This window comes from Theropithecus gelada, chromosome 12 (genome assembly GCF_003255815.1).
Source record: "Theropithecus gelada isolate Dixy chromosome 12, Tgel_1.0, whole genome shotgun sequence".
NCBI lineage: Eukaryota > Metazoa > Chordata > Mammalia > Primates > Cercopithecidae > Theropithecus > Theropithecus gelada.
In genome coordinates this window covers 76170121-76314299 of record NC_037680.1, presented here as the reverse complement: position 1 = coordinate 76314299, position 144179 = coordinate 76170121, and the positions used below count along the sequence as shown (strand labels likewise).

The 144179-nt window shown below is 39.9% G+C and overlaps 1 protein-coding gene across 2 annotated transcripts; it reads left to right on the top strand.

Annotated features, from left to right (window-relative positions):
* The first annotated feature begins 30281 nt into the window (after window positions 1-30281).
* Window positions 30282-119724, top strand: FTCDNL1 (formiminotransferase cyclodeaminase N-terminal like). Of its 2 annotated transcripts, XM_025404991.1 has the most exons (5): window positions 30309-30713; window positions 32464-32585; window positions 35266-35361; window positions 62057-62242; window positions 69056-69662. In XM_025404991.1, the coding sequence occupies exons 2-4, from the start codon at window positions 32471-32473 to the stop codon at window positions 62197-62199; spliced, it is 354 nt and encodes a 117-aa protein (XP_025260776.1). In that variant the 5' UTR covers window positions 30309-30713; window positions 32464-32470; the 3' UTR covers window positions 62200-62242; window positions 69056-69662. The 2 variants fall into 2 exon arrangements, with proteins under 2 accessions (XP_025260777.1, XP_025260776.1); XM_025404992.1 differs by lacking the exons at window positions 62057-62242; window positions 69056-69662 and adding an exon at window positions 119429-119724 and having other exon boundaries at window positions 30282-30713.
* Window positions 119725-144179: the final 24455 nt, after the last annotated feature.

Here is a 144179-nt window from a genome sequence, read left to right as displayed (position 1 = left end):
CAGATTCTTGCTTTGTTGCCCAGGCTGGAGTGCAGTAGTATAATCATGGCTCATTGCAGCCTTGACCTCCCAGGCTCAAAAGACCCTCCTGCCTCAGCCTCCCAAGTAGCTGGGATTACAGGCATATACCAATACACCCAGCTAATCTTTGTATTTTTTATAGAGACAGAGTCTCACTATGTCGCCCAGGACCATCTTAAACTTCTAACCTCAAGTGGTCCTCCCACCTTGGCCTCCCAAAGTGCTGAGATTACAGTCATGAGCAAACGCCCCTGGCCTATTATTTTAAGTATTTAAAAAGTTAAAGAGGATGCGATATATTAGCTTGTTGTTTAAATTAGGAAACTTTAAGACAATTTGATGCTAGACATCAGATTTTAATTTGAAGCTAGACTTCAGATTTTATTTTGAAATATGTAAGATAATTAAATGTTTAAATAGTGCTTGAATGTTTAAGATAGCCCTGATTTAACAAATAAATGATTTTCATTCGTTAGACTAATAATAGTTATAAATCTTAGATTTTGCTTATTGAATTATAAGTCTGCCCTGTTAGTTGTTTGAAGTGGCTCAGATAAGCATGAATCTTAAATTTGTCAATATAGTTTACAATGGTTAAGATAATTTTTTTGTAAGTGGAAGATTAACTGTTTAAGAAATTTTAATATTGAACTTATGAATTAATTGAACATTAATCCAGAATAAATGAAAGGATTTTTATCCTCCAGCAGATTGCTAATGATGAAAAAGTTGGGGAAGATGAAGACCATGTTGCTTGAGGGAATGTAAAGCAGTAGAATTGTTTGAAACACTATTTGGCATTCCTTACAACCCAGTGATTCTGCTCCTAGATATTTACCCTAAAAAGATTCCTACATGTATACACTAAGAGATATGTGCAAGAATGTTTACAGTAGCCTTGTTTGCAATAGCAAGACAAAACAAAACAAAAACTGAAAATAACCCAAATGTCTACTCACAGGAGCGTAGTCATATAAATTATCATTTATTCAAATTATGGAATATTATAAGGCAGTGAAAAACAAGTTAACTATAACCAGATGGAATAACTTTTTTAAGTCTTGGAAATACAATGTTGAGTAAAAAAAGCAAATTACAAACAAATGTAAAGCATGACACCAAGTAAGTTTGAAAGCAGACAACTGAACAATATGGTTTAGGAATACACACATACATTTGTGGACAAAGCTATTATAGATAGATCTAAGCACACTCTACCAAAAAAAGAAAACCTATTATGGAAAGCAAAGGAACTGCAAATATGAAAATAAAATAGGTAGTTATTTTTGGAAGGAGTGGCAGAGGAAGAGAAGGGGATCAGGAGGGGCTCAAAGGATCTGAAAGACAATGTTCCTTTTTAAGCTGGATTGTGGCTACGTGGATATTTACTATTATTATTTTTTGTTTTGTTTTGTTTTGAGACAGGGTCTCGCTCTGTCACCCAGGCTGGAGTGCAGTGGTGCGATCACAGCTCACTGCAGCCTTGACCTCCCAGGCTCATGTGATCTTCCCACCTCCGCCTCACAGGTAGCTGGGACTACAAGCCCTTGCCACCACACCCAGCTCATTTGTTTATTTTTTGTAAGGACAGGCTCTTTCTGTTTTCTCAAGTTGGTGTTGAACTCCTGGACTCAAGCAATCCTCCTGCCTTGGGCTCTCAAGGTGTTGGAATTACAAGCATGAGCCACCACATCCAGCAACCGTATTATTGTTTAAATCATATATGTATACAGTTTTATAGGGCTGGGCCCGTGGCTAACGCCTGTAATCCCAGCACTTTGGGAGGCCAAGGCGGGTGGATCACCTGAGGTCCGGAGTTTGAGACCAGCCTGGCCAACATGGTGAAACCCCATCTCTACTAAAAATACAAAACATTAGCCAGGTGTGGTGGCAGGCGCCTATAATCCCAGCTACTCGGGAGGCTGAGGCAGGAGAATCACTTGAACCCAGGAGGCGGAGGTTGCAGTGAGCCATGATCATACCACTGCACCCCAGCCTGGGCAACATGAGTGAAACTCCGTCTCAAAAAAAAAAAATGTATATAATTTTATATGTGTCATTTTATATATATGTGTATACACACATACATACACATATATTTTTCTGTAGTATTGTAACCAAGTGGCTTAGCTTCAAACCACGTTTTAAAACTTTTTTTCTTTCTTCCTTTCTCCTCAGTCTCATGATGTAGCTTTAAGACAAACTACAATTGTTTATTTCTTCCTCTTGAAATATAGCCTCAGAATGTGCCGTGAACCTCCACTGCCTTCCCTTTCCCACTTTATGCTCCCATGCCTTATGATATTTATTTCAAATGCTTGTTAACACACACCATGCTCACTTATCTGGTCATATCTTTCTTTAGTAGCTTCAGGGGCCGGATCCTGACATGAACCAGACACCTCCAGAATTCTATCCCAAGCAAAAGATTACTTCAAGGCCAGAACTCACTCCCTGCTGAAGACTGAGTGCAAGATCCACTGAGATTAATTTGTAATCTGATTGGGCCCACAGTGATGCCAGCCCCTTCACCAGATGGAACAATAATTCCAGACAAGCCATCAGAGCAGGTCACACCACTTGACACCTCCTCTCCTGCATTCCAAACCCCTCTCTTTAAAATCCCCGTGTTCCCTCCATAAACTGGACAGTGCCAGTTGTTAGAAAGAATTCTGGCACTCTTTTCCTTGTTAGCATGGATAAAAAAATTCACCCTCTTTTTATCACGCCTCACTCTTGTTATTTTGGCTTCTTTCTACAAGCAGTGAGCAACTGGACTCCCTTTGCTGGTTACAGTATGAACTATTTTATTTTTTTTAATCCACAATAAAATAAAATAAAATAAAATAATTAGATTTCAAGGTAGTGTTTAATGGTTTAAGAAAAACTAGTTTTACATTTGCAACTTGAATATATTGGATATTATTAAAAGCACCACAGTTGTTAAGTACTGTAGTACCTTTTCATCTTTGAAAGCCCTTTAGAACATTTAAAAACTCCACTGGCATAGCTGATACCTTTCTTTCTGGCTGTCTTTTCCCCCTCCCCATTGGGGGCACCTACCATATTGACAGGGACAGGAGGCAGGGAAATTCTTAGCAGAAGAGGGTGGGTACCTGGTGAGGGCCCCACTCTCAAGCCTAGAACCTGGCCCAAAGTGTGAACATGCATTCCTGTTTTCCTGCTCAAATGTTGCCTTTTCCAAAACCACCCATGGCCTGCCCCACCCCAATCCTGTGCCCATAAAAACCCCAGTCTCCACCAGCAGAGAGCAGAGAAGAGGAGAAGCAGCTGGAAATCAGAGACTGCAGTTTGACATTGGAGAAAAGCAGCTTGACTTCAGAGGGACAGCTTGACAGCATGGCTTCAGAGAAGAGAAGATCACCTTCCTGCTCCTTCCCCTTTCCAGGTCCCCTTCCCACTGAGAGCCACTTACACAGGCAATAAAATCCTCTGCATTCACCACCCTTCAATTCATTCATGCAACCTGATTTTTTCCAGATGGCTGAACATGAGCTCAGGTACCATGGGTGCAGATGCAAAAGGCTGTCACACTGACCCTGTGCCCTCACTGGCAGAAAGCAGCTGCCTCATGCAAAAAGGCAGAAGGCCACTGAGCTGTTAACACTTAAGCCATCTGCAGATGGCGGAGGTAACAGAGAGCTGACTGTAACCCCTCCTGGGGCTTCAGGGGTCGCCAGTACTCCCTGCCTGGATGCTGCTTCGGGAACCACATGGAGTTTTGCTCCTGCTGGTGCTCAAAAACACTCACCCCGGCTCCTGCACCCACTCACCTGTGTGCTCCCTCCTTCGAAGGGTTGAGCACAACCCCTCGCAGTTCAAGTAAGTGGAGTTTGCCCCTGCGAACACCAAAGTGGCTGGCTAGCTCCAGAGCCCATACTGCAGTTCCTGCCTGTGAGGGGATCAGGGAAAATTTCCTTCTTCAATATCTTAGATGAATTTTGGCTTTTACAAAAGATAGAAAGAGCTTGTTGAATATAACTGACTTTTGCTTTTAAACTAAACTAAACAGCTACACAACTCTCCTGACAAAGGGAATACACAGCATGGCTTCCTGCTTGAAATGCCAGGGGCGGGGGGGGGGGGGGGGGGGGGACGGGTAGAAAACGGGGAAATATGGAGAGGACAGGCACAAACTGATAAATTAACTTTCTATAGATGTTTCATACTTCTATAATTTTTCCACATTCAATTGTTTTTCAGGATTTTTAGCATTTATGTAATCTCTATCAGCATATAGTAAATAACACATTCATTTAAAAACCCCATATCCTGTCTTAATAGCATTCATAGCCAGAAGATATTCTTCTCTCACAAATATTTTTTTTTAAATTTGCTTAAAATTGGTCTATTCCTGAAAGTCAGTCTTTCATCCTGGCGTCTGAGTCCATGAAAAAGCCTTAAGTCATCCCTAGTGACTTTATAATCAAATTCCCTTCAACCAAATCCTTGTGTGGGCATTTGCTGACTTAAAAGAAAAATTTCCCAACTGTGAATTGCCCTTTAGGTTCTGGGTTCTGTGCTCTTCCCTTCAGAAATTGTTTAGTGTTTTTCCTTTAGCAGAATTTTCTTTTGTCATCGATCTTAAGGGAATAATTAGGCATGATGTAAATTCCAGAACCCCTTTACCGTTCTTTGCCTGCATTTGACATTCAGTTTTCCTCTCCTATTTATTCATTCATTGTGTCCCTGTACCTTTTGCTGCTTTTCATTTTGATTCCTTTTCTCTGTGTGTAAATGTTCATTCCCTGATTCCCAAAGTAAACACAAGACACTTAGTATAATATTTGGTTGCTTTTCTGCCCCATATTTCTGCTGCATCTTTGTTTTGCTTGTCTCCAGTCCTTTTCAATTTGTTTGCTCATACCTTTCTCATCTCAAACATAATTTATCCCTTTTACCAAACATTTTCTCCTGGTGTTACTCCTTTTTGAGCTCTGACTCTCTTTTTCTTGGTCACAACTTACAAAAGTTTCACCTGGGACAAAAGCAATAGATTTGTTCTCTGAATTCTCATTTGGTATTTTATGATAAGGAAGAATTAGTTATTATCCACATTTTACAGGTGCCTTAAGAAGATATAGAAAGGAAAATATTAATATCATGCCTTAAACCATATGTTAATTTTTTTTTTTTTTTGAGATGGAGTCTCACTCTGTCGCCCAGGCTGGAGTGCAGTGGCGTGAACTCGGCTCACTGCAACCTCCACCTCCTGGGTTCACGCCATTCTCCTGCCTCAGCCTCCCGAGTAGCTGGGACTACAGGCGCCTGCCCTCACGCCCGGCTAATTTTTTTTGTATTATTTAGTAGAGATGGGGTTTCACCATGTTAGCCAGGATGGTCTCCATCTCCTGACATCATGATCCGCCTGCCTCGGCCTCCCAAAATGCTGGGATTACAGGCATGAGCCACCGCGCCTGGCCTGTTAAATCTTTTAGAAAGGCAAACTAGAGCAGAGAACTCCTACCTCCACATCCATTACAACCTGGTGCCCCATCACCTGGGTCCAGGGACCATCTTCATTAAAAGTTGTCCTTGGTGACTTTCTACTCCAAACTCACGGATTTGCAGATTTAAGAGATGGGGCCCTGGAATCTCCATTTTAAAAATAACTTCCAGGGTTGTTCTTAGGCACAGTGAAGTTAAAAAAAAAAATTTAAGCCACTGATCTAACTCTGCCTCCTAAGATAGCTAAGGAACTGAATCTTTCTGTGCATATACAATGTGTCTAATATCGTGCTCCATTTTATTCTTACATATGCATATTATAGCTAGTCAGGAACAAAATGACTTTAAACACTTGCCCCCAGGCATAGGTGTAGGAGCATGACTGACGTTCTATACCCATAGTTGTTTATTTTTTAAGACAGAGTTTCACTCTTGTTGCCCAGACTGGAGTGCGGTGGCACAATCTCAGCTCACTGCAGTCTCCGTCTCCCGGGTTCCAGTGATTCTTCTGCTTCAGCCTCCCAAGCAGCTGAGATTACAGGCGCCCACCGCCATGCCCGGCTAATTTTTTTTTGTTTTTGTATTTTTAGTAGAAACAGGATTTCACCATGTTGGCCAGGTTGGCCTCAAACACCTGACCTCAGGTGATCTGCCTGCCTCAGTCTCCCAATGTGCTGGCATTACAGGTGTGAGCCACTATTCCCAACCCTACAAGGGGTTTTTAAGAAATAAAACCTCCTAAATTATTTAACAAGAATTTACTTTAAAATAACATAAGCTATTGATTGGCTTTACATTGTCCTGGTATTACAAATTCCAGGAGCAGAAAGGTAAAGATAATGGGTAAGGCAGCTAGTCAGGAACAAAATGACTTGAAACAAATGCCCTCAGGCATGGGTTTGGGAGTGGGGATTGGAATGACTGAACTTCCATTCTTCTCTCTGGACCTGATAAATTGTGCATTCCTGACATAGCTTAGACTGCTCTGAACTATTTTTCTTTTTCTCAATACATTAATTACAATAAAAAATATAAATATTGCAGAAGCACAGGGAACTTTATCCCAAAATATGGCACCCTGGTATGATGAGTATTTTGGATTAAAGGGCCTTCGAAATCAACAGACTCTGGAAGAGACTTTTCTCCTATCTACGTGAAGATCAGAGGGACTCACTAAGGAGAACAATGTTTCTTTCTTTCTCTCCCCATTATTTCTTTATTGCCAAAAGAAGACCAAGAATGTAACCACACCTGAACACATTTTTTCATAAGATAATGCCTGTCTCTCAAGTTAATCTCTCCTCCTAGATCACTCATTCTCCCTAGTAATCAGTTATCATCCCTCAACAGAATTTCCTATATTCCCCATCTTCCCTCTCTCCTCTAAAATAAGGCTATATAAGTATTTGGGTTCCACTGGAAATATGGGGTAATTACTCTGTGGTTCTCCTCCATGTGAACATTAATAAATTTGTAGGCCTTTTCTCCCATCAATCTGCCTTTTGTCAGTTCATTTTTAAGCAGATCTTTTAAGGGCAAAGAAGCATTCCCTTTGCCCCTACAGTATTATAGAAAACATTTTGTGTTTCAGTGGAAAACTATGCCTTGTCTCTAGCATGCCCTTCTGGGTTACTATTGGATTCTAGCCTTGTTCATTGTCATTGAGTTGTTTTGCCGCTCTTTGTAGACTGTTATTCATAGGTTTGCAGATCTGTCCTGTCTGCTAGTGACCATGGCTGAAATTTTAAAATTGAAAACTGGCTTAAAACTTACCAGTTCATGTCAAAGTGCTGTTTTCTTCCCAGTGGGTATAAATTATTGATTTGAAATAAGAGTAGACAAACAGAAAAGACTAACAAACCAGATGTTCTGTCACCTCTCACCCAACAGAGACAAGATCTCCATAAACTTTTAATTTGTTTACAGAGATCACCAAATAATCTGACAATAAAACCAAATTCCCAATGGGAAATAATTTATTGGCCATATAGAAGCCAAAACTAAAGTCACCCCAGAGCAAAAATTAAATGAGAAAAACTGAGTCTGTTAAAGCCTAATGGGTTCTTCTTGCCCACTGCACAGGTAAAGCCAACATACGGAGACAGTGGTGTTGCAGCAGAGAAAGAGTTTAATTATCACAAGGCAACCAAACAAAAGAATGGCAGATAATTTTCAAGTTTGCTCTAAGAATTTGTGGGCTAGGGTTTTTCAAGGATGGTTTGGCAGGAGGGGGGCTAGGGAATGGGGAATGCTGAATTGTTGGGTTGTGGATGAAATTATAGGAGTGTAAAACCTATCTTCTTGTGCTGAGTCAGTTCCTGGGTGGGAGTCACAAAACCAGTTGAGTCAGTTTATTGGTATGGGTTATCGATCTGGGTGGCACCAGTTGGTCCATCACAGTGTAAGGTCTGAAAAATGCCTCAAACACCAATCTTAGGTTTTACCTTAGTGATGTTATCTATAGGAATAATTGGGGAAGTTACAAATCTTGTGACCTCCAGCTACATGACTCCTGAGCAGTAAGCAGTTATGAATAGACAAATTATGAAACAATGCCTTGTTAAAGTAAAACTGTACATACATCTTAGCAGAGGAAACAATGCCTGGTTGGAATTTAACTATGCCTACATCCTAACAGAATTCAGGCCTCTACCATAATTCTAACCTTGTGGCTAATTTTAGTTTTACAAAGGCAATTTTGGTCTCCAAGCAAGGAGGGGGTTACTTTCTTTTTTATTATTGTTGTTATTATTATTATTATTATTATTATTTTCAGGTAGAGACAGGGTCTTGCCATGTTGCCCAGGCTGGTCTCAAATTCCTGGGCTCAAGGGAACCTCCCACCTCAGCCTCCCAAAGTGCTGGGATTACAGGTGTGAGACACTACACCGAGCCAAAAGGGTTAGTCTTGGTAAAAGACTGTTATCACCTTTGTTTTAAACTTAAACTGTAAACTGAATTATTCCCATAGTTAGCTTGGCCTATGCCCCGAAATGAGCAAGGACAGTTAGCTTGTGAGCTTAGAAGCAAGATAGAGTCAGCTATGTTAGATTTCTCTGTCATGATTTTTGTAAGACCTCATCTCTTTAAAACAATAAAATAAAAATAAAATCTCTGTAAGGAGCTCTATTCTGACTGGCTTATAGAAATAACTAAGTTCTTATAGAAATCGAATATTCCTAAAATTCCAGAAAATAAAGAAATTGAACTTCTAATACTTTTAGTATGCTAGATTTAAGAAGTATTTTTTAATGCAACTAACTAGGAAATGTTTTAGGAAGTCACATTTGGCTGGGCGCAGTGGCTCACACCTGTAATCCCGCACTTTAGGAGGCCAAGGCAGGCGGATCATGAGGTCAAGAGATGGAGACCATCCTGGCCAACATGGTGAAACCCCGTCTTTACTAAAAATATAAAAATTAGCCAGGCATGATCGTATGTGCCTGTAATCTCAGCTACTCAGGAGGCTGAGGCAGGAGAATCGCTTGAACCCAGGAGGCGGAGGTTGCAGTGAGCCGAGATTGTGCTACTGCACTCCAGCCTGGGTAATAAGAGCAAAACTCTGTCTCAAAAAAAAAAAAACAAAAAAAAACACCAAGTCAAATTCACATAATTTAGGTAAGTCTTTGCTAAACAAGGCAAGTTTAATATTTTTGGTTTAATAAAAAACAGCTATCTTCTATGATTTATCAGTGTTAAGTACAATATAAGCATCAATTTTTATTCTACTTGGGTGTATTCTTTCTAAACTTGTACAGGTTTACTGATCAAATAAGGTAGCACTACTTCTACTTAATATTTAAAGTTATAAAAAATATATATGTATTTAACCAAATTGATTCATTGCTCTAACAAAATTTTATTTTAGCAGTGATTATGTTTCATAGTATGCCAACTTGGAGCTAATTTCCAAGATCAATTGATAACTTAAAACCTTAGGCTGATGTTAAATTGAATTAATTAATGGCTATTCATTGACTGCCTAGATAATTTGTAAGTAAGATTGAATACTATAACATTGATTATTAAATATCTATTTTTTTTACTTGTTAATTGTTTATTTATCAAGAAAGAAATTATTTCTTAGCCCACATAGTCATGTTTCATAGTTCAGGAGCACAAGTCAGTGACAAACTTCTAGGTAATTTAATTCAAAGAAATTTTTCGTATTCCAGAATCATTTTGTATTATGAAAGATACCAGCCCTCTTCATCTTCTTAAAATCTTTCATGGAATCATAATTTTTGTAGAAATCTGCACATGTTTCCTTTCTTGGTTCAACCACAGCAAACTTATAGAGAGCCACAACCCCAGGAATACAATGCTCCAACAATATGAAACTGCAGCTGTTTGGCCAGAAGGTCATACATCTGAGGTTTCATCAAAGCACTGGAAGCCATGGCAGTTACTGTCCTTGATAAGTACATCAACCTCAAAACCAATATCCTTCCTGGCTGATAGAGAAATGAATAGCACCTACTAAGCATGCTTGTAAGATTGTGCTTTTGCTTCTTATTTTTATATGCTACAGAGAGACAAACTTGGGGTTTCTTACTGTGTTCATTTTTGCCACCTTGGAAATTTGTATAAAGTATGGCTATAGAAAGTTGTGTTAAATGTTTTCATGAACTCTGCAGGACTGCAAGGATGCTGGTGTGTAACATGGTTGTCCACCTCCTTTCCCTCCCACTCCCCAATTTTCTATGAAAACAGGAATTAGGTCAGTTGCGGTGGCTCACACCTGTAATCCCAGCACTTTGGGAGGCCGAGGCAGGCGGTTCACAAGGTCAGGAGATTGAGGCCATCCTGGCTAACACGGTGAAACTCCGTCTCTACTAAAAATACAAAAAATTAGCCAGACGTGGTGGCGGACACCTGTAGTCCCAGCTATTCGGGAGGCTGAGGCAGGAGAATGGCCTAAACCCAGGAGGCGGAGCTTGCAGTGAGTCGAGATCGTGCCACTGCACTCCAGCCTGGGGGACAGAGTGAGACTCTGTCTCAAAAAAAAAAAAAAAAAGGAAAGAAAAAGAAAATAGAAATCACTTTGGTTAAAAATTGTAATTAATGTATATAAATGAGATAGTACCTTGGAGCAACAGTTTCAGAGAAATACATTTGACCCTTGAATGGTGTGGGGGTTAAGGATACTGACCCACCTCTCAGTAGAAAATGCACGTATAAATAAACAAAATATAAATATATTTTAGAGACAGAGTCTCACTTTGTCACCAAGGCTGGGGTGCAGTAGCATGATCATAGTTCACTGAAACCTTCACCTCCCGGGCTCAAAATATCTTCCTGCCTTAGCCTTCTGAGTAGCTGAGGCGCCACCACGCCCAGCTACTTTTTGTATTTTTTGTACAGAGGAGGCTTTACCATGTTGCCCAGGCTGGTCTCGAACTGCTAGGCTCAAGTGATCTGTCTGCCTCGGCCTCCCAAAGTGCCGGGATTGCAGGCATGAGCCACTGTGACTCGCCTGTTTTTATTTAAAATTTTAAAAAAGCAAAAATTTTTTAAAGTTAAAATAAACTAAAGAAGATTAAAAGGACATAGGTCCATTACTAAAATAATTATTTCTGGTTCCATGGTAACATTTTAGAGACAGTTTTGCTATGTCAAAAATAAAATTAAAGCGTTACAGGATGAGTAATACATTAAGACAACGGAGGGACTCTTTTTTTTCAACATTTCCAACCAGGTCTCTGACTCTATTGCAGCAAGTTAAATGTCCCATGTCTGTATAAAGTACTCCAGCAGATTTAGGATTGGAATGCAAAAATTACATTGTAATACTGAATAAAACTGGGGCTAATGTGAGGAAATATGAACTCTTGGAGGAAGTTCAAGCATCAACAAAAGTAATCATGGAACTGCAGTTTGTTATTATAATAGATACTTAGAAAAAAATGTCTTCTGAAGAATGAAGGTGAAAAATTCTACATTCCCTGTTCTAGAAGTTGAACTACTGTACCTTGTTCTGTTGTGACAGAATGTATTCCCAGGTTTTAAATATTTTCTCCTTCTTTTCCTTCTCAGAGGGACAGCATCACAGGTGTAGGGGCTGCTGTTGTCTCTAATCTATTTCCATTATATGTTTAGGGGTTGGGGGAAGTAAAGAAGGGTTAGATTTGGGAACCCAAAGAGACAATGAAGAATCAAACAGGGTTTTGTTAAAAAAAAAAAAAAAAAGGAAAATTTAGTGTTTCATAACTAGATAACCAGTTTTAAAGTGTTCCTGTCTTTCTTGTCACTATTTTTGAATGTAAGATGCATTGAACAGACCTAAACAGGAAATTGAGTGGTGTAATTTAGTGAAATAAATGCAGGATTAAACTGCTGCATACAGAAAAAAATACTACCTATATTTTTCTAAATGTTCAGGTTTCTAAAAATATATAGTTATAACTTTAATTTCATGAACTTAATAAGTTGGATTTCCTGCCTTTTTTATTTCACATAAATTCACCAAGGAATCTAGAGGCAGTCTCTGAAGCTATTAGGGCTACTGCAAACCACCTCACAAAGATTCCATTTTAAAATCTTCCCTAGAGGACAAATTGAGTGAAAGTTCGGTTTATAATTTGCCTCTAAATAATGCCAGAACACCAAACTGACCCTTTCTGAATTCAATCCTTTAACTCAGTGATTTCTCACCTGAGCTTTGGACCATGTAATAGTGCTTTAAGTACTTTAGCAAGGCATTCATACACTGCGTTTCTAATTAGGGAAACATACAACAAGATCTGTCCTTAAGCTGTTTTACTTTGCCTTATAATGGTCTCCATTTCCTTTCATGCAGCATTATCTTGATGAATTACTGTTTTTAAAGATCACCTTTTGCCTGGAAAGTGTGCAATAGATCAGGCATGATGAGGGTTTGTGTGGAGACTGAGATTTTGGTCAAATTTTGTATAACCCCATTGTCTGCTGTATTAATATTACTATGCGATTCCTGAATTTACTCTTTGTTTCTAGTTTGTATACTGTATATTTTAGCAAATTTGGGTGGATTCTTTCAACAATAAAGCATATTCAGTAGCTAAACTAGGACTAAAAATCATACAAGATTATCACACTCCAAAAAAATCTGTAGAGTACGGAAACTCTGTTGAAAGAAAGAAAGACAGAGAGAGAAAGAGAGAAAGAGAAAGGAAGGAAGGAAGGAAGAGAGGGAGGGAGGGAGGAAAGAGTTCTATAAATCAGGTCACATTCCTTGAATTCAAATATTAATTATTCCCAATGACAATTACTGTGGTAATTGATTTATAGAGGTATGTTAGAATTTGCATCACCTACATTTATCCCTAGAAATCTAGCAATAGTTTAAAGAAAACTTACATGGTAATTTGTCTGTACTTACTGCACTTGGAGGAACACTTAAAAAACACTACACATAAACAAAAACAAAGCAGGCACATCACTGTGGAGTTCAAGTTCCTTAGAGTGACAATAACAATTAGTATGAAAAGAGCAGTGTTGGCTCCACTGAGGACTACCATTTCTATAAAAGCAAAGGAGCAATTTAGAGGAAAGCTATCAAAATTAGTCACCATATCGGTGAGTTGATTGTTAAATAATGTCCTGAACTGACTTTGAAATAACACATGGGTATAGCAATGTTACTGTGTAGGGCAAATGGTAAAGCAACATCTTCTGAATTCATTTTAACTTACCTTACCTTTTCTTTTTGTCAAGTAAGTCTTTTATTTTTTTTTCATCAAGAAGTCAAGAAAGCACCTGTCCCTCTGTTAATTTTTTTACAGTATTAGATTTATACCTCTATTAAAGGATTTCAAAACTGCTTTGTAATTATCGAGAACAGATCTCAAGTTCTCATTTAAAAATAAAGTTAATGTCATGTCCAAAGTCATGGAGAAATTTAGAAGTGGTGTTTAAAATAGAAATTTAGACTACTGACTTGAAATCCCATGCTCTGACCACGAGACCACACGCCTGCCCAAAGATACTTAAAATTTTTACTGAGCTATTCTTCTTTGTAATTAGATGCAGTGATTAGAGTGTCTTTTGCATTACTCTGCATTTTTCTTTTAAGTCAGGGTTGTAAGCCACATAGGGCACTGTCCTTTACAAAACTAAACAAGGGATTTTCAGTTTTGCAATACAATCTCCTGATATTTGTTTATAGGTTTCACACATCAAAAACAATGAAATCTGTAATTTTTCAAATTACAATTCTCTCATTCTCTAAGTTATGTGCCTATGAGAATTTGCAAATCTTTTGAAGAGAATGTAATCTTTATGCTTACAAAATGTAGGTTTTCATATTTGGGTGCAATTACAAATCAAGGCCTTTTTTCCCCATAATAATCAGTTTCTTAAAGTTGTGGGTTTTCCTCATTTGAAAATAAATTAATGGGAATTTTAAGTTATAATTCATCCAGCTATTCAATCTTTTGAATCTTCAAAATTAGAAACCATTTATATTCTCAGTTCCCAAAGGAGAAATGACAGAAAGTGCTTTATATCAGAGCATGTAAATTACAATTTATTTTTTTGATTGGGGAAATAAAAATAAATAGTTAAAACTAGTTAAGTTTACATTTAAAAAGAAAGCTTTTATGTGACTGCTCATTGTTTTATGTTTTTTCATTACAGGTACATACTGTGTGATTAAATGTGAGTTTATTTTTATCAAGTACCTCTCAAGAAAGAAAGTCAGTTCTGAAACAGCAAAAGCTCAAAGTTCTACATATGGCTTTCAAAGGAATTTGAATTAGGTATCATTTGATGTTGCAAGAAACAATGATATCTTTTATAGCTCTAAACAGCAGTTTTTAAATTAGAGATTGATCTATAAAGGAGCTAAGTTTGCATAATCATTATTCATTTTAAGATAATATATGATAGCTACTAAATTATACAGTAGTTTTGTGCAGAGATTTATACATATTTTCTGATTGCCATCATCACATCATCTAATTATTCAGAAATCTCATTTTCAGAACCTTGGATTTTGGACATAGAGCTTTAAAAACAATTTGTACTTTATTTTGAGATGAAAATGTGGTCATTCACATTTTCCCAGACCTGCCTGGAGCAATCTGCAGGGTGGGGGTGAGATTTGGGAGTAGAGGGGAGGTGGAAATAGACACACACAAAACTTGTTAATTCCCATACAAGTGTGTGCTCTAAAAATGACAATAACAATCACAAAACCAGTTTATCATTGTTTTACATATTTATTTAATTCACTACTATGGGCTTATTTTGAGGTTTCCCAGAGGGAAACTAAGGTAGAATCAGGAACAACACTGCCCACATACAAAGGGGGGTCTTCCAAGTAGTAAGCCCTTGTCTCTTGATCTCAACTCTAGCAAACACACTGGAAGGCAGGCTCTTTGTCTAATTTGCTCAACACTGTACCTCTAGCATCTAGAGCAAGAAATGAAGGAATGGATGAATTATAAAGAATAATGACTCCTTTGGATACCTTTTAAATCAAGTTGCCAAGTCAACATTAATATTCATAGATAGACTGAAAGTGATGCCACAGATCAGTGAGTGATGTAGGAAGTCTACACATGGAAGGTATAATACTTGAGAGAACAAAGTCATGGTTGAGGAAATGGCTCTCTGACAGTGAGCATTTGGGCAATCTGAACTTTTCCAAAATGGACGTAAGTCATGGAAAGAACAGTGCTCTATTCACTTCAAAAACCTGCCCTTGAATATATGTGTGAAATATGATAGCTGGGCTTTCTTTAAAATTATACTTTGAAGGACAGGGTGGAGAGGACAGGAAAATAAGATGAATTAGAGATGAAATAAAATTGGCTTTGTGTTAATTGTTGAGGTTAGGCATGTGGGATTCACTTTGGTGTTTGAAATTTTCTATAATAAAAAGTCAACAAACATACACATCTCCACTTAAGAGCCTGACATAATAAACATTTACACGGCTTAATGTGTAAATATAGCCTAATCTTAGAAAGCACTTCTTACACAGATTAAGAAAATTTTAAAAACGTTTTTCTTTATGACAGAAAAAATTGCTTTCAGCTCTAGATGCAACAAATCATGATAGAAATTGGTAGTAGGCTGGGTGCCATACCTCACGCCTGAAATCCTAGCACTTTGGGAGGCCAAGGTGGGTGCACTGCTTGGAGCCTAGGAGTTCGAGACCAGCCTGGGCAACATGGCAAAAACCTGTTTCTACAAAAAATACACACACACACACACACACACACACACAAAATTAGCCAGGCATGGTGGCAGGCGCCTGTAGTCCCAGCTACTCAGGAGGCTGAGGTGGGAGGACCTGAGCCAGGAGGTTGAGGCTGCAGTGAGCTGTGATCACCACTGTACTCCAGCCTGGGAGACAGAGTGAGATCCTGTCTCAAAGAAAACCTCCAAAAACCAAACAAAAAAACAAAAACAAACAAACAAAAAACCCACAAACAACGACGACAACGACAAAAGAAACTGATGTCATTACACATCATTAATATCAGGTTTTTAATGATCTTGGGGGAAACTAAGGAGCTATGCATATTACTTATCTTTATGCAAAGTCTGCATGATTCTCAGCACATTTTTGTGTTCACTTGGACAAGGGCTGAGTAAGTCAAGGAAAGTTATTGAAAAAGAGACCAAATAACCATGTATCCTCAATCATTCACCTGCTACCAACCATCTGCCAAAAAGACTTAAGTGTGGCCCTCTTGTCAGGTGGTAGAATTTATCATTTCATAATGTTTTTATGTGATTCTCATTGCTTGATCATGAGTCAGATTTATTTATCATGTAAAATTAATCTTGGATCCTGGCTTAACAACCTTTTAATGATTTTCTAGTTGTCTTAAAGTCTTGTTCCTCAATGTGGGATTGTGTATTTTCCTGCTTCTTCAGAAAACTCTTTTAGGACTCCTTTAGCGTGGTGATTTGTGACCTCATAAATACTATTTAAATGAATATTAGATAATTAGTGTAAAATGAGTTTAACTTTGAATTGTCAATTATCTTTAGGCACAATCATTAGTGAGGTGATGCATTCAAATAAGAGTTGATGAAACAGAGTAAAGGAGGTGATTTTTCTAGTCCAATCCCCACACTTTCCCACTCAAATGATAACTGCAAGGTTGATTTGTGAATGTTTGGCATGAAAGCCTAAAAAAGATAGCTACATATTACAGGGTCCTAAAGGCCAGGAATTATTTCTCTGTAAGTACCTTTTTCATTTCCTCACGACACCTAATAGTTCTGTAGCATAGCAGGCCTCAATGCCTTTCTCTGTAAAAATTACCATCACTACCCCCAGACTTTCTGATATGAAAATACACAGTTCTACCTTTAATAGTGTAAATCTGAAATTTTAAAAGCTAAGTTGTTATTGAATTAAGAAAATGTAAAATGATATCAGTACTAAGGCCAAAAAAAAAAAAAAAAAAAACCCTTTAATAGAAAAGGTCAAAATTAAGGGAGCTGTTTACTTAAAATTCTACTTTCACTCGTATTCATACAGTATATTTTGTAGTCTCCAACTGACCCTCCACCCCCAATCTATCTACTTATAAAAAGAGGGGTTTATGATTCAAATGCTATAGAGGAGGAAATCTAATTTTGACCTTGAGTCAAACTGATGCCAAAGGGAGTTTATGGTTTTCTCTACTTTATAAGCTATAATTGCAAATACAGTTTCCTTCATCTAAAAAACCATTCCACCCTGAAATTTTCAAACAAAAATAGTTTTCAGAAACATTGGCAAAAGACATCTTCAAAGGAAACTAACTAGTTTGAATTAAAAGGAAAGGGAGGAGAGAGATGATGGATTTTTTTTTTTTTTTTGATGGTGGATATTTTTAAAGGGATTATGTTTTCAATATTTTGGGCACAAGATGTCTAATTCCTATTTTTTAAAGCATTTCTCATTTAAAATTTAAAGTAGATTAGTAACTTAAATGTGCTTAATTTGTAAATAAGATAAAAATAGCAAAAATGTGTATAACTTTAAGAGAAAAACAGTAATATAAAAATCCTTTCTCTAAATATTAAAGAGAAACAAAGGTATCAGTAAAAGCCATGAACTACTGAAATATAAGGGTCCATATCATATAATTAATACAAATGTAGTAATGGTATGAAATTTAGTGACCAAAAGTATTTTTGACTATTTTTATCAGAATATTTGATATGATAACTTCGTAATAACTTTAATTTCAACAAATAAATCATGTTAGTTGCCCCAATCCTGTTTATTATGGTGTATCTATAGGTTAAATTTAAAATCCTAACTAACTTTGAGATTAACTGACTAATCACCTTTGCTACAACTATTGGCTAACATTCAACATAAGACAAGTTAGGTTTCCAGTTTTACAAAGTTAGTACAATTTATCAGTAGTTGAGAAGGTAGGGTAGCACATTCAGTGGAAATGTCATCGCTTCTTACTCCTCATCACGGCAGGTTCCAAACTTTAATTTTCTCACTCCTTGTAAATACATAACTCTCTTTTCTTTGCATTGAATATATATACTTTTTTTTTTTTTTTTTTTAGTTCTCACACTAAACTACTTTTGATTCCAGGGATTATTGAACATGAACTTTCATCACCAAAACCATGTTTGACTGAGGTAGCACAAGGGAACACACTGAATTAGTCTCAATATATTGTGAATTTACCTTTGAATTAAGTATATCAAATACAGAAACGGAAACTGGAGACATCTGAATCTTTGAGATGTCTCAGATATTGGACTGAAAGTTCATTTATCTTTTAAATGTCCATCCTAATGCGAAGTTCAGAGGTTCTTATTAATTTCTAGAAGGAAATAATTAAATACATTTTTTAAAAATGGAGCTGGAAAAAATATTCAGAGAAGTATAAAATCTTCCCAGAAATGACTCTGTGTCAGGACAGGCTAAAACAATAGGCTTAGAATGGTAAAGCCAGTTTCTGAAGTGATAGCCCCAAAAAATCCTGCCAAAAGTAAATTGACTAACCAAGCCAGAATAAACCAAACTCAAAACAGAAACAATCAGAAAACAAAGGTAAATGTTTCGGAATTGTTGAAGCTTTAACAGCCATTGGGAATATCCAATAAGACGACGAAGTGAGTCCGATACGATGAAGTGAGACCGAAAGTTATTTCGATTGTGGAACCCTTACCAGGGTAAACGTTCTGCAGCCTCTCTTCGGGAAAAGATAAAAGATGTATGATTACAGTCTGTAAAATATGTAAGATATAAAAGGTTCGGAGAATTAGAAGCTGACTTTAGAAAAGTAAGATTAGGTGGATATTCTCTGAAATTTGAAGAAAATATTCACAAGTAAAATGGAAGTCTTTCTGATGTGGCGTATGTTGAAAATAAATGGCATTAAGAAAAGTTCAAAAACTTAAAGGGTACTTCTACCTTTGATCACTAGGAGGGAAAGTTAGAGATGGTTTTGTTAAGTCCTTAAATGTGCAGGGTGACGCTACTCAAATCATTCCCTAGGGCCACTCGCAGAAAGAGAATATTACAGTTGGGCTAGACTCATACCCAGCAGAACAATTCACAGAATCTTAATCTGTTAAGCTGGAAAGGACATTAAAGAACACCTAGTCCAGCCCCCTCATTTGACAGATATGGGAACTGAGATGCAGAGGGACTGAGTCATTTGTCTAATGTTATGCACTTGGTGACAGGCTGGAATAGAAATATGGTTTCTCGATCCCTGGTCTGAAGTTTTTTCCGCTATGGAATATTGACTAATCCGGGGCATCTCTATGCTCACTCAAAGCCAAAAACTATGTTATTCATAACGTGGATTGCCTTCTTACAGAGGTATGTGGGTTAAATAGAGCTAAATGCCATTACAACTATTGTGGTTATTTGAGCTTGCTGACTTGATCTACCTACTGGGGATCTACCTTCAACCACGAAGACCTGCAAAGGAGTCCACTGTCCTGTAATGCAATATTGTTACTTTGAGATCGAAACAATTATGTGAAAGTTCTTGCAAGAAAAGTTCTCTTTTAGACCTCCTTGTATTCTTACCATTTCCCTAAGTAATGGTACCTCATCTTGGAGAAGAATGGAGCTTAGATATCCAAATACGCTGGGCTGAACTCAGCCGGCCATTGTTGATGTTTCCATGTGGAGATAATCAGGGAATAGAATCTTCTAGTCTATGGCTATGTTTAGTTTATGTCATGGAGAAGAGAAGGAGACTGTCTATCAGGGTGGAAAATAACAAATGATAATTTTAATCAATTAAACATTTTGCCTATAAAATTGGACTATTATTGATATATCCATTAATAGAAATGCTTTTTTCCATACAGTAATCCCATGTAGGCTACTCGTACGGTCATTAGCATTTAATGCTCCTGATATTTCATGATAAATATTTACTTTCAAGTTAGAAAGAAAAAACTCACATATTTAAAAAAAGAGGAAGGTACCTCAAATCTGTTATGTTTTACATCATTTTCTTTCTATTTGATTCTTCTTTTAGGTTTAGAATAGATTTATATTGAATACATTTTTAGGCCAAATTCCCAAAGGCTAAGTATTGGATCAACATTTTTTGGAGGCTGATGCTAGATACCATCATAGAATGAACTCCTTAGATATAATACAAAATGTGAACTGTAATTGCAATTATGCTTATATAATAAATAACTTAGGAATCAGATTTTAAAAGTTTGACATCATGGTACAGGAATGAATATTCATATTATTGTCAATCTATATCTCTATTTCTCAATTTAACAGCTTAAAGATTCTTATTTGTTTTCTGTGTAAGCTTACCAGCTTTCACAATCTTCTCTAATTTTGCAACACTGCTCTTCCAATACTTATAGCACATAAGGAAATTTTAATTCTAAGTTATATCCGTACATTCAAAATGAATATTCAAATATTAAACAGTACATTAGGATGACCTTTCTTGTTGGCACATCCCTTCTTTGCTGATTGCACATGATAGTAACCTACAAAAGAAACACATGATGATGACAATGACATAGGTTTGCGGCTATTTGACTTTCCAAAGGCCAAAGAGGAAGCTATCGTTGAAACCAAACAGTAAATCCTGGCCAAATATAAAAATTGAAGTCAAACTTCACTATGTCTCTAATTCAGAGTTTGGTAGAACATTTCAATAAGCACAACTTATTTTTTCTTTATAGTTTATTCTTTTCATCCTTTTCTGAAGAAATAACTAGACATTTTAAACTGAAATCCATGAATTCCTCTGAGAGCCACAAGATGGTGCTATAAAGTGGCATTTAGAAAATTTTGACAAACCATATGACTTCTAGGAGCAAATACTTATTAGGCACGGTCACATAATTATCATTTAACAATATCAGCTACAGATAAATGGTATTTTAAAAAGGCAATAGTAAACCAAATTTGTTAAAATAAAGGAAGTATACCTTTACTCTTAATGTTGTTTTAAAATATTCTGTCTCATAAATCATATTTTTGTTGACTCTGTTTTCAACAGAGTGTTTTAAGAATATTTTGTGAGAAGATTAAGAATGGAATTTGGATCTCAACAAGGCTAAATCATATTAGAGAAAGTACTGGACTGATTGGAGACCAATCCCTGCTCTCCACCTGAATTGCTGTAACCAGTCTTCTTTCCATCTCTTCCAGTGGTTCTCAATCAAGGGCAATTTTGCCCTTGGCAGGTCTTTGGCAACGTCTGGAGACATTTTTGGTTTTCCCAGCTGCAAGGGTGGGGATGGAGGGAGCTGCTACTGGCATCTAGTGTGTAGAGGCCAGGGATGCTGCTAAGGGTCCTACAGTGCACAGGACAGCCCCTCACAACAAATAATTATATTGCTCAAAATATAACAGTGCCAAGGTTGAAAAACTGACCTATTCATCCACTTCCTTGTTGTTGGTTTGTTTGTTTATTCATTAATTTGTCCTCACATTCATTCACTGATGCATATACTTATCCACCATCAGTCCATGAATTCATTTCGTCAATACATTTTTACAATGTGCCTACCATGATTCAAGACTGGACTAAGGGCTGTAATGGCTCATGCCTGTAACCGCAGAACTTGGGAGGCAAGGCAAGAGGATTTCTTGAGGCCAGGAGTTTGAAATCAGTCTGGGCAACACAGTGAGACTGCATCTCTAACAAAATTTTAAAAATTAGCTTGGTGTGGTGGCATAAGACTGTAGTCCCAGCTACTTAGGTGGCTGAGGAGGGAGGATTGGCTTAGCCAAGAAGGGCAAGGCTGCAGTGAGCCATAATCATACCACTGTACTTCATCCTGAGCAGCAGCAACCCTGTATCTAAAAACAAAAAAAAAGATACAAAGATAAGGACTATCCTGTTTCTACTTAATCTGACAGGAGAGAGAGGTGCTTATGAAATAATCTAAACAATAATATGATGTGATCAGTGTTTCATTTCTAAGTGTAAGATGTTCTGGGAACAAAGAAATTATTTAATGAATCCTAGGAAAGAGGATAGAATTCAGGAAGTCTTCACAGAGATGGGGGTTGTTTATTGGATGGGTGGGTGAGGCCATGGAATGAAATTTTGAGCAAAGCACAAGCAAAGTCAGAGCCATGTAATAGTTTAAATTGTTGGTGAGCAGGTACTGTTAGGGTATGAAATTAGAATGAGGAGGGTTGGGAAAAGGAATGGAGAAAATACTTAAAAAATTGGGCAGGGCCACTCTGGGAAGGGCCCTGGACTTTATCCTCCAGGCATGTAAAGTTTAAAATAGGATCGGCGCAGTGGCTCATGCCTGTAATCCTAGCACTTTGGGAGGCTGAGGACGGTGGATCACTTGAGGCCAGGAATTTGAGACCAGCCTGACCAACATGGCGAAACCCATCTCTACTAAAAATACAAAAATTAGCTGGGCGTGGTGGTGCAAGTCCATAATCCCAGCTACTCAGGAGGCTGAGGCATGAGAATCCCTTGAGCTTGGGAGGCGGCATTTACAGGGAGGCAAGGCTGCAGTGAGCAGAGAGTCTTCCACCACACTCCATCCTGGGCAACAGAGCAAGACTCTGTCTCAAAAATAAATAAATAAATAAATAAAATTAAAAAATAAATAAATAAAATAGAAGAGTGATATTAGACATGTAATAATTACCCTCTTTAGGCCTGGGTTTCATACCCTTAATGTGAGAAACATGTCAGGTTTCCTCTAGCTTTAAACCATGTTTTATGATTAGACAGTCAATCCATTAGATATATTACATACTGTATACTATTAGATTTATATTACAACTTTCAACAAAATCACATCTATAAAGAACATTTTTTAATATATAAAAACTGTGTTGTCACAGACATTTACTTTCATTATGATGAGCAAAATATTATATATTCCTATTAACATATTTGGTGTTTGTTTTAAGACTGGACATACTTGAGGAGATCAAGTTATTCTACAGAATACAGTCTTCCAGGCCAGGCACTGTGGCTCACGCCTGTAATCCCAGCACTTTGGGAGACTGAGGCGGGCGGATCACAAGGTCAAGAGATCGAGACCATCCCGACCAACATGGTGAAACTCCATCTCTAATAAAAATACAAAAATTTGCTGGGCATGGTAGTGAGCACCTGTAGTCCCAGCAACTCTGGAGGCTGAGGCAGAAGAAGCACTTGAACAAGGGAGGTGGAAGTTGCAGTGAGCCAAGATCGCGCCACTACACTCCAGCCTGGCGACAGAGTAAGACTGTCTCAAAAAAAAAAAAAAAAAAAAAAGAATACAGTCTTCCAGTTGGTTTATTACTACGTCAATTGAGGTTGCACCCAGGATAAATTTTTAAAACATTTTTCCCTCCAACTTCTCTACTCTTGTACTTTTATCAATAAATTTTAGACAGTCTAATTAGATACAACTAGTTTAACAAGTTTTATAGTTTGAAAAATTTCTTCAAAAGTATTAGTGTTTTATAGAAATAAAACTGTGGAGAGTCCTTTGTGTCTTAAATTAACAAATAAAGAAAACCTGATATGAAAAGTTGTGTGGATTTTATTTGAGTAAAATCAGTAGTCATAAAATGAATATTTGATATAATTTGATTCTGATTTACAAAACGTATTTTCATTACATATTTTTGATTATATGTTTTTATATTTATAATTTAAATTTGGCTTTAAAATATGAGTGGCTGAAGCCACTGCTGCAGACAGTTCTGTAGTCATTCAGAACTTAAGGTCATAGAATAGATCAAAGGGAGTAACATGAGATATAAGTAAAAAAAAAGAAGGATGAGGGTGCAGAGAACAAAAATGGGCCCCATATCTAATTAAAATACAGAAAACCCAGAAATCTCCTATAAGGAACACATCTATCCTTTTGCTTAAAATAGAAAAATGAAAATACCGATGTTTAAACTCACAGAGGTATTGGGAAGAGCAGGGTTGTATTACTGTCTTCAGAACTGGTTAATGATACAGTAACTGAGCCACTTTCATTCTTGCATGTTGTTTGAACTGTAATTACCTGCCCTATTTGATTGCATCTTTTGGAATCCTCCTTTCTCCTTCCCCCAAATCTTGATCGTTATGGTTTCTTTACCACATTTCCTCCAGTATTAATTCAAGTCTTTGATGGAACATTTCAGATTTGAATATTCATATTTATTTCCTCTGCAGAAATTAAGACCCATCCAATAATTTACAAAGTAATGTGGATTTTCCACAGCACTTGCTTTTTTTTTTTTTTTTTCCAGATAGGGTCTCGCTCCTGGGCTCAAACTACCCTCCCACCTCACCTCCTGAGTAGCTGGGGACTACAGGTGAGCACAACCATGCTTGGCTAATTTTTGGACTTTTTTTTTTTTTTTTTTTTTAAGAGACAGGGGTCTCCAAATGTTGCCCAGGCTGGTCTTGAACTCCTGAGCTCAAGCAATTCGCCCGCCTTGGCCTTCCAAAGTGCTGGGGTTACAGGCGTGAGTCACCGTGCCCAGCAGTGCTTGCATTTTGAGACCACATAATAGATCTCTTTTCAAGAGAAAGGGTTAATTTTCAAAAGATAAGAACATTGTATGATGTTATAAAAAAGGGGTTCAAGCCCAAGAAAAGTGTTTGAACTAGTTTGTGGTTTTGAAGGGACCTTAGGTTTCAGGCACAGGCTGTGGAAGAAGCAGATAAGGACAGATGGGGGTTGAAAAGTGCAGGACTGTGGGACACCCAGCTCTCCACCCCAACCCCCTGCTTCCATCAGCCACTCTGCTTTCATCTCTACTGTCTTATTTCAGGTGACGTGTAATTTTTTTTGAGGCAGGGTCTTGCTCTCCTGGGCTGGGGTGCAGTGGTGTGATCACAGCTTACTGCAACCTCGACGTCCTGGCCTCAAGCCATCCTCCTGCCTCAGCCTCTCCAAAGCACTGGGGTTACAGATGTAAGCCACTGCACCAGGCAGAGGCAGAATTTGAACAAAGGGTTATGAGGAGACGCCAGGTGATCTCTAAGGTCCCTTCTGCCCTGTAGGGGCAGGGAATTTTTGCTTTCAAATCTTTGACATGAGCATTGACCTTTAAGCTAAAAGTGTTGAATAATAACTGAGAGACACAGGATAGGATAAAGAAAACATGCAGGCTGGGCACGGTGGCTCATTCCTGTAATCACAGCACTTCGGGAAGCTGAGGCAGGCCAACTCCTTGAGTTCTGGAGTTCAAGACTAGCCTGGGCATCATAGCAAAACCCCGTGTCTACAAAAAAGACAAAAATTAGCAAGGTGTGGGAGCACGTGCCTGTAGCCCCAGCTATTAGCCAGGTGTGGTGGCACCTGCCTGTAGCCCCAGCTACTCAGGAGGCCTAGGTGGGAGAATCACCTGAGCCTGGGAAGTAGAGGCTGCAGGGACCCATGGTCAGCCACTGCATTCTGTCCTGGGCAAGAGCGAGAGTCTGTCTCAAAACAAAAATAAAAACAAAAAACCATGGTTTAAAAAAAAAGGCATCAAAATAAAAGTTTTAAAAAAAGCAAAAGCACCAACAAATTAATCTTTACCCCTTCTTCCTAAGAAATTAAATATTTTTTATTTAAATGTAATGAAACGGTACATTCAAAAAAGTTAAATTCCTTCCAACACTGAGCTATATAGTAAAAACCAAACAAACTAGCAGGAAAACCTGAGTTTGAGTGTCCTGCAGAGACGGGGCTTGGAGATCTACACAAGAGCAGGAGAACTGGTTCTCTCCACAAGGGGCTCCTTTTCAAAACAAGGGGTGCCTCTGAACACCCACCTGAATTAGGACGTGGCAAACATGACACGCAGGCTTTCGTTCTGGGTCTCTGATTTCTGTGCATATAGGACCTTCCCCTCTTGGTGTCAGTAAGAGTTGCCATTCATTTGCATATACGTAGGGACATTAAACAACAACAGCCCTACAAAAGTGTGGAGAGCGTGACTGGCCACTGCTGGACTGACACAAGATGTTGGCAGTTACCATTCACGGGTTGGCATTTTTAAGTAAATATTTATAGATAAAACTTCATAAAACAACAAAAATTCACGTTACTTAGGGGAAAACGTGTCTAAGCATTCCCAGCATTGTTTGAATATAATGATACATTTTGTGAATTTTAGTAGCTGTGGAAATAATCTTAAGGTCATCCCAAAAGTTAAAACAACTTTTCAGCAGAAATTCAAAGTCTATTTTAGGAATTGTTTTTCATCTGCAATATAACTAATAGTTATGAAAAAACAGCGTTGGAGAGAGGCTCTTGGAAACACTTTATTTCATCTGCATTATGCCCAGGTCCCTTAATAAAGGAAAGCACAACTGAATGACCACATGGAAGGTATAAAAAAGCAAATAATGAATTAAGGGGCGGGTGGATCATAGGCTTTTAACTTTTGGCTAGTTACATGAGATATTCCAGCTGTGAATGCATAGCAAGCGATTCCATTTTAAGCTAATAACTATGCTTACATTTTAGCCTATTGGTCTTTTTTGAAAGAGACATTGGCAGACTAAGGAGAAAGACCCCAATCCATTCTGTGTAAAGGGAAAGTGATTTCAAAAATATTAAGGTGAAAAATAAATTGTTAATTTTCAAAATTCTATGGTTTCCCACACCCCTCCTTCCTCCAGACAAAAATGGCTAGTGATCATTTCATGTAATTAATACACAGGTGTGTGGGGAGTGGAGGTGTTTCTGTTAGTTGCTGTCACTTTTTTCTGGACATCAAGCTCCTTTTCTTCACTTAAATTAATAGCACAGCTTCTGTCGCTCCAAACTAATAATGGTAGCAGTGAAATCTATTTGCTATTTTAAAAAAATGACTAGTAGAACACATATTTCATAATATCACATGATAAAACAATTTAAAATATACAGGTAATTAAAAACACTTTACTGTCCTACAATGACAACTAAGGTCACTTTTAAAAATCTCTTATTTATCAGACTCCATTTATATGAAAGAAGAAATAAATTTTTTTTTGTGTTCCATGAGGGAAGAAAATAGAATGAAGTCTGACATAGTGCAAAAATGTGATTAAAGTGAAATTTTCAAAGAAAAAAACTGCAATAAGAATTAGACTTCTGTCTTTCTAAGGATAATTCTATACTCATGGTTTCCTGAACACAAACAAATGCTACACCAAAAAAAGAAAAAAACAACAACAACAGAATATAGATAGTATTAATTAGGAGGTTCTTTAAAAACATTTCAAAATTCCACAGCACAACAGGAAACCTAATTTTCATACTCTGAAATGTATCAGGTAAGTAGAGTGGATTCTTTTCCTTGTTCCAATAAGGTTTTGCCACCTTCTTTTTTTCTTTCTTTCTTTTTTTTTTTTTTTGAGACAGAGTCTTGCTCTGTCCCCCAGGCTGGAGTACAGTGGCACGATCTTGGCTCACTGCAACCTTCGCCTCCCAGGTTCAAGTAATTCTCGTGCCTCAGCTTCCTGAGTAGCTGGAATCACACGCATGCACCACCACACCTGGCCAAGTTTTGTATTTTTAGTAGAGACAGGGTTTCACCATGGTGGCCAGGCTTGTCTCAAACTCCTGACCTCAAGTGATCTGCCTGCCTTGGCCTCCTTAAAGTGCTGGGATTACAGATGTGAGCCACTGCGCCTGGTTTGCCTTCTTTTGAAATAAATTGGCTGTCTTCTATCTATGGAAGTCTAGAAACTCTTGAACAGAGTATGAATTATATGTCTCCACTGGCCTGGAAATTTCTACCCTTGACATTGTTGGTTTTGTTGCCCATGTCGGGGGCCAGAAGAGAGGATGCAGGCAGGGCAGAGTGGCACGGTTTCCTCTCAGGCCTACAATCAGAAACAGGTTGGCGCAAGGGAACAATCCCAGGGCCAGCATCAGGGTGAGGTCAGTGAGGCTGAGTTGAGAGGCAAGTGCAGGGTCGGATCCTATCTTTACTTAAGATTTTGATATTTTGTTCACCACATTTCTTTTCTGCATTAATTTTTATTTTTAAAAATGTTGCATCCCTGAGTTTTTTGGCACCTACTTACATTTGTGCCCAGGGTGAATGCCTCATTGACCTCACCCTTGTCCTAGCCCTGCTCAACCAGTACCTGGGCTGTGGGCTCAGGTAGATCCGTGAGGCCACAGCAAGCACAGCCTCTCCCTTTTACCCTCTTCAGCTCAGATGGGCCAGGAAAGTCTTCTACAAGAGCTAAGTTCTCCCTGCTTGCAAAAATGAAAACAAAGGGTAAAGAAAAGTGTCCTCTTTGTCTAACAGGAAGCCAATGGGAGTGTTACAGAACAGCAGTTGTAGATAGAACTGACCGGTGGGAGTTTCAGTTTGTCTCTATTCTAGGGTTTATATCTTTCTGGACAGGAACAAAAGAACTAATGCCCACAAGGTGAATTTAGCAGAAGAATCAAGGAGTCAGAATAATACATTTATTCAAAAAGTAGGAAGACTCCCTCCAAAGAATGCTAAGTTAAATAAAAATGAGAGACTTGAGATGCACACACAAATATTACATAAAGCTCTTTTATGTAGCGAAATGGGCAGGATTACATGCGGTACACCTAAAGTAAGTGATGGTAACTTTCCATTCTTGAAGAGAACAAAATAATACTTTCAATCGTATCGCTAAACTTCTCATGAGACAGGTTGGTATGTGTCTCCTTGTATTTTCCAAAAATACATACTTACCGTCCTCAGGCAGGCGCCAGATGCTGCCCCCCACAAAGAACACTGGGGCCCTGCTTCTCTCCATTTGTGTTTGAAGCGAGTAGAGTGGAGAAAGGGATGCTTTCAGAAATGTTATCTTACTTAATGTCCCCATAGCCTGTAGCTCTGTAAGGAACAGTCTCACGGGCAGAGAGAGAGGATTAGGAGCCATGGGGGAAAAAGCTTTCCTTCTGGCAGTTTCTACAGCTAGAACCATGAAGCCCCTAGGTGTCACACAGTTTTCTCTGGAGGAATATAAGACTAGATGTAATATTATTACACCGTCTCATTTAGCAAGTAGTATCATCATCCGATTGTTTGGAAAGGTGAAATACAGGGGATTCTGGTTCTTTGCCCTACCATGGAAGGAGCATTTGACACCACAGTACTTTTTTTGGAAAACGGAAGCTAAAGTTAGAGGCCAAAAAAGCTCTCAAAAGGGAAGATGAAGAAAGTTAGGAATATTGGTCTGGTTAAAAAGCTCTCAAAATTATGTAGTGAATGCTGACATTAGATAGGTATTGCTCTTTAGGTAATAACATGGATATGTATCTACTTTATGCATTTTTATGCAGATTTAGTAGGAAAAAAACCCTAAATATATATTTAATTCCATAGGATCCCAGTGCATTTTGAGGATTTAAACAGATAAGCCAACCTCAAAGGGACTGATTCTTGCAACTAAAACACAGACACCTCTGGGGTGAAATGTGGCAACAGTTTGACAGGCATAGCAGTAGCTTAGGCCAGAAAGGATTTATCCAATTAAAATTATGGGATGAATTTTGGCTGGCAGAATGTAATTACCAGCCTTGGAATGGATCCAGGATCCTGAGGTTAACACCCCTCCTCTTGCCAACAACCCTCCTACCTGCCAACACTCCGAGATGGAGAAGGCTGGATCTGACATAATCGCACATAATACTGTTGTGACATCTAAGTACAATGATGATGATGTGAGAAGCATCATGAACCTGATTTTTTTTAACACTCATTATGTTACTTATTTTTATGCCACATTAGGCTAGAAACCAAATGTCCACATAAATGTTAATTTCCTCAAATCTGTGTTTAAAAATTATAATTAGAAAATAAAAAATAGATTTAAAAATTAATTTATTCCGTCAAAGTAGTTATTTAGTGATTATTTCACTACAGGAACAAAATTGGATCAAAATGGTGACATTTAATCCTTGCTACACGAAAAAAAAAAAGCAGGTCCTGATTTTTTGGAAGCGAAATGTGTTTTCAAGGTTGAGTGGCCTAGAAAAAAAGGAAATGCGGAAGCCTGTTTCATATTCGTTGTAACTTTGACTAAATGGGTATGCACAAGGACTGCTTTTGTCCCGGGGTGGGTCCAGTTCACAGTCACGGGGGCCACTAATCCTTCAGGAGGGGATTTACTAGAAGGGTGTGTGTGACTGCATGTGTCCCTTGCAAGGAAACCAGAGAAGAGCCCCCTGCTGGTGCATGATCAATAGGCAAAGACCTGATCATTAGATTCCAGTGCCCCTTTAAAGTCATTAACTGACTAGAGAATTGCGGAGGGTTTGGCGATACAGAAGAGCAGACGAAGAGGCAACACTGAGAAGAAACTGAAGCGTTCAGGGACGCCAGGCACGTGGTGCCGGGTCAGGGAGGGAGAGGCAGAGCCAGCCCGGGCGGTGTGCGGCTGGGGTGGGGCGCGCTCCGGGCGCCCGGGAGGCGGAGTCGGCGGCGGAGGCTGCGCGCGGGCCACGCGCGGCGGCGACTCGGGCTAGGCAGCCGCGTTGCCCCACTGCCCTTCGGTGCGCGCAGGTCCGCTCCCCTTCCAAAAACTGCGGAGCGGGAGGCGCGGCCGCTAGTTCGAGAGCTCGGCCGGGGCAGCGCCGGCCGCCCCTCACTCCCGGGCGCCACAACCCCGCGCCCTCGCCGCTGCTGCGTCCCGCGAGACCTGTGTGGAGTCCGGGAGTCACTTCGGATTCCCTTTCAGCGCACGTGGTCCTGGGACACTCCACCCAGGAACCCAGGCGGAACCGCGCAGGGATTCCTAGCAGCGGGGTTCTGGCCGCAGCACGCGTTGCAGCAGCCTGGCGAGCCTCCTTGCGGCCTCCAAGTGCCGGTGGGGTGCGTGCGCAGGGGGCAGGTGAACTGCTGCACTTTGCACTTGCTGGGCTAGGTTCTCTGGGGTTGGGGAGGAGCGGAGGCGGAGGACGGTCGCGTGTTTGATCTATCACCAGAGGTCATCCAATGGTAATTGAAGGGATGGGCTAGGAAGACTAGGATCTCCCTGTCCCAAACACAGAGTGTTTTGGGGGGCTTGCGTTTGGCTCACTTTCTGAGCCTGGTACTGCCGCTCATTTCAGCTTCGCTGTGAAGGTGAATTTTTCTAACACCATCTTTGTGTGATTTAGCTGTCCACAGGGAATCAAAATGTGGAATGAGAGGATGAAACTAATCCTTTCTTTTGCACTGTTAGGGGTTGCCATAAACACCATTTGTTAAAAAGCATAATTATGTTGGGAAAGTGCCTGATGAGACAATTAAGCTGCATAAACACACTGAAAACAAATGAAAACCAGAAGACGCCCACACCCCTTGTGTAAAGCAATTTTTTGTTTACATAGAAACGAGAGGTCTGGGCTGATTTATTACAACAATGTTATTAGTATCTAGAAAAACCTAATGACAGACTTTTTGTGAATTTTCAGTGATGAGACGATGGACATGATATGAAAACCTGCCTGCAAACCTGAGCTAGCTACGAAGCCTGAGCTCTCTCTAGGTTAAGATGATTAGGCCAACGAATGATCCTGGCGAACAAGCCAGCGGATTTATTCAGGGAGAACACCATTACTTGCACCAGAGCACTTTTAGCTTAAACTCTAAAGTTTAAAGCGTGTCTCAGAGTTAGACCACTGTGGTTGATATCCCTCACGCAGGGAACATTACCTGTCAGAAAACGACCCTCATCAAACATTTGTTGAATGAATTCATGAGGGCCTCATCCATTTTTAGTTATGATATTTAAAAGAGACCAACGTTATGAGGTGCTGAACTTGAAGAGGGAAATTGTTTTCTTATTATTTTAAGATATTTTAATTCCTTTAGATCGTGAATATCATTTGAGGTATGGAAAAATGAGTCAAAAATGCTATTCTAGAGTACTAAAAAGAAAGCAACCTCCAAAACCTGTGTAATTAATCTATTTTCAACAAAAATCACATTTTTGATATTATTGAGTAATATATATCAGAATACGTGTCATCTTTCAAGTTACAGAATTTTGTAAAAAGACTTTAAACTGATTTAGAAACTTTGGTGGAACAAGGAGGAACTTAGACAATTGTCATGTAAACCATCCAAATGGCTTCCTTGTTTATTATACAAATAATGTCCATGGCGTGGCCTGTAGATACTTTTTCATTCTTGCCACAAGAATTTCTTTTATAAGAATCCACATATTAAATAATCTTCCTCGTTTCCTTTTTCTGCATTTCCCCAGTAAGTCTAGTTTAACAACAAAAAAAAATCATACCTGTTTGTAAAATAGTACAGACCTTGAAAACAGGGATAAGGCTAAGGAAAACTATGCTTAAAATGGGATAACACACTTTAATGAAAAACTTTCACATACATGATGGAATTCATACTGAGGACCCTGCCAGGTATTTTCCAGTGTCGTTACAAGGTTCATATGTATGTGACCGTGTACACATTGTTTCTTATTTTAGTCAATCTGGGGATTTTATGCTTTAGAATTTTTCTAGGAATGAAATAGTAAAGTGCTCATATTATGACTGCTTCATTTCCAAAAAGTTATGATTTTTTTATAGTTAAAACATGAAAATATGAATGAACTCTAGAGACACATAAAAATTTTTCTCCTATTCCAGAAAAATCATGTCTTCTTCCAGAGTGGGACTCCGTTTGGCTGCCTGTTTACTAAACATTTCAGAAGCCAGAAGAAAATACATTGTTGAGAACATAGCAAAAGCAGCTCTTCTTGACAAAAATGGTAGGAAAAGCAGACAATTGAAGCTGAATATTATAGTGTTTTGATAATATAGTAATTTTTGTACTGTGCACACTGTATCTACAGAACACTTTTCTTCCTTTCTTCCTGAATTTTCCTCCTTGTTCTTGAGCTGTTGCAGCTCTGCACAACTCTAGGATACTGAGATAGCTCAGTTACTCAGATGTGCACATATGCTCTTTTCTAAATGTCTGCATACGCTCAGCAGCGCAGCTCTTAACATTTGCGTGTGAGTCTCTGAGATGCGTGTTGTTCAGGATATTGACAGGCTCCTGGGGAGGATGTATTTACCTAAAAGTATAATGTTTCCCTCATGGGTCGTTTATTTGATCATTAATAGAATGAGCATAATCGTACCTTATGCTTTTTATCGAGCAGGTTAAATGAAAAATAAACTTGCCAAATACCAACTACTTTTCAAAGCACTCCTGCCAGCAAAGCCCATGCAATCATTACAGTATTATTATTTCTACCCTCTTTTCTCTGCATAGAGACTGTTAGGCAAGTGCATTTAAATGATATGCGTAAGATCACTCAGCAATTTGGTGACAGAAGACTGGAACTCATGCCTCCTTATTCCCTTGGCCAGTATTACTATGAAGGATACTGCTCTTTTTTTCACCCTTCTTAAAATGTTCCTGTAATGACACATGGTTAGATATTATTTGTCTTTACTTTCACTCACACTAACACACACAACAGTATATACAGTCGTTTAAATAGAATGCTTGTTATTAAATCAATAACTTTTTGGCAACAAGTGAAACCAGCCCTAAAGCGTTTCAGACAGTAAATTTTAATTTCCGATTGTCATTTTTAATGTGGTTACTGTTTTTCATATGAAAGAAGTGTTTTCCCCCAACCCATCTTAACTGTGAGCATATTTAAGTTACTGTCTCGCAACTTTGCAGGAGCCAGAAATGTCTATGAAAATTCCTGATAATTGCTGATAGGAAAACTCCTTTGGAGTTGGTATGCAGCTGTGATTTTGCATGCTTTTTGTGGAAAGAGCCAGCTCGGGCTCTTCATTGTCAGACACAGTACACCTAATGGGATTGGGTTGCCTGTCTCTGTGATTAAGTAAATGTGCAGAGACATTTGTGGAAGACACACGCTGATGGATGCCTGGGTCTCAACTCACAGTTTTTATCAGCTTATTAGTGGCAGCAGCTCAAATGGAATTATAGCTATTATACTCCATTACAAATACCAAACAATTTACTTCTGCTGAGATTCACACTGACAGCTCCTCTTGCCAGCAGTAATTTTTTTTTCTATATGCATGCTTAAGAAATTGCAGGAGAGAGTAGTATTTTATTCTTTCAGCATTTGATTCAATTGAATCATATGAAACTGAGAATAAAAGCTTTTCAGGAGAAGATTTAGGATGAAAAAAAATTGAATCATATCTCTTTTTTTCCAGGAGTTAGAGTATGTTGAAAAACTACATAAAATAGGAGGTTGCATGATCTTGTTCTTACTTCATCTTTTATAGTTTTCAAAATGCAAGGAAGGTAGCACTAGTTAAGAAAATGAACCTTTTTTTTTTAACAAATATTTTAAAGGCATTTTTTTAAGTGAGTGGAATAAAACTATATAAACTGTATTTTTTTTCTAATTAAGCAATGTGAGCACATTTAAATGGCCTAGAAAGGTCTTAGGTAAAGGAATCTGAGTTATAAATTTTAGACCTACACCAGGGCAGGACTCTATAGATGCTCATTTGGCCATGAGTGAGTGACATACATATGTTTATCTTCTCACATTATTAAAATTAATAGTGTAGGGCTGTTGTAAGCTCTGTAGTTCCTGGGTGTAACTTGTTTTTCCTTTCCTCTGAAAAGATTAATTGTTAAGCTGCCAGGGGACAGGGAGACAAGGTATAATAGCATAACCAAAGGTTTAATTACCGCCTGAAAACTTTTGTCCTTCACTTTGAATTTGCTTTTGTAGGCATAAGGGGTACTTTTAAGGAGCCTGGACCATGCTTGTAAACTTCAAAAATAACTCTAGGGCTATGTATGGCTGCCACACAAGGGAATGGCAGCTTTCTCCTCCAGGTTACACATATTCAAGAGAGTCACAAACCACCAAAAGCTGGAAGTTGTTAACATCTGAAGGCTGTTGGTGGCCTCCGAAAAGGAGATGGTGGACTCAGAACAGTTTCTAATGGACAGGTGCATGCGTCTCAAAAACCTCTGCTCTGGGCACTAATTGGTCTATTCTAGTTTTACCAGATGTTAGATCTTGACCCAAACAGTTTAGTTTCTGGATTTGGGAAGGAAATATTGACAAGGCCTAGGTGATGAGATTGATGAAGCACAGGATTTACAGCGATATGATTTGGCTATTAGAGAAAGGGGCTACCATCTTAGACTGAGTTAAGGGAATTTTGGCAAATTCAGTAGCAAGTCCAAAAGAGGGTCTATTATAGACATCAAAAGCTTGTGTCTGGGCTGAGCCATCTGGTTATACAATAAGATGCGGTAAGAAAAGTGGACATTGCCTCTCATGAATTTCATGTTTATTCAATGTCACTTCCAAAAGTCACATCCCAGAATTTTTCAACTAAGCTAAATTGAATTATAGCAGAAGAAATAAACTATTAAGGTTTTATCACAGAAAAAAAAATTCTTGCACTCCTGTCTTGTTTTCTTTACAGGAAAGAAACATCCTCAAGTGTCAGTGCTCAATATATTTTCTGATCAAGACTATAATAGATCAGTCATTACAATAGCAGCTTCTGTTGATAAGTTGGGTAAGATTTCAGTTTCTTTCTTCACATATTTGTCTTTATTTTGGTGAAGGGTAGGCCTTCGGGTAGACCTGAACTTTCTCTAATCATTGATTTCCTGTGTAAATCTGAATACTCCCCTCTGTTAAGTAAAGAGTCTACCACAAAACTACATTTAGTCATTTTTCTGAACATGTAAATCTCAAACATCCTCCATTTCCTCTTTGTTACAGTGAACTTTGGGGTCCAAGATTTCATGACTTTTTTTTTTTTCTTTTTCTTTTTGCTGAAGATGATCACATATCCTTTGTGGTTAAGAAAAGACATCTTCAGGTTTTAGCCCGTGAAGTAATAGTGTTGAAGTCAGCTTTCATTTCACCGCTAAGCTGGCATGGAATGAAACATGCTAAGCAGTGCATTCTGGGTTGGGAGCTTGAGATCTGGAGTTGGGCCATGAGTTGACATGTCTCACAGGGACATTGTAAGGTTTAGTAGAGAGCTTACTGATAACTTCAGCAAGCATAGGACAGATTATCTTTTTTTTTTTTTTTTTTTTTTCCAAGACAAGAGTCTCACTCCGTCACCCAGAGTGGAGTGCAGTGGCCCGATTTTGACTCACTGCAACCTCTGCCTCCCGGGTTCAAGCAATTCTTGTGCTTCAGCCTCCTGTGTAGCTCGAATTACAGGCGCACACCACCATGCCTGGCTACCTTTTTGTATTGTTTTCAATAGAGATGGGGATTTGCCATGTTGGCCAGGCTGGTCTCAAACTCCTGACCTCAAGTGATTTGCCTGCCTCAGCCTCCCAAAGTGCTGGAATTGTAGGAGTGAGCCACCGAGCCCGGCCTGGACAGATTACGTTGAATGTTAATCTTAATACAGGATAAAAATCCACTTTTTCCTCTATTGCTAAAATGGTCATACTGTATTACTAATAAAAACTCAGAGTAATATCATAAAACTCTTAGGTGTCTATAATATGCATTTAGCTATAATAATTCAATGAAAATATAATTAGTGGATAAGAGCAAAACTAAAATAAGTATGCTTTAAAAAATTTACGTGAAAAAGAATTTATGTGGTTCAGCACAGTGGCTCATGCCTATAGTTTCTGCACTTTGGGAGGCCAAGGTGAGAGGATTGCCTGATGCCAGGAATTTGAGACCAACCTGGGCAACGTAGCAAGACTCAGTCTCTAAAAAATAAAAAATAAAAAAATTATGTTTGTGTATCTATTTTAATAGAATTACTCATAAAGCATTCTGCAAATAAGGAATTTGATTAGATTAATTGGAGAAAGTTGAAAAAATTTAAAGTAACCAATTATAAAAAAATAATCAAATAGTATAAGACCAATAAATCTTGTATAATTCTCTCACTTTGGGGAGGAAAAGGTGGAAGAAATATGAAGTTTTATGACTGTTGGGAGGTGGGGTGAGGGGAGAGGTTGGATTTTGTGTTTTTCGTTATTTTGGACAAAAAAGAAGTCTTCTATACAGATGACAAAAGAAAAGCAACTAGTGGAGCAACAAAATCATAGCTTTTTCTGTAGATGCAGTTGAAAGCTTAATGATTGTTTTCCACAATTTTGCATTTTTGGGCAGTTCTGTTCTGGCTGCCTGCCTAGAGGCCTTCCAGGCTATCGATACGGAAGTCCAAGAGGGAATCCACCCTTGCCTGAGAGCAGTGGACCTGGTTCCGATTGACCGTCTCTCTGGAGTCACAGTGGAAGAGTGTGGAGTGGTGGCCAGAAGTAAGAGAAAGTTTGGGGTTGTGTGTTCTCCTCTTATTGGAAACCATTTTTGCAAACTGAAATAGCTTGTGAGAATCGCATCACTCCTCAGCTCCCTGGGAAAAGTTGATCTTGAAGAACTGTATCCACAATACACTGTGTGTTTGTGACATACCCCTCCACTTCCTATGCCATGACATTATGGAACACTAAATGTTGTGGGGTATGGCGAAAAAAAAAATCAATAATTTTATCCCTTACAAATTCACAATGGATCATGAGGAAGCAATAGTGGTTTCTAGTAAGTCCTTCAGGCTCTTCAGGGCAGAACGATGGTGTGTTTTGCCTATCGGTGTCCTATTTTCTTGAGCAGGGGTAATGATGAGGTTGAAAATCTACTTAAATGTTAACTCTTACCCCTTTTTCCTCCGACTTTTTTTTTTTTTTCCTTTTTTCCCTGTGCACAACTCTCACTAAGATTTTCTTTAGAGCTAAACTGTCACTTGAATGATTTCAGCCCCAGGGGTAAGGTTAATTTGGAAAATTTGAGCTATGCCACTTGAGGTGTTTTTGAATTAGGCAAATTGGGAGAAAAGAAAGAACTTTTGCCTGGACTGTCTAACTGTACCACGGTTAATTACAAGATGCAGAGGCTTATAATCTTCGGGGAAAAATCCGCCTTAGGATAATTGCATTCTTTTCTGTATGACCTCAGAAATCCCTCTATGATGTTGTCTCATTTTTAATTAATGGTGAATTGTCTAACATTTGGGATGTAGATTTGGACTTTAGTTGAGCTACATGAAGCACCAGAAATAGGAAATGAGACTTGCTTCCAAAGTAGTGCCTCACTACTTATGCTGCATTTTCATGTGACCTGACAGTTGAAGGGTTATTTCCGAGGGAAATCTTGGCCTCAGACTTGCCTTACGTTTTATCCAAGAAAGAGTTAAAATTCAGCATGGAGGGGAAAATGTGTTCCACACAAAAATGAAGAGTTCAGAATTGTCCAGACCAGAATAATGATTTTAATTGTCTTCAAAACAATTATGGACAATTACATTAAATCTCAAATTAGCTAGTACATGAAGTTCTTCATTACATCGGGACTGGTCCACCCCAGATGTTTGTCCTGCGTAGGAGACAGTTAAGAATCAGTGAGTCTGGACACAGGATTTCTCCCTTCCCTTGCCCTTTGCTTCATTGGCAGCTACTGTACCTCATGATTTAAACATGGCCATTTCTAATTAAATGAGAGCTCAGCTGCATTCTTGAACTAATTTATAACATTTGATTTGAAATGTAATAGCTTCAATCTTCATCTGATTAAAAACAGTCCTATACTGTACATGGTTACTATTTTGATGCTCCAACATGCAGTTTTTATTTTTACATTCCCTTTTCTACACAGCTGTTCATCTAATATCATCCAAATTTTTTTAAGTTTTTTTTTTTTTTTTTGTAACAGCATGCTCAGGCATTCTTATGAGGCAGAAGTATTCACATTCTAGGATCCTGCTGTTCTCAGAACAGTGAAAGGATGTTTTTCCCTAGAATAAGGCTTTCCCAGAGAAACCAGCTGTAACATAATAATCAGCTAACTTTCTCTGGACAAAGGGCAATAAATAGCATCCCAGTGACATAAAAGAGTTGATACTGATATGTGCAATTTATGTATACTTTGTATGCAAAAATGCTGAATAACATATTTCACAACTTTTTAATATCAGCTGTAAGTTTGCTTTTAGCTTCAGGAAGAGGTTCTTAAGGTGGGTCCAAAGTTGGTATTCAGAGGATTTATAAATAACCGTCAACAATTTTTGCAAGTTTTTCTGCATGTGCATTGTGTGTATATACATAGAGACATACACTCACATATACTTTTGCATATTATTTTAGTTTGAGGACTTTTAGAATACAGGGAACAGTGATGCAGAGGCCCAGAGGTGAGGGCAGCCTGAACTCGAGCACCTGCAAAGGACTTCAGTTTGGCTGGATGGAATGTAGAGGTGGGGTGGGATGGGAAAGACATTCCTGGGAATGTTATGAAATGAGGCTCAAGAGGTAATCAGAGGCCAAATTATGAAGTTTTAATTTTTTAAATTTTTTGAGATGGAGTCTCACTCTGTCACCCAGGCTGGAGTGCAGTGGTGCAACCTCGGCTCACTGCAACCTCCGCCTCCCAGACTCAAGTGATTCTCGTGCCTCAGCCTCCTGAGTAGCTGGGACTACAGGTGTGCACTGCCATACCCAGCTAATTTTTTTTTTTTTTTTTTTTTTGTATTTTTAGTAGAAATGGGGTTTTTCCTTGTTGGCCAGGCTGGTCTCAAACTCCTGACCTCAAGCAAGCTGCCGGCCTCAGCCTCCCAAAGTGCTGGGATTACAGGCATGAGCCACTGCACTTGGCTAGATTATGAAGTTTTAGATGTCTGGTTGAAGGGTTCAAATCTTGTGCTAAAGGCAGTGGTAACCACTGAAGTGTTTTAAGCAAGAAAATTATATGATTGGCTTTCAGTTCTTAGAAAGAGCACTCTGCCTGCATGATAGAGAATGGACAGGAAGCAGGCTGACCAGTTTAGAAGGATGATATTGGCCTAAGAGAATAGAGAATGGACAGATTCCATGGGATCTTACTGGTGAGGGACAGAGCAGTGGTGTGATAGTGTTATAACTTAAAATGACAGAAGAAAGGAGGTTTGGGGAAAAGACCATGAATACATTTTTTACATGCTGTCATTTGACAGCATGTAAAAGGTTGGCAGAGGTAAAATAATAGTAATGTTCTAAATGATTCATTGTGAGCAATGTTTACATAGGTATAATAATGTAACCACTAACTATTCACCCAAATTGATACAAATATTTTGAGAGGATGGTTGATTATACAGTTTAGAGCTCAGGTGAGATGTAGATCTAGTCTATATTTATTTAAAGCTTATAGGTTTTCTTCCCAATATTTTGGACATTGGTATGTATGTATGTATTTATTTATTTACTGAGATGGAGTCTCACTGTATCACCCAGGCTGGAGTGCAGTACATGATCTTGGCTCACTGCAACCCCCCCCTCCTGTGTTCAAGCGATTCTCCTGTCTCAGCCTCCCCAGTAGCTGGGATTTCAAGTGTGAGCCACTGTGCCTGGCTGGTTTTCATTTTCTATAAAAACTCACAATTGATCTATTAGGCTCTGTCTCATTTTTATCACTATTAGGTCTCTAAATTTTTTTTTAAGACAGGATCTTGCTGTGTTGGTGAGGCTGGAGTGTAGTGGCATGATCTCGGCTCACTGCAACTTCTGCCTCTCTGGTTCAAGCAATCCTCCCACTTCAGCCTCCTGAGTAGCTGTGATCACAGGTGCATGCCACCACACCTGGCTCATTTTTGTGTTTTTCGTAGAGACAGGGTCTTGTCATGTTGCCCAGGTGGGTCTTGAATTCCTGGGCTCAAGCGATCCTCCCACCTCAGCCTCTCAAAGTGTTGGAATTATAGGCATGAGCCACTGCCCCTAGCCAGGTCTCTAAAATTTTTTCCTTTCCTCCTTCTCTCTCTTTCTTTTTTCTTCCTTCCTTCTCTCTCTTTCTTTTTGTTTTTATCAAAATGATACAGGCATGTAGCTAAAAATCACATACTGCACAGGGTTTATTCAAAAAATTCTAAGTACCTATCTAACCCCTTTTACCTCCCACCATACACACCCTTCAATTTCCTTTTCCTCAGAGCCAGCCAAGTACTTTCCACTTTTTTACCTTGTTTTAACTCTAGATATCGAAATATCACACTTACACTGGTATGTCTTGGTCTTTCAGTTTTAGGCATTATCTATTGACTTCTCACTGTGGAAGATGAAAATTTAGCTTCCCCTTACCCCACCTCTCATCTCTAACACACACACACACACACACACACACACACACACCACTCACACATCCCAATCTTCCAACCTCTCAATATATTTATATCAAAATTTGAGTCAATAGTTAGTGGTTACATTATTATAACTATGTAAACATATGTATAACTATGTAAACATTGTTCACAATGAATCATTTAGAACATTATTATTATTTGACCTTTTCTGCATAACTTTGTATTTTTGCTGGAGTTGGTCATTATCTTTTTGATAATTTGTTTGCTTAGTGTTTTATATACTTACCACTGGTTTGGCTCCAAATTCACTGTCAGTTGTTACATCTCTCTATGCATCCAGATAGAACACTTCATGCATTCATTGAGGGTTCTATCAATTCCATCTTCTTAAAGAAGTATCTTCTAGAATTCTCCAACCTGTTCCAGTTAGGACTAGCTGCCCTCAGTGTGCTGAGGATAACTGTCTTCATAGGATCTCCCTCAACCATCATCATGACTTTCATCTTTCTCCATGTTGAACGCCCTGGTCCTCAACCTGAATCCCATATCTTCTCTTTCTCTTTTTTTACTTTCTTAGTTTAAGGTGTCATTTTGGTGGAACACATCCTTTAGTAGCTTTCTGGAAAAAAAAATGAAGTACATTGTTGACCCTTTGCATGTCAGAAAGTGCCATTATTCTCCTTCACACTGAATTATTAGTTTGTCTTGCTATAGAATTCCAGGTTAGAAATAACTTTAATTTAAAGATGTTGTGTCATTGACTTCTTGTTTCCACATTGCTATTGAGACTTCTGAAACCGTTATGACTCCTTATTTTTTGTATGTGACCTTTCATTTCTCTCTGGAGGCTTGTGAGGTCTTTGCTTGGTTCCCAGTGTTCTGAAATTTCTCTCAAGTGCTTTTGTATGGGTTTGTTTCCATCCATTATGCTGGATACTTGGTGAGTCCTTTTATTCTTTGAAACTATTGTCCGTCAGTGCTGGACAATTCTTTTAAATTATTCCATTGATGATTTCTTCCATTTTCTCAGTTCTTTCTAAAAGCCTCATTATTTGGAGATTAGAACTCTTTTACTGGTCTTCTACATTTACTTTCTTTCTTATTTTCCATCACTCTATTTTTATAACACTTTCTGGCAAATTTCCTCTACTTTCTACCGTAGCCTTCCGTAAGTTTTTTATGGCTTCCATGTTAATTTCCAAGTGCTTTCATTTACTCTGTAAATGTTCCTTTTATTTTACTTTTCAAGAGAACATCCTGGTTTTTTTCATGAATGTATCATTAATGGATCATTGTGGTTTCTTCTTCCTGCATAGTCTCCTCCCACCTTACCCCCTTCACCCCATTGCTTTTTCTTGTTTTTTTTTTTTGTTTGTTTTTGTTTTTTTAATTTTGTTTTGTTTTGTTTTTTAAAGGCTTTCCTAAGATGTTTGATGATGCCTGGTTGGCTGTTTATTCTGAGTGCATGCTAGAAGGCTGAATGGACATTCCGAGTATGCACATGGGGTTTGTCAGCTGTAGGCTGACATGGCTGGGTCGTTTCTTTGGGGAACTCATACTTCAGTACTTTTTTTGTCTTTCCTCTTGAGCTGTTCATGTTCCCCAGAGAAGGATCTTCCAGTGTCCAGCCTGGAGTGGAGACACCACTGCCAGTGTTTTAGAAGCTAAGTTGCACAAAAGGGCTGAAAAAATCTCAACGTTTAGATTGTCAATATAAATGTTCTTTTAATTCCTCTCTTTTTGTTACTCACCCCAGCCCTCAGCTGTGTCCATATTCCCCAGCCCAGACACCTTGTGTTTTACCTCTTGCATATTCTGCCAGGGTGTGGCAGGGCAGGTGCCTGTGTGGATCAGGGATGGGCTTTGACCGCTGCTGAAGCTGACTTCCCACCCATCTTTCGGTTTTGAGCTTCCCCTTTGCCTTCCCTCCCAGAGTGGGGTTGCCAGTTCTGCCCACTATCAGGTGTCTGTGGGATGCATCAGGCGCTTCTCTGCTGCTCCACTTGCTGCCTTGGGTCTGCCGAATCACCTCCCCCTCACACGTTTTCTCTGCAGCTTCCACTGCGATTGCCTCCTCTTTATTTCTGTTTGTTTGAGTTGATGCTTGGGAAAAAAATTTCCTTACCATTTTTTTCCTTGGAGTTTCTGGAAGAAATGAAAGTAAACATATGCATCCACATTTTCATGTTTTCCTGGAAGTCCCTACTTCTCTTGGCGATTTTAAATCATCTTGGATCTTTTAGGAACAATGCATTCACCTCACTTGGACTCATTGGTAAATTTTCAGGAGCATTCTTCTTTTGTCTGACTTCTACTCAGTATTGAAGATATTTAGTCTGATTTTCTGGACTTCTATCAAGTTTCTATAGACAATTTCTCTGCAGGATACTGTGGACCTTGATGCTTCTTGTATGTGTTCTACGTCTTCCTCACTCCATGTTTTCATATGCTGGACCCAGTGTCTCTGTAACATGTAAAAGTTTCTGTTTACACACAAACTTTCATGAGAAGGATTGAGTGATGATAGAGGGGAAGGGTCAGCGCCGAAGGTTCTTAGGCAAATTCTCCCAATGCCTTGACAGTGAAAATAGGCTTAGCTAACATGTAGGCTCATAATATTCAGCTTTAAGAGTCTAGACCATAGTTAATGGATTTTATAAATGATATGGAAACTTGCTTTTTGTTTCATGTCATTGATCAAATGAATATTTGTATAATGCCATATCAACTAAGGTCATTATTTAGAGAACTGGAAAGATAAATGCTAGCCATGTAAGTTATATGAATAAAGAAATAGCTCTGGCATGACTGATTCTTATTTCTTTGATTTTTAAAAAATATATAAAACATTAAGGACTTTGATCAGAATGATCAGCCTTGTAGATTTTTTTTTCAATTATTCTTATGACTTGGAGGATGTGTGCCATGACACATTCACACAGCGTCAACACTCGCATGGTAGTCTTGAGACCCTTTGATTACCTTATTACAGATTGTCAAAACATGGGCTGATCTGGCAAATCAGGAACAACTTTTCACTTTAAGAATTTCTACTCTGATTCTCCAGTTGCTATGGAGATTGTCTCATAAAACAGTGTTGGATTTGGTTGAGATCAGTCAGTTTAGATGCTGGGTTCTGATAAAGTTCTTACCACCATCAACACTACCCTCATTGCCATAACATAAAAACAATAGTCGATTTTACAAATGTGTGTAAACGTATTTAGGGCATAGCATTTAGTTGGAGAATTACAGGAATACTGCCACAACAGAAAAATCTGAGAAAACAAGGGATTGTGCATTGGGAAAGTACTTAAAATATTAAGATTGATTTCCAGTGACTTTAGTACCTTTTAACTATGAAGGAAAGTTACCAGGTTGCTCATAAATGCATATTGCCTCAGGCTGAATAAATGCAAGAGGAGTCTACCAACCACTGTAAAACAGGTACTAATGAAGAAGGAAAGGCCAAATGGGAGAACTGGGATAAACAAACTTAATCTTCCATGACCAGCATTTGTGGATGAACCCAGCCATACTTGAAAAAGCTGCACTCTTTTCTCTTACTGTGGCTTTGCTACAACCTGCAGTGTGAGTGATCAAGCAAGTTAACCCCATCGGGCAACACTTGACTTGTCGGGGACCAGAGCTGGTGGATAAATGCTTGCCTCTTTTGTCCCTGAGATGGACAATTCTGAGGACCATCTCAGCAGGATTGAGTCCCAGTTGCTCACGGCTTGATGACATACCCTGGTATTGACTTTTACTCCTTCCCTGTATCACTCCTCCATTTTTTTTTTTTTTTTTTGAGACAGGGTTTGCTTTGTTGCCCAGGCTGAGTGCAGTGGCACAACTGGGGCTCACTGTAGCCTTAACTTTCCAGACTCAAGTGATCCTGCCACCTCAGCCTCCCAAATAGCTGGGACTACAGGCATGTACCACTATGCCTGGTTAATTTTTGTATTTTTTGTAGGATGGGGTCTCCCTGTGTTGCCTAGGCTGGTTTCAAACTCCTGGGCTCAAGGGATCTGCCCACCACGGCTGGCCCCTGTCTCACTCTTGATATAAAAGCAATAGGGTTTATTGAAATATTGACAAGTAGTGGTGGCTCATGCCTATAATCCCAGCACTTTGGGAGGTCAAGGCGGGAGGATTGCTTGAGCCCAGGAGTTCAAGACCAGCCTGGGCAACATAGGCAGACCTTGTCTCTACAAAGAAAAAAAATAAAAAACATTAGCTGGGTGTGGTAGTGCGTGCTGTAGTCTTAGTTACTTGGGAAGCTGAGATGGGAGATCCCTTGAGCCCAGGAGGCTGAGGTTGCAGTAAGCCATGATGTACTACTTGTACTCCAGCCTGGGCAGCAGAGCGAGACCCTGTCTCAAACACAAAACAAACAGACAGAAAAAGAAATATCAACAAGAATAAATGTCTTATAAGAATCTCCTAATTGGAACAAATAGGTGGGGTACATGAAATCCATGCTGCCTGACTATATACTTCTTGTAATTGTTTCCCAATCTAGAAGCCACAGGTGAGATTTAACAGTTAAAAATTAGGAGCCCCCTCCCCAGCCAACCACTTCACCTAGGTAAAAGATCTCTTAGAACACTCAGTGTTAAACCAGGAGTCATTGTGGGAGACATCAAACATTCACCCCTTACTAACAAAGGGAGCCCTGGGGGGCCTCAAAGTGGAGGGGTTTTAGGTTTTCTGATTTTCAGTAGATATCTACAACACTCAGAGATTGGCATTTTATATGATTGCTGATGGTGTTTTAGAGATTGTGGATCTAGTAGGGGTTTATTACTGGTGACTGAATACTAGGCTCTGGTATTTTTAAGCCCAGGCCCCATTACTGTGGAGATGTTTTTCCTGAATCCCTTTTCCTTTTATCTTTCCTTCTTAGTTTTTATAGTGGCTTCCAGTGTCAAGGCCACTAGGACTAGAAAACTCTGAAGAAATGATATAATAATGTTAGTGACATTGATGGGCTTGTAGATTAAGTGCAAGTCTCTCCACACCGTCATGCACCCAGCAGCCCATCCACCTGTTCTCTATTGGTAGAGTCTCCTTCCTTCTCAGGAGACTCACAGCCTACAATAACAATGACAACAATGTATGGCTGTAGTATTATGATATTACAATAATTATAGCATAATTAATTATCGTTATTATGTGACTATTAAAATTACATAAGTTGAATAATTCATTCTCCAATTTTAATTACCTAAAAATATGTAGTAAGATAATATTTTGAGATGTTAATTGTTGTGCTTTTCTTTTCCCCATAGCCTGTGTGGGACAGTCTGAGTACCTTGAGGGGATTATAGGATTGTTATAGTGACAGTGCAGAAATAACAGTGTTCATGTTCTATTTATTTATTTATTTATTTATTTTAGAGACAGGAACTTGCCAGTTGCCCAGGCTGGAGTGCAGTGGTGCAGTCCTAGCTCACTGCAGCCTTGACCTCCTGGGCTCAAACGATTCTCTGCTTCAGACTCCTGAATAGTTAGGACCACAGGCATGGATCACCGTGTCCAGCTAATCTTTAAATTTTTTTTTGTAGAGACAGGATCTTGCTATGTTGCCCAGGCTGGTCTGGAACTCCTGGCCTCAAGTGATCCTCCTGCCTTGGCTTCCTAAAGCTCTGGGATTATAGGCCTGAGCCACCACACAGCCAGAATTTTTGACAATCAAAACCAGAGGCTTTGGGAAAGCAGTGCACAAAGTTTATAGCATAGCAACGAAATTAGAAAGAGTAGAGAAAGAAGGTCACTTCACTCCCTCCCCCCAGGGAAATAAGAGTATTGGGGTGGGTTTAAGAGGAGAGCATGACAAATAGTACACGTCTTCCTTTCCCACATTTGGAACCAGCCCCACAGAAGAGAAAGGCAGGTGAGAAATGGCAATGCTACAGTAACTTTATTACTGATAAAACTAGTATTGACGGCTGGGCCTGCCCCACTAGAGAATTAGACTAACCCAGCCGGCCACAGGCAGTACTGGGCAGCCAAGGCCTGAGGCTGGACAGCTTTGTGGTAAAGAGGAGTAGCCTGGAATGTGTGTTTCCTGCTGACAACCAGTTCCTAAGAAGGAAGAGGGAGGCAGGGTGGGTCTGTGCACATCCAGTTTCTCTCCCAAACTCCCCATCAGAGAATGAAAGTTAGGAGGGAGGGAGGCTGGTGTTTTAGTTTACTAGGGCTGCAGTAACAAAGTACCACTGTCTGGGTGGCTTAAACCATAGAGATTTATTGTCTCACAATCCTGGAGGCTAGAAGTCCGCAATCAGGGTGGCAGCAGGGCTGGTTCCTTCTGAGAGGTGTGAGGGAGAACCTGTCCCATCTTGGCTTGCACTTGACCTTCTTCATGGTCACGTGGCATTCTTTCTGTGTATTGTCTGTGTCCCAATTTCCCTTTTTTATGAGGACCTCAATCATATGGGAATAGGGACCCAACCTGCTGTAGTATGACCTCATCTTAACTTATTACATCTGCAATGACCCCATTCCAGAATAAGGTCATATTCTGAGGTACGGGGAGCCAGGACTTCAACATATGTACTTTCAGAGAACACAATTCAGCCTGTAACAGACAGCAAGATGAGCAGAGCTCTCTCCATGAGGAAGAAAACATCAGTAATGGGTGGGAAGCATTTTTCTCCAAAACATAGTTGAAAGAGGTTGGAGAAGGGTGTGTGGAAAAGGTCGTTGTCTGAAAGGTGGGAATATGAAAAGGGGGAGGGCAGGACTTGACTCCTTTGGGGGGCAAATGGTGAGAGGTAATACCAGCTTTGAGACCACTGAGAGATTATTGTGCGTTGTCTGTGGCCAGCAGCCAAGAAGAGGCTTGAGAGCTGAACACACACAAGGAAAGCAAAGTAACCCGTGCAAAGCATTTGTTTGCCCTTTTGAGGAGCACCAAATAGGTGCAAGTTAACTCTTTGTTGCTGTGGGGAGTAGGCTTAATGCTGAAGGCTATTTATACATTGCTGATATGTTATCCAACAGAAGGATTCCTGGCCATTCCCAAGGCTTTGCCATGACCCATCTGAACTACTCTTTGGGGAACCTTTAGCATCTCTGTAGCCTCTCTGAAAGATAGCGAGAGGTCCTTAACAAGCAGGGAGCAGTATATGGAAGTGAAAGGCCAATACCAATTCCCCCCACTCAGGATGTATATGTGTAGGTCTGCCGGTCAGTCTCTGATCAGCATGAACTAACCAATAACATCACATTCCACTGTGGTTAGACAAGGAAGCAAGATGGGAAGTGGGCAGGATAAGAATTTGAAACTGGACACACTGGCTCACACCTGTAATCCCAGCACTTTGGGAGGTTGAGGCAGGTGGATTACTTGAGCTCAGGAGTTCCAGACCAGCTTGGGCAACACTGTGAGACTTCATCTTTACAAACAATTAAAAAAAAAAATTAGCCGGGCGTGGTGGTGTGTACCTCTAATCTCAGCTACTTGGGAGGTTGAGGTGGGAGGATCACTTGAGCCTGGGAGGCAAGGCTGCAGTGAGCTGTAATGGTGCCACTGGACTCCAGCCTGGGAAACAGAGCAAGACCCTGTCTTTAAAAAAAAAAAAAATTGGGGAGCTGAACAATCTGAGTTCAAATCCCACATTTGCTACTTGTTTGCCAACTGGCTTGAGAAATTTTTTAATCTCTTCTTTTTCAGTCTCTAAGAGTTTTTGTATCTGTAAAATGGGAGAATAATATCATTGTATCAGGATGGTTATGATAATTGATGACTGTGTAAAGTACCAGGTCCTCTGCCTCCTACCGGCTGTCATTATTTTTAGTGTTTCTCCATTGCCTTGTGGAGGGGATACTGAGCAGTTGGAGCCCAGGAGAGGCTTTATTCACCATAAAGAGAGGTGGATCCCCCTTTTCTGTTTTATGTATCAAGATTCCAAATAAGGTACCTTCTAAGAAAAGGGATTGCACAGCAAGATGTTAGAAAATCACTTGAGCAAGAGATGTCTGAAGTGCTTTCAGCTCTGAAATTTAAGTTCTATAGCAAACAGCTTCTCCTTTATCAGTTCTTCATTTGCAAAATGATATTCAGTACCTATTTCAGAGAAATATTATGAAAATAAATGGAGAGGTGTTTGTGAACATCCAGACAGTCTTGGAGTGCCTGTTATGTTTCCATTTGCTATAGTAAATACTATTGTGACTTTTAGAGAAGTATAACAAAGTACCTTTCCCCAACAAAACTGAGACCGTGAAATCTGTGCGTGAAGCCATTAGAGAGCACCACAGGACACAATAAAATGAGTTACGGAGTACAGTATAAGTTAAATATGTTAGGCCACTCAGGAAAGTATAATTCTTTAAATGAGTAATATCACATCTGCACAAAGTGGTAAATATATCAGCATATGCCCTACAAAGGAATAATAAGCTTCTGTATACATATCTTTATGAAACTATATGTTATATATAAGGAAATAATAACCTTCTTGGATTATTGGTTATGAAATATATATGTAAAATATGCCCCAAACTCCTGATATACTATATACTTTCATGAATACTTATATCTGTATCTCCATGAAATTGTATGATACTTTAAGAGTTTGAGGGCACCTTATTTTTCTGTTTATAGGGAGGAGAGTAGATAGGCCCAATTTTTTCATTCCATAGCTGGAAAGCAGACCTAGACACATTAAGAAATTCACTTGTAGTTTTTTCTATCAAGACAATAACAAAGAATGCTCACAACCATTTATTTATTAGACCTTGCTGATTTTTTAAAATTAATTCTCTGTTTCAAAATTTTGAGTATACAGTTAAGGTTAAAATTCACCTCTGATCACTACTCTCATTCCTGGTTCTCTGAATTCCCCCCTGCCAAATTATGGTAAGAGTATAGCATGACCCAAATCCTGAATTTTCTACATGCTTTACTTACATACGTGTATAAACCTATAAAACCAATATAGTATTGCTTGGATATGTTTGTATTAGAAATGCTCTCATACTATAATTTTTTCATTCAGCAAGATAGCTTAGAAATATATCCATGGTATTACATATAGTTCTATTTCATTCTGCCTGCTTTATAATTATCATAGTATGAATATAACACATTTTGTCTGTTCTCCTGTTTGTGGACATTCAGATTGTTTCTTGTTTTTCCTAGATCAAATAATGCAATGATGAACATTCTTGAATAGTCTCTGTTGTCACAAATGCAAGGCTTTTCCTAGAGCAAATACAAAGGAGTGGAATTGTTAGGTTAAAACATTAAAAAAAATTTTTTTCAGATTAATTTAACATGAAAATCAATTAAGTGCTTATCCTGACCTCATTTCCATAATAGGTAAGTTTTTTTCTTTGCATTTTATTTTTTACCGTCATGCCAATAATAAACTGACAACTCAGAGATGCAAGTGAAATTACTTTTTCTTAGCAAGGCCTGTTCATTTGGAAGCGTAGATGTTGTTATCAGCCTATCGTGGTTTTTAAGTTTGTCCTTTTGAAGTGAAACATGGTGGAGTAAACAGTAGCACCCAGTGATGTGCAGTAGAGTTTCGTTTCTTCCCTTAAATTGTTTTCCACTACCTCAAGAAAAAGCAGGCAACAGAACGTGTCAGTCGAAATGCAATTTAGGGATTGCACTTGATCTCATTTTTCAGCCTGATGTTTCTGCTCTTTCATCATAAAGATCAGCTGCATTTTATTTTTTTCAGTCCCTTAGAATAACATCAGTTCTAGTCAGCATGTTTAATGTGCTTCTCAATGATGTTCTAGCACAATAAATTTTTGTATCTCGTGCATGTGTACATATGGTAAAAATTTCTTCAGGTTCTAGCCATGTGGGGGAGGAATACTGCGGTCGCTTTGTTAATGCAGTGTTTGTGTTGGAGCAGTTAGGGCCCCGCGCTTTAACTCTCAGCACTGGGCGTAATGAGACGGCTTTGATGGTGGTGTAAGAGTCTAGTGGGATGGTCACAGCTTCACACTTCAAAGCAGAGCATATGGGACGAATACTGGTTAGCTTTGTACTCTTTGGGGATGGTTGGGAGACAATTCTTAACAGCTCTGTTTAATGAAGACATTGGAAAAGAAATGTTCTATCTTTAAAATAATTTTGAATTGCAAAGAGAGAAATTTCCACCACCCCCCTTTCATAGACTAAACTAAGAATAATTTTTCCTAGTCTGCACTTAATTAGAGGCAGTGCAGCATCACACTGCTATACTGTATTTTCAAATGCCACTCTTTTTAAACATACTGTAGCGAGATTAATCGGCCAGTTTTAGTTTATGTGCATGAGTTTAGGCAAAAACTTTTAGGGCTATCTGTTTTATCATCTAAAATTTTTATGACTTCTGGTAGAGAATTTTACCTTCTTCTCATTAAAAAATATGTAACTAAAAAATCAGCTAAATAAAAAAAACTTGGCTGTATTAACAGCTATACTAAAACTAGAGGATGCTTGTAAGCTTTTAAGTCTAGCACCCAGTTTAATTTTTAGATTTTGTGGGTTTTTTTTTTTTTTTTTGTACTTGATTTGAGTCTCAGGTGATATGGGTTGGAAAATGTTCTTTTTGATTGGTTTGTGCTTAGGGAAAGGTTTGATACTTTTCTGAGTATCATTTGAATCCAGGTTTAAGAATAATAATGAACCATGCATTTATGCAGTAGGTCACAGAAAAGAGAATTTAACTTTTCCTAGAGGAGAGGGAACAGAAGACTCTTGAGGTCTTTTTTCTGAGTTCTGCATTTTGGCTGGCATCAGAAATATAAGAAAACGAATGAGTTCTATTCCTTGAGCTGCTGAAATGCAGTTCTGTTTAACAATTCAGTTTCAAGTCCATTTATATCAGTAGTCCTAAATTGCTCCTGAAAGAAAGAAAAACAGAAGGGAAAATAATGATATTAAATACTACTGTAGACAGATACATTTAATTAAGCAGATTCTTAAGTCCTGAATTAATGTACTACTTTTACTGTTGTATATTCTTAATAAAATACTACATTTAGCCACAATTATGTCTGTTATAGGCTTAGAAAAGACATTTGTGTTACGAATATGAAGCTTAAACTTCTCATTGCACTGAGAAACATCTAATTACATCGATTCTCCTGCAAAGAGGAATATAACCAAACTCACAGAAGTCTCTAAAGTTAAGCCTGAAAAGAAAGTGCTAGATATTCATGTATAGGAATGACTAAAAATTATTTTTTAGCTAATAAGATCAGCCAAACATGAAGGTTAAAAAATATATATTGTTAAAAAGCATTTTGGTATTTCCTTAAATCAACCCTTTTAGAATATGACCAGAGAAATTGGAAAGGGCAGAATCACTAAGAATAGTGGTGAGAAAAGCTTCTTAAAATGGGGGGGGGGGGGACCTAAAAAAGTTGGTCTTTTAATAAAGAGTGATTTAGGAAGCTGCAGTTTTGTTTTGCCTGTTTCAAAACTGTATGATGGCATGATATTCTTTCTGAACAGGTGGTTCAGATATCTGCCCTGTCTAACAAAGCTGATCTGCGTGGATATCCCATAGGTACATGTGGTTTTGACTGCTGTGGATATGACCACTGCTCTAAGGACAGAGCACAAAATTTTACACGACTGTGGAAAATTGATCCCATGGTTTCTCACTAGAAATACAGTATGTTCTCGCTGGTGTTGAACTCTCTTCTCGTTTTGTTAGCAGAGTGACTCCTTATTCCCATTTGTTAGTTTAGAATGGACACTGATTTTTTTTTTTTTTTTTTTTTTTTTTTTTTGAGATGGAGTCTCTGTCTGCCACCCAGGCTGGAGTGCAGTGGTGCGATCTGGGCTCACTGCAAGCTCCGCCTCCCAGGTTCACGCCATTCTTCTGCCTCAGTCTCCCGAGTAGCTGGGACTACAGGCGTCCGCCACCTCACCCGGCTAATTGTTTTGTATTTTTTAGTAGGGACGGGGTTTCACTGTGTTAGCCAGGATGGTCTCGATCTCCTGACCTCGTGATCCGCCCATCTCGGCCTCCCAAAGTGCTGCAATTACAGGCTTGAGCCACCGCGCCCGGCCTAGAATGGACACTGATATTCCAGGTTTGCAGCGCCAACATCAGCAAAGTGCTTAGGAAGCAAAGTCAGTTCATTCAATTTGATAAACCTTTATTGAGTAACTAGAAGGCACTGCATTCTGGGATTTTGAAACTCAGAATGGAAAACAAAAGCTCAAGATTAACTATTTAATACAAGTCTATTAGATTTGATGCTATCAATAAAAACAAACAGAAGCTGTAGAATATTCTAACACAAGGATGGGAGAAATGAATTCCAGGAGAGGGAGGGCACAAATAGGAAGCAGGGCTTAATTCAGGAGTTTGGGTTTCCTGGGACTCTTTCACAAGGCTACAAGTTTGGTTCCACTGTAGAGGGAAGTGGAACAAACAGCTTAGAGAGCTGCAGTGAGCAGTGGCTTTACAGCAAATCTGAACAAAACTGTTGCTTTAAACGATAATGCCACTTACTTGAAAACTGATGAGACAGTTTTCCACAGGCTTGAGCTTGAAGTATTCATAATTATTATCTTCTTTAAGAGGCCTATGTGATTCACTTGATGTGGAAATTTGAAGTTACAGGGGATGATTTTTATGCAGATTCATTGAGAAAACCATAATATAAAATCAAAATTAGCCCTTTTGAATATATAATTCATATAACAAATAAAATAGCTTGGTTGTAAGTAATTCTCTAACTAAATAGGAGACTTTTGTTGAAACACAGGCTGTCTAAATTGTTTTCCAACAAAATTACAAATACCTACTTACCATAGGCCCTTGGGTTGCAGTCATTGGAAACACAAACGTTATTTCCTTGAGTATGAAGAGGGTATTGTACTGTCTTTATTGCTAAATATTATTTTGGCCTTGGTTGTCTCTTCATTGTAACAAGAATAATGTAATATTTCATTTTCTTGCTTCATTAGAGAACAAAAATCAAGCTTGATTTCTTCCATGATGAATTTATGTAGATGACATAATGGAAGAGGAATTGTTAAAATATAGGAGCATTTCTACTAAGTAGGAACATGCCAGCCTAGGAGGGTATCCAGAACTCAGAATTCAAAGCAGGGCTTAGGCTTGCAAAAAGGAAAGGGAGCTATTTATTGAGTTATTCTCTGTACCAGACATTGGGCTACATGGTTTTCTTAATTTATCCAATCTCTATCCATCCTATGGGGAAGTTTCTTTTTCTTTTTTTTCCTTTACTTTCTGTTATTTTTTTCTCCTTGCATCTCCTTCATTTTCCTTTTGTTTTTAGTAAATAATCTTAAAGCAAATTCCAAAGATCATGTTATTTCACTCCTTCATAATTAATATACATCTCTAAGCAATTCAAATATTTTCTTACATAACTGTAATGCCACCATCACAATCAACAGAATGATAATTTGATGATACCGTCTAACACCTAGTGTATAAACCAGGCAAATATCTCTTTATAGGGGCCTGTTCGAATCTAGATCTAACATGGCTCACACATCATACTGATTGTTGTATCTCTGAGTCTGTTTTGATCAAGACCAGTCTCCCTGTCCCCCTCAATCCCGTTTTTCCACTGCCATTTACTTGTTGCAGAATCTGGGTCAGTTATCCTATAGAATTTCTACATTCTGGATCTGTTTGCTTCCTTATGGTGTCATTTAATTTGTGTCTTTATCCTTCACATTTCCTGTAAACTCTGTTAGCTCCAGAGGCCTGATTAGTTTGAAGTTTAATTTTTTGGCAGGAATTCTTAAAGGTGGGCTGTGTGTTTCACACTGCATCACACCAGGAGGCTGCAGTGCCTGAGTGTCTCACTGCTGCCTTTATCTGATGTTGTGAAGTTCCTAATTGATTTTTCAGGAGGGTTTCATTTATTCATAATCTTGCCTAAAACAATCATGTTTTTAGGTGCTGCAAAATTGTGATTTTCTAATTCTATCATCACTTCCACATTTATTAGTTGGATTTTTTTTCTATTAAAATTTTTTTTTCTCATCAGTTTGGACTATCTAGCTACCCTAAAATATTGTTCATGCAGGAAGGACAGGATAAATTCTTATTATTATTTATTGTTTTTTGAGACGGAGTCTTGCTCTGTCACCCAGGCTGAAGTGCAATGGCACAATCTCGGCTCACCGCAACCTCTGCCTCCTGCGTTCAAGTGATTCTCCTGCCTCAGCCTCCAAGTAGCTGGGATTACAGGTGCCCGCCACCACACCCAGCTAATTTTGTATTTTTAGTAGAAATGGGGTTTCACCATATTGGCCAGGCTGGTCTTGAACTCTCGACCTCAAGTGATCCACCTGCTTCAGCCTCCCAAAGTGTTGGGATTATGGGCGTAAGCCACCGTGCCCAACCCATTCCTTTTTTTTGACTGAGAAATTTCTAGATAAGGAATTGGGGATTTAGAGAAAGTTTTTTTTTTTTTTCTTTTTTCTTTCTTTTCCATTTTACAGATAGAGAGGTTAAGACTCAGAAATGTAAAGTAAATTGTTCAAGATCTCCCAAATAGCTATTAAGGAGCAGAAATGGTATTCAATCCTATACTTTCTGGACTTAAAAGTGTATGTTGTTTCCACGAAACTAAAATGCACCCCTGCCCTTGAATCTCCAATTGCAGTCAGCTGGGGGTTGCTACTACAAATATCTCCCAGTGCTTTGCCCTTTAGGAACCAGATTAAAGGACCTCATTTATAGGCATTCTGCCTATATAAACAGGCAGTGCTTCAGAACTGTACCTCCAAATGGAGGGGCTGGCCTGTGTAGGCAAAGAGCTGGGCAGGGCCAGGAAACATGTCATAGTATTTGGTAGGACAGGCTTTTGGGCATCACAGTTTGTGATTTTAGGCTACTGCAGCAGCCCAAATGTGAGTTACACTAAGTTATGGGTGGAGCACATATATGTGACCAGAACAATTTGGAGAGTTATCAGAATTTAGTTAACCTTTCCTAAATATTCTCCCATTTCTCATGCCGCCTCCTCAACCACTGTAGATTTGAAGGGAGAATTTAGCTCACTGCCTGTGTTAGTCCGTTTGCATTACTGTGAATGAATACTCGAGACCTGGTAATCTATAACGAAAAGAGGTTTATTTGGCTCATGGTTCTGCAGGCTGTACAAGCATGACACCAGCATCTACTGGTCTTCTTGTTAAGGCTTAGGAAGCTCTTACTCATAGCTGTAAGGCAAAGGGGGAACAGGTGTGTCACATGGTGAGCGAGGGAGCAAGAGAGATGCTGGCTCCTTAAACAACCAGCTCTTGTGTGAACTCATAAAGGAAGAACTCACTCATTGCCATGGGAAAGCACCAAGCCACTCATGAAGGATCTGCCACCATGACTTAAACTCCTCCCATTAGGCCCCACCTCCAACACTGGGGATCACATTTCAACATGAGATTCAGAGGGGACAAACATCCCAACTGTATCACTACCTAAACATTATGTTGCAATTCCTAAACTTCGGTTGACTGTATCCCTGGCATCTATCCCCGCCCCGCTTCAGGAGCTGTGACCCTTTGGTACTGGCTTACTTTGCTCATTATGACTTTAAATATCGCATTTTTTTTTTTTAAACAAATTAAAGGTTTGTAGCAACCCTGCATCAAGTGAGTCCATTGGTGCCATGTTTCCAACAGTGCGTGTTCACTTCATGTCTCTGTCACATTTTAGTAATTTTCGCAATACCTCAAATCTTTTCATTACTATTATGTCTTTTTTCTTTCTTTTCTTTTCTTTTTTTTTTTTTTTTGAGACAGGGCCTTGCTCTGTCACCCAGGCTGGAATGCAGTGGCATGATCCTGGCTCACTGCAGCCTTGGTCTCCCAGACTGAAGCAATCCTCTGATCTCAGCCTCCTGAGTAGCTGGCACCACAGGTGTGTGCCAACATGCCAGGTTAATTTTTGTATTTCTTGTAAAGACGGGATTTCACCTTGATGCCAAGGCTGGTCTCTAACTCCTGAGTTCGGGCAATCTGTCTGCCTCAGCCTCCCAAAGTACTGGGATTACAGGCATGAACCATCATGCCCAGCCACTATTATATCTGTTATGGTGACCTGCGATCACTGATCTTTGATGTTTGGGGTGCCATGAACCACAACCACATAAGACAGATAACTGAACTGATAAATGTGTGTTCCAGCTGCTTCATCAACTGGCTGTTCCCCCATCTCTCTTCCTTTCCTTGGGTTTCCCTGTGTACTGAGACACAATAGTACTGAAATTAGGCCAATTAATAACCCAACAATGGCCTTTAAGTGTTCAAGTAAAAGAAAGAGTCTCACATCTTGTATTTTAAATAAAAAGCTAGAAATGATTAAATTTAGGGAAGAAGACATGTTGAAAGCTGAGATAGGTCAATAGCTAGGCCTCTTCTGCCAGTTGGCCAAGTTGTGAATGCAAAGGATAAGTTCTTGAAGGAAAATAAAAGTGCTGCTACAGTGAACACACGAATGACATGAAAGCAACACAGCTTTATTGCTGATATGAAGAAAGTTTTAGTGGTCTGGATAGAAGATCAAACCAGCCACAACATTTCCTTAAGCCAAAGGCTAAGCCAAAGAAAGGCTGTAACTCTTCCTCTATTCTGTGAAGGGTGAGAGAGCTGATGAGCTACAGAAGAAAAGTTGGAATCTAGCAGAGGTTGGTTCATGAGGTTGAAGGAAAGAAGCTCCCTCCATAACATAAAAGTTCAAGGTAAAGCAGCAAGTGCTGATGTAGAAGCTGCAGCAAGTTATCCAGGAGACTGGTATCTAGCTAAGATGAAGGATGAAGGTAGGCTGGCCGCGGCAGTGGCTCATGCCTGTAATTCCAGCACTTTGGGAGACCGAGGTGGGAGGATTGCCGGAACCCAGGAGTTTGAAACCAGCCTGGGCAATATAGTGAGACTCTGTCTCTACAAAATTTTAGAAAAAGGATGAAAGTGGCTACACTAAACAGATTTTCAGTATTGATGAAACAGCATTCTGTTGGAAGAAGAGGCCATCTAGGACTTTCATAGCTAGAGAGAAGTCCATGCCTGGCTTCAAGGAGCAGGCTGATGCTCTTGTTAGGGGCGAATGCAACTGATGACCTTAAGTTGAAGCCAATGCTTATTTACCATTCAGAAAATCCAACGGCCATTAGGAATTATACTCAGTTTACTCTGTTTGTGCTCTATAAATGCAACAACAAAGCCTGGATGACAGCACATCTGGTTACAGCCTGGTTTACTGAATACCTTAAGCCCGCTGTTGATACCTACTGGGCTCAGAAAAAAATATTCCTTTCAAAATATTCCCGCCCGTTGACAATGCACCTTCTCACCCAAGAGCTCTGATGGAGATGTACAAGGAGATTAATGTTGTTTTCATGCCTGCTAACACAACATCCATTCTGCAGTCCGTGGATCAAGGAGTAATTTTGACTTTCACATCTTATTATTTAAGAAATACATTTTGTAAGGCTATAGCTGCCATAGATAATGATTCCTTTGAAGGATCTGGAAAAAGTAAATTGGAAACCTCGTGGAGAGGATTTGCCATTCTAGATGCCTTTGAGAACATTCATGATTCTTGGGGGGAAGTCAAAGTATCAACATTAACAGGAGTTTGGAAGAAGTTCATTCCAACCCTCATGGGTGACGTTAAGACTTTAGTGGAGGAAGTCACTGCAGATGTGGTGGAAATAGCAAGAAAACTAAAATTAGAAGCGGAACCTGAAGATGTGACTGAATTGCTGAAATCTCATGATAAAACTTGAATGGAGCCCAGCATGGTGGCTCACGCCTGTAATCCCAACACTTTGGGAGGCTGCTTAGCTGGCGGATCACTTGAGGCCAGGAGTTCAAGACCAACCTGGCCAACATAGTGAAACCCATCTCTGATAAAAATACAAAAACTAGCCTGGAGCAGTGGCACACACCTGTAATTCCAGCTGCTTGGGAGGCTGAGGCATGAGAATCACTTGAACCCAGGAGGCAGATGTTGTAGTGAGCCTACATCACGCCAGGGCACTCCAGCCTGGGTGACAGAGCAAGACGCTATCTCTAAAACAAACAAACAAAAACCCCAACAACTAAAATGGATGAGGAGAGAAAGAAGTTTCTTGATATGGAATCTACTCCTGGTGATGATGCTATGGACGTTGTTGAAATGACAATACAAGATTTAGAGTATTACATAAACTGAATTGATAAAGCAGCATCAGGGTTTCAGAATATTGTTTCCAGTATTGAAAGACGTTTTACTGCGGGTAAAATACTATCAAACAGCATCACATGCTACAGAGAAATTTTAGTGAAAGGAGAAGCCAATTGATGCAGTAAACTTCACTGTGGTCTTATTTTAACACGTTAACCACAGCCACTCCAGCCTTCAGCAGCCATCGGGCTGATCAGTCAGCAACCATCAAGATCAAGGCAAGAATGTCCACCAGCAAAAAGATGATGACTTGCTGAAGCCTTAGCATTTTTTAGCAATAAAGTTTTTTTTTTTTTTTTTTTGAGACAGGGTCTAGCTCTGTCATCAAGGCTGGAGTACAGTGGCATGATCCCAGCTCACTGCAGCCCTGACCTTCCAGGCTCAAGTGATCCTCCCACCTCAGCCTCTTAAGTAGCTGGGACTACAGGCATATGCTGCCACATCCAGGTAATTTTGTTTATTTTTTGTAGAGATGGTGTCTCACTCTGTTGCCCAGGCTGGTCTCAAACTCCTAATCTCAAGCAATCCTCCCTCCTCAGCCTTCCTAAGTGTTAGGATTACAGGCAAGAGCCACTGCACCTGGCCAATAAAGTGTTTTTAAATTAAGGTATATGTATTGGTTTCTGCAGACATAATGCTATTAAACACTTAAGAGATTACAGTATAATATAAACATAACTTTTATATGCACTGGGAAACCAAAAAATTTATGTGACTTGCTTTATTGTGATATTTGCCAGTGATATTTGCTTTATTGCTGTGGTCTGGAATCAAACCCACAATATCTCTGAGGTATGCCTGTACCTTAAAGTAGTGTTAATGAAACCGAAATCACTTAGGGCTAAAATAAACTTAGGAGATTTTCTTGGCTTTATGGTATCTACAATACCAGGGACTTCTAATGCTGGAGTTGCTACCTGATTCAGAGAAAGAACATTTCCCAGGCTGGGCGTGGTGACTCACACCTCTAATCCCAGCATTTTGGGAGGCTGAGGCAGGCAGATCACTTGAGGTCAGAAGTTCGAGACCAGCCTGGCCAATATGGTGAAACTCTGTTTACTAAAAATACAAAAATTAACCAGGTGTGGTAGCAGTTTCCTGTAATCCCAGCTACTCTGGAGGCTGAGGCAGGAGAATCCTCTGAACTCGGGAGGCTGAAGTTGCAGTGAGCCAACATCATGCCACTGCACTGCAGCCTGGGCGACAGCATGCAACTCCATCTCAAAAAACAAACAAACAAAAAACCAGGCTGGTCATGGTGGCTTATGCCTGTAATCCCAGCACTTTGGGAAGCTGAGGCAGGTGGATCACGAGGTCAAGAGTTCAAGACTAGCCTGGCCAGCATGGTGAAACCCTGTCTCTACTAAAAATACAAAAAAAAATTAGCTGGGCATGGTGGCACGTGCTTGTAATCCAAGCTACTTGCGGGGGCTGAGGCAAGAGAATTGCTTGAACCCAGGAAGCGGAGTTCGCAGTGAGCTAAGATTGCACCACTACACTCCAGCCTGGGCAACAGCGAGACTCCATCTCAAAAAACAAACAAACAAACAAACAAACCACCAAAACCAAAACATTTCCTAAGACTTTTTACACCCCAGTGGTACCAAATGTTTTTTCGGTGTCTTCCACATTTCACTTCTTCCATTAACATGGCAGCCTGCATTAGAATTAAACAAATAATAAACCCTGAAATTGCAGTTGGGACGGTCTCCTATGCTTATTGTGGCCAGAAGTCTCATCTCAGCCCTTATTTTGATGATCCATGATATGTAACAAATAAAGAAGGCCTGCACTCCTGCTATCCCAGGCCAGCACCAGAATTCCCTTAGCACCTGTATTCCGTATATCAGAAAAAATGTATGCCATCTCTGTGCTTGCTTACAGGGGACTATAATTAGCTCCTAGAAAACAAGCAGAGGTCCTGTGAAGGAGTAATCTAGAAAAGCCCAGCAATTCTATATTTTGCCTTGAGAAGATAAAATCATATCCAGAGAATCTAGATATGAAGAATGGCAGAGGAAGATGAAAAATGTTCTGTCATTTGGAGTAATCTCCAATTTTGTTTAAATATTAGGCTTCCTTATAGAGCATCTGGCTCAGAGCTGTCCAATAGAACTTTCTGTGGTGATGGAAATATTCTTTATCTGTGCTGTCCAATATGGAGACCACTAGCCATGTGTGGTTATTAAGTACTTGAAATGTGACAAGTGCAACTAAAAAACTTCATTTTTCATTTTTTTCTTTTCTTTTTTTAGTTTTTGTAGAGATAGGGGTCTAACTATGTTGCCCAGGCTGTTCTCGAACTCTTGGCTTCACGCTATCCTCCTGCGTCAGCCTCCCAAAGTACTGGAATTACAGGCATGAGCCACTTCCCTGGCCCATTTTATTTAATTTTAATCGATTAAAATTTTAGTTCTAGAGATAAATCCTAATGAAAATTTTAATTGATTAGAATTATTTTTTAATAGCACATACAGCTGGGGGCTGCTATATTAGACAGTGTGGTTACTGGCCCTTGCCCTCCTAACTTTTTATACCTTCTGACAATATTTACAAGTTGGGACTATTATAACATTGTTCAAAAATTGAAGGCACTAATTTCATTAATCCTACATATACATTTCCACTGTGAAATTAGCTTTGCAATGGGTTAGAAATTCAAGTCTCCTTGTATCAAGGCAAGCTTTTATTGTGAGATTAACTTCAATGGAACATTCATTATGTTTAAGCTTTGATGTTTAAAATTTGTATAAATCATGTGCTTTAGTGGTGATGCTTGTGCAACAGTGTGCAACTTCATGCCTGGTCTGGACACTTAGAAATGACTAAAATGATGAGTTCTATGTTAAATATGTTTTACTACAGCAAAAAAACTATATGCTTTGGTTTTTAAGATTTGGCTTGATTGTGATTTTCTTTGGTTAAAATTCCCTCTGCTGCAGGCCTTGCTGAGGATCTGGTGCGGCATGTTCCTGGCTGTAGCGTGTTTCTCTTTGGCGAAGCTGACCTGCCTGAGAAGCGTAGTCTTGTCCAGAGAAGGAAGCAGCTGGGTTGGTTCACGAGGAGAGATTTCAGTGCTCTTTAGCCTGACCTGGGAGCTGCCCCTGCCCGAAGATGTGGTTTAACAGGTTCTGAGCATGGTTTTTGCTTTGCTCTGTATTTTTTTTTTTTTTTAAACTTGAGGTCCCCTTTCTGAGTCACACCCTCTTAATGCAGGAAGAGTTATAGGAGTGGCTACTTCTTAAATGGGTGAGGCTCTCCTTTCTGCTGTTACTCTCACCCGGGCCCTGTTAAGCTAACCTGTGAGCCTAGAAGCACCCATCAGGTATTTGATGAGGGCCCCCAGAAGTGATATTCAAGATATATCATTAGCCCTGCAATGTGATCACTGATGAAAAGAATGCTCATAGCTCCTGGCACTGGGGCAGGGTCCTGGAGCCCCTATCTGTGAATGGTGTGGGGTGTGCCCTGGGGTGTGATGGAGACACCTGGGGAGGGAGGACTTAGGGAGAGATCATTTCTAGCTGGTAGAAAGGTCTTTCAATACTTAAATATCAGTGTAGCCAAGTTGGTGCTTACAGCTGGAAATCAGTTCTAGAGGAACCCTGGAAAAAATCTTCTCTAAATAACGGACTTCTAGAATACAGAGACTAAAGACTGGGAAAGGAAACTATTCCTTCCCCTGGCTCTCATCAACTTTTGCCTCTCTCTGCCACTCCTGCCCTCTCTCCCTGCCCCACCCCTAAGGGATGTATCAGGAAAAGGTGGAACTCCTCCTTGTTGCCTGCATTTCCAGCATCCTAGTGTCACTTATTTGAGTCTCAATTGTTTCATTCTCAAACATCTGTTGGGGGCCACAAATTAAACCATGTAAGGTCACATTTTGATGGTCAATCAATAACTTAAGCAGTTACCAAAATACTAGATATCCAAGGAGTGAAAGGTGGGTGAGCATAAGAAACACATTTCTCATGGCACAGCTCTGCCAAAGCCCTGCAGAATCATTTACACATAGGTCTTTGGTTACTAGCCCCTGGTACAAAATTCTGATCTTAAACAAATAATATCTATAATCAAGTAGAGCAATGCAATTAAAAAAAAAACAGCACAGGTTTTGGGGCTATGCTGAAATCCCGGCCTTGCTATTTGCTGGCTGCGTGATCGTGGTTCCTTGGTCTTGTTATGCTTTGGTTCCCATATCTATAAAATGGACGTAATAATGTCTCCCTCTCATTACTGTGAAGTCGAAATGATGTCAGTAAAGTGCCTGACACAGTACTAAAGGGCCATTTTTTTCTTCCCTATGAAGAGGAGATTTAATAAAAGTGATATTATAAATGTATTTCATTCAACATTTTGTTATAGAAAAAAGGAAGAGACTGATTGCTCTCTGCCAATTTGAACCTCACATATTTTCCCATGATTTGTCTCACAAATGGAGAAGTGTAAAGTTTTATGACTAAATTTTCAGAAATCTATTTCCTGGTTTCTAATTTGAGCCTTCCTAAAGACTGAAGAGATTATACCACAGATGCAGTCGCTTCAGTGCCAGGTGGACTGGTATTGCAGTCAGGTGGACAGGAATTAGACATAGGTATACTGCTATCAGAGCATTAGGTTAAGCAAACACTTGAATAACTTAATTCTCATTTTTGCAATGCTGTTAGAATAAAACTTTAACCTGATACAAAAGGCATAAGACCGAATGCCAATATTATCGCTAATTATGTTTAGTTTCCTAAGAACAAACTCGATATGTAGTTGTTTAAACTAAAAGGAGGATTGCCTCCCAGTCTGATCTATCACCTGCCTATGGTTGGATAATCTGTGCCTCTGCCTCATCATGATCTATTTTATATTGTTTGATTTGAAATGGTCAACACATTGGGATTTCTGATTTTTTCTTTTTCTTTCTTTCTTTCTTTTTTTTTTTTTTTTTTTCTTTTTGAGACAGGGTCTCATGGCATTTGCCTAGGCTGGAGTGCAGTGGTGCAATCTCGGCTCACTACAGCCACAACCTCCTGGGCTCAGGCAATTCCCCCACCTCATCCTTCCAAGTATATTTTGTAGAGACAGGGATTCACCATATTGCCCAGGCTGGTCTCAAAACTCCTGGACTCAGGCAATCTACCCACCTCGGCCTCCCAAAGTCCTGGGATTATAGGCGCGAGCCACTGTGCCTGGGCCATGATTTTATTCTGTTTTTACTCACATGGAGATCTGTAATTTACATAAAAATTTTCATAAAAATCTGCAAATCCCAAGTTAAAACATTAAGATGCCAAAATTGGCACAACGAATGTTTAAAGATGATATTTTAAAGGTAATATTTAATACTGGGGAAGATGTAGTTAGAGACATTTACAGTGTTAATGATAGTATAAATTGGTATAAACTTTTTAGAAGTGAGCTTGTGATACGTATGAAGAGCTCTAAAAATGTATATAACTGCCTTTCAGGAATTCTAGATCTAGAGAGAAATCCTAAGGAAATAGTAAAAGGGACATGTACAAGGATGTTTATCAAAGCGTTATTTATAATAGCAAATACTGAAAATAATGGAAATGTTTGCTATTTGGGAATGTTTATATAAACTGTGGCATACTCAAGCATGATGTTTTAGAAGAACCTTCAGAGACATAGAAAATGCAGTCTAATGTAGAGAGAATTTGCAGTTAAGTTAGTTAATAAAACAGATATTAAGTACCTGCTGTGTGCTAAGCAGTATCACCAGTGGGCAAAATAGAACTTAGGTTTCCTCAAAGAACTTACATTGTAGTTGGGGAGGGGCAAAGAGACAGATCATAAATAAAAATCTTAATAAACAAATGAATTATGTAGTACATTAGAAAATAACAGGTGCTACAGCCAAAATAAATATTGAACAGGACAAGGGCATTAAGAGTTCTAGAATGGGGCCGTATTGTGATTATAGGTGGAATAATCCAAATTAGGCCTCTTTGTAAAGGCAATATTAGAGCAAAGACTTGAAGGAGTGAGACCACTAGCCACGTGGAGATGTGGAGGAGAGTTTTAGGCAGAGGGAATAGCCAGTGCAAGGGATACCAGGTAGTATAGGCAGTGTGATCTCAATATTGTAAAATATATATGTACATAGTTTGTTTGTATTATATATGAAAAACATTTTTAAATTCTTAAAGCTTCCAACATATTTTCATAATATCTCTAAATCAATCCTGTGATTATTTCCGTCATCTTCCCTGCAGAGTAATTAGTAAGATTTATTAGTGGTAAATTTTATAAAAGCTAAGTTTCAGTGCCTGTATTTGGATTATATTTGATGGCATATTCATGATAAGAAGGGAAAAGGAGCACAGCTCTTCCCGTATATGCCTTTTTCCACTGGTACCCATGACCAAGGGTAGAAACTTTAGCTTGTGAAAGAAACAAGAAAATTACGATTTGCCAAGTTTGGGCAGTCTGTTTGTGCATCATTTAGTAGGCTCAATGCAGATGCTAATAGCAGAAAAGTAAAGTATTTCAAGGAGGATCAGTGAATAAGGGATGTGAATAAACAATTAGTTTCTAATATTCCTCACACTAGATAGTAGAGTTTAAGACTTTCTACTAAAATATTAGGTTACCTTAATTGCACATATTCTTCCTTAAACAATAATCCAGAAAGAAGTAAATTGCTTTCTTTCTTTCTTTTTTTTTTTTTTTTTTGAGATGGAATCTCACTCTGTCACCCAGGCTAGAGCACAGTGGTGCAATCTCAACTCACTGCAAGTTCTACCTCCCAGGTTCAAGAGATTCCTCTGCCTCAGCCTCCCGAGTAGCTGGGGCTACAGGCGCGCACCACCATGCATGGCTAATTTTTTGTATTTTAGTAGAGACGGGGGGTTTCACCATGTTGGCCAGGAGGGTCTCGAACTCCTGACCTCGTGATCCGCCCACCTCGGCCTCCCAAAGTGCTGAGATTACAGGCATGAGCCACCGTGCCTGGCTGTAAATCGCTTTCATTTTTTGAAGTAATATCTACTGAAGTATAATTTATAATACCTCTTTCTTTAGGGTAGAAATGTTATTCATCTAATTTTTCAATGAATTTGGTTCCCAACAATAGCGATTTTGCACTTGCTTAAATTTAATTGGCTTTATATATTTTTCTAACATTTTTTTTGGTTATGTCAGTGTTTCCCAACATATTTTTCCCTCCCACCAAAACAGAAAAACCTCAACACATTGTTGCTATGTTTATGTTTTTTCCTACAAAAATTAAATAGAAATGATTGGCGCTATCAACTGTACAGTATAGTCAACAATCCAGGACAAATTAATTTACACAGTACTGCAGAGGAAGCAGAATCTATAAGGAAACAGGTTTCTGTTTTGAAGTTCCCAAAGAATATTATAAACAGAAGAGAAAAAGAAGTGAGCTCAGAAATGATTAACACCCATAGTCAGTGCCAAACACACAAAATCTTTTAAGCCAAATTCCTTTTAAAAGTTTGTAGTTGGCCAGCTTGTGGGGAACATAAATAAGGGCAAAGCAGTAATAGTTGATACTTTTAGATCTATAAATAAATACTTCATACATATATATTTAAAACCCTAAACATTTATGGGGTAATTTAAACACTGCTGTCTGATATGTTGTATGAATGGCCTGCATGTATGCATCATTGTTTAAAAATGCGGGGAAAATTCTTTGAACTGTAGTTTCATATGATGCCCTAGGAGTCAGAGATGGAGGTAATTGGTACATCTTGGAATCAGGGGCTTCTGTTTAGTTATTTAAATGGGTTACTGAGCACTTTCCTGCTTACTTCTTTCTACTATAAATAAGAAATGCATCATCAGGCACTTTTCTTGACATTGAATACTCCAATTTACTCCACACCAAAACTTTATCTGGTATTTGAAAAATAATTTCCAGTTTTAGAATGAGTCTCATTTTAAGGAGCCTATTTTTAAAAATCATTTGCTAATGCTGGCTAGGAAGCCTAGTTGGGATGATGAAAAATGGAAGTCTCAATGTGTCACTAAGCATGTAACCTACAATTGGAACATGAAGGACTTAGACTTTGCCTGAACTCAGGGAGGGCACTGTTCTATTTTTGAAAAACCTGAGAGTAGCAAGTCACTTGAGTTTCCCTCTTATCTGGACTGGCTTCGTTATGGGAGGTTAATTTATACTTATGTTTGTAATGTCTTCTGAATTATTTCTACTCTGAAAGATTCAAAGGCAATAGAATGAGGTTCACAGTGCCTCACTGAGCAAGGAAACGTCATAGCCATTTTACAGGAAGACAGCTGAGCAGAGGCAGTGTCCCGTTGAGGTGGAACTTGAATTTGGACCCACGAGAGTACTTCCTAGCCCTGTGGCACACAGTCCTCACTTAGCTTTCTTTTCTGTGAATTCAGCCACATGCACACAAGTCCCGCATTCTTCCCGCCATGGGAGCATTGGACTTAGCAATTATGTTTGAGTTTTATGGCTTTAGTCATCAAATGTCCTGTTTCAGCTGTGGTTTCTCTTTAGTGCATGGTCTAAAAAATTTAAAATACCAATATATAATGATAACTAATTGTTTTTGGTATAATAACTGTTTATATTTTTGAACCTGAGTTCTGAGTCTGGTGACCTTTCTCTGTTTGTTACTCTGAAGCAAAGTCCACATTTAGGCTAGGGTTTTACCTTATTTTAACCTTCTTCCTGTTTTTATACTCAGGAACCTGCATGGTTTCTGGCACTCACCAGGTTTTCAGTAACAAAGTTTTTTTTTGTTTTTGAGACAGAGTCTCGCTCTGTCACCAGGCTGGAGTGCAGTGGCACGATCTCGGCTCACTGCAACCTCCACCTCCTGGGTTCAAGTGATTCTCCTGCCTCAGCCTCCTGAGTAGCTGGGACTACAGGCGCATGCCACCATGCTCAGCTAATTTTTGTATTTTTAGTAGAGACGGGGTTTCACGATATTGGCCAGGCTGGTCTCGATCTCCTTACCTTGTGATCCGCCCACCTCGACCTCCCAAAGTGCTGGGATTATAGGCATGAGCCACCGCGCCCAGCCCAGTAACAAAGTGTTTAATGAGGGAGTTGAATTGGTTGAAAAGAATCTGTTTATTCAAACTGTAATGCAGTCCACAAATTTGAAGTTTTCTCTTTAGATGTAAAAGTACCAAATATCCTAAAACACCATCCCAGCTCTCTCTTCATGCATGCTTTAATACTGGCCACCAAAGAGGAGTATAATTTAATGAATGGAACTTCTGAAGACACCCCTAAACAACTTTGGACCTCCTAAAGTGAAACTCTTTTCTGTAGAGTTAAAATATGTAGAATCCTTTCACCTTTAATTGATTGAAAATGATGGTGCCTGGAACTATTTTTGAGAATAATTTTGATCTAAAGGGAAAAAAATACATGTGTTTCTTCTGAGTGCTGCTTTTCCATTTTCCTAATGGGCTCTTCACTATTGTTTTGTCTGAATGCAGTTTTTTATTTGTGTTATTCCAGACATGGTCCTACCACAAGCATCTTTAAACCAGACATTAATAGCATAGTTCACAGTCATTACTGCCAGTGCTTAAACACAAATATTGCATTTGTGTTTGCGAAAGCTACACATCAGATGTTAATTAAGTGCATTTGGTTTTTTTCTGCTTAAACAATCTGGCATAAAGAGTTTACATCCATATCAGTTCACCATAAGGTCTCAACAATATCTAAATCACCAGCCGTAAAGTATATGATAAATACAGTGTTTCTACACAAGAAAAATAACGGAATTGTCAGGAAAACATCAGTCCTGTTATATTTCTCTGTGAAATAATAGCAACTGAATCTCAGTTTCTTTTTCTTTTTGATAAAAAAGTATTTAACTAGGAGTAAACACCAATATTTAGAATGATAAATTTTTCATTAAAGCACACATGGAAAGCGAAATCATACCAAAGATTTTTTTCCTTGTTTTTAGCTTGCTTCAGGGCGTTGTGACAGTTGTGTTGGAAGAAAATTGGAATTTCAGCCTTGCAGTGAGGGGATTCGTGCTGCCACCAGAGCAGCCGAGTGCCAATCTGCGGGAGGTGGGAGTGGAGCGAAACCGCAAACTGAGAAACAAACTTTCACATCAGGTTTCTAATTTTAGAGCAAAAAGTGGAATTACTTTAATTATATGACATTTAACTAGAAATACGATTTGCTGGGATTAATTATCTCTCTCATTTAAAATACCTTCTTAGTAGGTTTAAATTAACATAAAAAATCAAATTCAGCATTTAAATAAGGTCAATGGGACTGCTGGATTTAAACACAGAATCTGATTCAGTATAATTGGATCACCGTATTGGTTTTGACTTGGAAGGATTAAATGGAGGAAATTGGAAAAGCGTGAATTTGGGCAGAAAGAGAAATTTTCTCTTCTTTCTTTCTTTCTTCTTTCACCCTCTAAGAGAGAGAAGTTTCCCCACCTTGGGGAGGAAACTATTACCCTGATTAAGTCAGAAACATCTCAGATTCGTTAACTGTCTCTGTTTTTTCACTACTTGAATAAGAAATAGTAATAAAACAAAAATATTGTGTAACTAAAGCTTACTAGAAGAATTTAAAATATATATGACAAGGGCCCGTTTGAAAAATGATTATTCTGTGTTAAGTGATTACCTCTTATTTTATTTAAAAGCATATGAAAGTTATTTCTGATGTTTTATTTTGCTAGAAAAAAATGAACTTTATGCTTTTGAAGGAATTTTAAAAATAAGAGTTTCATTTTAGTCAAGTTAAGTCGGTGTTGGGACACTGAACAGCGTACATTTCTTTATTGAACTCTTGTCCTTAGGGCTTACATCTAAACTTACTTTATCTTTAATAATTTATCTTAGGCAATGAGTTCATTTATAGCAAGAATGATCAACTTTGGAAATTCTACTAACAAGGGGAAGTTATTAGACATGTGATGGTAGAGGATATCTTGGAATTTGCTGGGTGAGGGATTCAGGAAAAGTCCCAGGGCCACAGGGATGGAATGACCCATGTCATGGGGAGAGCCCCAGGTCCATAAGCAGGAACTTTCTTTGAAAGTGACTTGCTCCCCAAGGCTGATGAATTGCATGTGAATATCTGAATGTGACTGGGCATCTCAAAGGTATGGGTATGGGACAGCAAAGTGTAATGGTGAAGCACTACAGGCCTGGTAAGGATTTTGAATGGTTGTGCTGATGTAACCCTCAGTGTTATATACTCTTCAGCAAAACCTGAGTGTGATCCAACTATTTGTTGGAACGATGGTAAAGTTATTACCATTCCTTGAGTCAAAATAGGATATGTACACTAGATTTGAGGACATAAGACTATTTGTAACATTACTTGTTGGGGGGTAGATGAGAGAAAAATGTTTGGATGTTTTCTGTTAATAGTGGCAACATTAACATTGAGAAAAATTCCAGTTATACTCTGTGCAATGTTAAAACTGATATAGTTCTTAAAGATATTTAGGGTAAGTGATTGGGACATGAGATGATGAGAGAGATGTATTGACTGTTAGGAAATTTAATTTTTATGAAATCAGCATTATGGGGAAATACTGTAATCTGATTCATTCCTGCAGAATTCCCAGGAGGAAGAGGCCCAGCCTCGGGAGTTGAAATGTTTCATTATGTACATGTGTGGGAAAAAGATGAAATGTGGTTTCCGTGTGCTGATTTTCTGTAAAACATCTATTAGTATGAGAGTAGCCAGGCTAGGCAACAGAGCCCCCAAACCATCAAGTCTAGGGAAAAGTGAACCGAGAAGGCACTTCTCTGATGGATACTGACATCAGGAGCAATAAGTTTGAAAGTAGCAAGAAAAAGGAATGACAGTAAAATAATGTTGAAATAGTAGCTAAGAAATGATCACATGTTGAAGATGAGGTCAGCCCTTTATCCCTCATCAATCCCTGCTTAACTTTGCTTTTAGAAATGTAAGGTTCCCCAAAAATGAGGAAACTGCAAATGTAAGCTTTTTATACCAATGCTAATTTAACCAAGTTGTCCATCTTATAGTGTAAACTATAATTAGAGCCACACTATTTATGTAACGTGAGCCGCACCATCCCTGAGACAGGGAAAAGCGGGACATTTGCCCCTGAACTGTAGCGTAACAGGGCTGTAGAGTGGCAATGGCCATCTCAGTCTCTTGTGAAGCTGGGGATAAAAGAAAGAGGTGCCTCCAACAGGTTGTACAAAGAGAAAGGCACGAGGTTTATAAGTCTGTGTGAGGGGATTCTTGTGTTTTGTTTGGCTCCAAACCCTGCCAAACTCACATCATCACAAAACACATGAGTCCCTTTGCTCTTCCCAGTTTCAAGGCTGTTTGTTAGTTTTTAGTGACTTCTTTCCCTAGTTAAGACTGGTTTTGAGATTCACTTTAATCTGATATTAACCTAATTCAATAATGACAAATGTTTGTTTCAGGGAGAGGGAGTGGTGGGTACAGAGGTGTGATTTACTCCTGTCTCTGAGACTCTTAGGCCTGTCATTGAATTCCAAACCCCATGGAGATGGCCTTGGAAATGAATGAAGTTCCAAGGCCTGTTGCTGCTGATGGACTTAGCTCTTAACCATGCTTTTCTTTCTCTGTTGGTATTTTGGAAAGTTTGAGCTCTTTTAGGAAAAAAAAAATCCTTCAGATACTTTTATAGTAGATAAAGTTACCTGATTATATCCTAAATACTTTCGTTATGGAAAAAAAATATCTTCAGAAAATTCTGGAGTTGACAATGAGGAATATTTGTACTGTTTTTAAATAAAACCGAGTAAAGGAAACGCCTCTGATTAAAACTGGCTGACGAATAGAATCTTCAAAACGAGGCTTTTGTTATGCCTGATTAACATGCTTTTCTAATGATTTAGGTGTTGGTGCCAGCCCGTATGTGATGAACTGCAACATTACCATAGATTCTCAAGACATGTCTGCAGGAAGAGAGATCGCTAGTGCCATTCGGGGCTCAAATGCAAATGGATTGAAGGGTGTCCAAGCGATGGCTTTTCCCCACGAGGGAAAAATTGAAATAGCCTGCAGCGTGGAGAGTTTTGATGACCAAGAAGCTGCAGAAATCTCAGAAGACTTCCAATATGTGTCTTACAGTGTCCTTGGTGATCAGTTTTCTTACGTGTCTCCTCATTACATAGAAGCTCAAGTTAAAAAGTTGGCAAGTGATTGGGGAATTGGTACTAAAGGGAGAGCATTAGTTGGATTTACACCCCAAGAGTGCAAGAACTGTGCTGAATATGCTATAAAGGAAAATATTGGGGAATTCTGGAAGATTCGGGGAGGTGTTTTCATGTGATCCAATCTAAGGCCTCACTGAAATTTTAAGGAAAATTATTAGTCGTTACAAAATTTTCTTTTGGGCAGTGAAGATGTGGAGAAACTACAAAGAGCTTAGTTGCAGCCATGTATTGGAAAATTGAAAGCATTCTTTGTTCAACAACAACAAGTGTTCATAGATTATTCTTAATTACCTTGTATTTCTAGTCATTGTTACAATTTCGAGAGAATCTACTTTGTATCATGTGCTAGTAATTTGTGAGCATTAGAAGCTCTTCTCAATCAACTGAGTAAAATGGCCATGGTTTCTGAACCATCTTTCATTATCATAAGAAAACAAGATAAAATGGACTTGATTGGATTTTCCTGAATGAACTCTCAAGTTCCATATTCAACTCTCATGTTTTGAGTAATTACTACTTTATTTATTTATTTTTTTGAGACAGGGTCTCACTCTGTCACCTAGGCTCATGGATCATTGCAGCCTCTCCCTCCTGGGCTTAGGCAGCCCATCACCTCAACTTCCCAAGTAGAGGGGACTACAGGCACCAGTCACCACACCAAGCTCATTTTTGTATTTTTTGTAGAGACAGAATCTGATTGTGTTGCTCAAGCTAATCTCAAACTCCTGGCTAATTATTCTTTTAATATGTACATTTTAAAAAATCAAGACTGGGTACAGTGGTTCATGCCTGTAATCCCAACACTTTGGGAGGCCAAGGCGGGTGAATCACTTGAGCCTAGCAGTTTGAGACCAAACTCAAACTGGGCAACGTGACAAAACCACATCTTTACAAAAACTACAAAAATTAGCCAGGCATGGCAGTGCACACCTGTAGTAGCTACTTGGAAAGCTAAGGTGGGAGGATGACCTGAGCACAGGAGGTCGAGGCAAGATCATGCAGTGAGCCATGATTGTGCTACTGCACTCCAGCCTAGGCAACAGAATGGGACCCTGTCTCAAAAAAAAAAAAATAAAAAATAAAAAATAAAAAATAAAAATAAACAAAGCATGATGGTTCATTCTTGCCTTACTACTTTTAGGATGTTCTGCTGTTCATAAACCAGATATAGAATTTTGAAATGTTTATATAGGGAGATGGCATGATGGTGTTGGGCATGACTTCAAGGAAGTACTTATTCTTTTGGAATTTAGATGGAAAGTCTAAAGGTTTAGAGAACATATTGTTTTTGAGCAAAGAGAAGGGTATTGGCAGAAGAACTTTTTTTTTTGAAAGAAATTAAAATTTGTAGCTTTTTTGTGAACTAAAAGAAGCTATTTGTCAATGATGGCAATTTTAAGTAAATCCTTAGTATTTATATTGTTCTAGTATCAGATGCTTCCCATAAAGCACAGAGAAATGAATTTTTCCACAAATTGAGTTTAGCAAGAAACACTGTGATCTTCTTTAATAAAAGCAGAAAGTGTGAATTTATTTTAAGGAATTAAAAATAAAGAGGTTGGCTAGGTGTGGTGGCTCATGCCTATAATCCCAGCACTTAGGGGGGCCGAGGTAGGAGGATCACTTGAACCCAGGAGTTTGAGACCAGCTTGGTCAATGTAGTGAGACTATCTCTATTAGAAAAAAAAAGTTTAAAAAAAGGTTGAACTCAGTCTTTTTATAGGATCCAGTCATCTAATTTTTTTTTTCTTTTTTACTTACATTTGATTCTTGAATCTGATTGCATTTATATCATTCTGGAATTCCAGTTCTGTGTGTGTTTTCTCTGTCAATATGGTTACAACGAAGATGGAAAAGATGATGGACTAGGTATGGTTTTTAGACGTGAGGAATTTTAGTTGCTCTGGTGAAGAGACAAAATGCTGTCTAGCTAGACCTGATAGGTCTGTCTCTCAGTCTCTGAGAGCTGAGAAGCAGCAGTGCCCAGATCTTGCCTTGCTTTGGCAGAGGCTGTGTGGCCCGATAGAAAGAACAGTAGACAGTGGATTGGAGGGCTTGAGTTCAGTCCTTGCTGTTATTTTTCATGTAGCCATAATTTCATTAGCTACGAAATAGGAAAAATAATTCCCACCCCGACTAGGGGAATAAATGTCTATAAGCTGTAATGTAAAAATGAAATGTATCGTTAACAGTTTTTCTAGATCTATTCTAGAGCTTTGCTTTAGTTTTGAGCATCAGTATTAAACAGATGAGAGGGGATAAAAGCCCATGGTGCCGCTGATTCATATTGGGTTGTAGGAGGGGTTGATTCATTTGCCAGTTACCTGAGTTAACCTCTCCAGGTTCCTGTCACAGCATTAAAGGCTGCTGGCTTTGAGCAAGGCCTATTGAAAACCAAACATGCTTTTAATGGGTACAGTGTGTCAGTTTGGGAAGATGAAAAATGTTCTGGAGATGGATGATGGTGCTTGGTTGCACAACAGTGTGAATGTACTGAATTCCACTGAATTATACACTTAAACATGACTAAAGTGGTAAATTGTATGTTCTGCACATTGTGTTCTATAATTAAAAACAAAAAGTATGTATTTATCCCACAAAAGTTAAGAAAAAAATTTAAAAAATCACCTCATATCTGAATAAGATAACTTTACTAAGTCTATTGTATTAGTCCATTCTCGTATTGCTATAAAGAAATACCTGAGACTGGGTAATTTATAAAGAAAAGAGAGGTAATTGGCTCATGGTTCTGCAGGCTGTACAGGAACAATGATGCTGACATCTGCTTGGCTTCTGGGGAGGCCTCAGGAAGCTTACAGTCATGGTGGAAGGGGAAGGGGGAGCAGTTATGTCACATGGCCAGAGAAGGAGCAACAGAGCTGGTGGGGAGGTGCTACATACTTTAAACGACCAGATCTCATGAGAACTCACTCACTATCATGAGGAGAGTACCAAGAGGATGGTACTAAACCATTCATGAGAAGTGCACCCCCAATGATTCAATCACCTTTCACCAGGCCCACCTCCAACACTGGGTATTTTGATTAAACATGAGATTTGGGTGGAGACACTGATCCAAACCAGATCATCCATATGTTCTAAATAAAATGTTGGCAAATTTCTAATATCTATTAATAGATACAACTATGCAGGACTTATTTTCCCCTTTTAAAATCTATTATGATGGACTGTAGTGCTCCAGATGAAGTTTAGTTAATGGTTTAAAATAAAGTTGTTTAAATGTGGCCTTTGATCCAGCTATCCATTAAAAAACAAAAATTTACTATTTTTATTATAAATAAATAATTTTCTTTTTCTGAGATAGAGCCTCATTCTGTCACCCAGGTTGGAGTGCAGTGGCACAATCTTGGCTCACTTCAACCTCCACCTCCCAGGTTCAAGGGATTCTCCTGCCTCAGCCTCCTGAGTAGCTGGGATTACAGGTGGGCATCATCACACTCAGCTATTTTTTTTTTCAGTAGAAACAGGGTTTCACCATCTTGCCCAGGTTAGTCTTGAACCCCTGAGCTCAGGTGATCTGCCGACCTCAGGCTCCCAAAGTGCCGGGATTACCGGTGTAAGCCACCACGCCTGGCCAATAATTTTTAAAACAAGCACAGACACACCTCTTACGTCTCATTCATATTTGAATTTGTCTTTTCTTTCTCTGTTTCCCTTCTGCCTTTTAGAAAATCTGAACCAGCTGTAAATTGCTGAAAGTGTTCTGGTGGATGGGTAGAGTATCACCAGCTCTTCTTCTGCAGGAACTGGCAGAAGTCACTGGGATGCATCTATGATCACTAAGAAGGACGATCCCATTGACTTGAGAAAACCTGACAAAATGAACTAACAAATACCTCAACTCATATGCAGCTTTTCTCGGATTGGCCTCTTAGAAGCAGCCCCACAGTTTGTGCCAATGTTTCATCAGTATTTGTTTTTTAAATCTTACTACAAGGTGGACTTTGTATGGAATATGTGCTTCATAGCTCATATTTACCCTCCCTCCTTTTACCAACTGTGAAGAGGCCAAAATTGATGTGAACAAATAGACTTTACTTTCGATCAATCCCTTTGGTTTTTATTCTACCCAGCTTTAAACTTTAACTTTTAGTTTCTTAAAAGAGGGATAAGGAAAGCAACAAGCTAGGCTATGAGGTGATAAGGTTTTGTGTGTGGGGTGCGGGGGAGAGGGGGAGTTGTCGTTGGTTTCCAGCCTAAATTGGGACTTAACTCATGATAAATTAAAACTATTTAAACATTGGGAGAAGGGAGTAAGTAAAATATAACTGAAATAAAACAAAAGGGGGGTAATATTTTCATTTCTTGACATAATGAAAAGCCTTGCTCTGTAATTGGTTTGTACTGTCTTGGAAGTGGCGTCCGTGGTCAACAAAGGACCACTCTGTGAGAGATCTGCAAGGAATTTATCATCCCCCCTGGCTGAGCCAAAGCAGGCTTGATATACAGTTTTGTTTCATATAAATATTCTCATGTTACTGTTTACTCTGTGGGAATATGAGGATCTCACTGACAGGGTACGTGCTCCACTGCCTTGCTTTTAAAGGCATTTATTTGACTCTGTTGTTTGTACTTGCCCAGAAACTTCAGAGAATAGCCCAGGAACTTGTTTGATAAGCATCCAGACCATGCTCCCGGAGTATGTTGTGCTTGGGGGCTTAGGAAAGCTTATTGTTTTAAGCGAGCCTGCACATGGCCTCCAAGGAGCCCATTTTTCATAGATAAAACAATTGGGACACCCTCAGCCATGTCTTAGAATGCTTCTCCAATGTGTAATAAAATGTCCTGGTGAGCAGGGCTCTGGTTGAACTCAGACTGCCTTTGGATAACTCTGCCACTTCTTTTGTTCCTATTTGCAGTGTTGTGAGGCAAATTAGTATATTGTGAATTAAGATGTGAGATACAGACCTAAACATGGGACTAATTTCTTTTTACATTTTTAGTGTGGGTGTTAACCTATTATCTGTCACCCTTCCATATACATTTTTTTTTTTTTTCCTTAAGACAATGTCTTGCTTTGTTACTCAGGCTGGAGTGCAGTGGCATGATCATGACTCTCCACAGCCTTGACGTCCCAGGCTGAAGTGATCCTCTCATCTCAGCTACCCAAGTAGCTGGGACTACAGGTGCACACCACTACACCTGGCTAATTATTTTTTATTTTATTTTATTTTATTTTATTTTATTTTATTTTATTTTATTTTATTTTATTTTATTTTTTGAGATGGAGTCTCACTCTGTCACCCAGGATGGAGTGCAGCGGCATGATCTCAGCCTGCTGCAACCTTCGTCTCTTGGGTTCAAGCGATTCTCCTGCCTCAGCCTCTGAAGTAACTGGGATTACAGGTGCATGCCGCCATACCTGGCTAATTTTTTGTATTTTTAGTAGAGAGTGGGTTTCACCATGTTGGTCAGGCTGGTCTCAAACTCCTGACCTCAAGTGATCTGCCCGCCTCGGCCTCCCAAAGTGCTGGCATTACAGGTATGAGCCACTGCGCCCAGCCAATTTTTTTTTTTTTTTTTTAATGTTCAGTAGATACAGGGCCTTGCTATGTTGCCCAGGCTGGTCTTAAAACTGAGCTCAAGCAGTCCTCCCGCCTTGGCCTCCCAAAGTTCTGGGATTACAGGCATCAGTCACTGCACCTGGCCCCATACTCTACTTTCTGATACTGGGACTCTGCAAACCACATTTCTTCTTTGCCAGCCAGTTCCCTATTAGGCTCTGCCAATATGGGGTGCTGGACTGGGGATGCTGCAGGGGTGGAAGATGGTGAGGGATTGCTGCTTCCTTTTGACCTCCTCTTTCTAGAAGCCCCACTTCAGCAGTGACTCTTCACCTTGACAGTGGCTCTTAGTTCCAGGCTCCAGCTGTTCTTTCCCCCCACCCCCCAACACTTTTCAGAGCTTGCTTCATTGCACTCAGAAGCCCCAGCATCAGCTGAGCAGTGCCACCTCCTCAGACACCCAAGCCCCAGCTCTGCAGGGCCTCTCCTTTCAGTTTCTAGGCTCTGAGGACCCCTGCCTTAGTGAGTGGTGCTGCCTGCAGTTACAGCTCTGTGATCCTATGTTCTCTGTTTTGCTTTTCAAGTTCAACAACTGTTGACAATTTTTTTTTTTTTGTGAATACTTTTGAAATACTTAGTGTGATTTCTATTTTCCTGATTGGGTTTGGACTGGATTTTGTCAGAAACAAACCAATCAGCAGACCAAATGGGACTGGGGGAAATGGAGAGGGAAAGGAGAATGCAGAAAATATTCATTGTGAACATAGCTCCCAACACAAACAGCCCACGCATGGTTACTCTCCTTTTCTTCTCATTCGCACATTATTCTCTTATCTCACTGTCTTCCTATTGTCAAATTCGCAGTTTGCTTTGGCATTCGTGCTATTTTTTCCCCAGTAGGGAGTCTGAGTGTTGACTTGAGGTGAGGATGGGAAATGCCATGGAAAGCCATTGGGCCAGGTTTTCCAAAGCATGTCTTTTGCGTAGTAGTGTATTCCATCATTTAAAATGTAAACTAATGAAATTATATAATTTAAAAAAGTAAAGTCTTTTGAATCTTATAATGGTTACTTGTCTTTCCTTGTATAGCCATCTTTACCTACCATGTAGATAATGCTTTTTATCTGGCGGTAGACCCCCAGCCAAACGCCTTTCCCAAACCTCTGGGTACCACGCTATCAACTTTTTCTCAGGAAGCCCCATCTGCAGCCAGTCAGTTTCCTAACTCCTTTGGTACCTGTATCTCCATGAAGACTAACTGCTTTGAAAAAAGTAATAATATGGATGTAGTTTAGCTAGGACCCATTGTTACAAAACTATATTGTTTCTGATACGTATAAAGGATTTTCGGTAACTGATTAATATTAATCTGTGTGTATCCCGAAATTCTTTTTAGTAGTTCATCTTCATGATATCCGCTCTGTTATTTCACAAAGATAAAAGGAAGATAAAGTAGCAAGATATAGGAAAAGAAGTCTTGAGTGAACCCTTTTGGCATCATTATTTGTAGCTATCTTTTACTGAGTACCAACTAAATATTAGTTATTACATGATCTTCACAACAACCCTCTGGAGCAGGTGACTAAAGTAATAAAATTCCCTAAGTTCTCTTAGTCTATTGGGTCAACCAGGAACCTCCTCCTACCATATCCCATACCTGTAGGTTTATACCACTGCCCTAACCCTACACAATACCCCTTGGGCTGGGCATGGTGGCTCATGCCGTAATCCCAGCAATTCAGGAGGTCCAGGCGGGAAGATCACTTGAGCTCAGGAGTTCAAGACCAGCCCGGGCAACATAGTGAGCCTTGTCTCTACTAAAAATAAAAAAATTAGCCAGGCGTGGTGATAACGCACTTGTAGTCCCAGCTATTCCGGAGGCTGAGAAGTGAGGATCGCTTGAGCCTGAGAGATCAAGGCTGCAGTGAGACATAATTTTGCCATTCTAGCCTCGGTGACAGAGTGAGACCCTGTCTCAACAAACAAACAAAACAAAACAACAATAACCTTGGACCCACATTCTCAGGTCTCCAGGCCTCTCTTCCTAGGCCTGATGGACCTTCACCTCTAGTTAGTTGTGTTCCAGTTAGAAATTGTACATCCAGTTAGTTGACTCACCCCTCTATGGCAGTTTTATAGGATAGTCCACTCAGTATCCTGAGACTTCTTCCAGATCTTAGGCCTCTCTCCAATACTTTTGTACTCTTTCCTCATTTAAAATTTCTTCCAGATTTTTTTTTTTTTTTTTTTTGAGACAGTCTTCCTCCGTCACCCAGGCTGGAGTACAGTGGCATGATCATAGCTCACTGCAGCCTCAATCTCCCAGGCTCAAATGATCCTTGCACCTCAGCTTCCCAAGTAGCTGGGGTTACAGGTGCACACCACCACAGCTGGCTAATTTTTTATTTCTTTTTATTTTTAGTAGGGATGAATTCTCACTCTGTTGCCCAGGCTGGTCTTGAATTCCTGAGCTCAAGCGATCCTCCTACCTCAGCCTCCCAAACCCTGTCTTTTACTCTGTTATCATATTCTGAGTTCTTGCCCATTTATTCCTTTTTCTACCTGAAAGACCTATTAGCTTCTAGTTTTGTGACTTCCTCCCCTGGACTGTCAGTGCCTCCTCTGTAGGATTGTGCATTTTGTGCTGCTAGGCACAACCCTCTCTCATCAGGTGGGGAAGTGGAGGATGAACTGCACATCCCCAGATTTCTCCCGGATGAATTTCTCTGAGTTGGGCCACAAACTTGCTCCAACTCTTTAGGAGATGCCTGAAATCATTCCCACTCTCTTGAAATAGCCAAGTCAGCCATAGGACCCAGAGTAGTCTCCATCAGTATTTAAATCAGGGAGGAAAATTGCCACCAGGTGAGGCCAACACTGCTGCTAGAACCAGGATGGATGTAGATTGTGCAGCCAGTGATCCAAAACTCCTGGCTGTCTAGCCATGCAGAGTCATCTGGTCATTTCTTTTACTTTTAATTCATATCCCTACATTTTAGGCAATTTTAGTTTATGTACTTGACACATTGACTTGTTACAGGGTTTTACTGATGTTGTTTGTTTTGATGGCTAGACTGTAAAGTCCCTGAGGATGAAGCTTCATTCATAAAGATTTGTTGAGCTCCTACTGCATTCAGCAGGAGCAGATTTATCATTATCCTAGTGATGCATAAGATGTAGGTACCCTCACTTGTATGGAGCCCTAGTAAGACCTGGGTAATATGTTCACAGGCCCTAGTAATATGCTTACATGGTTGTATGATTTTGAAAAATGTACACAAGTTAGATATTTTAGGCACAATCTGTTGAAAATGCTGTCTCTTCCCACCTCTATTTCTTTGTTATATGTCCTTTCATGATGAGTGGTAGCAGAGCAGCTACTATTGGCTTCATGAGCTTGCAACCTGTGCAATAGCACAGGGTCCTATGCTTGGTTCAATGTTCTGCTGTTACTGTCAGGAAATTCTGAATATTTTTTTCTTATTCCTTTTTTTTTTTTTTTTGTGAAATGGAGTCTCACTGTGTTGCCCAGGTTGGAATGTAGTGGTGCGATCTTGGCTCACTGCAAGCTCCACCTCCTGGGTTCACGCCATTCTCCTTCCTCAGCCTCCCGAGTAGCTGGGACTACAGGCACCCGCCACCACGCTCGGCTAATTTTTTGTATTTTTAGTAGAGACGGGGTTTTACCATGGTCTCGATCTCTTGACCTTGTGATCTGCTTGCCTCGGCCTCTCAAAGTGCTGGGATTACAGGTGTAACCCACTGCGCCCAGCCTATTCCTTTTTTTTTAAGAAACACATTCTCACTCTGTTATCCATGCTGGAGTGCAGTGGTGTGATCTTGGCTCACTGCAACCTCCGTCCCCAGGCTCAAGTGATCCTCCCACCTCAGCCTCCAGAGTAGCTGGGACCACAGGCGAGTATCACCACATGCCTGGCTTTTTTTTTTTTTTTTTTTTTTTTTGTATTTTTGATAGAGATGGAGTCTCACCATGTTGCCCAGGCTGGTCTTGAACTCCTGAGCACAAGAAATCTGCCCGCTTGGGTCTCCCAAAGTGACATTAGAGGTGTGAGCCACTGAGCCCAGCAGGGACCCATATTTTCATTTTGCACTGGGCCCTATGAGTTATATAGCTGGTTCTGGGAGTGGCTCTGGACATTTTTGGACCCAGATAAAGGGGAAGTTGAGTTGGGAGTATTTGTGTGATTCATAGTCACATCCGTGTGTAGTGAAGTCATTACCAGCTCTTCCAGTGTAGGAATGGCTCCCAGGAGTACTCCTCTTGTCCTCTGTGATGGCTCACTCAGTGCTGTGACTCACAAAACAGGGCCAGAGGGTCAATACAGATGAGTGTGTCCTCTGGTGCCCAGCATCAGAAGTATGTAAGAAGTGGAGGAAAAAATAGGGTCAAAAGCTATGGAGCCAGAAGCTAATCTGTGCAAAATCTTTCTAGTTACTGGCAGCACAAGGTTGTAAGCAAAGGATGTGGTTAATAATGTCCATCCAATACAGAAGCTGTAGCTGCATTTATGTATATGTTGATGTAGTATATACAATTTTAAGGACACCACATTATCTCATTGTTTTATGATAATCATAGGAAACAATTGATCAGAATTTCTGTTTCTAGAGGAACAAATCTGTGGTATAACTATCAAGAACAAGTATGTCCCATGGGAATTTGCCTGTTGGGAAAGTTGTATCCCAAACACTAATGATTAAAAACACATTTCTATCAACCATTCTAAAAAAAAAGAACGAATTAGTTTTATATTCTGTTTATATAAAATGACAGGTTACTATCATTTGCATAGGTGACAAAAGAGTGTCCATAAAAATGTGGAAAACATGTACAGCACTAAACAGATGATAAGTATATGTTATTTTTCTGGAATTCACAATAATTATAATATTTCTCTGCTTTAAAAAATGTATAGTGAGTTGTAATTTATTTTCTCATTCTAAATTCACTTACAAACCTATTTTTGGGTTATTTTTTAATGATGGTACTCAAAATGGTGTAAGTTTCCGGCTTCACAGAACCTGGACCTGGTCATGTGCTGAATACATGCCGAGCACTTGGCACATCTATTTATTTAATTCTCACAACATCCCTCTGAGAGCAATATTATTCCCACTCTACAGGTATAGAAACGGAGGCTCAGAGAAGTTAAGTAACTTCCTTGAGGTCATACATCTCGTAAGTTGCAGGACCAGGTTTCTGTATAGGTTTGTCCTTTCTGAAGTCAACTCTTTTACCCTTTGCTCTCCAGTTCCTAGAGTGACAGTGTCATTTCCTCAGAAAAGTCTCCTAAGATCACCAGGGCAGGTTGTATGCTCTGTTATGCCTGTCCTTTCTTTCCTAGCTCAAGTCACAATGACCTAATTACTAAAGTGATTATACTGTGATTATTATATAATCACAGTGTATTATTATACTGTGATTAGAAAGTGATTATCCTGTAACCTCCATGGAGGAAGCTGTCTGTTTTACCTACAGCGTGGAGACTCTGGGTATTCAGTGAATAATGCATTTAGATCTACTAATTTTCGGAGGCATCTTAGAGCAACTTCTTGCTTCAAGCACTTTCTTTCTCACCTTTTCTTCTGCTCAGCAAAGGAAGGGTCTGGGAATGGCAAAACATTCAGGCTCAGAATTAACACCCAAGAGTATTAGGGTTGTGCAGCTGATAATGTAGAGATGTTATCATTTTACATTCACACCTTCATATGGATTGCCTGGTACCAATTTCAGGTACCAGATATCTATGGGGGCGGGATATTCGTGCCAAAAGGGTATCTGTTACATAGTTTTATATTTTTGTAAACTGAGTCATCTTAAAATGGGGGAGCACCTGTATTCAATTTTCCCTGGAATGAGCTGCTAAATTCTCTTGTACTCTTCACTTCAGATGAGGTTTTCTGGATGACACCATCTGGGAAATGTCACTTTGATTAAAGTAAATGTGCAGCATAGTTAACACTGGGAGCCTGTTTGAATTTCTCTAAGTAGCCACATCTACAGAAGCAGAAGGCAGCCGGCTCTTTGGGCTGGGAGAACTTGAGAGAGATGCGTTCCACGGTTTGGTGTCAGTCGAGTGGCAGTGTGTGGCCAACTAAGCTCTAAAGGATTTTGTGTATTTTCCTTTTCTTACCATTGGGCTATTTTTTTTCCTTTTCCAGTTTATTTTGACATGAAGAAGAAAATATATAAAAATAAAAAACTCAGCTTTACGATTGCCAAGTTTTTATTTCAAACTAAGAAAAGAAACCAGTTGTTGAAAAATATGATGAATGGCATCCTTTGTTTTATTTTCAGCGTAGCACATGAGGGCACTGCCATTGGAAAGGGGCCAAATTCCCCAGGCAGGAGGGAACCCTGGGCAGAAAGGCGGCCTAGTGATTTTGGAGACTGGTGTGTCAGGATTTCCTCTCAGCTGTTACAAATATCTCTCTTCTTTCCGCAAGATTTCCTCACAGACTCACCCCCCTCCCATCCTTCAGGCATTCCTTGTGTTTTCAACACTTGCTACTGATGAGGATGTCATCTATTTGTAAGAAAACGCCATTGGTACAATGTGGGGCTTTCAGCATTTACATTGTGGTTTTCCCAACTTCCACAGCTACTGACTTATTTGGCTGTGGGATCGTGTATGGTTGAGGGCAACAGTCGGTAGTTGATGTGTAAGCAATCCGTAAGATTGTTAGCGTGATCCCTCCTCATTGTTGTCTTGTCACCAAGTGGTTTGGGAGAACCAAGGGAAGAGACAGTCAAACTTTCTTGTTCTGAAAGTCAACCTCAGGGCAGTTCCCTTCTGATCTCCCTCTGCCGCTCACATGGTGGAATGAAGAGGAAGGGATGGATGAGGAGAAGGGTCATGCTACTCTTTCAAGGAAGTGAGGGAAATGTCCCAGATGCCTTGAGCTCATCCTCATGTGTCCCGTGAAGTGAAATCTAAAATTGCTCTGAGGACATATGTGAACTGTACCCCCACAGAACCTGTAGCACTTTCCCAGTTTGGAAGCTCCTTCTGAAAACTTTATGTACTTTGGCTGGGGTATTTAACTCATTTATTATAAATTTTGTTTGCAAGGGTGTTTTTCTCACTAGACTGAGATCTTTGAGAACAGCGCTGCTTTATTCCACCTGGTAATTCCAATACCTGGTCTCAGAAAACCTTTGCTAAATAAATTAACATACCAATAGCTGAATTCCAAGCCCTGGTGTTGAGTCAGAACTAGACAACTCTCTAGGTATAGATGGTTTAATCATTTATCAACTGACTTCAGGTTTTGTTGCATGAAGTTGAGTTACATTTATAAGGGACAGTTAAAGGAAAAAGCTGTCCGGAACTTCTAGGGAACAGAAAGTCTGTCTCGACTTACGTGTGAGACTGGGGAAAGAGGGTAGAGACACCAGAATTCCTCATAAAGACAGACATAAAATGACTCGAGAATGCAAACACCTGACTGACTTCCTGCACAAACGCCAGTGGGGAAAAGTGTGAGTTGGAGCTCCTCATGCCTCTTCCTGTTGTCTTTACTCTTAAATTTAGGCTGTCTTTTAAATGCCCCATGATCTACTTGTAAACTCTTTAAGCAAAAACGATGCCAGGTTCTGTTCTGTGGCTACCAGATTGGAGCTTTTCTCTCCCGGCTTCATTCAGTTAATTGAGCTGTGCTGGAAGGTTCAGTAATTTATTCTATGGAGTCTTTCTGTGCAAACAATTCCAGGCTGAAGGAAAGAGACTTAGCTGAATCTCTTAAACACTTGAAATGCAGAATTTATGTTTTGGAAAACACCAGTGAGTCAGTGTCCTCAAATGTAATCAATAAAAGACAGTCTCCATCATCAGCTTTTCATTAACTGAGCTTAGAGTCGCCTCCTTTTATTGCTTTTTACATGTTTACAGTATCTCATTCTTTCCTTGATTCTGGATTTTCACACCATATGGCCACATCTTTAAGTCATTTTTCAGCTGCTCTATTAAATAGTAAAATGAGATTCAGAACAGATTTCTTTGATTTTAAAATAGCATTTTGGGTGTGTGACTTTTTTGTAAATAAAAAAAGAATTAAGGCACTCAAAAGCATGAAATTTCAGGTATTTCTACCCAGACAGTGTAATATGTGGCTTTCTGCTTACTTAGAATAAATATATGTTTATCTTGTGGAATTTCACCTGCTGCATAAATGGATTCATTCATTCTGCATATTGAAATTCATTTCTACTTAAATAAGATTTAGCCTCCACTGTTGCTAATGAACATAGATTGAAAATGAAATTGAAAGTATGTCTTTATAACTATTCAATATTATACTGTATTTCTCATTAGAAATGATTGCTATCGCTTATAAACATCCATACTGCATGTCAATAATGCTCTACTGCTGTAATTGTGGTGGTGATTCTACACTGGATCATATAAAAGATGGGATTCTTTCATGTTTTACTTTTTTTCCTGGGTTATTTAGTGGTCAGTTCCTTGAGAAGTTGCAAAGGAGAGATTGTGACTGCCAACATTTGGATCTCACAGTTTAGAGTTGGTCAATGAGGGCTTAAGGCATATAGTCCTATAACTTAACACAGTTTACTTTGTAAAGGGTTACACATATTTCAGAGACGATTAAATATTTGCTACTTGTTTTCTGAGTCAGAAAGGACATTTTGGTGTAGATTGAATGAGCAAATTTTGTAATATGAGTAAATTTGCCATTGATCCAGACTTTAGCAGTAGGGACTGTGTCAGTCACAATTAATCAGCTTATGAGTATGTGATTCAGAATTTTCAATTATCCTTTAAAATCTGGACATCGACTTGAAGAAACGATTGGCCTACAGTTGGTTGTTTAAAGTTAAAACCAAATGCACTCAACATCCAAAAGCTCGATAGTCTCTTAATTGTAATTCAATAAAGTCCATTTAAAGTTGTGTACAATTTGTGAGTGTTATAAATACAGTTCACATATTTTTGACTTCAGTGACGGTACTGTTTGCTAGAGAAATATGCTTCAGTTGAGGATAAGTCCATTGAATGTGTGTATTTTGATGACTATCAGTATTTTAAAGTTCATTACTTAATATGATACATAGGAAGATAGCAATTTGGAGAAACTATTCTAAATAACTCAGGTAAAATTCTGCTTTTTCTTGAACTATTCTGGCATTATTCATTGTTTTATTATCACCATGATGAACTTGCGCAAAATTTTTAAGCAATAGTAACAATAAAGCAAAACCTTGTTTTTAACTCTTTTTAAAATTTTAAAATCAGAGTCACTTCTGCATGTTCTATTGTATTTTTTTCAATAACATACATCTCTAGAAGATATAGTTGATATCTCCCAATCTGTTGTATATCATTTCTAGAATATAAAGATTGTCTCTGAGGCCAAAATTAAGAGTCTGCTATCCTTTCCACATAGCAAAAATCATCACCCGTCAGCATGTACTAAGTATCTAAAATTTAGTGGTGGCAGAAAATGTTATAGACATGGTGCTTTTACCTGAGAGCTTGAAATTAAGAGAGAGAATAGCACTTACCAAAACAAGAAAAGCAAATATGGATGACAGTGAGATATAGACAGGACATTGACAGATCGGAAAGACAAACATTTCTCAAAATCTCCATTGTCATTTTCAGCTTGGGGGTCAGCACAGGGGGTCCCCCTGCTCCTTGAATGAGATCCACTAGGAGTTTTGGAAGAAGTGCCAGCCCTTCTGGTGTTTCCAGATCACTGCCTGGCAGGAAACAGTTTATTATTTTGAGAAAATTCCTTATTTAATAAATATTTGTTGATCTACTGTGTGCCAGTCAGGGTTCTAAGAAACAGAGCTGTGAAGAAGACAAAGTGCCTGTCCTTAGGGAGCTTGCTTTCTAGTGGCAGGAGACAGGCAGTTTACAAATAAAAAGAAATGGAAAAATGTTCATGTGATGTAAGTACCATGTCAAAATATAAAGAAGAATAAGGAAGACATTTTTGTAAGGTGTTCAGGAAAGCCCTCGTTAATAAGATGCCCTCTGAGCAGAAAGATAGAAAGAACCACGTGTTTGTATTGGGAGGACAGTGAGGTATCGAGGCTCAGCTGAAGAAACCTGCGATAACTCCTCTCTCTAGCAACCCTGTATTCAACCAGCATGTCTGATCTAGCCTAACAAGTGAATAAAAGACAAATTACAAGATAACTCAGGTCAAAGGGTCTCTTATTCTCCAGTCAGTGCCATACTGGAAAAGTAATTTTATCAGTTACCACTTATTAAGTGCCTTGTACGTCAGGCATTGGGTTGGGCATTTTGCAGCAGTTCATGTCAAATTTTTATTATTTCCTTTTCTCTAATAGGGAAACTGATGCTTAACTGAAGTTAAATGACTTTCTCAGGCCCACATGGCTTTGAATGATGAAGCCAGAATCTGACCTTGGGTCAGTCTGACTCCAAAGTCCCCACATGTTGTCACCTCTTCAAGAGGGTAAGGTGTCTGGGAGGACAACAACATGAATGCATTGTTATTATTATTAGTAGTAGTAGTATTTGAGACAGGGTCTCACTCTGTCACCCAGGCTGGAGTGCAGTGGCATAATCTTGGGTCACTGCAACCTCTGCTCACTGGCTCAAGCAATTCTCCCATCTCAGCCTCCCAAGTAGCTGGGACTATAGTAGCATGCCACCATGCCCAGCTAATTTTTTGTAGACATGAGGTTTCACTATGTTGCCCAGGCTGGTGTCGAACTCCTGGACTCAAGCGATCCACTTGCCTTAGTCTCCCAAAGTGTTGGGATTACAGGCATGAGCCACTGCACCTGGCCATGAATGCATTATTATTAAAATATCCTCAGAAAGTGACAAATGTTAATGTTCTTAATTTAATGAGAATAGCTGAGTTGTTCTCCAGGAAAAGTCAAAATAACAAATGGCTACCAGCCTCTGATTGGATTCACTGAAAGCTGCAAGGTTTTGTACCATAGAGAAGTAGAAACGTGGTTATTATCTAGTACATTCGGCATCTTTGGGCCACTGATCCACATAATCCATCACTCCTTTATTCCTTCAAGTGAGAAATATTTGCTTTGGCCACAATGCTTTTTTATTTTTAAACTTTTGTGTAGGAATGCTGGTTCTTCTATGCAAATATTGCCAGCCCACTATTTTGAATAAAAACCACCCAGTTCCTTTCAGGAGCATTGGAAATATATTAAAAATTTTCTGGCTCTTAAATTTTCCACCAGTCTGTACTCAAATAGATAGTATTAATAAGATTAATATGCATTACTATTCATCCAGAATCATAAAATTTCAGGGTATCTGTATTTTCAATGATGAAATTTAGAGTATTTCTATCCATCTAAGACACATCAGAGTCCACTAGGGTGCTGACTCATTTGAACATCAACATATGGAAAAGTGATCTTCAGCTGGGATAATTAGAAATGCAGCTTTTACTCTTTATGCCACCTCTTTCTATAACGTTTTGGTCCCACACTTTGAACTAACCTTGTGGAGAAAAAAATGATAATGAAGTGAAGTACACATATAATGAGTATCTGTTAAAATAATAGCTCTGGAAAGAAAGTAAAGTTTAATGCAACACAGGAATTTTCCCTACTTTTTAGCGGATTCACATTACCTCTGGTCTTAGGTCGTGGCCTGGGTGGTTGTGAGTTCTTGATGTCAATGCCATATGTTTAAGGCGGAATATCAATCCGATAGCCATTTTCTTTACTCATGTGTACTGTGCACTTATTGTTACACTGGGACTCAGCTTTTTTTAAAAATGAAAATGTCTATATCAAAAAATAGTCTTAGATTTTTCATTGTCTTGATCAAATCATGGTTAGCGTTGAAGAATGGATGATTTTGTGGTGAAAATTCATAAGGGAAAAATGTTTGTGTAAATGGACTGCACCAAACTTCAAAATACTTTTATTCCTTTTTTGTTCCCCAGTTCGGTTTTGGTAGCCTTATTATGACACTTTATTGATGATGGGTATATATATTTTATGTTTCTTTCATTTGCTTCTTAAGTCTGTTCTCAGGAAATATGAAACTAACTCTCAGAGGGTTTCTGTTGAGGACTAGACAAGAATTATGCCTTGGATTATTTATCCTTTATTCACATCTCACCTACTTTATTATTTTTCTGATCTCATGTATTATTTCCATTTCCACTCATCTCATTATGTTTCTAAGGGAACTTTGAGTATAAAGATACTTGCAGGCAGTTAGAGATGTTAATTCCATATGTATAAGAGCAGCAATTAGCATCAAGAGCTGTTTCTAGTAGGAGGAAGGAACTTGGGTCCTTGCGGGGAGATGAAGAGAGACTCATTTCACCACTTTCCCAGAAGTATTTTGAGGTCTTTGTTTTTGTGTATATGCTCCCTAATCTATCCATTAAATAGAAATCAGAAAATTATACATTTAATAACATATTTGACAATACAATGAGAATCTAGAGGGGAAAAAGATATGTTCCTTAGTTTAACCAGTATTGATGGTTAAATTGCTTATGTTTGGTACTAGCATATTTGGAAATTTAAAAAATAGCACCCACGGTTTCTGTTCAGGATCTTGCTTTGGATACAAAGGTTGCACATATGGAGTCATTAGAAAGCAATTGGAAGCAGTGCAGAGACACGAGGAGAGAAATCTCTATGCTGGGCATAAGTGGACTGTAGAGATAAGAAGTCATCAGAGGGAAATACAGTCAGTTTTGCAGGAAACACAGATTAGCGAGATGGGTGAGAATACTAAAGACCGAGGTAACATGGGCAAGAGCACAGAATGGGAAATGAGTGATGCGTGAGGGGGTAGTTGGTGGGCATGTATGTAGTCAGGCACAAAAGGTACAGAAATGACTGGACTTTGGTTTTGCCCTGTTTGCTCACAACCAAGCAGGGAGAAGGATATACAACCCCCTAAGTATAGTACCAGTGGTAAGGACAGAAGGGAAGAGCAAAAAGTCCTCTGCTGGACAGAGTCCGAGAAGGATCATCAAAGGAGGATGTAATATTTGCAGGATGAGGCAGGGACTTTGGAAGGGTATAGCAGATTTGGTTGGATAGAAGTGAGATCTCTGGTGAGAAATAACCTTCAATGTACTTTAAAATCTAGTATCAATTATTTCTAAATTTACCAAAACACCTACTACTTTAGGAGACTTGATTGCATAATTGTTTGGGGGCTTCATATTTCAAATATTTGTGAAATTTGAATCATTAAGGGTGATAGAAAAATTATAATTTTTCCAAAATTTCATCTCCCACCATTTGTTTTTTCTTTTCAACAAAATTTACTATTTTTTTTGCACATAAAATTGAATGGAAAAGGCAAAACTGAGGAAAAGGCAAAAATCATAGTGGAAAATACTCCATATTATTTATTTACATATTATTTTCTTCTACAGGGGGTAACATAGCTAATTATTTTAGTACTGTTGTGGAAATTAGCTCATGTAAGTGATGTAATTTATGAAAGGTGATACTGTATATAAATGTAGTATATACTATAGTGGTAGTATATACAAATAGGTATATACACATATGCATACATATATTTGAATGGGGCACATTGTATTTGCTTGTAGTCTCTCTTATGACTTTGTACTGCACCATCAAAAATTTTTCTTTATACTATTAGTCCTTTGGAAACACAGTTATCAAAGTAAACAAAAATACATGGCCTTGACTGCATAACATTATATGGATTTAACATAAATTTTATATTATGTACAATGACACTATTAAATGTGTTAATACAACACATAAAATGACCAATTCTCTTTAAATTTTAGTGTTTAGCATATTTGTTTTGATTGTACGTGTGGGAGCTGTGAGAACAGCTCTGCAAAAATACTTTGCAAGTTACCATAGTGACTAAATTGTAGTGCTTTATGATGTTGCCTTTCCCCTGGGTCTTAATTCAGTTGCATGGTTTTTAAATCATAATCTAATAGTTGACGTTTAAATTTTTCTGTTTTTAAAAAACTGTATACACAATGCAGGTTTCTAACTTTACTTAAATGTATAATTTGATTATATTACACGTTCTTCAAGTAAAATATTACTTTTTCCTTTCTCTTTCTGCTGGGTTCCCATATCTCCTTTTTCTCCTTTTTCTTCCCCCTCTCAGTGACCCATGTTGACAAATGGTATCTTTTATTTTTTCCTCTATTTTAATACAATTATATACAGACCTACATATGCATGTACAAAAATAAAGCAGGATTTTTGTAAGCAGGATTTCATGGAAATAGTTCTGAATTAATTGATATGTAGTAGTTCCTATTTATTCCTTTTAATGGCTTCTTAATGTTTCATGTTGTAAATGGATCATAATTTATTTAATCACTTTGCTTCCATGTTTTGTTCTATGAATAATGCTTTAATAAACATCACGATACCTATGTCCACACTTGCCAGTGGTGTTTTTATGTCTGTGGAATAGGTTTGAAAAAGTTGAAAAGGGTCAAAGAGTATATTATATATTTTAAATTTTTGTAGAAATTGAAATTACCTTTTGAAAGAGCTGTAACACATCAAATTTATACCTAGCAGTATTTGTATCTTTATCGCATGTGTCTGCCAGCAGTAGGAATTAAATATGATTCTCTTTAATTTTTGCCACTCAATTAAGTGTAAAGTAAAATTTCATTGTTACTATAATTTGCAGTTTCCCAACTATTAGTGAATTTGCTGGTTGATAATTTGGATATGTTTAAAGAATATGTTTGTTGAAAAAATGTGTTTATTTAAGAATTGCCTATTCATATCCTTGTCCATTTATTTGATTTTTATCCTTTTCTTATCAAATTGTGAGATCTGTTTGTATATTACAAAGATACCCGTTTGTATATCAATTCTAACGCTTTTTTCTTTTTTTTTTTTTTGAGATGGAGTCTTGCTCTGTTGCCTAAGCTGGAGTACAGTGGCAGGATCTTGGCTCACTGCAACCTCCGCCTCCCGGGTTCAAGCAATTCTTCTGCCTCAGCGTCCCGGGTAGCTGGGACTACAGGCGCACGCCACTATGCCCAGCTAATTTTTGTATTTTCAGTAGACACGGGATTTCACCATGTTGGCCAGGCTGGTCTCGAACTCCCAACCTCAGGTGATCTGCCCACCTCGGCCTCCCAAAGTGCTGGGATTACAGGCGTGAGCCACCGCATCCAGCTGCATTTTTTTTTATAGCCACTGTGTCTCTTTTGCCTTTCAAGTGTTTTATGCTATACAGAAATTTCAATTTTTTACATAGTCTTTCAAAAGTGTTTTAGTATAAAATTTTCTAATTCTTTCTTTTCCCACCCTCATAAAAGCAAAACCTTGTCAAAATTCTAATCAAAATGACATTACATTTATATAACTGACATTTTTAAATAAAATTAAGTATTCCAACCAAGAACCTGGTATATCCTTCCACTTGCCAGACCTTATTTTATGTCTTCAGTAGAGTTATGATCCTCTTTATGCAGGTCCTGTATCTTTCTTGGAAAATTTATTCCAAGTATTTTCTTTGTTGCTACTGTAAATAAAATATTTTCCTGTTTTCCATCTCTAAGTACTTCTATGGAGAAAATATATTGATATTTAGATATTTATCTTATATCCAGCTACCTTGTCAATTTTATTTATTCTAAAGGTTTTTGTTTTTATTTTTTAAACTTGAATTTCTCATGGGCTTCCTGGGCATGGATTCATGTTACCAATGAAAAGAAGTAATTTTATATCTTCATTTCCAATTCTTATGCAATCTATTTAATTTTCTCCAAAAATCAGAGATAATATTAAATAATAATAAAGATACTGGGCTACTTGCTGAGTTCCTAATTTTAATTAAGGTGGTTGTGATGGTTTACCATTTAGGAAAATATATGTGCTTGCTTTTTTTTTTTTTTAATTATACTTTAAGTTCTAGGGTACATGTGGATAACATGCAGGTTTGTTACATATGTATACTTGTGCCATGTTGGCGTGCTGCACCCATCAACTCGTCAGCACCCATCAACTTGTCATTTACATCAGGTATAACTCCCAAAGCAATCCCTCCCCGCTCCCCTCTCCCCATGATAGGCCCCAGTGTATGATGTTCCCCTTCCCGAGTGCAAGTGATCTCATTGTTCAGTTCCCACCTATGAGTGAGAACATGCGGTGTTTGGTTTTCTGTTCTTGCGATAGTTTGCTGAGAATGATGGTTTCCAGCTGCATCCATGTCCCTACAAAGGACACAAATGTGCTTGCTTTTTCATAAATATTCTGTGTTATAAGTTGTGTTCTTCTATTACTATTATTTTTAATGTTTTTAAAATAGAGATGACTACTGAGTTATATCAAATAACATCTTGGCACTTATTAACATTTTCAATAATTATTCTCCATGTTTTGATGTAAGGGATTATGTTGATGTATTTGTTATTATTAAACCATCTTGCATTCCTGAAATAAACTACTCTTGGTTATATCATATTACTCCTTTGGGATTTTGCTGATGTTTTGCTTAGTATTTGTAGTATATTCACTGTAAGATTAATCTGTGGCTTGTTTTTTTGATTTTTGTGTTACCATCTTTCAAATGTTTTGGTGTATTTGTAATATAAAGTAAATTCAAGAACTTTCACTTTTTTCTAGAGTCTGGAATAATTTAAATAAGTTTACAACTACAACAGTTTGAAGATTGGATAAAATTACCCTAGTGACTTCTTTTATTTTCAAAATGATAGTTTTCTTCTATGGTAATTTCCCTATTCAAGTTTTCATTTGGGTAATTTTGGTGACTTATATTCAGCTATGAAATTATCCATTTATTCTAGATTTTCAAATTTGTTTTCTGTAGAGTTACACATATAATTCTCATAATTTTCAATCTCTTCTGTGTCTGCATCTGTTATACTTCCTATTGCTCTTATTTTTAGGATCTCTCCTTTATCCTTAATCAGTTTTTTGAGTCTTTTATTTTTTAAACATCATTTTATAATCTTTTCAAAGAAGGAACTTTTTATAATTTATCCTTTCAGATTTGGGGGTCTATTTTATTAATTTCACCTTTTATTATTATTAATTCTTACTTTCTAGTTTCTTTAAGTTTATTTTTGTGTTTATTATCCTAATTTTAAAGAAGGAATATTTAATTCTTTAATTTTTAACCCTTTTTCTGTAATAGCAAACAATAAATTTTTCTCTGCAAAGACCTTGCTATATCTTATAGGATTTATTATCCAAACAGTTCCTAATTTCTCTTTTTATTTTATCCTCAGGATTTACTTCAGGCTTATTTAAGAGAGTGCTTTTAAATTTCCAAGTTGTTAAGATCATTTTGGTGACCCTTTTATTATTTACTTTTAATTTTATTCTGCTGTGATCATAGAATATGCTGTGCTAAAATATCTACTTAAAAAAATATTTCCCTAGAATATTCTTCTCTCTCTTTCAGCTAGAATGCAGATATGCCAGCCCCTGCTTCATGCCAAGGGCACAGATGCCTTTGGGGAGGGCAGAGGAACAAGATAGAAAGGACCTGGTCCCTGAATAGCCATATGGAAAAAATGGCATCTTTATCAGGACTGCTCACTTAAGCACTATTTTGTGAAAGAAAAATAAGCTTACATCTTCTAATATTGTTTATGTTCTTTTTCTTACAGCATCTTAGCCCTTAATTCTACTCTTATAAGCTTTATCTGCAAGCTCATATTCACATTGCCTTCTCAGGTTTTGGTTATTATTTTCAGTGTAGAAAATCCAGTTTCTGCATAGAATACAAGTCTGCAGTGCTTACAATTCCAATTTTGCATTTAGTGCTAATGACACTATCACCACAGGAATGCAGAACAAAATTATGTCCTCGGAAAAGTATGCGTTCATATACATTTATGTATTTTATGTTTTTACTTAAATATAAAATATTAAAATTGACTATCTGTGAATTTATACTCTGTTTCCTTCAATCTAAGATGCCATTGACTCTAGGATTACAGTCAAAAGATTGCAAATCATATAGTTGACATTTGTAATTTTTTTCCCACATAATGTCATCGTCTGTGACAACAAGAGCTGTGGCAATGTAGAATATTTTAAAAGAATGCTTCTCTCTTGTCTCTGAGATTTTCTTTCAAACCTCTGACACCAGTTCTGCAAGTTTTTATATTGCATGTATGTGGTAGGTAGAATATTGTCCCTCCCCCAAAAAGTGTCAATATCTTAATCCCGGGAACCTGTGAGTATGTTAGGCTACGTGGGATAGAAAATTAAGGTTGCCAAGGCTTGGAGCAGTGGCTCATGCCTGTAATCCCAGCTCTGTGGGAGGCCAAGGCAAGTGGATTACTTGAGCCCAGGAGTTTGAGACCAGCCTGGCCATCATGGTGAAACCTCGTCTCTACTAAAAGTACAAGAAGTTAGCTGGGCGTGGCGGCATGTGCCTGTAATCCCAGCTACTCAGGAAGCTGAGGCAGGAGAATCGCTTGAACCTGGAAGGTGAAGGTTGCAATGAGCCGAGATCATGCCACTTCACTCCAGCCTGGGCGACAGAATGAGACTCAAAAAAAAAAAAAAAAAGGAAAGAAAAGAAAAGAAAATTAAGGTTGCCAATCAGCCAACTTTAAAATATTAAGACTATCCTTGATTATCTGAGTGGGCCAAAGGAATCACAAGGTCCTTAAATGCAGAAGAGGGAGACAGAAAGGAGGTCAGAGTGATGCAATGTGAGAAGAATCCAGACTGCTGCTGCCGACTTTGAAGCTAGTAGAGGCTATAAGCCAGGGGAGGAGGGCAGCCTCTAAAAGCTGAAAAAGGCAAGGAAACAGATTCTTCCCTAGAACTCCCCTAGAACCACAGAGGAACGGAGCCCAGCTGACACCTTGATTTTCACCCAATGAGACCCACTTCAGACTTTTGAACCCCAGAATTGTAAGATAACAAATTTGTGTTGTTCCAGGCACTAAGTTGGTGGCAACTTGTCACAACAAGTTGCCATAGAAAATTAATACAATGTGCAGGCAGCGCCAGTGTTTCAACACTGACCACTAGCTAGCAGCAATTTGAAGACTCACCCAGATCTCAAAACTTTAAAATATGAAAAAATATGTACTGTGAATTTGATGAAATATGGTAAATGTGTGTTAAATAGTGTCATAGGGAGGACCATTTAGAAATTGTAACAGTGGACTCAGATAGTCTTGTGTGATACTCAGAATCCAGTTAGACATCATTTTAATATCTGAAGTAATTGTGTCAGTCCTAAATAAGAAAAGTATGAAAAGAAAGTGGAATTCGATCAAGTTCAAAGGTTTTTAGTAAGGGCTAGGCAGAAAAAACAAGCAAATACCTTAAAAGCCAAAGAAATGTAAACCTCAGTCAAATGATGTCGCAACCTGGGCTAAGTGACACCCCCTTTTAAGATTCTGAAGTCCCCATTGTATATATAAACAGGGCTAAGTGACACCCCTTTCTAAAGTTCTGAAGTCATATATATATATATATATACAGGGCTGGAGGTAGCCCAGTGTTCATGCATGTGGTCACTACACAACTCCACAATCAGGGGTGAACCCAAAGTTGTTCAGGACGGGGGTCCTCAACTGCCAGGCCACAGACAGGTACTGGTCCACGGCCTGTTAGGAACCGGGCTGCACTGCAGGAGGTGAGCAGCAGGCAGGCAAGCCGAGCATTACCGCCTGAACTCCACTTTCTGTCAGAGCAGCAGCAGCATTAGATTCTAATAGGAGCACAAACTCTATTGTGAACTGCACATGTAGGGGATATAGGTTGTGTGCTCCTATGAGAATCTAGCTAATAGTTTCATCCTGAAACCATCCCCCCTGCCATCTGCCATCCATGGAAAAATTGTCTTCCACAAAACTGGTCCCTGGGGCCAAAAAGTTTCGGGACCACTGGTTTAGGACATCATCATTCTGTTGGTGACTAAACAGCATTAAATTCAATCAAGTGAAACAGGCAGGGTGGTGCACACCTGTAGTCTCAGGGAGGACCTGTACTTGGGAGGCTGAGGTGAGAGGATCACTTGAGCTCTGGAGTTTAAGACTAACTTGGGCAACAGTGAGACCCTGTTTCTAAAAGACAAAAAAATTCAATCATGTGAATTGCTGCCAATAATAACTAAAACTTAATAAAAATGTATTTTGAAATAATATCTACACATTACAAGTAAAAAGGACTACAACTTAAGAATTTGGAAGAGTTTAGAGACCTTGACAGAAAGAAAGGTATGTGATGATATATGACATTTCATATCCCCCATATATGAGATCGTGAAAACACTCTAGAATATGTCCAACCAAACAGTGAATAGAACAGAACAGATAACTCAAGTTAGGGAAGATAAAAGAGCAAATAGCGTGAGCAACAAACCTTGTCACTTCATTATATAGCTGGGAAATCCTAATTTTTAGTTTCAGGGGAATAGGATTAAGTACTCTTACTGTTTTTGTTAAATGAATCTCAAACTTCCCCAGCAATTTGAGTTAAGTGGGCATGTGTTCTGTGTGTTTTAAGTTTTCTCAGGCTACAACTCCCACTTTGATAGAGTCATGAATGCTGTGGGGTACCCTTAGGCCCCTTTTCTAGAAGACCCTGTTTCCCCAACTCTTGGAAGAGTTACTTGCTGATAACTCACAGATGAGTTTCTCCCCAGTCAGAGAGCTGCCTTACCCAGGCCACACCTCCTCCCTGGGGAGAGCCCACATCAATGACTGGCTGATGTAGGGTACAAAGTCCTGCCTGCAAGTCTGAGGGAGCGTCCCAGCTCCAACAGCTCCCAGTGAGACTGACTGAGGCCTTCATGGCAAATACATGGCACTGAAACTTCTCCCTCTGCCCAATCCTGCTTCCCTCACCCCTGACAGTTTTGTTTTTGAGAGTCCTCCCCAATAAACCTCTAGCACGCAAATCTCAGAGCCTCAGAGTCTGTTTTCCAAGGAACACAACCTACAACAGGAATTTTAAAGCTGAATCCCATGGCATAGGTTGGCAGCAAGGACCCCCATCATTGGTGTGAGATAGAGCACTGATAGCCCCGGCATACAGTCTTGGCACAATTCCTAATCTTTACCTGGTGCTGAGGAGCAATTACATGTAGGTAGACCAGAATGCCTTGCTGGAGGAGTATCTCAGGCATTTGAGAGTAGTAATTACAAGGACTTTGGAATCAGATTGCTGTTGCTTGGAGCCAGACAAGCTTGGGGATAATCACCAAGAAGTCCTACTTGGTAGCATATAAAGACTCATCTCCTGTAAATGGAGGGTAGAAAAAGCTGAGGTTCAGGTTCCAAACTTAATTATAAGGGTAGTGAGCCATCAAGGAAGATTAAATTTTCGACCCTAAGAGGTTGGCTACCCTGAGGTTGGGGCCTCAATTCGGAATGGGAACCTGAGAATTGAAATAGGGACATGTGGAATGATGCACTTGTCATCCTGAATCTTGAATCCCCAAATTCCTCTGAACTCTGCGGGTTCACTCGTCCCCATCAAAAGCTAGCATTGTAGCATGGTTGAACATGATACCAAATCCTCCCTTTTTTCAGCACAGAAAGACCACACTCAGAAGGTACCACACCTGGCTGCATGGCTTTAGACCAGTAACTCACATGATGAACAATGTAAGGTGTCTAGAGAAGTGCTGGGCCTGCTGAAGGAGGAGGAGAATTGTGTCCTGAAGGTGCTGCTAGACTCACCTAACATGGCTAGGCAGGAGCCAGGAGAGGCCGTATGGGACAGGAGTCTGAAAGTGCTGGTGCGATGACGGTGGAACATAAATCTGGATAAGGGAGAATTTATTGATATGAGCACTCTTCTGATATATAGGATTTAAAACCCTGACAGGGTCCCAGAAGATGGTGCTAATACCTAAGCTCTAGGAAGCTTGGAGATAATGATGGCCCATACCATGTAACATTGAAATATTAGAATTATGATGGCCAATGATTGAAGGGTGGATCAAAAGATCCAAAGATGTATATGAGTACTTATTAATATTGATGTGGTTAAAGTTGGTATACAACCCCCCACTGCTAAATTTGACTGATTTAAAAAAAAAAAAGACCCAGTGATGCAGTCATACTAAAGTAGATATTCTACATAGGGCCAGAAAACTTACCAGCCAACTATGTTGTGTGGGCTTGGAGAATACTTGTTTATTGTATAATGAGAAAAGTACTAGTAACAGAGGCCATGGCCTTGCAGTAAAGCTTAGTGGCATCTTCTATTGTCTAGGGCTGACAGTAGGCAATGCTGCTTCAGAACCAGGCTCCCTGATGGCCCCGTATGATAGAATGCAGAGCAGGCACAATTATCATCATGTGTAGCAAGTCAAAGTGATATCCAAGAGTGCCAAACCTACAGAAAGCTGTAGAGATGGGCAGTCAGCAAGAGGCTTGCTTATCTTATACAATCAAAAGAAATCAAGAATGGATGACAATATGTTAAGGATGACCACCCAAAAAAGTCATAGTCCTTTGTCTAATTTATACAACCGAGTTTTTAGACATGGAAGCCACTGACTGAAGGAGAGGCTGGATCTGAAGGATGAAGGACCCTGCAAAAACATGAATGACTGTAGTATACAGTTATGAAACAATGACGGAAGAGGAAGTCCCAGACATTTTGAGGACTATTGAATAGAAGTTATGGGCTGGAAACAGAGATAGAAACTTGCTGTTTTAATATGGCCCCCTCTTAGGAGGATATATGGAGGCCGGGTAAGAAATGGAAGAGTTCTGGTTCAGGTCCACCAGTCCCACAGACCCACTCGGTGAGCATCTCTCTAGTCCCTCAATGTATTATTGGAGTGAACATAACTGCCAATTGGTAGAACCCCACATTGAATCTCAGGACTATAGGTTAAGAACCTTCACATAAGAGAAGTTACATGGAATCCTTTGAAACTTTCCCCTCAATCAAAATAGTAAATTGAAAAGAATCACAAAAGAACATAGTGGGGTGATGGAAATGTTCTATATTTTGATTGCGGTGGTACTGATTACATTGATTCATACATTTGTCAAAACGTCATCAAACTATGCACTCAAAATGAGTGCATTTTATTGTATGTAAATTATTCCTCAATAAAGTTTATTAAAAATATCATTTTGCCTGAGCGTGACAGACATTGAAGAAGTAAAGAAATCATATCTCTATTTAATTCAACAGTCAGCCTCCTGAAAAATCCAAATGGATCCTGGAGTATGAGAGTGAACTATCACAAATTCACAAATAGGGGCCCCAGTTGTAGCTCTTCTGCCAGTTGTGCTGTCTTTACAGAGCAAGTTAACAATACCTCACAAAGGCCGGGCACGGCGGCTGACGCCTGTAATCCCAGCACTTTGGGAGGCCAAGGCAGCAGGATCACGATGTCAGGAGATCAAGAATATCCTGGCTAACACGGTGAAATCTCGTCTCTACTAAAAATACAAAAAAAGAAATTAGCCGGGTGTGGTGGCGGCTGCCTGTAGTCTCAGCTACTCAGGAGACTGAGGCAGAAGAATGGCATGAACCCAGGAGGCGGAGCTGCAGTGAACCGAGATGGCACCACTGCATGCCAGCCTGGGCGACAGAGCGAGACTCCATTTCAAAAAAACAAAAAACAAAAAACAAAAAAAAGAAAAAGAAAAAGAAAAAAAACTATTTTTTTTTTTATACCACAAACATGTTATGTGACCCTTTGTCTGACAAATATGTATTCTATCTCCTTCCACAGGAAAGAGAATCAGACATAGCTCACAAGTTTTGGAGTGAAAAACAGAATGTATGGTTTTTCTCTAGGGCTATACTAACTTTCCCACCCTCTGCCATTCTGTAGTTCTGAAGAGATATGAACTACCTAGATATTCTACAGAATATCTTACTAGTCTATTGTATCAATCTATTGTGACATGTGCTAATTGGATTGGATGAAAGAGAAGCACCAAGTAGGTTCGAGGCTCCAGAAAGTGGAAATAATGCCTATAGATGATTCAGGAGCCTATTAAATTAGTAAGTTTTATAGGGCTTCTCTGGTTTGGGGGATGACCTCCAAGGTAAAGGAAATGTTATTACATCATATAGTCCTGTCAGTAGGAAGGAAGAACAGTGCCTGAGGAGCTGCTTCAGATTTTGGTGGTAGCATATTCCACGCTTGAGAATATCGCTCTTAGAGAAGAATAAATATGTACATATAGGTAATGGTTTATATCCCGATTGTTTGGTCAAATGCCTGGAGGGAGAAATACTGGCTAACCAAAGACAAGGAGGTCTGAGCAAGAGACATGATGGACCCACGGGAGTGAACGTGAAGTAAGAGAGCCTTGAATATCATGTGAATATCTATGTGGAAGGAGAAAGTCATCAGCCAGCCTCTGATACCAGTCACTCGGTGCTGGCACAATGGGCATGTGAATGGAGTATGCTGTGGCAAAGATTGTGTGCTTCCTGTCTCTATAATTCTAGGCTTTATGGGGTAGACATCTTGGCTCCTTAGAGGAAGAGTACTTCCACGAAGGGACACAAGAGACCAGCAGGCACAGAGAGAAGTGACTCTTCTGGCAGGGACATTTGATCCTGGTCACACCAGGAAAGGGCAGAGGAGCTGGCACTTAATGGTGACAGTGGAGAATGTATTTGGTACCAAGGCAATTTGCTGTGGCATTTCTTGGTATTCCCCTGCCCACTTGTGATATCAAATAGACAAGTGCCTCAGCCATGCCCTAAGCTAGGGCTCAGAATCCCCAAAAATGAGGATGTGTGCTACTTTGCAAAGCTGTCTAGATCAGCAGAAGTGCTACCTAGGAACAAAGGGAACCTGGATTAGGTAATAGAGGAAGAGATGGGCTGGTTTTGAGACCAGATGCAGAAGCAGGAAGAGAAGCATGGCAATAGTTTTCATCTTTACTTTTTTTCCCAGGAAGAGACGAATAAGAATCCTGGAGAAACTGATCCCAGAACTTGTTACATGAAGTCCATGGCGGTGAATGGCCTAAGGGTGGACTGAGGTATGGGGCGCTGCCAGATTCCCATCAGCAGGAAGGACTCATTCCACAGTCCGCTAGGAGTGCTGGCAGAACACAGCTCTCAACAGAGTCCCTCCCCAGGATTTGCCCTTGGTCAATTTCTTCTGTGAGGCAGGCAGCATCTAATGGGGGACTCAGGGATATAAGGGCCCAGCAGCCCCTTGCCCCATCCTAGTGAGGTGGGCCATGTGGGTTCCAGAGGTCCCTGTAGAGCTGGATAAGGTCTTTGCTATTAGCTGCATCCTAGTTCAGTTTCTCTGTCCAGTCCTGTTTCCTTCACCCCACAGGCACTCCTGAGAGCACCTCCTACACACCAATCTTAACCACAGTCTGTTCTCCAGGGAACTCCATGGATTGCTATTTTTCTTGCTTTTTATTTCATCAGGGCTAGCTGTTGGCACATGATAATAGGTGGTACTTTTGCAGGTAGTGAAAGCAAAGTGTCTCACTTTTGCAGGCTGTGGTCCTCTGCTGAGCCCCCTGGAAGAAGCCCTCAGTTGTCTTGCCTGTTTGTTCTTTCAGAGTCAAGGAGGATACAGTCTGGCTGTTGAGCTCCTCTGAGGAGCGAGGACAACCCAGTACACTTAGGACTGATGTCACCATCTCCATCTCAAGCACATTTGCTGGAGGCTGATGTCACCCTTCACACCACAGTTCCCTGCCCCTACCTGGGGTACACAAACCACACTGGGCCATGGGTTTTCAGGTTTGATTGTCCTTGTGTCCTTGCTCCAGAACCCCTGACATTGCTCTCCAAGATTGGTGCAATCCCTGGAGGCACATTGCTTTTTTGCAAGGGTTCTCTCCTCTAAGAGTGCAGGGGAGCCCTTTGGTTCAAGAGAGGCAGATGGATTGAAATAATGAGTGCACAGGTGGAAGGTGGAGGGGGAGCTGCATTCAGGTTACTGTATTCCCAGAATCCTCTCTTACTTTCAGTCTTCCATTTTGCTTTCTGTTTCCCCATTTGCTCTTGAGATGACTTGTTTGTGTGCTGATTAGTTTGTGTGCTGATCAGTTTGTGTGCTGATCTTCTGTATGAAATAATTGTCAGGTCTAGGTAACTGACAAGGACACTTACACAATTGGTCCAGTAAATTTGGGAAGGTTAGCTTCCTTGGTACAGTGAATAACTCTTCTAGAATATGTTTCGCTTCAACTTTATAGTTCTAGTTAAAATTTTATTTGAGCAAATATCAGTAAAGTCTTTTGCCCAGCCAATAGAGCCAATTTATAAGAAATATTGTCTATGTATAGTTTGAATATGGTAGTGGATATTTCATTTGGATTTTTCTTTACTTACATAATAAGGAAAACAGGACTTTTAAGTCTTTATTTTACCTCCAATTTTTGCATTTCAGAACTTGGAGAGGTACATTTTAAGACTGAGCAAATCTATCAATTATAATCTGATGGAAAAAGATATGACTGAGTGTTCCGCCTTAGCAAGAAAGTTCTTGTGATTACTTATTTGAAACTCATGTCCACTGAGAAAGCCTTTCCTGGGCTATTTATTACTCATGTGTTTTATAGAGCATTACAGTCAGTAAATATCCTTTGCCTGTCACAAGAATTTGCAATTATACTAGAATGTCATCATTTCAGGAAACTATAAAGCAATGAACATGTTTATTTTCAGCCACAAAGGGAAAAAATATCCTGAGAACCACATTCTCTTGGCAGTTTGAGGCATTTATTAGAAAATCTGTAATTTCTTCTTGTAATCCCACACTCAGTGGCCATACCCTTTAATGGAGGTATGTCAAGTCAGCAGAATTATATGGTACATTCTAAACTTGCTTTGCTGGGAAAATAGGACTCATGGCTTAATTTATAGGCTTGTTGAGCTCACCACCCTGCTGGCTCCCTAGAAGGAGGAGTTAAAGTCTCCTAATGGCTTAAAGGGGCCGAAAGTGCTCTCAGGTGCCCTCAGACCCTTGGAATGGTGGGCACTGAATTTCGACAATCTACTCAGTGGAATTACACAGAAATCCCTGAAGTCATCTAATTTTGCAGAGAACACATTCCTTAAGGTAAAATACAAATGTCGAAATGGATGGGATAGCAGTAGAAGGAATGCACTCAAATATTTCAGGGTTTGTTAGATTCTGAAGGGATGGGTACTGATGAGGATGGTGGAATTGAATGGCTGTTGTGGACTGCAATCTCATGCTCTGGAGAAAGACGGTGAATGCCTTTGAGTCAGTAATCAGTAATTTAAGAGATACTGTGAATGTCAGAGGAACTCTTTAGGAACATATAAAGAGATTCTTATCTCTATGATCAAGGACAGAAAAACCCGAGGGTTAGTTCTAGGCCATAATTTTCAGGATGGCAAAGCTCCATAGAAGGTTGAAGTCTCAGCTCCAAAAAGTCTATCATGTCAAGGCCATGTCCTGGTTGGGAGTCTTAGAAAGGGGATACCTGAGTGGGTGCACTAAAAAAACCCTTAAAATCCCTTTTGTCTGGAACTCTCTGAGCTGGTAAATGTTCAAGGCTAGCATGCCCACCCCATAAGGCCTCCACCATTAAAATCCGTGGAGGCCGATGCTTTCTAAGACAACATGTACCCCTCAGGAATTACCTCCACCACCCCTCTTGGCCTAGTATGAGACAAATAGAGTCAATTCCAACATAATCTGTCCAGGAAAGAGGGAGCCTGCTAAGGGAGGAAAGGCACAATATTATAAATGAGCTGTGAGACCTGGCCACATAATCCATATGGGACTGGAGCCTGAAGATGATGAATTTGTAGGGCAGAGCATGAGATTGGGTAAGGGAGAGCATATTGATAGTGGACCACTGTCCTAGTCTACAGTATTTAATGCCCTGACAAAAACGCTGGTTGCATTTGCACCTTCTAATGCATGGCTAGGATGGCTCTTGGAAAACTGGAGAAGGTTATGACCCACGCTAAATAGAAATCCAAAACTTGTGTGTGGAAGATGGGAGAAAAGGGCCAAAAGGCCCCAAGGATGAGAACATTCAAGAATGGATGTATTACAAAACATTGCAAATGCTCCCAGCTGACTACATTCCAGGGACAGGACAGAGGGCACTCTATTGACTAAAGTGATATGAAATTCATCACTCAGACAGGAACCAGCATCACTGAGAACTTCAGTGGTGGCTTTCCTCTGTAAGCCAGGGACCTGCTGCTAGAGAACTGGGCTCCCTCACTACAACAGGGATGATGGGATCCTGAAATCATAGAGGCCAGTTGGTGGTGCTTAACATCAGAAGTGAGATGCAATGCAATTATCATAATGAGCGGCAATGTCATAATAGTACTTGGGGGGATGTGACCCACATAGAGCCACGGAGATGGTTTATTGGACGTAGCAAGATAGATGGACAGTCATCAAGGGAATCACTCAATCTATACAATTAAAAGAAGTCAAGGAGGCTAAGTGCAGGCATCCTTCTAAAGAGTCACAGTCCCTTATCAGTGTCTGGACATGAGCCACTTCTCAGAGTGGATGCCATTGACTGAGGGAGAGGCCAGATCTCCAGGAGGAAGGACCTGCAAAATTATGGCAAATATATATGACAATAACTCCTACAGATTTTCCCCAGAGGGACCTATGGCCATTTATTCAGGTAACCTTACAATGGGGAAAGAGTAGTACTCAGACACTTGTACTTCTGGATACAGGGTCAAGGTAGCACTGATACCTAAGGAGCTAAAGGGTTATTGTGACCCTCTCAATAAGAGTGGGGGTAGATGGGGACTGGTAATAAAATGGAGTCCAAGCCCAGGCCTGACTCTTAGTGTATATTTGTGTATATGCATATATGTATAGTTGGGATATATATGCCAATAGCTAGTGAAACTCTCAACATTGATCCTTTGGCTTGAGAGTAAAGAGTTATCATAGTGGGAAAGCATTTGAAACTGTCCCCACCCCTATTACAACAAGATAATAAATAAAAGGCAATGTTTTGTTTAGGGGAAATGGCAGCAATTAATACCAGCCTTACGGGGGTAGTGAGCCTCATCATATCCCCATTAAATTAATATGTTTCTGGCCGAACAAAAAAGACAAAAAAACCACAAACAAAACAGGTTAACAGTGGACTTCTGCCAACTCAACCAGGTAGTAGCTCCACTTGCAATTACTGCACCAGAGTAGTATCTTACCCAGCCAATGAACACAGCTAATTATTAATACAAGGTGTGTGGCTACAGATCTGGCAAATGTGCTCTTTCCCATCTTTCTCGGAAAGGAGGAGCGGAAGTGGTTTACATTCACATGGAACAGACAACAGAATACGTTTAACGTCTTATCTTGAGGCTATGTTAACTCTTCCTTTTCTGTGATAATATAATCTGAAGGGACCCAAATCATCTGAATGTCCTGAACATCATCACATTGATCCATTATATTGATGGCATTGTGTTCATTAGACTGGATGACCAAGAAGGGGCAGATGTACTGGAGGCCTTGGTAAGACACATGTGCTTCAGAGGGTGGGAGATAAACCCCCCGATGATTCAGAGTGTGCGGTCATGGGGAGGATTAGGGCTACTGTGTAGATATAGAGCATACTGACATTTACTTAACCCCTACTATATGTCATACCTTGGATATGTGTCCCCTGCTCTTTGGGACCCTGACAGAGAAAACAAGAGTGAAGTGCTCAGAAAGAGGAAGCCCAACGTGTCACAAGATGATTTCAATTAAGGCAGTTTTCTCCCTTATCTGCAGTTTTGTTTTCCAAAGTTTTGGTTACCGTTGGTCAATGGTGGTGCAAGAACATTAGATGGAAAGTTCCAGAGATAAACAATTTATACGTTTTAAGTTGCATGCTACTCTAAGTAGCGTGACAAAATCTCCTGTCATCCTGCTTTGTCCTGCTCCAGATGTGATTCATCCCTTTGTCCAGCACATCCACACTGTCTATGCCACACACTCATTAGTCACTTAGAAGACACCTTGGTTATCAGATTGACTCTCACAGTATTGCAGTGTTTGTGTTTAAAAACCCTTATTCTGCTTAATAATGGCCCCAAAGTGTAAGAGTAGTGATGCTGGCATATTGTTATAATTGTTCTGTTTTATTATTAGTTACCGCTGTTGGTCTCTCACTGTATCTAATTTATAAATTAAACTTTATCATGAGTATGTATATATAGGATAAAACATAGTATATACACAGCTTGGTACTATTAGAAGATTCAGGCATCCACTGGAGTCTTGGAACTTATCTCCCATGGATAAGGGGGGAACTAGTATATTCTAATTCTACTGCTTTAATTGTAGGTAGTATTCTCTTAAAATCTAAATGGCATACAACACCAGTTCTCTACAAGAAAATCAGAACATCGCTTGCTGTCATTGGGTGGTATGGAAATGATCTTTTTCCTAGAGTTTATAAAGAATCTTTTACTTAATGAGCTAAATGACCATGCATAATACATTTAAATTATGACATACTTTTCCCATTTCCCGTTTGCTTTTGTTCTTTTATACTATAAGAAATTAATGAGGCTGAGAATCTTAAACTGTGTTTTATGTATTTAAAATAATTATGATTAAGGGTCTTTCACACATGTGTATTTATCATGAATTCTTGTTCAAAGAACTATTTTTTATGGTTCAAGAAGCAAAATTAATTTAAATCGGCAGCTAATGCACAGTTCTCAATTCCATGAGTCAACTGGATACTGCTGACATTTTTGTATGGAGTCTCCTTTAATGTAATAAAAAGTACGTCACTAAATGGTGTCTGGTATGAGAAGGGGTAGAACACTCATTGCCTGAAACCCACATGGTGATGTTCTGGGTCATGTCATGAGCCATAGGTAGCCCTCCGTTGGCTTCATGTTCTCTATTGTCTTACAGTTGACTCATAGTGACAATGGAATGGTGTAATCAGTTGCTAATTTTTACTTTCATATGTTGCAAAACTAAGTGGCTAATCCATGAATGCACATGCCTGTCATTCTCTATAAGAGTAGGAAATAAAATTCATTATTGCACGCTCAGAATCCCTAACATAAGCCAGTAGAAGCATTACAAGGACGTTGCCTTCAGTGCCGTATACATGTACTGTGAGCTTGCATTTGGTCTGAGTGTTCAGGACTGCAGGGCTCAGCATATAACAGGGCTGGATTCCTCAGCAGAGTAAGAGCTTACGGCTCTGTGCAGCTCTCTCTGTGCATCTGCTGGCAGCCAGGTGCTCCTTGTAGGACAGAGTATGTAATTATGAATATTTTAAATGTGGGTAGTTGATCCCTTTTTTATTCAGCATGTAGCTATGAGTGAAGTGGCAGACAATGACCAGAATACTCTTTGTGTTCGCCTGAATTTATCTGAGAATATTGAAGTAAAGAGCCAAAGGGCTCTCTTCTCCCCTTCCCAGATATACAGGGAAGAACAGAATTCAGTCTTTGTCTGGGTGGTTAATTTTTAAAATGATATGTGAAGGATAATGCATGAATGACTAACAGCCCTGGGGGGCTTAAGAAAATTGTATTTCACCAGGAGGAACAAATATATGCTGTTTTGAAGTGGAAGGGCTACACTAAGAATTCAGATATAAAGAAGTATATTTTTGATAAGATATTGAGACACAAAAATCCGGTATCAGAGGCAGCAAGGAATGTAATAAAAATATTCTGGCTTTGAGCCCCAGATGTGCCACTCGCTGACAATGCGATGTTGGACTTTAGGTCATCTCTCCAAGCCTCAGTTTTCTCATCACCACAATTGGGAGATTAGGCCAGATTATCTCCCTAATTCCTTCTTAGTTGACTTATCTGTGATCCTATGACACGCTCTCTTAAGGTAAATGTGCACTCACACCTCTTTTCAAGGTGTGATCGCTAGGGATTGACTGCTCCAGCTCAAGAATGACTTTTGTTGAGTGCCTAATGCTGAGCCAACACAGGATCAAGCAATAAGGGTATAAGCAAAAAAAATTATCAACTGTACTGGTGGTGCTGAGATGAAGAAAAGGCCTGAAACAGAGGACAAATTGGGAGCTGTGGAGTACAAACTTAGAGAACATCAGATGGGAGACGTCAATGTCGATGCACAAGCATGAGGGCGAGTTTGAATAAAAATGTGAGCTGAGCTTTAGAGGATAGATAGGATTTGGGTAGGTTGAAAAAAAAAAAAGACAGAATAGATCATTCCTGTTGGAGGGTGAATCAGTCAGGTTCCTTATAGGAAACAGATGATTCAACCAAACTGGGTACTGAGAAGAGTTCAGTAAAGAGATCACTGAAACAGGTGTCGCCAGGGCTGAGGGAAACCAATGCAGATGGGTGCTGCGCCCTGGGCTAGTGACAGTGGTGAGCCACGACCACCCTGAAATAGCTAGGGGTAGGCATGGGGACCACAACCAGACCTGACTTTCTGAAGGGAGGAGAAACCTTCAGTAGAAGGATTGATGGAGACCAACAGATTGCAAACTGGCAGCAGGAATCGGGGAAAAAATGCCCAAATCTCTTTCTTCTCTCTCCTTGTATTAGTCTGTTCTCACACTGCTACTAAAGACATACCTGAGACAGAGTAATTTATCAAGGAAAGAAGTTTAATTGACTCACAGTTCCACATGGCTGGGGAGGCCTCACAATCATGGTGGAAGGCAAAGGAGGAGCAAAATCATGTCTTACATAGTGGCAGGCAAGAGGACTTGTGCAGGGGAACTCCCATTTATCGAACTATCATAGCTCATGAGACTGATTGACTAACAGGAGTAAGGGGGAAACTGCCCCTATGATTCAGTTATCTCCACCTGACCTCACCCCTGACATGTGGGGATAATTACAATTCAAGGTGAGATTTGGGTGGGAACACAGCCAAACCACATCACTCCTTCAATTATTTTCTGGTAGATAGTGAAGGTCAGCACCTGTGGGAAAGGATGAAAAATGGATCTGAAGAAGCAAATGGAAGAACTCAGCAGAGCAGGAGATGTGAACACTCACAGAGATACAGCTAGAGACCAACATGAACGGTGGAAGTCTCTTGGTAGAATCTTGCAAGTTGGGAAGAGGAATCACACATAGTCTGCCACTGAGCAGTGTCCCCTTGATTGCAGGACCACATTAGATTGCTGCAGGAGTGCGGGTGTGTGTGAAAGAGCTTGCAGAACACCCCCTAACATTCCTAGCCATGGTGAGGGTGCCCACGATGCCTACCCATCCAAATTTTCCTTTGTGAAGAGACAAATAGCTCCTCTCTTCTTATTCTTACCTCCAATCTCAGCAGCCAAATACATGCTAAAGAGAGAGGGAATACTGGAGCCTCAGCAAATAATGATACAAGTAGAACTCTTGCTTTTCCCATGAGAACTCACCCTGGTAGGCTTCCAATGCTCCATGGCACACCTTGCTGTCATCCATCTAGAGCTTGCCTTCTCTTGGCTTGTCCTGGCACACCAGGTACCTGCCATTACTCTTTAATTGGTCAGCCTTTCCTTCCTTATTCTTCTTTCCGATTTCCAAATTAAAAAAAAAAAAAAAAAAAAAAAACTAGGCCGGGCACGGTGGCTCATGCCTGTAATCCCTGCACTTTGGGAGGCCGAGGTGGATGGATCACGAGGTCAGGAGATCGAGACCATCGACCATCCTGGTTAACACGGTGAAACCCCGTCTCTACTGAAAAGTACAAAAAATTAGCCGGGTGTGGTGGCGGGTGCCTGTAGCCCCAGCTACTTGGGAGGCTGAGGCAGGAGAATGGCATGAACCCAGGAGGCGGAGCTTGCAGTGAGCCGAGATCGTGCCACTGCACTCCAGCCTGGGCGACAGAGTGAGATTCCGTATCAAAAAAAAAAAATTATAATAAAATAAAAATAAATAAATAAATAAACTAATCTCAACTGTGGGAAAAGGGGAAATGTCAAATACAAAGTTTACCTTCTTCATGATTTTGCTCTGGACCATTAAAACTAAGTGGGGTTGTAGATCCTTTCTTCAGAAAGGCATTGAGATGACTGTAAAATGGGTCATTTGTCTGGAAAGTAGTAAATGTAATAGTATATAAAAACATAAAATGATGTAGAAGACTTCTTTATTCCTTGTTGCCCCTTTAATCTAGTAATAACTCATGGTGGAATATGTGGTGTTCTTATGAATAGAAGAACCTCATATTAAGCATAAGAACCTCGTATTAAGAATTTTTCTACATGCAAATATAAGAACCAAATAACAATGCAAATGCAATCTTTGACACCGGATTGATTTTTGTTTTTGTTAAGAATTTACAACTTCCACAATATATATTGCAATCAGTATAATTAATTCCCATGTCTTACATCTCTTTCCATATTTCTAAAAGTCTATATTTTCTTGAGAATATGTATAATGAGGCACAATACTCTTCACTGTCTGTATCATAGCCTACTTATCAAGCCTAGAAAATGGGCTAAATGTTAAATATGTATGTTTCAGGTTATACAGAATTCAATAATATCAGGTAATTGAGAAATTTCTTACTTTGTCCTTTTAATTCATTGAAATAAAACTTGTGCTGTGCTTATCTGGAGGTTTTAAAAGTTAGATTGTGCAAAACTCATTGTCGTAGTCTATTCCTGTTGCTATTGCAAAATACCTGAGACTGGGTGATAGGTAAATAATAGAAACCTACTTCTCACAGTTTTTGAGGCTGGGAAGTCCAAGATTAAGGTGCTGGCAGATGTGGTGTCTGGTGAGGGCTTGCTCTCTGCTTCCAAGACCAAGTCTTGTTGCTGCTTCTTCTGGAGGAGACAGATGCTATGTTCTCACATGGTAGAAGAGAAAGAAGGGGTGTGTGGACCAAGCAGCTCTCTGAAGCCTGTTTTATAAGGATATTTATCCCATTCATGAATGCAGATCCCCTATGGCCTAATCACCTCCTGGAGTCCCTGCCTCTTAATACCATCACCTTGGGGTTTACATTCTAATATATGAACCTTGGGAGGGATGCATACATTTAAACCACAGCATTCATTAATGCAGTTCTTTAATTGTTCTAAAAGATTGAGTTAATACCAATAGATGAAAGTTAATTCAAACCAAGCTGTCTCAAATAAAGTAAGGTGATAACTGGAGGGATTCAAGTAGAAGCTGACTGTTCTTGGCTGTTGTGAAATGAGAGGATTCAGCTATTTAAGAAAAGATTTGCCTTCAAGGGCTTCTAAGCCCCGAGTTCTCAGACTACCTGAAAACTGAAACTGATAAGCTCACTCACAAATACTCATGGGAAACATGGTACCTGGTATGGAAAAGAATCTGTTTTTTCAAGAATCTTTTTGTTTTCTAAAAGATTATTTGGCACTTAGAAATTTTTATAGAAAATCATTTTGATTTTATAAACTTCTTACTTCTCACCCTGCCGTTGTCATCTTGATCAAATGTAACTTTTTTATATTGGGATCTTTTTAGTATTAAATCCTATTTGTATCAGAATGGCTTGATCTCGATATTTAGTACTAATCAAAAATATTGCTTTGTTTTTTCTTACTTCCCCTACCTCAATAACCAGAAATATTGTATATTTTTAAGGCCTTTTTGTATGTTGCTCCCCACACATTTCAGGAAATCATTATTGTCTAGACACCAAGAGGAAGTCAGAAAACATTGCTGGAAGTGAAAATTCTTTAGGGATTCTCATTCAATACTAGGGCAATTAAATCGGACACATTATTGATCAATAGAGAGTACTTTCTTTACTATCTGCATACTTAGCAGTCACATCATTAACCGTCAAGCCAACGTTTAAGTTCAAGGTCACATAAACCAAAAAAGCACTGTTTGGTACATGGCCACATGATCTGTCTTTGGAAAATACTTAACACGTTACATAGAAAATGAAATATTACATTCTATATTAAAGCCACAATTAATATAGTATGTTGTGATTATCTACATATTTCTGATTCCTAAATTACATGGCAGAAACAAAATTATCAAAGTATAACTACTCTGCTCATTTAATCAGAAGATATAGGCCTAAAAATGTGTTCCTTATGGAATTCAAAGCTTCCATAGCTTAAGGCAAACCATGCTGAAGGACAGTGGATGTCTGTTCAAAGGTGAATATGGTAAGGCTATGATGATGTCTAAGTTCAGTTTACAATTTATATATCCTGTCAGCTTTAAGTTAGATAATCTTTACAAGTGTTTATTTGTGGAAGCTACACATTATTTCAAAATTTGTGCCTAATGGGAAGCTGTGTTAATATTATTAAAATTGCACTGTTCTCAAACCACACAATTTAATACTGTGTGCAATTTAAATTTACATTTACACTTATAATGCCACTTTATTGCATTGACAGCACTTCCAGCAATTTGACATTGTAAGGAGGGTTTCACACTGGCCTGCCCAGGTTGTCTGTACATTGTTCAGTTGATGGGGGTGAGGGGAATAAGGAAAGCAGCAAAGATAGTGAACCTCAACTGACTTATTGAAGAAAAGGCTTATTGCCACTAGGAATGAGGTGTGCCTATGTGTGTGGACCTGTAGTTAGAACAAACAGGGACAGAGGGACAGAGAAGGAGAAAGAGACCCAGAGAGAAAGCAGGGTGTCAAGGCAGGAGAACCACAACCGTAGCAGGTGGGCTGGAGTCAAAAAAGAATGAAGGCCAGATGCAGTGGCTCACACCTCTCACGCCTGTAATCCCAGTACTTTGGGAAAGTGAGGCAGGTTTATTGCCTGAGCTCAGGAGGTTGAGACCAGCCTGGGCAACGTGGTGAAACCCTGCCTCTACCAAAAATACAAAAAGTAAGCCAGGCATGGTGGTGTACACCTGTGGTCCCACCTATTTGGGAGGCTGAGGTGGGAGGATCGCTTGAACCTGGGAGGTTGCTGTGAGCTGACAGCACACCCCTGCACTCCAACCTAGGTGACAGAGTAAGACCTTGTCTCAAAAAAAAAAAAAAAAAAAAGAATGAAGACAAAAAAGAAATGCCACATGGTAGTAGTTTCAGGCTAGGATTTCCTTTCTGCCTCCTTTTACAAGGCTGAAGTAAAGGTCCATATTATTACTACTATTTTGTAACAGACTTTATTTTTTAGATTAGTTGTAGGTTTGCAGCAAAATTGAGCACTAAGTACAGAGTTCCCATATACTTCTTGCTCCCCTCTCCCAGCCTACCCCACTGTCAACATTCCCCCCACAGAGTGGTACTTTGTTACAATTGATGAACCTACATTGACACATCATCATTTCAAGTTCATCATTAACATTCGGGTTCACTCTTGGTGTTGTACAGTCCATGGGTTTTGACAAATGCATAATGGTATGCAGCCACCAATACAGTATCTTACATAATGGTTTCACTGACCTAAAAATCCTGTGTGCACTGCTTGTTCATCCCTCCTCATGTTATTTTGTACGTTGACTATTTTGGGACTGAATTCCCCCTTACCGATCTTGAGATGGGAGAAAGAAGGCCCACATGCTCAGGTCCTAGGTGTGGGCTATTTACCCCTGAGTGACACTGACGTCTACTATGAGGCACTCAGACCACTAAGTCTGTACTTAGATGACTTGAGAAAGCTTCAGAATGGCTGTGTGCGAAGGTCAGGGAAGTCTTTGGGGCTGGGCCTAGGCAGGTCTGAATGCCTGGGTCAGGGGGAGTAGGGAAGCGGGTGCAGGAGGAGAGCTGGGGCGCATGACACAGGGTCTTGAAAGGTCCTATTTGTGCAGGCTAGTCACAACAGAAAGCTCATCTGGATTCCAGGTTTCACATGCCTAGGGGCACTGTGGACATTTTCTTTACAAATTCTAGTAATTCTGCTCCAGTAAATGGCCAGAGTCCTCCGATTTCGCTGGACTCGGGGAAGAGGCAGCTTTTAATACCTCTCCAGGCATTTCACAGGAGAGTCCTGAGTCCTGCACTTACTCAGAAAGTGACTTATAAGGTAGGAAGTAGAGAGAATCTGACCAAATAAACCACTGTACTTTATGAGTATTCATGTTCCAGTGTGACCAAAATGAAGGCTTTTGGGGAGCTGAATCATGAATGTTAGCACAGCATATGACTTTGGTGATAGTCTAAGTGGCAGCATGGTACAAAGACTAACAGATGGCCCCAGAGCCAGGCTTCCTGGTTCCAGAGTCCAGGCCTGCTGCTTTGTCATCTGCATGATTTTGGGCAGGTTACTTCACTTTTCTGTGCCTCAATTTTTTTCATCGGCAGAATGGGGATAATAATAGTGCTTGCCTTGTGAGTATTAAATAAAGTAATGTTTTAGTAATTTGGTAGTGTTTTAGTAACTTAGCCATGTTTTAGCAATGTGTATCCCTTTGGAGAGTGTCTAGTGCACAGTACGTGCCAGGACAATATTTGTTAAATAAATATTCCAGGCCAGGTGCGGTGGCTCATGCCTGTAATCCCAATACTTTGGGAGGCCGAAGCAGGTGGATCACTTGAGGTCAGGAGTTCGAGAGCAGCCTGGACAACATGGTGAAACCCCATATCTACTAAAAATATAAAAATTAGCCAGGCGTTGTGGCAGGTGTCTGTAATCCCAGCTACTCAGGAGGCTGAGGCAGGAGAATCGATAGAACCCAGGAGGCAGAAGCTGCAGTGAGCCAAGATCATGCCACTTCACTCCAGCCTGGGTGACAGAGTGAGACTCCATCTCAAATCAATCAATCAATCAATCAATCAATCAATCCATAAAATATTCCAACATTGTCATTTGACAGATGAGGAAACTTCTCTTAGACATAATTTACTTCAAAATTTCACAGGGATTTCACCAGTCTGACTGTAAATCCTTACAGTTTATAAAGCCGCTGCTGCCAGAAATTTTGAGATTTTTCTTCTTGGCATTGAATAGAGGCAGAGGTTCTTTCCTACGAAACGGTCTCTGCATTCAAATCCCCAAGTTATCTCATCCCTGGACAAGACTAGCAGAAACAAGTGAGAGCTCCGGCAGATCCAGGCAGGAAACACAGGTGGGTAAGTGGGAGCTTGGGGAAAGGTGAGCAGGGAGCTGGGAGGAGGCTGAGAAAGGCTTCATTATTTCTTCGATGAAGATCCCCAGTGAACCTCCAGATGGTGGGGGCTACACAAAAATATTTAAGACAGGGAGCCCCCTGTCACCTCCCACCCTTGTAATACTATATCAGATGTGTTTTGGGAGAATGCAAATCACCCACATTGTAAGATGCTCTGCAAAACTTGGTGCACACTACAAGTCATGCTGCGAGAGAGGACAGGGTGAATGCTCAGAGGCCCTGGAGCCTCCAGCAAGGAGCCTGGTTTTCCTGCATGGTCTGTGGAATCTACCTCATTAGTAAGGGTGAAACCCTGAAAATCACTGGAGCATTGTCATCTCTGCATGACGTCTCTGTAATTGTAGTGACTTAGAACCGGATGGGCCCTGAGCACTGCTTTTCGGTCAGAAGACAGTAATGCGGTGTTACTTAGAACTAGATGTATTGAGAAATGTCTCTTTCACTCCTTCACTTTTTTATAACTCCCTGTTTAATTGACTGCATTGAACATGCATCTCAGGACAATTATGTGATTTCTCTAAGTGATGTTACAAAGCAAAAATGTTAAGATTGACCCCAAATGTGTGCTTTTATGTTAACACTGAACCTTGTATTTTACAGGAATGATGTTGTCCTTGCAGTTTTCAGGATAGTATTACCTGATCTCATTTGATTGTTATAGATAACCTATAAGGTGAAAGATGCTATTATATATAAATGTACAATTATATGATAGATATGACTTTATATGTGATATAATATATATGACATAGGCAGATCAGTTTCTTATTGCCATTGTACAGATGAGACACCCGAAAGAGTGTATACTGTCACACAATAAAGTGTAACATTGCAAAAACTCGTTCATTTAGGTACTTATTCATTTACTTGTTAAATATCCATTTGTGCTGTTTTACTGGACCAACACCGTCTAAGCTCTGGAGAGACAGCAGAGAATAAGACAGAAGAGACCTCAGTTTTCCTGGAACTTATTTTTCAGCAGGGGAAAGATAAGCATTAAAGCGAGTTTGTCCAGCCTGTGGCCTGTGGGATGCACGCGGCCCAGAATTGCTTTGAATGCAGCCCAATATAAATTTGTAAACTTTCTTTCTTTCTTTTTTTTTTTTTTTTGAGATGGAGTTTTACTCTTGTTGCCCAGGCTGGAGTGCAATGGCGAGGTCTCGGCTCACTGCAACCTCCACCTCCCAGGTTCAAGTGATTCTCCTGCCTCAGCCTCCCGAGTAGCTGGGACTACAGGCGCCCACCACCATACTTGGCTAATTTTTGTATTTTTAGTAGAGATGAGGTTTCAAGATATTGGCCATGCTGGTCTCAAACTCCTGACCTCGTGATCTACCCACCTCGGCCTCCCAAAGTGCTGGGATTTTAGTCGTGAACCACCCCGCCTGGCCACAAATTTGTAAACTTTCTGAAAATGTTACAAGTTTTTTTTTTTTTTTTCCTCATTGGCTATCGTTAGTGTTAATGTATTTTATGTGTGTCCCAAGACAATTCTTCTTCTTTCAATGTGGCCCAGGGAAGCCAAAAGATTGGACACCCCTGCATTAAACAAACAACTGAAAGATAATGTGAGATAGTAAACAATGTTAAGAAGAAAATAAAATAGAACAACTTTTGATCAGGTGGTAAGGGTGGCTTCTGAGGAGGTAAGTGACCTGAGGCTTGAGAAAAGTCCAAACAGACATGTGAAGACTTGGGACAGAGCATCCCACATGAAAGTCACAGCAAGTGCAAAATCCTGAAGACAGGACCCAGGACAGGAAGCCAGCATGGCTGGGGTGTAGTGGATGAAGATGTTGGGGTTTGGGATTTTACCCTATTTACAGGCTCATAAATTAGCCTGTTACTATTTCATGGATACCAGAAGATGACATGAGCCTCCTGGGTTAGGCTCATAGCACAGCCAGCAATATTTAGCATCAGGTTTTCCTCAGTTTCCTTTGTCTCCAAAGTCCCAGGAGGGCAACACAGACGGGCCAGGTGGGTGGCATGTACTCAGTGAGATGTGTCCACCTGAGAAACGTCGAGATCAGGAACCCACTGCTCTATTTATGGCAAGTGGTAAGCAAGACTGCTCTTTTTGTCCTGGAGAGAGATGTAATCTCATCCAACCAGCCTGGGTCAAGGGCGGCCGGAGTCTTGCATTTTCAACATACACAGTGAGAATAGGCAGTACGCTCAGGTCCATGGTAGATTGCCTCTGCCAACAGGGGCAGAGCATGCAGAAAGGCAGACCTGGGTTGTGCAGGACCTGATGTGGCCCTGGCTGGGATTTATTCAGGGGTGGCATGAGCCTTCATTTACTAGTTGCTGTCATTACACCAGCATATTCATGGATACCTGCAGGCTTCTTACTCTGTGCAGGGAGCAGTCAGGGTCGTGGCAAGAAACTGCTGGAGTATTCAAAGGATTAACTGAAAAACAGAGTAGTGAAGGGACTACTTACAGAGGCCTGGGCTGGGTCAAAGGCATCAGTAAGTGAGAGCGAGTGACTTAGGGACCACTGTCACCAGAAGCCAGAGAACCTGAAGCCTTAGGAGAGAGCTGCCAGGTAGCTACTGTTAGCCAGACAGTGAAGCAGGGAGAGGAATGGGAGTTGAGTGGAGAGGGGTAATGCCCCAACCACTCTTTCTCTTCCAAACACTAATCTCTCCTTCCCTTATTCCCAGTGGACAAATGCAACCAAGCCTAAAGACAAGTGCTGTTGCGAGGTCAACATCCAGGAACCAGAGCAGGGCGGAGCAATCCACAGAATGGATCTGGGGTGACTCATGGAGGAAAACCAACACACAGTATCATTTAATTCTTTTAAAAAAGATAGAAAATTATACCATACCCAGAATTACTAAATTCTAAATAGAGGGTATATTGCATTTGCATTTTTAAAAGAATGTTTCCCCATATATCTTTTAAAAATTCATTTTAAAGATATACAATAAAAAGCGTTTAACTCTGTTTTTCAAAATAATTTGTTTATAAAATTGGACTGACTCACCCACTTATATACAAGGTGTTAAAGGCATTTGTGTTTGTTTGTTTTACACTCCGGAAGGAGCCCTGGCCTAAGGGACAGGAAAAGTACATTCCAGTCCCAAATTTATCATTAACTGGTTGTAAATGACAGGGTTGCCAATAGTCTCTGAGCCTCTTTCCAGTTAACTGCGATGTTTGAATACTGCATACAATCAAGAAGGCAGAACTTTCTCTCTCCTATGGGAAACAGTTGGGTTGCCTGAACTTTGTAATTAGCTTTGCCTTACTGTTTGTTTTTCAGTAGAGTTTTTTTTTTTTTTCTCTTCAGTTCTGATTTAATCAAGGTTCTTTCTTATGACTCCCCCGCTCCACCCCCAGAATTCTGGTTTATTCAGATTTCTCTATATCTTGGTCAAAACAAATCCAGATTCATACATGAAACAAGTTACTAATCCTTTTCAGTTTTCAAAGGTGATATGTAATATTGAAGATAAACAGAGTGATCGACATAAATCCCTACTTTTCCTGTTAGAATCAAAGCATGATGCTGTCATTAGAGCTCTTTGGCCTGACACCATCTATAGGCCCAATACAATGACAAGCTGTCCGCATGCATGACTATTGTCTGGACCCGTGCATTCGGCTAGGATGGGGTGGCCATGTTGTTTATGTTCACATACTGATGCTACTGAAACTAGGGACCTAAAGGTTCATTTAAATTCAAATCCCTAGAAAACTTTGAGAAACAATTTGTTTTATCAGATTTCTAAATGTTTACTTTAAAAATAAAGAGCTTCTCATAGCCACAGCAGTATTTAAAGGCAGGGTATCTCATGCAAGTCATTTGTCCTATGGTGACATGCGGAAGTATTATCATTATTAACTATTTCTTCAAAGGATCGATACAGGCATAGATTTAGATACACACATACATGTTTCTGTTTATTGCTTTGGTTAGGTTTGTTAAGTGATCTGACTTTCACACCAAGACTCTTGGAAGAATCATAGCATGATACAGCTGAATAAAAGGACTTTGGGGTTAAACTGGCCTAATTCCTCTGTTTGGCAGGTTAGGAATCTGAAGTCATGGAGGCTGGGACCCCCAAGGTAACACAGCTGGGTGGTCTAGAATCCAAATCTCCTAACTCACAGGGAGTGCACTTTCTTAAAATAAAAAAAAAAAAAGGAAGACAAATGTTTTCACAAATAATACCCATATGAATTCTTGTTACTAAAAATCAAGTGATAAGGAAAAAGCCATAGTTTTCCTTGACCACCATCCTAATCCCAGTATTTTCACCAGGATTAAGCACATTTATCAACTGGTATATCTACTCTGGGCTTTTTGATGAATGCTGCACACACACATACATATGTGTGTGTGTATATCTATTACACACACATACACAGATTTACATGTAGAAATGTAGGTTTAAAACGTATGGCTTTGTTTTGTAGTTTTTTTAAAAAACAAATATTATGCTGTAGATTTTGTTCTTCAGTGTTTTTCTGGATCCACACATATCTACCCCATTCTTTTAAACTCTTGGTTAATTTTTTGTAATATGGTAAGCAGTGGTAGATGATGGACAGTTAGCTTGTTTTCATTTTCCCTCCAGTACCAACAGTGCTTTGACACAATGTTTCTCAAAGTTTTGTGAGCATCAGAATCCCCTGAGGGGCTTTTTAAAATAGATTTTTGGGACCCATCTCCACATACTCTGATTAATTCATTCTGAAGTGAAACCCCCACCCCATTTCCTACAAGCTTTCAGGGGATGCATATGCTAGTACAAGAACCTTACTTTGAGTTGTACAGCTGTTATGGATATCAATACATAGACTTCTTATATACTTGTGAATGGTTTTGCATGGGTAGCCAGTGGGAGGGAAAGATTTGCTGGGTCATGGGGTGTGTGCATTTTAAATTTACGGACACTAAGAAATTATCCTCCGAAGTGGCTATACTGATTACAATCACCCCAGCAGTGTGTGAAGTATGAGCATCCTTGTTTCCCCAATTCTTTTTTTATTTTTGGTGGGAATGGCCTCTTGCTTTTCCCTGACTACTAATGAGTTTTATCATCATTTCTAACTATACAGGGCATCTGAATCTCCAATTCTGTGAATTGCATATTCATACCCTGAGCGTGTTTTTAAAATAGGCTATTTGTTTTTCTCATTTATTTATAGCAATTTTAAAATAAATATTTCATATATTAAACCCTTGCCTGTTTTATATGTCAGAAAATGTTTGTTTTTTCCAGTTCTCTTTCCTCTATACAACATAGTTATTACTTCCCTCCTAATTTTATAATGTTACCTGAATCGTACAGGTCCTTCTGAGGATCATAAAAATTCCAGAATAAAACATTATTTTCCTTTTGGACCCTCAGCTCACACCCTGTGCCTGTATTGCTGAATGTTGGCTAGTGATCAAAAAATTGTGGAGAACCCAAGAAAGGGAATAGGTTGGAGACTTCCCCAACCCCCTTCAGCCAAGGATATTCCACTGTGGGGGAGCACCCCAAATTAACTAAGGAATAAGACTCACATATGGAATTGAAATAAAGCAACCTCCATTTTGTCAAAAAGGAATTTCTGTAAGCTCCTGAGTAAAAGTTCTTCTGAGCCACTTTGACATAGGATTATTCTCTTTTGACATATTATAAACATTAAAGAAAATTTAATGCCCATCTGGACAGTTAGTTTTTGCCAATTGCTACCACCACCAGCTGCAAAACTACACTGACTACAAGCCATCCAGCTGCCATGCATACTCCGTGCCAAGAGAGAGCAAGCTGCCAACACTGCTTCAAGTGGCTGGGCTGGTTTGCAGCCAGGATTTGAGGGAGGATGTGCAGTGAAACACAGTAGTCAGGACTCGGATTTTCAATGAGTGTTATTTGTGTTTGCTTTTTTTCTGGTCATCTACTGTGGGAGGCTGCTGGGGACACCATCCCTTTCCTGGAAATGGCAGCAAAACATGTTGATCCTTCTTCCTCTGCCTTTTATGTACTTTCTGGCATCCTTTGCATTCACATTCTGCTTACACGCCATCATTAGCTGGAACCGCCTGGAGCTGCAGAAAATGGTGTCATCTCTCCAAGACTGGGTTTCCCCAAGCTCCTAACTCTCTCCCCATCTCTAGCGGTACCCCTCTCCTTGGATTTTTTTTTTCCTATTTGTTTGGCATTTATTTCCTCACAAAATAGCAAAGAGAAACTGCTTCCCCAGCTCGTGTTTTCCTAGAAGGGTTCTTATATTTGTGTACTTGGGTCCAAGCACTCCTGTGTTATGGACTTTTCCCCTCAACAAAGAGGAGGTTCTTCTTCCTTCCTTTTAGGCACAATTCATTTTCCAGTTTAGGAGATAAATTCTCCATTGACCTCTGTAGTAGATTGCATTAGTGTTTGCCAATTATTCTATTTTCTCTCCTTGTCATGTTCTTTGTGGGAGGTTAGATTATTCATGCTCTGCTTGTTGAAGTCAGGAGAAACCATGTGATTCACTTTGGCCAATATAATGTGGGCAGAAGTGATGTGTGTGACTTTCATGCAGTCATTTCGAGAGACAGCTTCTGGTTTGAAATTCCTCTTTCCCTCTGCCAGAAGAATAGCCATGTCCAGATGGAGACTGCTCCATCAGTCTGGGCTTTGGAAGGAAGAGGACATGGAACAGGGCCGCAGCTGACCCTGGATGCATGTGCAACATGGGTAAAAATAAAACTGAGTTGTTGGAAGTCATGGAGATATTTGGAATTATTTGTTACTGCAGCATAACCTAACCTATTGTGACAGATACAACCTCCTTTCCTTTGTAGATCTACAATAAAATATTCTAATCAACATATTGAGGCTATATAGTAGAACATGAAATGGGAGATTTAGGAAAGTTATCCTTAAAACTAGGGAGTGCTGCTTGCCTGTTAATGTGTATTTGGCCAGGTTAACATAGGACTTTAGAGAGTGAAAAATTGTAAGGCTCTTAGAGTTCTTCTAATTAAGTCACTGTGTTTTGCAGTTGAGGAAATTGAGGCTCAAAATGTGAAATGAAACTCTTTAGTCATCCCTCTGGCTGGTGAAAGAACATGGCCCAGAGAGGAGGATGCCAGGCTCCCACCCCCACGCCCTTTCACTCACACCTTCTCCTGAAGTGTTAGCTTAGTTAGCATTGAAGAAAAGATTCGTAAATAAATTAAGAAGATTCTTAAATAGAATTGTTCTACATTTTATTTAAAGTATGTCTGACAAGCTTAATCACATTTTCACCTATCCCCTTTAAATCCAGATTGTCTCCCATTACCTGTACTACTGTTCATGTCGAGGACTCCTCATATTACCCCAATGAAATGCATATTTAGAGAAGTAAATTTATTATAAAAGACAAGTATAAGACTTTTCTTTTAGTCACTGTTCCCATATACCCATATTCACAATCCTCTTGGTTTTACTATACAGTTGAGAGTTGACTCTGTGTAATTATTTTTCCAAATCAGTTAAGCCTAATTTTATTTTAGAACATGTAAAGCGGTCAGCTCACTTCCCAGAGAGCCCTCTTATTCTGTATATTATTACTGCTTCGTAATAACAGAAGCTAATATTTATATCATACTTACCATTAGCAAAATGCTTTTCAAATGCTTTACATCTTTTTAAATGCTTAATCCTCACAGTAAACATGTATTATCATCCCTTATTTACAGATGAGGAAATGGTGGCACAGAAAAGTTCAGTAATTTACCCAAGTTCACACCATTAGGGAGTGGCAAAGCTGGGATTTGAACCTGGGCAGCATAGCTATACTGTTCCTGGAATGACTGTAACAATGATAATGATAAAAGTAACAATAACAGCAGCAATCACCTTGCAAGTATTAAGATACTGCCATGTGTAGGGACTAGGTACCATTTTGTATTCATCATTTGTAATCCCTAAGCTGTGTGTTTTATTAATTTAGAAAATTGAGGCTTAAAGACATGAAGTGACTTGCCCAAGATCACATAAATGGTGAACCTAGAGTTCAAGGCTAGATGCACCTGCCCTGCAAGTCTGACCTTCCCTCACCTTGCCATTCTGCCTTTCATGTCTTCTCCACAAGATGCAGTGAGACAGACTGAAGGAGCTGCTTTTAACTGAGCAAATTTGTATCACTTTATGTATCAAATACACTGGGTAGCTTAATAGTGAGGTCCCTGTCAATGGAAATGTAGACTCTAGACAGAACAGATAGAAACCTACTTATCAAGCCAGTGATGAAGGGGATACAGGCATCAGATGGGCGTCTGAACCAAGTACCCAGTAATGTCCACTCTTTCCTTAAGCTTCCATGAGGCTAGAATCCTTACTGCCTTTCTCTGGAAGAGTTGCAACCATTTCTCCTCTTTTGGAGATGTGAAATTGAGGTTCAGAGCAGCAGAGTGCTTCAGGTTGCTTAACTCTGAAGTTAGTTGTGGGGCTGGTAGTAAAACTTGGGTCCTTTAACTCAGAGATTACACTCTACATGATGGATTTCACAGTTTTGACCATCTGGTAAAGTCGTTTGCAGAGATTTCCAAAGCTTGACTGGAATTTTCTACCGCTAAAAGTGTTTAAACTGTTATTCAAAAGAAACGTTAGAAACATATATATAGTTTAAAATTATGTGTGTGTTTTACTTTTTAATTAACGGCAACTAAGGAAGCAGCTACAGAAGGATAAGGACTCACTTTGTAAATCACTGCATAACTGAACTGCAAGGTGCAGTCGGTCATGAGGCTCCAAAGTCCCCAATCTGTGAACAAGGTTCACAGGGTTCACTCTTGTGGGAAGAGTCTGCCCTTGTTTTGACCCCCACACCTCTAGGATGGGAGTGGGCAGAAAAAGTTTAAAGCCCTGGAGACTCTCTAGGAAACAACTTGTATCAGTTAAGATATGGCTTAAAATAACAACTTAAATAAGATGGAAGTTCTCCCTTTCTTGCATGCTAGTCCAGGCATCAGTGTTCCTGGTCTGGTGTGGTGGCCTCCTAGTGTTAAAGACTAGACTCCTCCCATCTACAGGGCCACCAGCCCTGATATGCTGCCTCTAACCCATCCTCCAAAGTTCTTACCATCACTTCCACAGTTCAGCCTCTGGAGGTGGAAAAAGGTGCTAGAAGGGGGCGTGCCACTTCCCTCTGGGGCATGATCTGGAAGCTTCACACTTTCCTTCTGCTCCTCCCATGACCACAACTTGGCCCCATGGCCACACTCAACTCCAAAAGAGGCTGGAAAATAGAGGCTGTGTTCTGGGTGTCCGAGTGCCCAGCTACAAACTGTATTATTTACAGAAGAAGGGAAGGATGAATTGTGGGGGACGATTTTCAGGCTGTGCCACACTTCTGCTGTCTCTGCTGCTTTCTCTCTCCACGTCCATGAGAAGACCCCGAGGCCCTGCTCTATCATAGCCTGGCCAAGTCACTGGCGTGCCTGCCTGTAGGACTGCTTTTACATCCTCTAGATAAAGGCCCAGGGAGTCTTGGAGGGGCAATATCTCCAGGGAAACACAATATTCATTAACAAATAACTCATTAATGTAGTTTTATTGATAACTATAGAAAGATTCCATCATAATCCACAGTAAGAGTGTTAAATTCACTTTTCCCTTCTCCCTGGTTTTCTATCCTCAGACCCTTGGAGGAGCTTCTCACCAGCTACTCCTCTCTCCACAAATAATCTCTGAATATTCACCCTCAAATGGACTTCTCTCTGACCTACCTCTTCATGTCTGAGTTATGTATTTTAACTTAAGCTATCTCCCTGCAAGGAGGCATCTCTCCTCTTGAGGGGCAACAAACCGAAGGGGAGAGGGTAAATACAGGCGTCCCTTTTCCAGCTGGAGATGGGAGTAGAAGTGAAAGCTGCCAGGAATTCCCGGTGACAGTGACCACGCTTGTTCCATCACACTGGGCTCCCCATGTGTATTCTCCAGTCATGTCCCACATGGAGGTAGCCAACATAATTAAAAATATATATAAATCAGGATAATGTCATTCCTCAGCTTCAAGTACTTTGTTGGCTTCTCACTGTACCTGGGGGAAATGCACTGTCCTCGGCAGGGCAGCCAGGCTCCCGTGCGGTGTGGCCCTGTCCCACGCCTGCCTGCCGTCCCCTGCTGCATCTCGTCTCGATCTTCCTGCCTCCAGCCTCACACCTGCTGCCGCCTCATCTGAAATGCTCTCTTGCAGCTTGGGAAACTCCTATTTGTTTTTCAGTTTCTCTAAAATGTTGGCTTTTTGGAGATGCCTTTCCTGATCTCGCATACCACAATAAAACAGGGTTATTTCCCCTAATGGGACACAGCAGCTATCACCACATACCTTTATATATGTGTCTTTATTTAATGGTTGAATCTGTCACTAGAGTGTAAGCTTCAAGAAGGCAAGGCCCTGTTTCACTCCCCACCATGTGCCCATGGCTTAAGCACTGCTGGAGGATGAAAGGCTCCCTATAAGCTTCTTATTTACTTGTGGCACTCATCAATGAGACAGACCAATTAGATACACTGCTGTGTCAGATGAGAAAACCTAAGCTCACCCTTTCTCAAGGCTTGCTAAGCCCCAATCACTTTCATATCTCATATACTTCTCTCTCTCTCTCTCTCGTTCTTCCTCTCTCTCTATCTATATATCTCCAATTTAGTTGAAGACCTGAATACATACACACACACACACACACACACACACACACACACACACACAGACAATATATATGTATATACTGAGAGCAAGAGAGAGACACAGAGACAGACATTAATTTTAAGGAATTGGCTCACATGATTATGGGGGCTGAAGTCCAAATTCTGCAGGTTGGGGAAGAGCTGATGCTTCAGTTCAAGTCCAAGGGCATCTGCCGGCCAAATTCCCTCCTACTCTGAGGAGGACAGTCTATTGTTCTATTCAGGCCTTTAACTGATTGGCTGAGGCTCACCTACATTATGGATGCAATCTCCTTTACTCAAAGTCCACTGACTTAAATGTAAATCCCATCCAAAAACACCCTCATAGAAACATCCCAACTAATGTTTGACCACATATCTGGGCTCTGCAGCCAAGCCAAGTGAACTCATAAAATTGACCATCACAGGGTGTAAATTTGTTCCACTCAGGGAAGAAAAAGTTTCAGTGTTCTTTTGAAAACAAGGATGGTCCCCAAACAAAGAACCTAAGTAGTATCTGGGAATGCTGTGGGGTGGGGAAGGAGAGGGGAGGCAGCCTCAGCTCCAGGGAGGGTTGGCTGTGCCCAAAAGTCGAGGCATCATTGAAGAAGGCAGAAGGAGACAGGTGAAAAGGAATCACAGGGGAGGAGGCTGGGGGGAAATAAGAAGGAGAGAGAGAAGAAGCTCTCCGGGTTTCCATACTGCCTTTGGGGGCATCACTCTCTGACTGTCTGTGGACAGTCAGCCTGCCCCCTCCCTTCCTCCATATTTAGTGATCCACCGGTGGCTCCCTGCCACGGTTTATTTGGAAGCAATAGATAAATGTCAGCACTTAGAAGCTATGAAACGTCCTAACTGGCCCCCCAAGACTAATAAACATAAAAAAAAATCCTGATTCAGGCAGCCTGATGGGCTCATTGGTGAGAGGGAGATAAAGTTTCCCTTCAGGACATTTATAATTTACATAATAAAAAGCTTTTCACCTTCTAGTCAAGGAGCGAAATTAATTACCATGGCCCTGTTACCTTGCAGAACAATTTTTGCTTAAACTGGCAGGAACAGTTTGTGAACTCTTAAATGAGGGGCGGGGATGGGGGGATGTTAGCATAAGTCGGGGAGAGAGAAGGGGAGAGAGGCACCCTACAACTCACTTTACAATGTTCTGGAATGGGCTTGTGGGGAGTGGGGGTGCTCTGCCGTTAACAAAGACGGCTGCGCCTGACCTGTCCTTCCAATCCATTCCCCACCAAATAATGCGCTAATGATAATAGACTCAGGCAATCTGAGGCTCTGTAATCACCTCCCCTCGGACAGATGTTGAATGGACAGTCACCAGAAGGGTGGACTCGATCAGAGCCTTCAGTCATGTCTTGTCCTCTTGTCTTTTGGGCATCGTTTCAAATAACAAATAGAAAAGCTGGTGTTCCTGTGCCCCTGGTTCTGAAGATATATGGACAGCCTCAAAGTCCTTTGATTAGGGAGCCATATTTGATATCCATACAAGGTCCCTCGTTCCAAATTCATCGAGCTCTTCAGAGAGCTGACAGCATTAGCCTAATATCATTAATTATCACCACACTCCTGTGAGGGAAGCAGGTGGCCCACATTATTTCGCTATTTTGCAGATGGAGAGACAGAGGCGAAGGGAGGTTAAGTGTTGCATCCACTTTCCACTGATGAGCTGGGAATATAATCCAGTCTCAGGTCCACAAGGTTATAAGGTCTCTCGATAGATGGGGGAGGTCCAACTGAGGGTCTTTGGAAAGCAGGTAGGAGCTGTGAAGGTGAGGATGGCAAGTCAAAGCCCCCGCTCTTATGAAAAGGGAACAATTATTGCTTTAACATTCCTTCTTAGCTATAGCAATTATAATATGACACAGTATTATAAAAGGAAACAGGAAAGGATGGCGTGGCAAAATCATATTTTTCATCTCCTTTAAGCCTGGCTTCCTATCTTAGATAAAAAGAATATCAACAGACAAGTAAGGTAGCTGCTTTTATTCAAAAGTTCGGAATTTTGTGGGGAGAGCAGGATGTGTGGACAGAGTCCACCCCGTGGAAAGCCATCCATGGCGGAGTCCTCAGGGCCCCTACCTGGCTCTGATTCACTTTGGCTTCTACGCTCCCTCCCCAGATTTGCATTTTCTTGGTGTTTTCTAGAACCTGGTATCCTCAAAGCTGCAGAGCACCCATATTTCTTTCTCTTCAGGTAATGATTAAGTTAAGTTCCTCTTAGAACCAATTAGGTGGGGGAAGGGGGCAAAAATAAGTTCAGTCAAGTTGGAAACAACCTTTTCCCACCTGACTTTTGGTGTGTTGTATTACGAACAAACTGACCAATGGGAATGACAGGATCGAACGATAGAGGAACTGAGATTTGCAATGTCATTTTATATTTATTTATTTAAGACAGGGTTTCTTTCTGTCACCCAGGCTGGAGTGCAGTGGTGAGATAATAGCTCATTGCAGCCTCCACCTTCCAGGCTCTAGCAATCCTCCTACCTCAGCCTCCTGAGTAGCTGGGACTACAGGCACATACCACCAAGCTTGGCTAATTTTTGTATTTTTTATAGAGAGGAGATCTCGCCATGTTGCCCAGGCTGGTCTCGATTTCCTGGGCTCAAGAGAGCTACCTGCCTCGGCCTCCCAAAGTGTTAGGATCACAGGTGTGAGCCACTGCACTCAGCCTATTTTTTAATTTAAATTTTTTAATTTTTAAGTTTTGGGGATACACACTAGGTGTGTATGTGGGTTACCTGAAATATTTTGATACAGGCCTGCAATGTGTAATAATCACATCAGGGTAAATGGGGTGTCCATCACTGTGATGTCTTTTTGAGGTGAGTATAAGATGGAAGCTGTAGATAACTGATTTATGGATCTACACTGGAAAATATCATGTACTGTTTCTGGTGGAAACCACACAATGCTCATTCGTGTCTTCAGAGACAGTAGAACCTAGTGAGGGAGAACTTGGGCTGCGTGGCTACATCGTGAGCCCAGCTCAGCCGTGCCTGCTGGGTGCCCAGAGACAGCTCTCTCATCTGTAAAGCAAGTACTGTGAAAACATGTGCCTTCTAGAGTTTTTGTGAGGACTCAGTGCATCAGTCCATGCAAAATGAGTAAGATAGTGCCTAGTACATAGTAAACACTCAAATAAATGTTAATACTTTCCATTCATAATAGCTTGCATATACTCTTTTTTTTTTAGGGGGAGAGGGAGAATTTATTTCATATGTGATTTAATCAACAAGTGACTAGTCTCATTCGCAAAGATGATCAAAACAGTGAGTTCAGTTGTGTCATAATCTGGTTATTGGCTGGTAGGTTAGTAGTCCAATTGAGTTGATTGTATAGTAAAAAGATATTGCTACCAACTTTTTGCAAAACAGTCAATTTAGTCAGTTCATAGAGACCTCACTACCATGATTTCCTTTACCCATGTATTTATTCCCGCACATCTATTCATTCAAAAACCATTAAGCATCTGCTATGGGAGACAAAGATACATGCAACCTGTCTCCCCCCTCAGGAAGTCCTAGGCTGGGGAAGAGACAGGCAGGTCACACATGTGGAGTGATTGTGAGAAGGGCCAGGTGTGTGCGCCAGGTGATGAAGAGGCCCCTTCCATTAGGAGACAATGTCTAGTGGGCTTGATAGAGAAGGGGAGGAAAGAAAGAGCACTTCAGCCGGGGGAAGAGCAGGCTGCTCCCAATACAGAACAGGTGAGTCTGGATTGGCAGGCACTTGGATGGAGAGGCTGAGAGAAGCCAGTTTCTGCAAGGCCTCCTGTGCCCTGGGGAGTTTGGACTGCACCTTGTGGGCCAGAGGGTTTGGGAGGCAGCAGGGAGCAGGAGAGGTGAGCAGGAAGAAGGCAGAGGAACTCCTCAGAATGAACCAGAGACCTTTCCAGCTCCCCTCTCTCACATCATGTCAGAATCCAGGGGGATGAAGGGCGGTTCCTGTAGAATTGGTGCAAAGTATAAAACTTCCCGGGAGAGATTCTAGTAAATTCCCTTCCCTCCACTCGTCGACCCTTTTGACTACCTTCCTTGGTAATGGAAGTCATGGAAGGATTTAGGTAGGGCGGGACACACTCAGAGGTGCATGTTAGAACTATCGCTGGTAGTGTGGGTAAACGGACTGTCTTGCAGATCAGGGACTGATTAGGATAGGATTGATAGTGCAAACTCAGGCAGAGGAGCTCGGCGCTAACTAAGTAGAAACCATTTAGAAAGTCTTCTCTCTTTGTGGCGGCCTGGACACAGGGATAAGGGAAGAGGCGGCTTCATCTGGTATCATCAACTAAGGCGAGAACACAGGAGAGGAAGCAGTTTACTTTTTATTTGAGGGGCTGGTAAGACTTCCCCATGGACATACTTTGGTAACATAGTTTTCAAAAAAAAAAAAAAAAAAAAAAAAAAGCTGTGTAGTTTAGGAGAGAGTTCTGTCTTAAAATCAGTAGCTTTGTTTTGTAGTCCCAGCTGATGTATCTGAATATGGAAGATGACTTCATCGGAATTTTTTTCTCGAACTCTTTCCGTAGTGTGTATAAGGATGATCATGTGCAGGACAGGATGAATGAGTTTCCTTTTCTTATGTGGAGTATATTCTATATACTTTCATTGAATTATTATATTTTTTCAACTATTACACTGCTGTCTTTGACCCTACTTTTTCTTCTTTAAAACTCTTGTTTACATTTCAAAAGTTGACTTTGTTCTGTTTTGCAGGTTAAAGATTGAGGGATAAAAGGACTGAGGAAAATAAGGACTTTGTAAAAGTAAGTAGCAGGATTAAATAGGGAGGGAAAAGAGAAAAATCTAATCATTAGCCATCCAACGTTAAATGAAACCTAAAACAGAGGTTCCCAGGCCAAGAAGGGTCTTGGGAAAGGGGAAGAGAAGAGACTGAGTGTACTCGTGTTGATGTTCTTTTCTTGTATAAATTTTAAATCGAATTTGGCTTAGGGTTTCTGGCAATGCAGACTGTGCAGAATGAGCTGGAAAATGGAGACTTCTTGCTTGCTACTTTTAGCTCTCACCATTCTGCTGGTTCAGACGACTTCTCACTGGGTTCAGTGTACGGCAATGAAATGCAAATCATAAACGATGCGAGCTGGCCTCCGGGGAAAAGGGGTCTTGGATGTGATCCAAGGTCTGTAACACAGAGAAAAGACATATTTCTTTGTCACACACAGTAGATTCTCCCCGAGGGTTTTAGTGATGGGAATAAAATGATTGGGAGGGGGGTGGGTGAGTGGTAGTGGAAATCATTACAACGTTCTTCTCTCATATGAAAAACCAAACAGAAACAAACCCTCTGTGAGTGTGAACACAGACAGGCTCGAGGCCTTGCAGCCCTTCTTCACAGCACACTCCATATACCATAGTTATTACTCCAGGCCGCAAAAATGTGTGCGCCCCTATGACATGCGATAGCCGTATATCCATGAATTTATCATGCGACCTGACCTGGGGTGGGGAAGCTGTCGAGAAAGTTTGAGATGATTTCTCGAACATTTTGAGTTCAGGAAAATCCAGAATATATTTCCTAAGCACTTTCTCTCTGAATATTTAAACCCAAGCGTATTTTGAGGGAAATTTAATCCACATGTTCCTGATTCATTTACACTTAATTCATCAAATTGTTTTGTAAGAGTCATGTGATGTCCAAGGAGCTTTATGAGGGATTTTGTTTTGTGTGTGTGTGTGTGTGTGTGTGTGTTTTAAATAAACCCTCTTCTCTGAAACAGGATATTGCTCATGTCAACACTGGCTGAACAAAATCCACCAGAACCTCACTCTGAATCTGAACTCACAACCCAAGACATTTAAGGTAGTGGGAGGGGTGAGGGAGGGAAGAGGAGTTAAGAAGGACCTTTGTTTCTCAGAACACAAGGAAACATTCTCTCATCTTTAATTATAATGCTGGGGATGGAGGCTTTTCCTTTAATTTTTCGAAGAAAAATAAATGCAAAGGACACCCTGACCATGAGCGGTCTTAGCCATCTGCTTGTGATTCTCGGTGGCAGTTGTTTTCCATTGTCTCATTCATGAGGGTTCAGGGCCTCTTGCTAGTCTTCAATAGGACCTGAGCCCTGAGCAGAAAGATTACTATCGATTTTCAAAACCAGCTTGACATTTGGTGGCCAAACATCAGTGATTTTTAACAAAGCCTATTGCTTTTAATGCTTCTCAGTCTGGCTCCATCTAAATTCCAGATGCTGACCTCCTCATAGGGCTCAAGGGCAAGGGCTTCGACCTCTCTGCATAGTTGGCACTGTGGCATAGACATTAAGCTTTGCCTTGATGATCAGATTGGTTTGATTCTATACAACAAGTCTAAGGGTGGATTGTAACTTGTCACTCTATGACAGAAGGCTAAGTCGATGCAACTTCTCTAACATAAGTTTCTTGGAATTAAACCCTATTCTGTTTTGACCCAAACACATTTGACCCATCCCCCACTAGCCTTGTTGCCACTGTTATAGCTTTGGAGAGGGTGATCTTTGGTATGACACAACAGTCAGAGGAATTAAGAAAGAATGCAAAATGCAAAGGGATGATTAACCACAGCCTTGAGAAATTCTCCTGCTTTAACATAAAACCTTGGGACACTGATGATTATTGATTTTGGTAGAGGAAAAAAATAAATTATCTTCAAACACATTTATGAATATGATAAAGGTAATTTCTGGGTTGGTTGACCTTAAAGAAGCAATTTTATGTCATGTAAAATCTGATCCATGTTGTGGGATCATTTATATTTAATATGTACATTTCACACTTAAGTATAAGTTGGCTTTTAGATGTTTTCCAAAAGCAATGCTTTGAACCCAGGATAGCAATTTGATTGAGACTTGCTATAGTCAAAAATAAAATAATTACAGGGTAAACTCAGTGTTACTTGAATAGGAGTTCATGCTTGTAATTCCTACCCAAGGTCTCTGATCTGCGTGCAATATGTATTTCACTGTCGCGACCCTGGTTGCTTTTGTCTGAATCAGGGCAATGGAGTCATAAGAAATCAGCCAAGAAGGGTCCTTGTGGAAAAGTTATGGGGAATTTTGTTTGTATTTTTACTGCCAGCACAGAGCTTAAGTGGAAAGTAAGAATGTGAAGCACTTGTGCTTTGCTTTCTGATGGTTAATCTGTACTCCAGACTTTAGAAATCCTAGTTCCTCTCCCTGGCATTGAGATGATGTGTATGAGTGCTATGGGAAAAGACAGACTCAATTATCCTTTGTCCTTCAACATCTGTACTGGTAAAATGGACTAATGATAATGTTCCTCACTTTCTAAGAAATGGGAAAGCAGAGAAAAAATGGTTAAAAACAGAAACCTGTCATAGAGTAGGAAAAGGCATCTTGTGAAAAATAAAGAGCCGTGTTAGAATAACATAAAATAAAACAGAATCTTACTTGATTAAAGGTTTTTTAATTAGGCCTTACAATAAAATGTGAGCTCCATGAAGACAGGGATTTTTGCTTATTTTGTTCACTGCAATATCCTAAGTCCCTGGAACAGAGTCCAGCATGTAACAGGCACTAGTAACCATTTGTTGAATGTAAGGGTGAATCGATAAATACTAGTAAAACTAGGCACCGCAGTGAAGTGGCAATCTGCATTTGTCTTTCCTCCTCAGGCAAAGTCATAGACCGATATGTGGGGAAAATGGCAGGTAGGCGGGTGGGCACCCACAGGACAGTCCAGAGTTCTGGGGCCTGGTTTCCCCAGTGGACACAGGATGATGCGTCTGGGAGGGCTGCCAGCTGAGAGGCGTGCACAAAGTCACCAGGAGTTCTCTTAGGAAAAACGGAGAGGCCTTTGCGAGGAATGGGCGTTTTCCTGTCTCTTGCCTGTGGCCAAGTTCCAGAGGCTGGGAGAGCAGGCCTAGCTCTAGGAAATCAGCCTTTTACTCCTACCAAGGTTGGGAGATAAAGAAATGAGCTAACATGAGGAGAAATTAGAAATTCTGCTTCAATTCTTAAACTCCGACGTAAGGAAAACAAGTAGTCGTGATTAAGTCACTGAAAAAATATGGAAGTTACTTTGGGGATATCACAATGTCAGCCCTGGGGAGTGTGTTAGCCGGCTCTGGCTGCCATAACAGAATACCACAGACTGGGTGGCTTAAACGACAGAAATTTATTTTCTGACGGTTCTGGAGGCTGGAAGCCTGAGATCGAGGTGTTGGCAGGTTTGGTTTCTCCTGAGGCCTCTCTTCCTGGCTTGCAGACAGCTACCTTCTCGCTGTATCCTCACATGGCCTTTTCTCTCTCTGTGTGTGTGTATGTGTGGGGAGAGAGAGAGAGAAAAACAGAGAGAGCGTGCACGAGAGCACGTGTCTCCTCCTCTTCTTATAACAACACTAGTCCTATCAGATTAGGGCCCCAGTCTTCTGAATTTATTTAATCTTAATCACCCACCTAAAGGCCCTATCTTTAAATATAGTCACATTGAGGGTTCAGGTTTCAACACGTAACTTTTGACAGAGACACAATTCAGTCCACAGCAGGGGCTTAAAGAGTCCATCTCAGGTTGGAGGTGTCAGCACGGAGGGGCATCTGAGGCCTTGCCAGCCCTTTTCCTAAAGCAGTCATAGCCATTAAAAATGAAAGACTTTCTCGAATATTAAGGGGTGGCATGCTCTGCGATCTCTGGCTCCTATTTAGAGCACCATTATTACTATTGGATTGTGACATTAATCATGACACAAGATACATATAAAGCCTAAGGCCTTCTTTATGGTTGAGAAGCCTAGGCAACAGGCATGTTCAGTAGGAAGAGAGCCAGCCTATTTCTTTATTCATTTATTTTTAAAAGCAAGCTATATACTGGAAATATAATACTTAGGTTTTCAGATTCTTACCCAAACCACTGAAAATGCAAATTGTTTACCAGTCATGTCAGCATTCCTGGGAGAAATTTCTATTCCCTTCAATTCTGAAAATATCACTCTAAAAATGTCGAGTTAGAAGAACCCTCAGAGAAACCTATATCCTCATTTTATTCACGATGGCCTGCAGACCCCAATACATTAAGAGCCTTAATTACCATCTTGCAGCCAGTCAGAGGCAGAGGCAAGGGGCGAGCGTAGGTTCCACACAGCCTGTAGCCTTGGGAAAAACGCCCAGAGCCTCTGACGGGCTGACTTTGCCTGCAAGTCAGGCAGAGCCTCCACCACTCCATCTACACCTTTGCTTTTGGTCCTCATTTAATCAGTGCAAAGACGTTCAATGAATATGTACTCTCCACTCAACAGCGATAGACAAAAGCATAACATTCTGTCTCAAGAGGTAAACAGTCTGGTTTTAGATGTTCAGGCTAACATTCAAGAAAAGAATACAAGAGAATATACAATTTCACATAAGCAGCTAAAATCCTAGCGGGCTTCCAAAGACTACTTGGTTTCCTGAGAGTCTCTCAAGGGGCTTTGAAGTCAGATCTGGATTTGAGCTCAACTTTGTTATTAACTGGGTGACCTTAAGCACTCACTGGGCCCACTAAGCCTCAGTTTCCCCATCTGTAGAGGGGAGACTACAGTGCTGGGGACAGATCCACATGGGCTGTTGAGGTGGTCATGGTGGTTATGGTAACCACACCACTGTAGTCCCAGCTGCTGTTAAAACAGCTGCCACTGATATTCCCATTGCCATAGGGATAAAACAGCAGGAGCTTAGTTGGAGATTAGCCTCCAGCTGGCCCTCCAGGTAACCCCTGACGGCTGCTTCATTCTTACAAATAAATAACATTTCCAGTCTTCTTTATAATACTCGCTTATTTTCCCAAGGACCTAACAGGTGGGTTTTTGCGAGACCCATTTGTAGTTCCTTTGTGGTCCTCCTACACTGCACCATAAATATCCAAGCATAATTCTTCCTCCTCCTTAGTGAATTGGAGGAAAACTCATACCTTATTTTTCTACTTCTATTGTAGTGAACTTTTTCCTTATTTGAATAGAAACCGAGAGACTCTTCGGGTATGAATCCCAGCTCTGCCTCCACCCGTTGTGTAACCTTGAGCAAATGATTTCATTTCTGTGTGCCTGATTTCCTTATCTGTAAAACGGAGATAATCATATATTCATATCATATGGTGGGTGAGATCATTAAACAAGGTATTCCATAAAAAATACTTAGTATGGAGCCTGGCACATAGTACACACTCAATAACTATGAGCTATTAGTAGTAGCAGTAGTATCATCAAGACTTTTAAGAAGAGATAAAATTGCTTTATGTAGGACTACTTTGAATAAAGAAGAAATTAAAATAAGGAAGAGAATCTCAGAGCAAAATCCTCCAGGCATTAATCCATGAATGTTCTAGGCATTATGATAAACCCTAAGAAACAGAGTTACTTTGGGGCCTTTGAGCAGTTAATGGGGAAACAGAGGAACCCCCCTCCCCACATTGGTATAGTAAATGGAGGGAGGTACCTACTGGGCCAGGAGAAAGAAGGAGTAGGATGTAAGTCTTCGTGGGATGCGTTAGGGAAGTGTTGGGGGGTAGTGTGGGAGTCTTCACAGAGAAGGAAGACTTGACTTGAATTTGAAAAAATGGTTAGGAGGGGATCAGATTGAACACAGAAGCCCCAGGATGCTCTAGCCAGAAGGATTAGTGTATTTTTTTTAAAAAATTGAGGCAGAGAGAACAAGATACATTTTGGAAACAGCAAATAGTTGAATCTGCTGTAGGGCACCTGGGGGCGGAGGGTAGGAAATGAAACTGGAGATGGTAGGCAAGTATTGGTTTATGAAAAGCCCATGTACTATGCTAAAGAGTCTAGATTTTATTAAGGGAGCCAATATTCCATAAACCATATTCCCCGGATTCCTCGATATGTTAATAGCTGTTCCATTAATTAAAAAACATTCTGTGGTCCAATATATTTGAGAAATGTTTATTACAAAAATGTTAATTTTTTTTTTTTACTGTAAGATTTTCAGAGCATTAATATGTCAAGAGGAAGATATAAAATGAAGCTTTCTTAAAATGTTTGATGTGGTTTTGAAATACTTCTTATAAAGCATTTGTTAACATCTAGTTCCAGAGGACAATAAAGAATTCTGAGGAGGGAAGTAATGTATGAAAATATTTTATTTAGGATTACAAAGACAATTCTGGAAGCAAAGTGGAGATGAACTAGAGAATGTTAATGAGGGGGAGGTGTTTTTGAAGGAATATATTATTTGTTCCATAAGTATAATAATTATTCTGAAATGAGTAATAGAAATATGTCACCTAATCGAAAGGGACTGCTAATTAAAAAATAAAATATTGAATTAGTTCTTATTTAAAAAGCATGGTGGTGCTTTGCTAGCCAGTGCTACCTCCTAGAAGGAGTTCATCAATTAACTAGGTACATATTTAATAGACTTCTTTGGTTTTCCAGTTTTGCATTTGTATTTTCATAGGTTGATACGGAGACTTTGAGTTTTGTTTTTTCTTTTGTTTTGTTTTATTTGAAAGACCGGGTCTCACTCTATCGCCCAGGCTAGCATGCAGTGGCGTGATCATAGCTCATGTCAGCCTCGAACTCCTGGCCTCAAGCGATCCTCCTGCTTATGCCAACTCTAAAATGTCTAAGGCAGGATGAACACAGGCTCTCTTCCCCCTACTAACTGCACAAACATGAGCAAGTTATTTAATCTAACTGCACATTTTCTAACATATAGAGGGGAGGTCATAATTCCTGCCTTAGGGAGTTGTGTCGATAGGCTGGCATGGCCGTTCTTTGTGATCTATAAAGGACTACCTGAATGAAGACTTGAGAGACACTGCAGGAAGCTGGCACACAGTGGACCCTCCATAACATTTGCCGAACCATTTCATGTAAGTAGATCCTAGCCCTGTCTTCTAACAGCATGAAAAGGGGCACGTGCTCAATTTGTGCAATTCAGATTTTCAAATCGAGAATTGTTACCTGTTAGCTCTCCCCAGGGCTGCCACCTCCCTGTCGCATGAATGTGAGCTGTGTTTCCAGACTCCCCTCAACAACCGCCCTCCAAACTTTCCTAACTCAAAGAGGCTTCAGGAGATTCAATGCCAGTTGCCTTTGAGGTTGCAGGAGCAGGCAACTCTTTGGTTCTAATGAATCCATTGGACGGGCTTTTCTTCCCCGCATCCTTGGTCTTGGAGATCACCTTGATCTCAGCTCACCCCACGAAGCTGGAGAAGGGAAAGCACCTATGGAATGTCCTTGTGGTGTTCTAACACGTCCTTAGAATGGGGCTCCAGCCCTGTGATGTTCAGATTAGGGGGCAAAAGGGAATGGGGCAGAAAATAAGGCGATTCAGAGGCTCTGGAGAGGTCTCGGAACTACAGTTCGGCTTGAGTTCTCACTCTACCTTTTGGTGGCGCGACTGGCTACGTCAAACTCTAAACTATCAACACCTGCAGAGTTTTCTCTTCTCCAGGCCCTGCTCCATCTCAAAAGTTTCCGTCATCACCGTGGCTGCCTTTGTCTCTCTTGTCCTTTCATTTGGGTGGCTCTTTGCCAGCGATGGTAGCTCATAAAAATGACTAACAGTCATAAAATAAACCAAGTTGTTTTCCCATGCAATAGTGATTCTTTGCAGTTATTCTTCTGACGTGACAGCTAAGAACTGAAAAAAGGTGCAGTAATTGAAGTTAATTTCCCCGTTATACAGTGGTTGTTTTCCAGCGGCAATGCGTACTCTCGCCAGCAGGGGGCAGTGTTCATCTTTAAATGACGTGAGCCTGGCAGGCCCGGCTCCCAGAGCTCGCAACGCCCGGTATCCCAGGATCCCAGGCCCTCCAGAGCCCATACTGAGGTTCTTCCTACACGCACGTCTCCTGAATGCAAATCTTATGGACTGGTAAGTCTAGATTTGCTCTGAGTTCTGACATTAAACAAAAGCACTTCCATAAAACGGAATGACGGGGACTTTATGGCAGCATGCAGCGTTATTTTCATTGTGAATAATGTTTTAAGCATTTCGGGGTGTTGGGATGGTCACAGAGTAATTGAAAATCACTCTAGAATTATCATAGCTGCTAAACTGGGTTTTTTGTTTTGGTTTGGTTTTGATTGTTGTAGTCATCCTGAGGCTGTTCGAATAAGCAAGGGAGGAATGAAACAACTTTCTCCCAATTAGCCAAAGCCCTGTACCGAGGCCTCTGTTCTTTCACATAAGCATACTCTAGCTTCCCAGAACAGAAGTGAGTTGTCTACAGTGTGGTGACTTGGATTTTGAATGAAAAAACTAGAATCACACTATGTTGGAGGTCAACTTTTAACCAACGAATAGATAAGCCCAATATAATCTAAGTCTTACCCGTAAAGCCCCTTCTGAAAGTAAAAAGTTTGCAGCACACATTTGCGCGCATCCTTGTAGTTTTAGCCCCCTGTTGATAAGAGCACCCCGATTCCGAAGTGGTAGAGGGTAGGGAAAGAGGAAGGGATATCTCCTCTCCAGTGGCCTTGAGGCAGGAACCAGTATTCAAGAATGTGGGTGAAGCCAAATGATTAAAATAGCCACACTGCTTCAAACTTTGAAATCTTACTGAAAACACAGTCTTCATTTTATTTCAATGAGAGGCACACACTTTAAGGAAACATGTAACATTATTTTTCCAGGTTCTTGAAGAATTTTGCGTTTCTTCCTTCCTCCTGAGACATGGTTTCTAGTAATTTTCCCATACAATTTGGGCTTCCTGTGACCGAGAGTTTATTGCAACGCCTGACACATTTTATGGCGCTGTTACGAAATTTAACTGAAATACATGAGAATGGTGTGTTTACAAAGGTTGTGCAATCCTCTGAGTTAATAGAAACAAAGTTCCTTTGGAAGAGTTAAGTGGGTCTTAAGCTATAGTACTGAGAGAGGGGGAGAGGGATAGAGAGAGAGAGGAGGAAATTTAGCCCTTACAGTCTTCACCTTTGCTTCATTCCATCGTTATTTGCTTTTCTCTTTACCATCATTGATAGTTGAATTCAGTGTTCACACCAAAGCGGCTGTGTATGGAAACGGGCTTTCTTAAGAGTTAAGGAATTTAAAGCACTGAGATTTTGGACTTTGGGAAACATAAAGTGAATCATTTGACCTTGAATTGTGTATCACAATCCCCTGTTTCCGCATAAAGACTGCATATGTACATGTTTAATGAAAAAGACCCTTAAGGTTTGTAAGGGAAAAAAAAGCAACACCCTAGATTTATATATTCCACTAAACATGATCTTCACAGGCTAATTAGTTAGTAATTTCACCCTTGCTTGTAATATAAACCATTTTATGATCAATAATAATAAAATCTATGTAAACCAGGCTCTTTATTAATAAACATGATGTGCTTCTGGCTTTCAAATAAAATAATGCTTTACGTGCTTTCCTCTCTATCATGCCTAGACTAATCACACAGTAAAAATCAAACAACTAAAACAGTAGTTTTTATCTCATGCCGTAGAAAAACAATACAGAGATCACGTCAAGAGCTTCTGAATGAGCCATGAACTACAGAAGGCTGGGATGGGGGAGAGAAACCCAAATCTTTCTTTCAGTGTATGGTATCGAGAAACTTTTAGGCTCTTAAAATGATTCAAAATACGGTTTTGAATAATGAGCAGACATCTGTGGAATTGCAGGTGAGGGAAATGACTGAGAATCCCGTTTTTATCAGCTGCCCCAACCTGTGAGAACCCAGTGAAGCAGTTAATGGGGAGGCTCCATGAACCTGTGCTGTGAAGCAGCTGTGGTCACTGAGGCAGCTTCCCCAACAGACAGGAAGAAACAGGAAACCTTACGTCTCAGCTCTAAGTATCATACAAACGTCTTCTAACTGAAACGCTCCTAATTGTGGAATTTACATTATTCTAGCTACCACCAATAATAGGTCACACCCAGGCAGGACCAACTACATGACATACAGGGACCACTGCAAAATGAAATGCGGAGTTCTTTAATCACGTTATTCAGCATTTCAAAACGATGACAGCAGAGCATTAAACCAAGCGTGGGGCCTTATAAGTGTGGGCCCTATGAGCCTATGAAGCCAGCTCTGTGCCCAGGAGACACAGTGGCCCCAGGCCTGACACATAAAATTAATTTTCTCTGCACATTTCATCTCTCTAAAAGATTGTTTTAGTTAACACAAGAAGAGTTCTGGTCATTTTAGCACCACTATGAAAGTTTTCAAAAGGATAATTCCAGGTAACCTTTCTGTTGATATATCTAGTATACCTATGAGTATTTGGAGAACTCTGGAAAAATAAAATATTTATTGACAAATGAAAAATGTCTTTGCTAGGAAATATATGATTTCAAATTTAAAAGTATCCAAGGCAATCTGGGAAATTCTATTCATACTATGAAGGCTCCTATCTGAAATTTCCTTTTGTTAGATAATGATAAAAATAATGGCTAACATTCATTGTTTATTAAGTGCTTTATATGTATTAACCTATTGATCCACCAAACAACCCAATCCTTTAAGATGGATAGTATTATGCCCAAATTATAGACTGGAGGCAGAGAGTGATTAGTTAAGTCACTCAAAGTCACAAAGATGATAAGTGACAGACATGAGATTTGGTCCAAGGTAATTGTTTCCAGAGTTCTTGCTCTTAACCACATCACAGCTCTCAGACAAGGTGGAGCTCACAGAGAGTAAGGTTGCTGTTTTGGAAATTTATTCCACGATACTTCAGGCACTGTGGCTCAGCAGTCTGGCAGTCAATGGCTTTCTGCCAGTCTCTCCTGTTTCCCTGTGTCCACTGTGGTCCGCATTCATTCCACGATGGGACAGTTTGGGCAACAGGGGGGCCCCAAGATGACTGCTTTGAACTGAAATAATCAGTTCAATCAAACAACCCTTCAGCCTAGTCAAATAACCAGTTCAACTGTGTATTGGTTTGACTGGGTTGGTTGGTGCCTGAACTCAGTGTATGGGTAGCTGAGTCTTTTGAGGCTGTGTAGACACTCACAGTTGTAGACTGAAGTGATACCACTACTGTGATGCCGAATGACACGAATCAAGTTCTTCCTGTAAAAACCAACATCACCAGGCTTGACTCTGTGGGAAGGGGATTTGCTTCTTCTCTAATTGAATCTAAGCATGTTAAAATATTGTTTTTCCTCGGTGAAGGCAGTTTAATGGATCGAATAATGGACTGAATTAGCAATACAGAGGTAAAGACAAAATATGAGACAGAAGGCATACTGTTATTTCTACCTTTAAGGGAGAATTCTGCAGGTAGCGTTTGAGAAGATTTTCTTCTATCTAGAAAGTCAAGGTTAGCATCCACATTGTGAGTTCTAACAAGCAAGTCAGGCATCTCCCATAACTCTGGAAGTACCGGTTGGAGGCCAGAGTGCAAACTGTATTTGTTTAAGGTTGACTAAGGCAAGTAAATGATCCAAGGAAGCTCATGGAGACATTGAAGGGCAGGCAATTGAAAACCTGAGGCATGTTTTTAAGAGTCAGGTTGATAGCCTCTTTGCTCTGTAAAGATCTGAAGATGCGTCCACTTAACCTGCACCCATCTCTTTATCACTGTTAAATATTTACAGATAAATGTTTACGTGCCTGGAAGCTGGGAGAGCTTTGCTTATCAGAAAGCCAGTTTTAAAAGGCACTTAATGCTGGAGTTGATGGGCTGATGAAAATGCCCTCTGTCCCATTTACTTCCCAATAGTCACAAAGCTAATTGGGGTTGGCATAGGCTATTCTGACTTTGCTGGGAAGAAAATCTTGAAACATTTTCAAAGAATTCATAGCTGTAAAAGGAAAGGCTATTAGAGGGTAGT

Bases quoted from the DNA above. Each gene is read 5' to 3' on its own strand.
- FTCDNL1 (XM_025404991.1), top strand. From the start codon at position 32,471: ATGTCTTCTTCCAGAGTGGGACTCCGTTTGGCTGCCTGTTTACTAAAC. The intron at 32,586-35,265 runs GTAGGAAAAGCA...TTTTCTTTACAG, and splicing joins AGCTCTTCTTGACAAAAATG to GAAAGAAACATCCTCAAGTG. The intron at 35,362-62,056 runs GTAAGATTTCAG...CCTCTGCTGCAG, and splicing joins AGCTTCTGTTGATAAGTTGG to GCCTTGCTGAGGATCTGGTG.